The 144,179-nt window shown below is 40.8% G+C and overlaps 2 protein-coding genes, 1 long non-coding RNA gene and 1 pseudogene across 6 annotated transcripts; 1 reads left to right on the forward strand and 3 right to left on the reverse strand.

The window, feature by feature from the left end:
* Positions 1 to 10,329: 10,329 nt before the first annotated feature.
* Positions 10,330 to 58,757, reverse strand: mapk8ip1b (mitogen-activated protein kinase 8 interacting protein 1b). Of its 4 annotated transcripts, XM_044030298.1 has the most exons (13): positions 58,599 to 58,613; positions 50,510 to 50,742; positions 38,379 to 38,490; positions 28,694 to 28,951; positions 23,865 to 23,946; positions 20,397 to 21,524; positions 18,802 to 18,877; positions 16,799 to 17,016; positions 15,920 to 16,023; positions 14,133 to 14,249; positions 13,624 to 13,694; positions 13,227 to 13,325; positions 10,330 to 12,778 (listed from the first exon to the last, which is right to left on the reverse strand). In XM_044030298.1, exons 2-13 carry the CDS (start codon positions 50,563 to 50,565, stop codon positions 12,706 to 12,708), a joined length of 2,394 nt encoding a protein of 797 aa, XP_043886233.1. In that variant the 5' UTR covers positions 50,566 to 50,742; positions 58,599 to 58,613; the 3' UTR covers positions 10,330 to 12,705. The 4 variants fall into 4 exon arrangements, with proteins under 4 accessions (XP_043886233.1, XP_043886234.1, XP_043886232.1 ...); XM_044030299.1 differs by lacking the exon at positions 50,510 to 50,742 and having other exon boundaries at positions 16,844 to 17,016; positions 58,599 to 58,757; XM_044030297.1 differs by lacking the exon at positions 50,510 to 50,742 and having other exon boundaries at positions 58,599 to 58,757.
* Positions 47,660 to 48,615, reverse strand: LOC122772334. Its single transcript, XR_006360763.1, has 2 exons — positions 48,270 to 48,615; positions 47,660 to 47,915 (listed from the first exon to the last, which is right to left on the reverse strand). It is a non-coding gene; the product is annotated as an uncharacterized LOC122772334 (long non-coding RNA).
* Positions 58,758 to 68,954: 10,197 nt separating the features above from the next.
* Positions 68,955 to 70,595, reverse strand: LOC122772696 (guanylyl cyclase-activating protein 2-like). Its single transcript, XM_044030908.1, has 4 exons — positions 70,398 to 70,595; positions 70,144 to 70,293; positions 69,401 to 69,509; positions 68,955 to 69,302 (listed from the first exon to the last, which is right to left on the reverse strand). Exons 1-4 carry the CDS (start codon positions 70,593 to 70,595, stop codon positions 69,175 to 69,177), a joined length of 585 nt encoding a protein of 194 aa, XP_043886843.1. The 3' UTR covers positions 68,955 to 69,174.
* Positions 70,596 to 131,156: 60,561 nt separating this feature from the next.
* On the forward strand, positions 131,157 to 133,909 carry LOC122772617 (annotated as a pseudogene).
* Positions 133,910 to 144,179: the final 10,270 nt, after the last annotated feature.

A 144,179-nucleotide genomic window follows, 5' to 3' on the forward strand; every position in this document is an offset into this window, starting at 1 on the left:
TGTCCTCTGCCTGATTACGCCCATGCCATTTTCAGAAAAACATTGCACAACCTGCCATATTATGATATTACCATTTTGGGAAAATTTACACACACCGAATACATTCAAAAAATGTATTATACACATATGTGATAATTTGTACAGAATGTACAAAATGTACAGAAATTATTTGGTCATACATTTTTTGAAGTTCATAGTCATTCCCAACAGACATAACAGACACAAGAATTCAATAATAATAATACATCACATTTATATAGTGCTTTTCTAGACACTCAAAGACGCTTTACAACACAAAACAAAACAAAAACAAAATCAATGCTTCACACATTACGTGGTTCAGATACAGCTGCCTGTTATTATACACTTGGCCAGTAGGTGGTTTCATGTGCACATGAAGCTGGGAGAAATTAACCCGTTCTCAAACCAACTGGCAAGTGGTTCAATGCCTCATGAGGCTTCATCTCACCATCACTTGAACAGGCTTGGACTCTGACACGTTCTCTCCAAAGCATAAACGACACACTGGCAAATGACAAAGAAACTGGGGACACTATATAGGGAAGAGGGAATCAAGGGCAGGTGTGAGTGATTACTAAAGGATCACCAGGTGAAGTGCATGAGGGAATTAGGGAAGATGTGTCAAAACAACTGAGGAAACTATGAGACAGGAAGACATGACATTTACCAAAATAAAAGGGGACGTGAAAATCAAGGACACACCAAAAGTGACATGAACTTAACGTGACTTTAAACCTAAACTAACATGATAACTAAACTAAGCAGAACAAAAACACTAACAAAGCTGACACTTTGTGAAAAGGAGACTTATGGGGTATGTTAATCGTCAAAAAGATGTGCACACACTCGGTTGTCATTTATTCAACATGAATGACAACCGAGAGAATACAATTCAGTGTCTGTGTGGATATGATTCAAAATGTTACGACTTTAAAAAAAGAAATACACTAACGAAGTGCAATTTTACGGTTGTGGTTTCTTCATTGTGAATACAAATCTACAGCTGTCACATAACTGTCAAAATATGTCACAGAGTCCCCAGGCACTGAGCAGAAGGAACTAGCAGGTATTAGTTATTTATTCATCTGCCATTAGCCTTCATTTCAGGCTTATTATCAAGCTGCTGTGTCAGATTGACTGAGGCGAGTTCAGTGGAGTAGCAGACTGACAAGCTGAAGTTTATCACTTTCACATTCACGTAACAAAGCTTCCTACCCACGAGACGTCCTACTAGGCTTAATGCGCATATGCACAAATAAAAACGTTAGGGTAGCTGATGGGGTCATTTCCATAATCAAATCATCCTACCTGTATGATTTTGAATGCACATGACATTGTTTCACGACACTCTACCTTTACTGACCATATGAAAAAAGGGTGCTGTAGCACAGATCGACAGATCTAAATTCAGCCTTCGGTAGGACGTTTCGACAAAGCAGCACGTTTCGTCAGACGATGGGGCAAATGATCATCACTATCGCTTCTGAAACTTAGTGATAAATGTGATGAACACATGAATTAGAGTTGGAGATAAACATGTTGCGTAAAAGAATCTAGCATTTAAAAACTAATTTTAACACGTTATTGCTCCTAATAATAATATGATAACTTTATTTTAATATTTGATGATCATTATATTAACATAATATCAATGTAAGAATGCTTGGGTTGCGCTCAGCTCCTAAGGAGGACCTGGATGCTTCACCCGCAGAGTTGGTCCTCGGACAGCCGCTCCGTGTTCCAGGGGAGTTTTTGCCTGTGCACTCGGCCCCCTGTTCCTTTCCTGTTGCGTGTCCTCCATCTGATGCCGCTTTTGCTCCAGTGCCGGTTCACCAATTTTCCCCTCGGTCATTTGTGCCTGCTGAGCTCGGGACTGGCATAATGAAAGAAAAGCTTCTGGGGGACAAGCGCATAGGGGCGTGTCCCATAGTGAGATACCGAAACGAATGTTGAAAAAGAACTTTTTGGATATCATCCTATTGTGATATTTGTGATGTCTTGTTCTGGTTTTAAAGGCAGATGAAGGTTTGATATTGAGGCATTTCTTCAAATATTGTGATATTAAATATTGAATGACAATACATGGAGCTGACATACGCTCACTGATCTCATATATCAGTGAGCGTCAAAAAAAACGCTCACTGATCGCCCCTCCAGCCTCCTTACGATGGCCCGTTTAGGGTGCTGGAGGCGGGCTCTAAAAGTTTCGTGCTGGATATGGGCGGGCGTCGAGAGCGTGTTTCGTTGGATAGGCTCAAGCCGGCTCATTTCGTGGCCGGTGAAGAGCCGGCCCGGGTTCCCCGTCGGGGTCGCCCCCCTTCCAAGGCCCCTGTTGTGTCTTCTCCGGCTGTGTGTCCTACGTTGGACCCTGTTGTGGTCGATGTCTCTCCTGCCTGTCGCCCCCCTGTGGTTTCGGAAGTGGGGCAGCGTACCTGTTATGGCAGACTGGTTAAGCCTCCTGTGAGGTACTGATTCTTACCCTGGAGTTTCCCTCTGGGTGCTCGGGGCTGTGGGGCACTCAGGGGTGTGTTCTCTCACCCAGTGGAGTGGGTTTCTGGGTAAGGGGTGGTTCTGTGTTATATATATTTGCTGTATGGGGCACATGTGCTCTGGCTGTTTAACTCTTACAGAATAAACCTGTGAAACTCACGTACGTCTCAGCCTTTCCTCATCCTGCCACAACACTGTATTTTCCATAGATTTTTTTCACAGTTTCCAGCAACTGATTATTATCATACAGTATCCGTGAAAGGGTAGGGTAAGGGTTAAGGGTATACTTCAATGAATGGAGCCAAAGGGGCGGAGCTCTATCCAGTTCAACTTGGTGCTAGCTCGGCACTAGCTGTGAACACATGTGCAGTGTGTGAAATCAGTGAATCTTCTGCTCAATCCACAGTTCCTAGGGCCCCGTGATGTATTTTGACAGTATTGTGACAGCTGTAGATTCATATTCATAACTGTGAATTCGTATTCACAATGAAGAAAGAAAAAGTTACAAATAATATTCAAACTTTTAATCGAAGGAGAGGTGTAAAAAGTTTTCTCATTAAATTGTATGTCAGCTCCATGTATTGTCATTCAATATTTAATATCACAATATTTGAAGGAATGCCTCAATATCAAACCTTCATCTGCCTTTAAAACCAGAACAAGACATCACAAATATCACAATAGGATGATATCCAAAAAGTTCTTTTTCAACATTTGTTTCGGTATCTCACTATGGGACACGCCCCTATGCACTTGTCCCCCAGAAGCTTTTCTTTCATTATGCCAGTCCTGACTGGCCGGAAGACGTCAGGTCATCTCTTCAGTTTAATACCTCTTCTCGCTCTCAGAAGCATCTCTCAGACGGCAGGTGTAGCTAACGGGATAGCATTGCAGTTCGCAGAGTGAGCTAACAACCCGTTTGCCGAACGCTACCGTAAACTACATTACTGACTGAGTGTAGTAGCTGGGCTGTCACCAAACAGTATCTGCTGCAGCTAGCCACCATACTAGCTGCTCACCGCTTCACGTTTTAATTACGGAGCTTAATTTTTCTCTTCTCCTCACCATGGAAAAGGCAACTATTCCACCTAAGACGTGCGCGTTTGGGTGCAAGATAGCTGGAGCGGACACACAAGTGGCACGCCCAAGACGCCCTAGCATCTCCGGTTGCCTGTGAGCACTGCGCCCGTCTTTCAAGTAAGACCCGCCATCGCCGGCTAGCACGCCAAGCTAGTCTGTCGACCGCGGATCCTATGGTGGGGGTATCCATTCCCCCACCACTGGAGTTAACAGAGAGCACACAGGGAAACGCCATCCCCGTGGGAGCCAGCTGGGGTGACCAACTCGACGCTGCCGACCCACTCTCCGACCCCGATGATCACGTTCCCGACAACATGTTTATGGGAAAAGTTGACGTTGACGACTGTGACTCCGAGATAGGAGACGAGTCCGTGAGCCGCGGCTCTGATGATGACGAGCAGGGGACCGGTCTCTTTTTCCTTTCACCGGCTGCAAAGCGGGCGCTCGGCGATAGCACACGCAGCGGCTCCCCAAACCCGACTGACAGCGCGGACCTTCATGTAGTCTGATGTAGTCTGGTGTGCGGGCAACACCGCACACCAGATTTTACAAATTAGACGTCATGACGCATGCCCTGTCTCATACGGTCTTGGGCGTGTGTGCTGTTCCAAGTGTGTCTATTTAACTGGTAATGGGTCTTCGAGATAAGCTTGTCTGGCAATGCGGGAGTCTCTGTATCCCATAGTGAGATACCGAAACGAATGTTGAAAAAGAACTTTCGGTTAAGAAATTAACCCCAGTTCTTTGAAACATGAGTGAGGTATCTCACCAGACCACCCTTCTTGCCTGGAGCGAGGAAGAGGTGTGCTTATTGAAATGTGAAGAGATGACGTGACGTCAAGCTTATAAAGCAGGACGGAAAGAATGAAAGAAAAGCTTCTTGGGGACAAGCGCGTAGGGGCCAGCCTCCACCATCGGAGCTGCACCATCACCCGAACATCACTCGCCCACCCCGTTGGTGTGACATCCACCGTGGCTCCCGCAGACATCTCCAGCACAGTGGCTCCAGTGCAGTCAACTCTACTTGGTCCACTTCTCGTCACTCTCGCAGAAACTCCGGCCGTACCGTCAACCACCATGCATTAGCCGGCCTGGCTAGTGCATGGTAGCCATGCCGGCTACCATGCCTCTCACCAGAGACATTGCATCCTGTCTGGACAGTTTTGGAATACAACACCTCATATATTTCCCCAGCCACATTAAAGGACACACACTGGACTTAGTCTGCTGCTCTGGTCTCACCCCCTCCAAGCCCACTGCTGATGCTTTCCCTGTAATGGACCACTTCCTCCTCACTTTTAAAGCTGTACTCCACCTTTCTACTATCAAATACCCCCGACTCATTTTATTTCGTAATATCAAGGACATTAACATCGACACTCTCTCCTTCAATATTGACAGTTTTCGGATCCCGGACTCTCTCTCTCCAACCCTGATGGTCACTCTTTATAACACCTGCCTCACCAATATAAGGACCTAATTTCACAAACCAAAACCAGTTACTACTGCGGCCTCATCCTCTCCAATGAGGAAACTCAAAAACTCTCTTCACTGTTATGAACAAAATCTTCCAGCCACCCAATTCTCTACCCCTCCACCTGTATTCCACAGAAACCTGCAACTCCATAATGGACTATTTCAACCAGAAAATCCATAACATTTATCAGCACCTACATCACAATTTGCCACCTCTCTCCCTATCTGAACCTCCTTGTCATCTCTTCTCCAGTTTTCTTTTTCCTACTACCTCCGAAATCTCCAACCTCATACACAATTCAAAGCCCACTACATGTCAGCTCGATCCCCTCGGCACAACCCTAGTCAAATCCTGCTCCTCCTCCGTGCTCCCCCTCATATCCGCTATTATCCACTCTTCATTTTCTTCCGGAATAGTCCCTTCACTTTTCAAAACTGCCGCTGTCACCCCCATATTAAAGAAACCGGTTCAGTACAATAACGATAACCTCCGCCCCATTTCTAAGTTACTTTCAGTTCCAAAATCCTTGAAAAAACTGTTGCCACCCACCTTCACTCTCACCTATCCCTCCATTCACTCTACGAGCCTTTCCAGTCTGGTTTCTGCCTCCGTCACAGCACATCAAAATCACCAACAACCTCCTCATTGTAGCTGATTCTGGTTCTGTCTCCATCCTCATCCTCCTTGATCTGAGTGCTGTCTTTGACATCATCTCACACTCCATCCTCCTCAGTAGACTCTCCTCCATTGGCCTTTCTAGCACTCCCCTCAGCTGGTTCCACTCTTACCTCACAGGCCGCACTCAATTTGTACAGCTCAAATCTTTCACTTCAAAACCCTCCCCAGTCACTACAGGTGTGCCCCAGGGATCTGTCCTGGGGCCCCTTCTCGTCATCATCTATCTCTTCCCCCTTGGCCACATCCTCCGTAAATTCAATATCCAGTTCCACTGCCTCACCTCTTGTCTCTCCGAGTTAAAAACCTGGTTCACCTCAAACTTTCTTAAATTAAACTGCAATAAAACCAAAATCCTCGTCCTCGGCACTAAATCCACCCGTCTAAAGTTAACAGCTTCTCTCTCACCATTGACAGCTCCTCAGTTTCCCCCTCCCCTCAGGTAAAGAGTCTGGGTGTCATCCTCGACAGCACACTCTCCTTTCACTCACACATCAACATCACTACCCGCACTGCTTATTTTCATCTCCGTAACATCAACAGACTCTGCCCTTCCCTCACCCCCCACTCCACCGCCGTCCTTGTTCACAGCCTTGTCACCTCCCGTCTTGATTACTGCAATTCTCTCCTCTTCGGCCTCCCTCAAAAGTCTCTCCATAAAATCCAACTGGTCCAAAACTCAGCTGCCCGCATCATCACAAAGACCCCCTCACACCACCACACCACCCCCGTCCTCCAGCACCTCCACTGGCTCCCTGTAAAACACAGCATCAACTACAAACTCCTCCTATACACATACATGGCCATCCACAACCTTGCCCCTCCCTACCTGTCTGACCTCCTGCACGTCATCACCCCCACACGTTCCCTCAGATCCACCTATCTGTGCCCCCTGCCCGCCTCAGCACTATGGGGGGCAGAGCTTTCAGTCGCTCTGCTCCCCAGCTGTGGAACACACTACCACCTGACCTCTAACTGTGACTCTCTCCACCTCTTCAAATCAAGACTCAAAACTCACCTGTTCCAGACCGCCTAGTCCCTCTAACCTCCCTGCTTTTACCGTCACTTCCCTATTTTATTGTGTTGATTCTATGTGTTTGTGTGATTTTAATTCATTCTGTTTGTAAAGTGTCCTTGAGTGACCTGAAAGGCGCTTTTAAATTAATTTCGTTATTAGTATTATTATGATTAAAAAATATTATAAATTGAATTAATTATATTACTCAGCCCTAGTAATTCAAATGATATTAGAAGGAAGGCCGTTGTACAACACTAATATCTGTTGTTGTGACAGACCCTGTGAAAAAAACTATCAGCCTTAGAATCTTAAAGGGGACATATTATGCAAAATCAACTTTTTAACCATTTTAATACTTATATTTGGGACTCTGGAGGCCCTACCAGTCGCCAAAGTGTGGAAAAAGAATACTCAGCCATGTTTTGTGCTCCCCCTTAGTGTAAGTATAGGCGATAAAACACTCAATGTTAAATTCCCTGCGCTTATGACGGCAGCATGCACATTTCACCGCGAATGTTACCGCCCCACGGGTAAGTTTACTTTGAGAGCTCCACCAGGGAGGAAGAGCGGTATTATGTCAACGCGGAGGACAAGTGTGCTGTTGGTGGCTGCACAGTGGAGCACAGTGTTTCACACAAACTTCCAGCCTCAGAGGATAGGGACATAGGGACAGCTGTATCAGACCGGTGACTGTGCTCCGGAGACCTCGCCACCGCTGACCGCCAGCGGCGAGCGGTGAGCAGCGAGCTGCCTAAACTGTCGCTGTATGTGCCGTCACAGGAACAGACCTCCGACACATGGATACTTAGAAGGGACCATGCACGAAAACCGAGCGTTCTGAAAGGGGCGGGTTTAGCAGGGTTATTGAACTACTATGATGCTTCATCCTTATTGTATTTTGACCAAGGCATGTCACTGACATGTTCATTAGGACACCAGGGAACTATTTTAATGGGGGAAATAGGGTATAATATGTCCACTTTAAATTAACTTAGCTTTGTGTATTCAAAGTGAATTACTGAATACCTAGTTACATGAGCCAGATAACCAATAACCTCTGTTACAAGAGAAAACAGTAGACACAAAACACACTTTCAAATGTCTTTTTATTTTATTATTTTTTTTTTTTTTGGCTCATATAACTCACTTAACTGAGTTGCAGAGCAGAGAATCTGCTTCTAAACTTTTCATTTTTGTAAGTGAATGTCTAAAACTGTGAGGTGAGTAGCAGGTGTTCTTCACTGCAACTTACATTTCCTTCATTTTCCTTTTCCCCTTTTACCAGCCAAACCACAACCTGTCAGAAGTTAATAGCACTGGCTCATACTTATGAGTACAAACACACAGACAAATACATTATTCTTACCTTTAAATAAAATGCCACCTTTCCTATGTGCCTCTAAGTGGCTCTGCAGCTTGGACAATTTTGTTGGTTTCATTTTTAGGCACAGGGGGCAGGGAAATTGCTTGCAGCACAACGTGCAGCGTTCAACTTTGGGCGGAGTGCCGGTACTTTGACGGTAGATTGAAATATGCATTTGTAAGAGACAAATAATGTCGTAATAAGTGAAACAAAATTATATAAAAACCTTATGATATAACTCAGTTTTCTTGGTCTTTGAGTAGGAAAATGGCACATTTAAGTGAGCACTATTGATACGATAACAACGCTAAAAACTAGGGCAATATATAGTGTGCAACATAACGTTCTAGTGAATAAAGACTGTTTCTGTTTCTTCGTATGATGCAAAGTTGTTGTCACTTGACTTTTACTCACCTTGTCGTCTCCACACTTCACGAGGAACGAAAAATACGTGCTTCCAGTATGTTCGCTTTTATTTTGAATATACAACTTCCGGTCCTGACAGTGCAGGAGACCTCACTGTGCAGGTCTGCAACGAAGGGTCCTGACGGTGCAGGTGAGTGCAGCCAAAGCTAGCGTTAGCAGCGAAGATGTTAGCAATTTAGCGAGCCATAGCAAAGCTCTTCGCCAAACTTAACTGGAGGAAAACACCCCTCGTATGAGCAAGTCTGTGACCAACAGGCTACTTTATACATTCTATTTGAACTCATTTTTATTGTCTTAGTTATTAATATCTTTATATATTGTACATTTTTAGTAATGCATGTTTATTATTCATTATCTTTATCTTTACTGTCTTTGCTGCTGTAACATTGTAAATTTCCCCACTGTGGGACAAATAAGGAAAATCTTATCTTATATGGACATGATGGTTTATTTTATTTGTATTTTCTAATTATTTGGAGTTTGACAAAAGAACACAGCAGAGTTTAAATGGCTGCATCTGTTCAAGTTTGTTAAAACAATAAATTATTTTATAAAGCCACTTTTTGTTATATATCTATCTAAGAAATAAAATGCCAAAAAATTTAAATTATCAAGAAAACATTAAATATTCCAGTTACAAGAATACAAGCAATTTAATGTCTTGAGCTGAATGTTTTCTTTAACATGAAGTTTCCATGTTGAAGTTTAGTCAACAGACAAAAACAGTAACATAAGTAGAAAAGTGAGATAGTTTACAGCACTTCCACTAATAATGTTTTTAATAAGTCACTGTAACCGTGTGTAACTGTGTGTGTGTGTGCACATGTGAGAATGACAGGCACAAAGAGACAACAGGAGCTCAACCATTTTCAGTCTTTAACACTAATCAACTTCTGCCAATGAGGATAAGGCAAATTGGACACTCTAAATTGACCGTGAGTGTGAGAGTGAATGGTTGTTTGTCTCTATATGGTCCTATGATGGACTGGCAACCTGTCCAGGGTGTACCACACCTTTCACCCTATGTCAGCTGAGATTGGCACCAGCGCCTTCCTAGCGACCCTTGAGGAGCTTTGACCTGGGAATAATGGAAGAAGCTGGTACACAGAAAAAACAACAACATTGTGAAAAACATGGCCTAGTCCAGGCTGGTGTATTTTTGGACTGACGTGGTGACACATTTTCTACTCTTAGAATTAAATATTTTTGAAGTTAATGGTGTCTGTACACTGGGACAAGGACAGTAGTCCAAGGCATAGTAGAGCTATAAGCATTGCTTGACTTAACTGTGCATGGAAACCTCATATATACTGAGGGAGATCTAAATGATCTGATGAGAAAGAGGCACTAATAGTGAGGATCCGAGGACACCAAAGTTTTGTTTACGCTCCCTCGTCAGCACCGGCATCATCTGATCTGAGGACAAGCCTTTTTATGTCATCACAGCCACCCTGAGAGCATTTCACTTTTCCGGTGCCTGGAGAGTTTGTAAAATAAAACTGTGAGAGTGAATGGTTGTTTGTCTCTATATGGTCCTATGATGGACTGGCAACCTGTCCAGGGTGTACCACACCTTTCACCCTATGTCAGCTGAAATTGGCACCAGCGCCTTCCTAGCGAACCATGAGGATGAATGCTTTGATACTTATAAAATAATGACAGGATACTGAGATATGCATTAAATTGTTTTTTTAAATAAAGAATAATTCACGCCTAAAAAAATCAAAAATTAAGATAACTTTCACTTACATGTTGAATCAAGACAATGTAAGTTTATAATTACAGATATTAATTAATTTATTTATATATGGCATGTCTTTACACACTTTTTAACTCTTACTCTCGACGATGTTCACAGTACATTTTGTGTTTTCACTGTAGAGCATATGTACCAGTACTGGAGCCAGGATGCTTGAATGATATAGTTATGCATAAGCTTTCTGTCATGATCACATTCTCAACACTAATACAGCTTTGATCTTAAGATAGGTAGTTTTGATGGATTTAGTGTGTGTGTGTGTGTGTGTGTGTGGTAATTGTATTGATACAGATCTTAAATATCATTGGAGAAAATGAATTTACAAAGTGGGCAGTAATGTGCTATATTATGGTGTAGTCTGTTCAACAGTCATTAAAAAGAGTTGAGCCAGGGGCTGTTTGGAGTTACATTTCTTTATCTTTATAATATTGAAGTGTAAGTCAAGTGAAGTGAGAGGTCTGGGGACAACAGAAGTTTATGTATTGCTGAAGGTATTCATGGCTTTTGATATTTAACCTTAGCCTTACTTTTGCTTGCCACCTGCTACAGCTAAGCTACTACTGTAGTTTGGCAACTTCAAGCACATGAGCCAGAGAGTCATGATCATATTCAACCTGCTAATCTTTCTTCAGAGTATCCTGGATCATTTAAGTATGTATTTTATTTCCTTTAAAAAAAAACTGTTGATTGTTTTCTAGAGTTTCTAGAGTTTAGCCTGAAGTATAGGCTCTGTTTAAGCTTATTGCAGCTCTGTGTTAGCACAGGTTCACTTAACTGAACTTGAACAGCAGAGGTACAGTAGCGCACATTCAGTGCATCTGACATCAAACATAATCCTGCATTATAATCACACACTCAATGGCAATCCCTCAAAAGATAATAATCTGTGTTTTTACATGACATTAAAAAACATTGTTACTTTTATTAGTCCAACAAAAATTTACTTTTAAAACATGTATCAACATGTTAGATCAACGGAAATTGTACTAAATCAAAATTCACAAAGTCGGACTTTCCGATAATGCGGATGGAAGTTGAATTACTATTGCATGTAAACGTTCAACTTAACCCAAACAAGCCTCTGTGCTACACATGCTCCACACTTCCCAGCTCTGAGCTTTGACCTGGGAATAATGGAAGAAGCTGGTACACAGAAAAAACGACAACATGTGAAAAACATGGCCTAGTCCAGGCTGGTGTATTTTTGGACTGACGTGGAGACAAATGTTCTACTCTTAGAATTAAATATTTTTGAAGTTAATGGTGTCTGTACACTGGGACAAGGACAATAGTCCAAGGCATAGTAGAGCTACAAGCATTGCTTGACTTAACTGTGCATGGAAACCTTATACTGAGGGAGGTCAAAATGATCTGATGAGAAAGAGGCACTAATAGTGAGGATCTGAGGACACCAAAGTTTTGTTTACGCTCCCTCGTCAGCACCGGCATCATCTGATCTGAGGACCAGCCTTTGTATGTCATCACAGCCACCCTGAGAGCATTTCACTTTTCTGGTGCCTGGAGAGTTTGTAAAATAATGTACTAAGAAATAATATTTGAATGTCTGACCTCCTGCCACAACTTCTACCACCACTGAGCCTATAACCAGATGTTTCTTTTTTCTGGCATTAAACCTTTTTGTCACTGATTTCATGCCATTTTAGAACACACAGTGAAGTGTATTCTGACATTTGACTAAAAGTAGCTTTCCTTAGACCTTTCAGTTTAGTATTTTCACTTAGCATGATGGCACCAAAAGAAGGTACTAAAAAGATTAAAAGAATACATTATGCTCAGTGCATTTCAGTGGTTGCTTATGATCACGTGTGTGTTCGTCATGTGTTCACAAGTTTGTCTACTGGCAACAAGTTACTGAATGGTTTCCAGTGCATTTCTATATTAGGTGTGCTAACAGGAGAGTTCACTGTTACTACATATTTCACTTGGAATATAATTTCTGTGTTGATTTAGTTATAATTTAGTTACGTACAAGTCCACAAGCACGTAAATGATGCAGTCAAAACAATTACTGTGTTTTTCTGAGCTCAAAAGTGGTTGTTAGTTCTGTTATCAGTCAATCGTTGTAGTGCAGCCCGAAGCAGCAGAAACAACACCTTGGCCTTCAGTGTTTCACCTGCAGAGACAATTCTACAGACTAACTAGTACAGCCAAGGGTGTGCTGAAAGATCGTTTGTGCTTGTGCATGTTATTAAATCCTCTACATGTCACCTTTGGCACATATTAATTTCCTCTTGCTTTCCAAAGGTTTCATCTGTTTTCAACTGCTGTCAAATGTTGGTTTTTATATACTGAAATCAGATTATGCCCGTCCTCCATGCAAAGTTATGCTATGATACAGTATAATGTACAATGCTGTGGCTGAAGGCAGGGCAATGCTATTCCAGGTAGATGTCCTCTGTAGGGCATGAGAACTGCACAAACTCTTTATAGTACAACTGGAAGGCTTTCCTGTGTGAAAGAAAAAAAAAATATCAGTTAGAGATCAGATAGAGAACATTTCCTTAGCCAAAGATCTAGAATATATAAGTCTAACAATTTAAGTGCAATATATATTTAAATATTTGTATTTGTTTTCAATTTCCATATTTGATTAATTGGTGAATGGATCATATTATGGAGGAAATGCGACTAAAAAAGTTGTAACAAGAACAAATATGACTGACCAAGCACTTAAACAAAGACCTTTCTACAGGGCAACACATTACTAAGAGTAAAGTTTTGTATTGTCATTGTAACTGTTCATTTGGTTGGAAAATGCGTATTTGCAACATCTTATGTATCTCAGTGACCTGTGCCGGAACCTTTGTAATCACATGAAAGCAAATAGAAGTCAATGCATCTTACTTGCAAAGACTGAATATTTAAGAGCTAATACACACTCAACAGTCCAACTCACCCTACTGACTCTGCGATGGGTTTAGTGGCGTTTTCAGACACAAACACATGGCAGGCAAATCTCTGGTCAGCTGGGTGTTTCGTAATGAAACCAAAATATCTGCAAAGAGAGGGTTGAGAAGTCAAGTCCATGTCTTAAAGCTGGGTACATTTAATGATTTAAAGTGACACCTTGTGGCGACTTATTTCATGGTATCGAGATGAACACTTGGATAAAAGTGTTGTTTTACTGGTGGATTTTTGGAATGAGGTACATTAGTCTTGTCATTCAGAGTTTTTTGACTAAGCTGCAAATGCAATATGAAAGTGCTGGAACATTCTAGATTTTTAGGGCTGATTAATACAAATATATATACAGTATATATATTTTTTTTTCATACTGTGGTTGGGTTACTTACTTGCTGTTTTTGGGGTGATAGCCGCAGAAGGAGACATTCTTTAATTGGAAGAAGTGACTGCATTCATTACTCTGTGATAAAGGCATAGAAAACATCGGTTAAATAAAGGATTTGAATAATATGAGCTGTTAAATGCACAGCTACTGCAAGTGATTTACTTCAATCTAAAGTTAAAAAAAAAATGTAGCTGTTTGCTGGCTTTTCTTACAACAGTTTACCTTATTTTTTAAACAGATTTGTTCAGTTTTGTTGTTTTATTTTGTCTTTTAAAGGTTATTTTTAAAGGTTACACATTATTGTATTCATTTAAAAGTTGTAAAATAAATTGTGATGCACTATTTATCTAACTTTTAAAGGTCTACAGTTAATGCTTTATCTGGAAATAAATGTCTAACCAAAACCCTGTACTGTCCATTAGCAACCACACGAGGGCAATGTGCTTCAATTGAGTTCCTGAGGTAATTCGATATATTGTGTTAGACATAGACATGAGAGTGAAAACATCTTACTCTGTCACAAGCATAATAATCCTCTTGAACTGCAAGCTTGATGCCTTTCACACTGATCTCCAGGATGCAGGAGGAAGGTGGATTGTACTTGACTGTCATCCTTCTGTTGGTGGCGATCTGGAAAACAAATGTAAATTATTCAAAACTGATTTCGGGATTCAAAACTCTTTAGATTATTCAAAAACTCTGCAACATTTAGTAGTGGCATAATTTCAAGTGTGCCACATGACAAGCCATCCACTGCTGATTAATCCTTTTTAAATGCTATACATGATGTAGGAGCCACACATTGCTTGCAGGGGATTATTTGGGCTTTGATTTGCTTGGTATGGTTGCCATGGTGATATGTGGGGTTTGGGTCACGTGGGCACCGTAGCAGGTTATAATTAGGGGCTGAATCACCTGCACTTGGAGGAGAGAGGAGAGTCAGGTAGCCGAAATTTTTGTTGACCGCTTTATGTTCAGCTATGATACACATACGCAAACAGTGCACGTATTACATTTTACCTGCGTGTGTATTTCGATATAGCCGCTGTAGTAGCTGTTGTGTTCATTAAACATCCTGAAACTTGCTTACCCGGACTCAGTGTGCTCCTCTGTACTGGCAGCGCGTGATTTTTACACAGGTGTGCATTGGACACAATAAATGGCCACTCAACAATACTGTTTCTCTTCTGACTTTGTCACCACATAGGAAGTGGAAAGTGTCCAAAATGTGTTTTGGACACTTTGGACACTGGTACCTGCAGCCTCACAGCAGGAGTCTTTTTTCTGTTCTTCTTCAACTTAATTTCCTGATCTTTAGGAATTTTAGATAATGTGACAGAGCTTTTTTTATAAGAAACATCTTTATTAGGCACTGAAGTAAGGGGACAGCAGTATCTGTTATCCAAGCAGTGCATTGCATACAATAATAATACTAATAATAATAATAATGTTCTAACCCTTGTTCTGTTGGATGTACTGCCAAATTCTTTGGAACACTTTGGAGGTGGCACACATGGTTGAAATGGCTGTTCATGGCTACAGCTTTGGTGGACATTCATGCAGGTAGCATGACAATCACACACACCCTCAAAATCGGTGTCACCTGTGGGACAGGAAAACACCTACACATTTTAGAGTGGCCTTTTATTTTGACCAGTTCACGGCACACCTCTGTAGTAATCATACTCTTTGATCAGCATCTTGATGTGTCTCACCTGCCAGGTGGATTAACTATTGTAGTAAACCTGGGATGTTCATTTATCTGTTTTATAAACCCATTCTGATAGAAAAAGGGTTTTGTGTGCATATAGGTAATATATCATCTTTTATTTTCAATTAATGGAAAATGGGAGCAAAAATAAATGTTGCACATGTTTCTTGTTGAGTGTGTTTTTGCTTGAGAGCAGTGCCCTCTGCTGTGGTCTTTTGTTGGCCACTGAATCAATATTTAGACTGTAGTCCCAATCACTGAACTGGAACAAAAACAGTGCAAATGTTTTATTCCCAGTTTCCAGAAAACAAACTCCATTTAAAATTGCTAAATATAAACTTTTTTTTCTTCTTTTTTTTTTAAATACAAAAAAATACTAAATAAAGGTGGCACACAGTGCAAGAACAGCAGCTTGGAATCAAAAAGGCACAGTTTGATTAAGAAAGAGAAAGCATTTACATGTTTGTTTTTTTTGATGATTTGTTTGCATCCTGTTTTTATGATGTTACCCATTGCTTTACACCCTGAAACATACTGTAGACATACTGTGTCTAATGACATACAAAAGTGCACAATATTGGCCTTGTACCTTCTGCATAGCAGCACACAGAACATCATTTCCTTTGTGGCAGGGCACTTGGACTGATCCCAGGAATTTCAGCCGATACTTGTCCATCCACTCACTGCTCTTTACTGCACAGAAATAAACACAATATAGTAATTGAGTAATAGTAAATACCCATGACATGACAACATAAGAGCACATAGATGGTGATTGGAGAATTTAATTAATCACTGGTGACCATGTAAAGAGATGAAAATTTTGTTTTTCACAACAAAAGAAAAACAATATATCTGGTAGATTACCAGTGATTCATCAACAGTCATCTTTATACCATGCTTGTTTTGCACGTTTCCATTACTGGATCTGTTACACTAAGGTAGCTACACTTATGTGCATTCGCTAATTTACTTTTCATCACTTACATGCCACTGTAACGTTTATAGGTGCAGTGGTTACATATAGAATAACTTTCAACAAGCCTGTTGATACAATGAATTGTAGTTTGTTACATTTTGACACTTTTGAACGACACACAGTTTCAATTTTTTCTCTGTAAAAAATAGAATGATTAAAATTAATTTATATAGTGCTACATATCATACAACATATAGACCAATATCAGCCGAATAAACTGCAAACCGCTAAGATGAAGATAACGATTTATCAATATCAATAGCAAAGATAATTTATGAGGTCATTCAGCCCATTATCAACACCAATGAAATAAGTCCATCCCATTTTTGAAAATACAATTCAAAAATGTAACAGTTTAAATGGAGCAGGACCTAAGATCTCTGTAGGATACAAATTGAAAATGTGCATTATTACCATTGACATGTATGGTGTGAAATTAAGGAGCATGAAACATTTGTATATTTTGAAAGTAAAAATAAATTGACTTACGTAAAGTATTATTCAAAACACTGCCAGTACTTTCACTGTCAGTACCTTTGTAGCTTTCTGTGTCCTTGGTCACTTCTATGGCATAGTAAGCAGGAAAGATCCCATGGGCACCAGTCCGCATGTTGTAGCCCTCGTACCAGTAATCTTCCGCCTGGACCTCCACCAGCAACGGATCATCTACCTCCAGCTCCAACTCATCTTCATGTCGAGGGATAAACCTGTGGTGATAGATGTAGTTATGTAACATAACAGACTTCCAAGGCTCGTTAGATGATTAGCTGAATGAGCACAAAGATATCTTGGGACTGATCATCAAATATTCACCAACTTATAGGCTTTGGGAGATTTGTAGCATACCTATACTACTATAATGAGTTGTGAAACTGACTTTAATGTCAATACAAGACACTTTACAATTACATATTAGTGTTAGTGATGCTTAGATTTTTTTTACCAAAATGCAAAGTACTTGACATTTGTGGTATAAGAAGTCATCCTCACATCAGAGGTTTTCCAGTCAGAATATCTTACTACACTGCATGCTAATCATATGCTTGTCACAATATTGAACCCTGAAGTCGGTATTTTCAGCAAAATATTTCAGTAAACTATCTGGATACTCATTGTCTACCGCTTTATACTCCATATGAGGGTCGCAGTGGGGCTGGAGCCAATCCCAGCTGACGTAGGGTGGAAGGCAGGGTACATGCCGGACTGGTGCATCGCAGAGCAAACACACAGAAACAATCATTCACTCTGACATTCACAACTGCGGTCAATTTAGAGTGTCCAATTAACCTCTAAATAAACCCACGCTCACATGGGAGAAAATACAAACTCCTCACAGAAAGGCCCTCAGTCTGACCCAGGATTCAAACCAGTGACCCTCTTGCTGTGAGGTAACAATACTAGCCATTACTCATGTTTATTAAAAAAAAAAATACAATTCAAGACCTTATCTGGGTCTTCCAGTAATTAAATACTACTACTGTGCAGCAAAAGGACATCAACAGGCAATGGGGTTCCCCAGAGGAGAGTAATTCATTGAAGATTCTCATGACCTATTTCCACATACACACTACTTTGCCATAACCATACCTTTACCTTTAGCACTGCTCATTGCCACAATGGCTTAAGTGCATTAAGGATTATAATGATCAGTTTTCTTGTTTTCAATGTTGACCAACATGAGTTTAGGGTGAACAATGTAAAGGGTTTTATATGTCAGACAAACTACTACTTCATACCCATGTTAATGGTTCATAATCACCATTCATAGTTGTAGTTGTATTATGGAAATCTTCACATGTAGAGGAACTGGAAACCTATATTATCAAAGGGGCCCTTTAACAAACTCCTGCTTTCAGCTATGTCCTCTATCGTCACATGATGTTTTCACGCATAGAGATGATGCTATTCACATGACTACAGCTCCCCATGCATTTATCATTCTGGAACTTTCTAAAAGAGCTCTTTATCCCTGCTGTCAAATGAAGTGAGAGTGTTGCTGAGGAAACATCCAGAATTCAGGTATTTTGAATCACAATAATAAAGATTGTGGTGAGTTAGAGCTGAAAAACATTTCAGTGTGAGGACTGCTTTTATGTGGTAGCCAAACTGTAACTCTGTGATTTATTTATCAAACATATATCACTCTTAGGAATTTGATTTATCTGTTCAAAATAATGTGTTAAAGAAATGGTAGAAAAATTGTAAAAAAAAATAGTAGTAAAAATAGAGTAAAAAAATGTCTTCAGACATGATTTCTACTGTGAATTGAGTCCATATAACAGTTGAACATAACATTGTTCAACATACAGTCCTATTTCAGAAACACATAAATTATGATTGTTGTAATTACTTTCATTAACATATGTCTATTTATGTTTGAATGAGACAAAATAAGCATATGAGCAATAGGACATTTGTTATTTCAGTAATATGTTGGACTGATGGAAGTTGGTGATAATAAAGAAGATGGTGGTGTAGTTCTTCCTCCTCACCTGTAGATGGCTCTGTGGCTCTGATCCCGCTCATCACCATTTATGATGCATGAGTATACACCAAAAGATTCAGCACCTTCAATATATGAACAGAGAAAGAGCACAATTCAAACACTTGTTGTTTACTTAATGCACACATGCATTATTTACTAGAACTGCTGTGGTGTCAGTAAAACACATGGGCAGCATTTAAGTGGGCAGCAAAGGCTATTAGAGGCAGTGACCACACATACATTATAAGCAAATATCTTTGCTATTAATCTTCTTTTCTGCCCATTACAGTTTTTACAGAAACAAAAAAACCTGGTCAGTGTATGACTCTTTGTATTTCTTTAGGTGATTAGAGACCAACAAAGGCAATCACAGGTCCATCACAGCACTGTCCTCTCTAATGATGAGGATTATTTAAAATCTCCCAGTATTTTTTCTCACTGAACATTTTGTCAAAAAAAGCAGCCAAACAGAAATGCTGGTGACAAAGCATTTAGCACAATAAAAACAACAATAAACCGAATAAATAAGCTTCTTACTGTTTCTGATGCCTATTTTCTTCAGTACTGTGAAACGTCCACTGTGGCTGTCATTGGTGCATTGTCTTGAAATACAAGTTTGTGAATGTGTAAGGAAACTACAAACTGTTTTTGGCTCCGTGTTCTGCTGCCCAGCAGGTCATTTAAACATCCAGCTGGGTTTGTCCTCTGAACAGAATTCTGATAAGGTATTAACAAATCAGCAAAAACGGCAGCTTTGAATAACAGTGAATTACACACTATGCTGGACAATATGTCAAATCTGAACCACTGGTAAAACAATACAAAATCTTCAAATATATTGCTTTATGTTACTTTTGTCATAAAGCATAAATAAATACTTCTAAATTCTTAAATCAACTCTCAATAAAAGTTTTTGGAGTGGGTGAAGATAGATCACATCATTTAGTAAATGACTGAATGGGACATAACTAAACCTACACTTTCTAATCACATGACACCTTTTGCACCAGATGAGGGGCATGCACCCTTGCTGTCCGATATGTTCAAAGAGATCCTCCTAAATATTTTTATAGTTTCTCAATTGATTTATTATTTGAAGCATAAATATTAATCTAGATATATATAATTGCAATGCCTTGACTTTTGAGAGATAAGTACACACAGTCCCAGCCATAACAACAAAATTAGGTTAAAAAAAACAATGGTACAGAATTGGCATAATCAATTTTTATGGTGTTAAAGTGTTTCCTGATTTTCAGTTTCAATTTCGGTGCATCCCTATAAATTATAAATTTGATTTGTTTTTAAGTGGCCTATATTTAAAATTGACACTTAATCATGATACAACGCGTGCATTGTTTTACTACCAATAATTTTCTACAACAGATAATTTACAATATATGACAAATGCATGTGAGAAAACACATTAAATATCAATGTCTTTGGTCAAAGTTGACACATAATACATTAATTTATCAGCCAACTGTAAACATGTAATAGATGTGGATAATCCCACTTAAAATATACCTCCGTAGAGTTAAAAAACACTCTGTGTCCCAACAATGGTACAGTGCATTTAAGAAAACAATGGCAGTGACTTACTAGAGGAGCTTGAGTGCCCATTCATGAAGACGTTGAGGAACTTCTTGGAAAAGGGCAGGTCTACTTCTGGAGTGGATTCCTCAGACAGACATGCCGTGGCCTCTCTCCTGACTCCTCCTATATGAGCCTCTTCCTCCTCCTCATCATCCTCATACTCCTCCCCAATGGCCGACTCGTAGGGAGAGGAGACACAGTTGTCATAGATGGTGGCCGTGTCACTGTCATCACTGTAACCTTGGTAACACTGCCGAAGACTGACCAATTCAAGCTGAGCATGCTCATCCACCACCAACGTGTATTTGACTGAGTCATATGAAAGACCACTGGCCTCGGAGCTCATGGAAGTCCTTACTGGGGCAGCTTTGCTGTCTCCACTGATATCACCCTGTCCTACTCCCTTCCTAATTCTTCCATCCATGATTACCCTGTCCACATCCTCGTCCTCTCCACAGTAGCTTTCATCTGTGGCGTCCACATACTCTACTGATGACCCAGCTCTCAGCATAACCCCAGCAGCCATTCCTTCACCCTTCAAGCTGAGGTCCAGGGCGAGGGAGGTGTGAGCTGAGAAAGCTGTGCTGGGTGGTGTGATGAGGGCCTCCACGCAGGAAGCATATGAAGGTAGGGCAACATAGACCTCATCCTCCTCATCGATAGAGGGGTTTGTCCTATCTGGGAGGGGCTGGTAGGGAGGTGGGCCCTCAGTGTCTGAGCTGATGGACATGCGGCCCTGCTCAGTCTGCTGTGAGAGGAAGGGTCGGTTCTGTGTGTTGGGAGGTTCTAGGGCTTCAGCAGATCGCTGTACAGGAGTCAGGTAGATCTCCTCTGTGGGCTCTGGATGAACATCCGTGTGATACCGGATCCTCTCCCGGTGGTGCCCGCCTCCATCTGCTTTTCCTGCTGGGTACAGTGGAGCTGGTGTGTAGTTCTGTGGTGGTGGAGGAGCAGGTGGCTTCTCCTGAAGCTTGGAGCATATCACAGCTGCTGTTGATGAGCCATGTGAATGTCCAGAGCTGTGTCTGCAGGGGGCATCTGTGGAGGTCCCACAGTCTTTGGTCTGTGCTCCCCCACCCTGAACCTTGTCCTCGTCACTCAGACAGCTGTGCTCACGTGGAGGGGTAAGCTCACCTGCAGGGAAAGCAGATGCAAACACCAACATGCCAACAGGCGCACAATCAGGCAAGGATGCACAAAGGACAGACACACACAAATATGATGATGAGGATGATGAGGATTTTGCAGCTAGACATTTTAAGTGCAGTCAAGGGGATTGATATTTTATAATCCAGTAACAGTAAATCCAGGTAGCTCCATAAAACTTTGAACAGCCATGGAAATAGTGCACCTCAAACTTTATCTGTGTGTCCATGTGATCCTGATAGTTTGCATATGAATGACATTAGTTGTGTTCATACAACCACAGGTTTTATCACATTACTGTGGAAATCTTGCACTGCAAAAGGCCCTGCAAAATGTGATAAAACATATTTCACACGACTTTGTTACCCTACAGAAAAAAAGTGTCACTAACCCCTTTTGCCATATTTGATTGATTAAAAAAGTTGTTCAAATATTTGGTTTCAAATCAGGTACAATTCATCAGTATAAATCTACAGGTTAGAAAATGCACTTTTTTTATACAAACAATACAAATAATAAAAGATATTTCATGAGATTATTCATCTTCAGAACTAATACAAAAACATACAATTTCATTTCATTTTTTATGTTTGCAGATTATTTTGTGTGTAAATTACATTTTAGAAATTGATTGGAATCCAGGGCTTGTAAATGCTTATCAGGAGTTTCTTCAGCCGGAACAATTTTTATGTATTTTACAAATATAATAAACCATGTTTCAAGAGATTATCCAGTTTAAGAATTAATTTACAAAAACAACAACAAATGAGACATTAATTAACCAATTTCTCAACTGGTTTGAGTCTGGTTCTGTCAGAAATTCCTGTTAAAAGGGAGTTTTTTCTCTCCAGTGATGAAAGCCTTTCAGACAATGGAGGAGTGTTAAGAAACGTTGTTTGTGTGTCATATGTGTCATATCTTGTCATACACTTGGAGAGAAGACTGGAGAGAAAGTGTTTTCAGTCTTTAATGCATTAATAATTCTTTACTCCACATTTTTAATTGTTTTTCATATAGCCACTATTTTCTAACATATATACTGTGGGAAAAGGAGAATCTCTGCATTTGCTTTAGATGCACTTTAAGTATCAACATATATATTTGTGTAGAATGGATCTAGCATTAACTACAACCAGTATAAATTAAGTGCATGTGTGTAAAATTGTTTGTGGGGATATATTGGATTGTGTCTTGCTTCTCTCACAAGGCACTTTAGGCTGTATATTGTCTTATTTAACCAGCTAAATAAATAGAAATTAATTTTAATAAAAATAAATGACACAGTTTATATCAAGTTTATATTTTTTACCAAAAGAAGCCAAACTTTATAACACCGTACTAACACAGTGGTTTAGCATTTGATTTGATCTTCTTTTGGCTTGTCCCTTTAGGGGCCACCATGGCATATCAGCTGTCCCCATCTTGCCCTTTTCTTTGTGTCCTCTTCTGTTACACCAACTGTCCTCATATCCTCCTTCACAACATCCATGAACCCTCTCTGTGGTCTTTTCCTCCTGACCAGCAACTGCATCTTCAACATCCTTTGTCCAATAATAATCACTGTTCCTTCTCTGCACATGACCAAGCCATCACAACCTCCATTCTATTACGTTATTTCCAAACCATTCAACCCGAGCTGTCTCTTAAATAAGATCATTTCTAATCCTGTCCATCCTGGTCACTCCCAATGAAAATCTCAGCATCTTCAGTTCTGCCACATCCAGCTCCGCCTACTGTCTTTTAGATGGCGCCACTGTCTCCAAGTCTTACATCATAGCAGGTCTCCCTACTGTTAATTCTGTCACACATCGCCACTGACACTTGTCTCCACCCACTCCACCCTCTCTGAACTCTCTACTTCTAAAGGCAGGGATTATGGTAACTGTTTTAGACTATGATGCATTCCTGTGTGTCCTGCTATTGTCCATCCAATGACGGAAAGAAACTCAAAAGTAAAATAGATTTATACTGATTTTTACAAAGTCTTTCACAGGATGAGCTTTAAAACAATTTGGATAACAGTAATATATAACTTTTTTTCTAACATTGCTGAGTTGAGCGAGATAATGTTAGTCTCACATCACATTGTGTGTGGAAAAGAGCTGCTGAAATAAGCTTCTGGCTAGCTAACTGAGCTGGCTGACGCACACACACACACACACACACACACACACACAAACGCCCTGCCAGAATCAACTCGGATCACACTTTCAGCTGTAGTGTTTACAGTACACAGTCGAATAATGTCATTGACAACATCCTTTTCGCTCTCTTTATCTTCAGTCATCAGCTTTCGGTCTGAAATCTGTGGTGGGAAAAAAAACTCACCTGTTTTAAGTGGTGACGACGAGACTGAAACTTTCTCCTGCCAACTGTATTTTTTCCCAAGAGAGTTGTTGTTTAATGTGTCCTGTGGAAATGCAGAAAAAACAAGAGAGAGGAGGAAAGAACAGACAGAGAGAAACAAAGAGGAGAGAGAGGGAGAGAGAGAGAGTTAATCACTGAGTTCTGGACGCTGACATTCAATCTACACAAGTTTTTGTCTCCGTCTCTCTCTCTCTGTGAGGGCAAAAGCAAATTCCCACCCACTCAACACACACACACACACACACACACACACACACACACACACACACAGCTTTCATTGTTTTGCATGAGTAGGGGGTTTTTTGTTCGTGCTCCATGGTGTGCATGTAAAAGCGAACCGGACATTTACCCAAGCAACTGAGAACTTCAACACACACACAGATGGTGGGAGGCCAATTTGGAGGTGTTAATCGATAGGAGAGGGCCTTTCGCAAAAATCGAATCATAGAATGCATTTTTGACTTATTCTACTTTACATGGTCATTTCACTCAAAACACTTTGTTCTTGCTTGTTACATTAAAAGTGGCTGCTTCACCTTCACCTTCCTTCTTTGGCCAGTTTTACAATATTGTGATAGTCCATTGCCAACCCATCATTCTCCACTCAGTGCCACTTCAGATCTAGTATCACAAAAATGGTGGATGCCAGTCTTAGTGTGGGACTGAAAAGTCATCTTTTGATAGAACTGACACAGTTTGAAGAAGCCATAGTCATGGGGTGTGTGGAAAATGTACTTGCTGTTGTTGATGAATTAATTAGTAGTGAGTCTATGTATACAAGAGAACATAATGTGTTCATAAGTTGTACAATATTATTGTACACCTCAGTAGCTTTAAAAAAAGAGATGAAGATGTAAAAAAGAGACAAATATGTTGTAACAAAGACTAAGAAACAAAGAAAAAAAATGCAGACATGGCCAGACTCAGGCAATTCACAGTTGCAACCTCTTCAACTGCTGGATATGTCAGAAAGTAAAGCATTTCAGAAGTTATTTTCAACAAAGCTTAATTTTGAAATATTTGCAGGACTGATGGATGTTTGGCTTCATACTGAAGATTTAAAGCATTTCACAGTGAGAGGAAGTGTGAACAGAGGTGCACAAGATGAGAAAGAACAGCGTTCAGTGTCGATGTAGCCAAAAGCAAACTGCTTGTAAATCTAGCCCCCATTGAAAATCAGCTTTCAGTATGTGACTCAGTGTGTCAGACCTTTTTCAGAATAGTGATGAGGTTTGGTTTGCAGCCAGAGCAGAGACGAGAAGAGAAGAGGAAACTCCTGTGATGACGATGTGGTGTCTTTATTAAGATCAACATAACCTCCCCCTCTGTCCACCCACAGCTTGACTCACCGCTCATATTACATTATTGGTATGCGTACTAGACAGGCACAGAAGGTGGTTGTCACGGCAACAAGTGCAGCTCTATGAGTTCTCATGGAGACCAAAACCTTTTCCTAATTAGTTCAGGTCTAAGATTTAAATTGTAGTTATGTTAAAGTCTGGGTTTGGCATTAACTGGTTAAGGTTTGGATAAAGCTTGGTTTAGGCCATCAAAATTAGTTGAAGTCAATGCATTTCCTTAAAACGGCAGCTGCACAAACCTGTGTGTGTGTTTGTGTGTGTGCATGTGTGTGGGTGTGTGTAAGAATGACTAAGATGACTGGATGTTACTCTGTTAACATATGACCACATGAACACATTATCCACTATACATTTAAGTTTAGCTGGAGAGGGAAGTGGAACTGTGTACGGTGGCTAATCTCTGATTTGATGTCCCCCCCACCCTTTAAAGTGGGTAAACACCAACATAATATTTGACTCTTGTCTCATCTTTACCAAAATAGAGTTGTTAGTTTGTGGTTTTGGACAGTTTCTTTCAACTTCCTCATTTTCTTGCACCTAGACCAGTTACTGGATCAAAAATGCTAACTGTTTGTTTAGCATTTCTCCTGATTCACTGACCTGGAAGCAGCCACCCACTGTATTGTCACTCTTTCTCTCTTACATTCCTTGCACGCACCATCTCACTTAACTTTCACTGTCAGCTCTGTTGGAGCTAGAGGAGCTGTAGTAATGTCTTGGTAATCGGTACAATGGAGAAAAACATTGACAATTAAACATTGGCTACATATACAGTTGCTATTAGATCTCTCAAATCTTTATGTTTATCTGCATATGAATGCAGATGGAGTTATTTTTACACAAAGTAGATAAAACAACCACAACAGATTGATCACATTAGTTTTGTGTTAAGTTCAAGCCTTTTTAAGAGTTTATTTCCCTGCCTCATTCTGTCATTCGTTCATTCCTTCCTCATCTTTCCAAGCATTTATTACAGCCACTGAAATCCTCTTAAGGAATTTGTGGAAATATATGACACCACTTGCTGAATTGCTAATTGAAGAAGTTCAGCCTGGTTGAATGAAATTGGGTTCAAACAAGGCACAAGTTATATATTATTGTGATTAAAATGTTATCATGACATATGTTTCACATTACTGCACACCAGAAATCAAACCCTGAAAACTGTCTCCTATCAGTATAAATAGCTGAATTATTGCTTCTAAAAAATAATTTGACATTAAAACAGTTTCTATAACTTTAGCTGCTTTAAGTATTAAACTTTCATTGAAAGTCACTTTCAGGAAAACCTAACATGGCTTACATCAAGCTTGTATATGCATATGAAAGGAGTGAACAAGGTCCCAGGAGACAGGAAGACTTCTCAAGCAGAGAAAAGTTTCAAAACAATTACATCCTTTGTGCTTTCTCGTTCTGACAGTTAAGACACGCACAAAGGCACAGCAGCAAGTACAGTGGGTTTGTTGCCACCTCTTGAAAACTGGGCAAAGAACAAGCACAGACAAATATAGTGCTGCTTGGTTGATCATGTTGACAGTGTGGACTGCGGGGGACTGTGCATGTATGAATCATACTCACTCATACATATATATATACACCAACACACACACACACACACACATACACATACATACAGGCAGTATATATAATATACAGTATTATGAAAAAGTCTTCAGCCATCAATAGCGACACGCTGCCTGTAACACACTGAGGTTGTAAACTAAGCGGAAGGAAGGAGGCCAAGGACTACTAAGTGTTAAAGCCACTATCCAGGAGGAAACAACTAACATCCAAGAGACATGTAGAGAGGAGGAGCCAGAGGGGCAAACATGGGAGGACAAGCCCATACATGGCATGTTCCACTGTCAAATTGAAGAAGTAGCTGATATCGGAAAAAAACATACCAATGGCTGGAGAAAGCTGGACTGCAAACAGCACACAGATGCTGATCATAGTTGCACAAAGGTAGTTTGAGACTACCTTTTGGGAGTTTTAGGCAGCCCGTGGCCAAGTGAAAAGGGAACTTCGGGCACTACTCAGTGTGGCAGCCCACTGCTCCTAATTCTAGGATGGATCAAATGCAGAGAAATAATTTCCCAAAGGGGATTAATAAAATATAAGATTTAGATTTGAGAACGACAGGCCTATGCAACTTCCAGATCCAGACAGACAAACTTGTGCTAATCAACCGGACATCGTGGTTGTTGATAAGCAGCAGAAGAGGATGTGGCAATCTCAAGCAAGAGCAACATCAGAAGAAGGAATGCAGGAAGTTTGAGAAATATCAAGGGCTGAAAAAGGAGCTAGAGAAGAGGTGGGGAGTAAAGGCACCTGTGGCTCAAGTGGTATTAGGAGCTATCAACCCCAAAACTGTGATAGTGGCTCCGACAGGTTCCAGGTTCCTGAGCTTGGTGGAGACACAAGACTGCCCAAGAGGGCAAGTATTATTTTTTCATTAATACAGTACTGTGCACTGCCATTAGGTTTGTTGTTTTAGCAATGCTATAATGACCAGACATAAATTAAAATACATAATTTCATTTTGTCTACCACATGAGGGTTGGGGGGGCTAGAGCCAATCCCAGCTGACATAGGATAGAGTCGACTAACCATTTGCTGTCACACCTATGGTCAGTTTGGTCCAGTACAGTGATTTTGCTTTGTCGTTTTGTGCATATATGGTGTTTTTAATTTGAACATGAGCATGACAAATCAATGCAACAAATCCACCTAAAACTACATATTGCCATTCAAGAGACAAAGCCCTGTAGAGGCTGCAATAATTATGACAGGAATCAGTGAAGTCAGGTTACTTTCTAATAGACCAAAAGAGTCTGTGTGAGGAGAATGTTGGTGTGATGAAGGGGTCGATTAATGCTCAAGATTAACATGAGAGATCACACACACCCCAACTTAAAACATCTCAACTAAACCATAGCTCTGCTGTATAAACATACTGTAAAAGCAACAGTCATTGTCACACAACTTCATCTAGCAGATATACTCTTGTTTTTTTTAATTTATATTTGTGAGGACCCTTACTGATAGTGATGAAATCTCCTTCACTTAAACTAAATATGATTCTACCATATGAGGACTGACCGAGACAGGAAAAGTGCTCTAAAAAAGGAACATTTACCATTTACACACAGTCACAAGCTCCATCAGCATCTTAACACAAACAGAGACGGGCACCAGTTTGTTGTGACAATTGAGGCTATTGTTTAGTCTGGTAAACACATTCTGTCAGAGGAGGACGTGTGATGAATGCAGTGGTGATGTAACACAGGTTGTCATGTCATAAATATAGATTTTTATCACATTTGTGCATGAGTAGGAAACAGGCAGGCAAAATACTGAGAGAAATATATTCACTGAAACATTTCTTCCACTCCTACATCTAATCAATAAGATTAATGCAGGCTTTACCTGTGTGCGTGGCACAATTGGGAAGAGGTTAAGGGTCGTGGGTCTCTTGGGGCGGTATGTATCCATAGTAACAGGTGCTGCCGGGTCCTTGGTGGCTGGTGTAGGTGCAATGGCAGATGCCTTCAATGACTCTTTGTCACCCTGGTAACTGTCAGCACCATCTATGAGGTCCAAATGCAGCATCTCTGTCTGAAGCTTCCCAACAGCCCCCAGCTCTGCCCTCCCCGACATGCTATTGGTTCCTCGCCTCACATGGCCCTGTAAGGATTGGATGAAACACTGTCAGAGAGAGAGAGAGAGGGAGAGGGAGAGAGAGACAACAACAGACAGACAGAGAGACAGCGAGGGAGAGAGAGACAACAACAGAGAGATACAGAGAGAGAGAGAGAGAGAGCGAGAGAGAGAGAGAGGCTGAGTGCGTGTGATGCAAATGGGATGAGGAGATTGAGCCAGCCAATGGAAGTAGCTCTGTCTTCAGACTGTAACACTTCCACTGCCAACACGGCTTAAAGCACAGAACAGAGACAAAACCAAATCCCAGGTTTAGTCTCTCCACATGACAATGTTTACCTACCTTAATAAATTGTGAGATAAATCCTTTCTGCTCTTGTAATCAGCTTTTTGCCTCATTTTGAAAAACTGTTTATTTTTTATTTTTTAACTTGAAAAATTGATAATGTACCTTTCACAACACTGTTGTAAACACCATAGACACTTGTGCTACATTTGCATTCCATTATGTCAAGTTTTAGACTTTAAATCAACCAATCTGTGTGTGTTTGAGAGAGAGAGAGGGAGAGAGAGAGAAAACAAGAGATTACAACTAAAATCAAGTGACATATGCATCATCTGTGAGGAGCCAGAGGGCAGAGGGCCAATGCAGTCTGCTTAACTACATGCACACACACACACACAAACACTTACAGACACACATACAAAAAAAAAAGACGACACACTGAGTCACTGTTAAGCCTATTATTGTCTTATTGTCTCTAGCATTGTCTTTGCTTCAGAAGTATTTCAATTTATACATATACACACACAGTATGCACAACAGGTACATTTTAATTTTTTGCTTCAAATGTAATATTGCACTACAGTCATTTAAACCTGTTGTCTGGTTTCTGTGTCATGTGACAGAGGCTTACACATCCAAATATGCTTTTAGCTATTTTTCATAAAAAATCACAATGAAGCATTACCCAGAAATATGAACGTACACCCCTGCAACACCCTTGACTCAGTATCCAAGTATCCCAGTGTCCAAGAACCTGAACAATTTTAAATACAACACTTATTTTAGCAAGGGTTGTGTAAAGCTAAACTGTAATAGATCCAGTAATACATGCGCCATAAATCATTAGCAGATCCAAAAGCATTTGATTTAATTCAATCATTCAAAACATTTTTATTTGTTATGTTTGCAATGATCGGAATTTTATTTGGAATTTGTGTATTTTGATTTTGTGGTTCCTTTTTGTTTGCTCAATTCATAAAGTGTGGCTTTATGAAAAGTGTATTGTTTGCAAATATCAAAGAGTATCAGAGTTCAAGATGGCTCAGTCACTTCTCCTCTTCCTCCTATATTTCCAGCTTATACGCATCATCTGTCTTTGTTCCTTTAATAACACAACCACGCGTCATTTTCCTCCCTTATTACCATCCTTCTCCCTCCCATTTAACTTTTCACCTGCTCCAGATCAATATCTGCTAATGCAGCAACTTTCTATTCTCCCTCTCATGCTTTATGACCTTACATTTTAACTGCCCCCTTTAAGGGAGCCCCCAGACCCTGTTGCTAGGAGACAAGAGGTTCAGTGAGAATGTGGAGGCTGATGAGATGCTGCTGCCCTCGAGATGCAATGATGGTTTGCTCTCGACCAATCATAGCATTCTGAGAGGGGCAATTGCACAGCACAGGAGAGGGAAAAAAAAGGCTAGAAATGCTAAATCACTCAAACCTGTCAGTGGACTCCAAAGCATTGTAATAATGACATTGCCACATCTTAATATCCAGTCCTAAAATGTAGTATTTATTTTAAAAAATTAGGTATGTTATTCACTCAGGTTGACAAGATAATACTACAAATTTTGCCGTTCCCTCTACTATTTCACTTCATTGCTTTGTCTTTCTGGCTCAAACATTGTGTTGCTCAACCTTGTTCAAGCTGCAATATAGAAAAGAATAGGATATGAGAAACCCTCTATAATGCTAGCCAAATATGAAGCTGATGAACAACATCTAGGAATCTAGAGATCTAAAAAAAAAAAGCAACATAGAGTAAATACTGTATTGTATAAATCATGTGGACAAAAATCCCATATGAATGTCGGTGGAGTGTTGTGCTTTCAACATGTTTGGTAGTGACCAAAGGTAAATATACATATTATTGCAGTATTATCTTACTGTAACCACTGCAATATATACAAGACAAGATGTCCATATTTGATAATATGCTGCCAATCATAACGAAGAGTCTCAGATAACAAGACGCCCATGAATAATGCATGACTACATAGCTGAATATCAGTAAACATCCTGTATATGGCAGAGAGCAGGTTGTTCCTCTCTGCTGTTACCATGTGTGGATAAGATGACGTGAGCAGTTTCCATGGAGGGAGTGTGAGTATGCGCACTAACACTGCATGTATTTTCAGCTCTGACATGGGAAGTAGGTGAGAGAAATACAGTTGCCATGGAAATAGACCTCATTCTCTTCTTCTGTTTTCCTGGACACACACTCTCTCGCTTCTCTCTCTTGCATGCTCAGTTATACTCAGTAGCTCACTCTATCATTCTCTCTGGATTAATAATATGCTTCTTTTTTTTTTCTTTTTTTTACAACCTAAATGACATAATGCTTTTGTTTTTTGTTTTTTTAAATGTGATGTGTGCATCATGAGAAATACATAAGATACAGTGCGGAACATCTATTGCCCACTGTTGACTTCTGTGTTATTACCACACCGCTTCAGTTCTGATTTCAACTAGTTTTTCTCCCCCAACATCAGTCATACACACACACACACACACACACACACACACACACAGTGAGAGAGAGAGAGGGAGAGAGAGAGAGAGACTAACATGGAGCTGTCTGAAGTGTACTTCTGTAAATTAGGTGTTGTTTATCTGCCTTTTTCCAAACCGTTACTTGTCCTCACTGTATTTATGAAAGCTAGCACTGATCATGTTTGTGATTTATTAGGTTTGTTTTTAGCAGTATCCATTTCTGAATGTATTTGTGGCTGTAACTTGGTGTTTTCAGGCGTTATGCTGCTGTGTGAAGACAGACAGCTTCAGTGCTCTCCTGAACAACTGCCTGCCTGAGCCGATCTGCCTGGTCTTACTCAGTATGCTACTTCCATGTTGACTGCTTGTGGGTTGTGATTTAAAATGTATCACTGAGTGCAGCACAGGAACGTCACCGAGACATGCAAATGTAACAGACTGTTGTTTATATTTAAATGTTATTAGAGCTTTAAGTAACTTTTAAAAAATAAACTTCAAATTGAATTAACTCCACACATATTGATTTGGTAATAAAAACAAAGTGGGGGGCGTATTTTAATTGAGGGGAGAAAAAGCATTACATGACTCAAAAGAAAAAAAAACATCTGACGTGAATCGAAGTGGTGGGTGATCAATTAAAGATCAGACATGATGCTCTGTTTGGAGCTGTGAGAGACACACACACACACACACACACACAGGGAGGGGGACACAAACAAGTGTTGCCTCTTGCTGTGGCAGTATGGTGTTGTTTCAAACTAGTTTGACATTCACATAAGTTTATAAAGACATGATGGGCTCAGTCCACACTGATGCTGACAGATCTGCAGCTGCACACAAGAGCATATCCCAGTAGAGTAAGATGTTTATAATCGTTATCTGGGCCAGTCCGCTCGGTTGTGGGAAGTCTTTGGGTGCTAATTTTTGCCCAGAATTTTCTTATCTTTTGTACTGGAGGGAGGTCTAGTCTACATGCACCACTTATAATGAATGTCTACGGTAAAGATGTTTGCGCCCCAAAGGAACAGGAAATATGTCATATGACCATTCACTCACTGTAAATGAGGGAGCACATCTTTAAACTACAGTTAAATACAGATTACAAGTGGCACTCACAGTGTGTGTTATACTGTATATGGGCCATTCTACCGAATTCGTGCAAAGTCCAGAGTTGGAAACACATTTTCAAAAGTTGTTTTTTTCCAAAAACCTTGTCCATACATATATTGTACCATATGTCTATGGTACATATCTAGTAAAGGCGCAGTCAAATTTCATATATTAATGTCTGCCTGTTCTTGAAATGTTTTTCAACTCCTAAAATTTGTCACTACCGTAACACAGCAACACACTGCAATAAAAACCATTATATTAATCTGTTAATATTGTGTGTCCATACACCCTCTAAAGAATAATTTTAGTAATTTATTATGAAGGGTTTTACAACTAAATCAATTAAAATCATTTTTTTAACAAATTTACAAAGTTTATTTTCTAAGACTCATCAAAATTTAAATGCAATCTTTTTTGTAAAATGAATTACACTGATCATAGAGATCTCAGAGTTCATTAGTTATTACATTGAATGTATATTTAACCAATAGTTATCATAAAATGTTATTTAATTACTCAATTCTTATTTTATTTTACAAAACATTCAGTGTTACGGTAGTGACCGCACTGTTACGGTAGTGACCGCACTGTTTTGCTCATGACCACAGTATTTTGTTTGCAAGGTTGTATTATATCCCCTCAACCTTATTGCTTAATATTAACTCATAACCTGCCTTTTAATGTGAATTTTACAAACACAAATGTTATGTCTCTGACAGGTGAACTTTAGATGTGGGTTGTCTGCAGTCGTGTTGAGAGCTGCCTGTGGGAGCTGCCTAGTGTTTCTCTGAGCATAGAAACGAGATTGTATTTTCTGAGCAACCTGCTTGTCAATGCGCTTCTTAATCCATGTTTCTCTTTATAATTGGCGGACTTGTATTTTTTTCTGCAAATTGTGCATGAGTGTGTTATGAAAAAGAAGGGTCTTTCTGATATGCACAGGAACTCTGTGCTTCCATACTTCCTTCTGAGTTTTTGTTCTTGCGGAACATTTTGACTTCTCTGGCCTCACGCACAATCTATGGCACCGTTTTCTATATTTTTCTTTCTTCCATTCAAGTTTATTTTTCTGTGGTCACGCATTCCAACGTCTCTTATTAGTCTCACTAGAAGTGCGTGGAGTAACAGTCTCACTAGAAGTGCGTGGAAGGTAAGGCAGCATGGGAGAAGGCGTGGCAGAGGGTGTGGGAGGTGGTGTGGAAGTTGTGCACAATCTCTCCACCTCTCTTTGACTTTTCACCAATAGCCTGTGATGTTGCTGTCTTTTTCGCCATGATCTTCTGACCTTCCTTTGCTCCCTGTCAGATAAATCACTGATAGATTTGATCTTTCCTCCTTTCTTTCGTTTCTAGTTTCGTTCTCTTTCCTTCTTTCCTTATCATATCAAACATTATTTAGCACTCTGAGATTCTTAAGAATGAAATGTGCTTTACAAATCAAATATAATAACAATATTATTATTATTATTATTATTATTATTATGTTTTAAGAGTATAATGTAATAATAATGATGAAAAATGTCCTTAAATATGTGGAACATTACATGTTGTCACTTCCATAATGATTATGTCACAACCGTAACGTTACAATTTGTTACGGTTGTGACTGTTACGGTTGTGACATTTTTAGCTAATTCCTAGCATAACTCAAACATGCTAACAAGTAAATGGCTAGGAACAGATGTTTGAACAGTTGTACACACAACAAAACATAATATTTTGTTTTGAGCCCCCAAAAGTGTATTTACTTGCAGATAATACGTGTACGGTTGTGACAATTATTAATGCAACATGCTGATTTTCAGACTTTGGAGCCCATTTACTTAAAAATTATGAGAGGTAATATCTCACCATGCAGCCATGAGGCGCAGGGATGCAGTGTCATTTCTTGGTCAGAAATTCTGGGGTGTGACTAAAACCAGGCTCCACCCATGTGGTAAAACAACTCGTGTTACGGTTGTGACGTGAAAGTGTGGGACAGCATTTTTTAAAGCATGTTTTGTAATTTTAAAAAAAACTTCAAAATGAATCTAAATGTTTTACATTCTGTTTAAAAGAAACCAAACATATATTTTAAAATACACTATTGGAAAAAATGACAAAATTCTTTTAAGTATTATTTTCATGGATTGAAATTTAGGGCTTAGAGATTGGGACAACTACTTCCCAATAGAAAGTACCTAGGAAGGTAGCATAAATGATGATTTTGTATATATTTAGCTTAATTACTAAATAGTTACAGTCTTGTGTTTAACTAGATCATAACATCATCTTAGTAAATATTGAAGGTCTGAATTCTTAATTGTTTTGTTAAATAGTTTTTTTATTGTGGGACAGCAATTTGCACGAATTCGGTAGAATGGCCCATATAGCTCATTCACTTAAATTATCACGTAAAATTATTTTATGTGATTCCTATCTTTTTCTTCTTCATGTGAGACAGGTGTCCCGTCTATTGACGGGCTGCCGCTGGCGAGTCGTCTTCCGAACTGGAAGGTCCGGAATGTGATTCCCAGCTTTGCTCGTCCAGGCAAGATACCCAAATTGCTCCTGTCGGCTGTGCAAGTGTAGGATGTGTGAAAGAAAAACAGCATCGTATGAATGTGTGAGTAAGTCTAAATGGGTGAAAAGGATATAGTGTAAAGCAACTTTAAGTGGTTATTGTGACTAAAACTGCCATATAAATACAGACCATTTCCCATATCTATATATCCAGCCCGAGACACCAACCCCCCGACACTTCCCCCTTGCTGAGGCAGACACCACACCTGTCTGTGGTGTGTGATGCTCGTTCCATGTGACCGTCCATTATTGATGAGGCAAGCTGTGTCTTGTAATTCTCCTGGGATAATGAGCTCACTGATGAGGTCACCACTATGTTGTTGTACTTACAGCGAGGGCTCTCACATGAAGGGCTCACAGTTCATGTTCCCATTCTTTCTCCAACTCCTCATGCATTTTTAAACAGAGCAGGCCTACAGGGAACAGTGGGCACTTTTAAGTAGAAGGAACCTGTTGACAGCTTACTTAAATGCATACTTAAGTATAATCTAAATGTTGTCAGATCAAGGTGATTCATTCACAACACCTCACCTGTTCTTCAACAACCTAAGAACAATCCTCATTGTATGAACTGAGCCATGGACACACAGGCAAATGAATAACTTGTTATAGCAACCACGCTAGCAAACAGATTTCTATTGACAGTAACATTTTGACATAACCAGAAAACAAAATTATAATCCGATTGGAATCATGTTTGTGTTCTCCTGATGAAATCAGTTTAATAATCTGTCTCCTTTTATTTCTGGTTACAGTATTGTTTTCTGAAAAAATATCTGACACTTTTGCAAAGTGTGTTTATGTGCTACTCAGTGCAGAAAAGGGACAGTGCAAATTAACACATTAACAGTGTGATTAGCAGATTATTATCAGTTTTTGAAAAAGATCTCTCCTCAATTTATATGTGAAGCGGCAGCAACATAAAACTAAACACTGTGATGTCATTTGTAGAGTTGTTTTGGCTTTGTCATTTACAACAAACTCCTCAGTCTGGTATGGATCTAATAATATGACAACTCTGGGATCTGGTTTTCTAGTACTTTGTTCGAACATGCTGCAGATTAAGCACAACGCTATGGGTTAGAAATAGATGATCTACAAAGAGACATTTTTTTGTTACTGATTTTAGTACAAACACATTTTTAATTGTTTTTCTGTATTTACATATCAAAAGAAGGTAATCATCATTGTTATATTCATATGTACAGCTCCAACAGCCAGGCAGTTTTATGAAACAGGTTTCCAAAAAGAGATCAAACTCGATCAAACACATCCATAACCTTTAAGCCATCCCTAATAACAAAATGACAAGCTAAGAAGATAATAGTTTAGGTGTGTTTTAAAATCTAAGTCCACCAATAAATCTCTGCTTGAAGCTAAATTGTGAATAGAGAATTTCTGCAAACCGACATTAGGTTTACAAACCTGGCGTTCCATCATCCACCTGCTGGCTTTACACAATCACAGATTGTTGTCTCTTCTCTCTTAATCTCATTTCTGTGCACTGATAAGCCTATGATTTTATATGTTTATCATGATTTGAATTGCACACTACAATAATTACAATGATGTAAAATACTTCATTTACATGTAGTAAATGAATTATTAACATTTATAAACGGCAGAAACAAGAAGTAATTTAGCAGATACTTCAAATTGTGGTAGATGTGGTACTATTTTGTACCACATCTATACTTTTGTTTGGCATGATCATTATTGGACAATGCACACTTCACCCAATACTAGTAAGACTAGCAGATTACTTCAAATGCCAATAGCCATCTTCACAACTTAATGGAAAGAATTTGAGCTTGATGCAAATTATTATATGTCCAAAAATAATATGCGACTGCACAATGAAAGTAAAAAACACATGAAAGAGACCAACCAGCAGAGCCTGCTCTTTCCTTACAAAACTGTGGTGTGAGAAAACAAAAATAAAACTTCATTTGCCTTAGTTATTATGAAAATGAAGAAAAATATTACATACTACTATTTATAATAACAAGGATAACAATAATACATATTTGTTTTTGCTGCTGATGTATTCCTAAATATCCCATGCTTGCCAGTGTGAACTTATTCTGATTAAAGGTGACAGTTCTTCAAGACAATGAGTCATTGGTACCTTCACCCAACACAAGGAACAGAGAGAGTGTGAGAGAGAGAGAGAGAGAGAGAGAGAGACAGCTAGCTTTCAACCTAAAAATATCCCAAGAACTCAAGAGCATTACAGCTCATCTTTCAGGTGAGTGTTGCTAAAACAATGAAACATGAGGACATGGTTAGAAAAAAAAAAGAGAAAAAAAAAACTCTCATCCACTCATATAATTGACAGTGAACATCCTGTTGCCTTGGTGATGGTAGAACGGCTGAAAAAGGAGGATGAGGCAGTGCTGGGGATGATGTTTCACTGGAAACTAAGCTAGAGAGATCCGACAGAATGATAAATTTACCTCTGCTGCTTTTCTCCCTCTGTGCCACCTCTCGCTCTCTCATGGTTGCACTTCATATTTGCTCCAGTTCCAGATAATTTATATGAAACTTGAGAATACCACAAAGCTGGTGTGCCTGTGGTGATAAAGTCTTACAAAAAAAACCACTGCATCAAGGACTTTGGGGTCTTGATGGATTGCCTCCATTGTTTGATTTTTTTGCACCCTTTTGTAACAAGAAAACAATTACGCTTTTACCTGCCCAGCCTGTGTTTACACTACACTGTCAAAGGATGTTCAACATCACTGGTGCCTTTCCCACTAAGAATGTGAAGTAATATTAAAGCTGTCCGAGATAACTTGAAAAACACTGATTACAAATTATGAATTTAAAAGTGACCACTATAAGGGAACTGTTGATAAAATTAGTCATCACAGCTACATTTCCACACACTTGTCACAAGCAAATTATTGAAAAGACAGTATAAGAAAAGTCACATATATACTTATACTTCAGCTTTTTTAACATACCCAACTCACAACTCACACTAGAGGCAGCTTACTTTAATATCTGGGCCGTTACAGTTGAGGCTCATCCCACACTCATCTGTGATCTCTGTAATCTCCGACAGGTCGTCATCTTCAAACTCATCCAGGCTGATGTCATGGGTCAACCTGGTTGAAGGGTAGGATTAGAGAGAGAAGGAGGAGAAGAAATACAATTAATGTTATTCCTTCATCACTCATTCACAGTTACAATAAATCACAAAATCTCTTGTTGACCAAAGGTTTTTGCCCTACATGGTGACAGCTCCAAGCCAAAATCCAAGCCTAACAAAGACAGACAGAAAAACAAACAAACAATCACGGCCAAAATACAGGAATGAAAATCATTGGAGGGACAATGCTTGATACACACCAATCAGACTGAATTAACATGAGCTAGGATCATGTTAATCCTCTCTCCCCCCCACTTTCGTGTGATATGCGTGCAGAGATGTCTGCAGATGGCAGGCCTTGTTTTGCCATGTCTAAAATCATGTCAGAGTAAGGTTCCAAAGACATTCGAACCACAGGTCACTTTGGATGCTCTTGCCAGAAAACTTCCGGTCGGACAATATGAAAAAACAGACATTTTTCCATTTCAAATGATAACTCACACCCACACACTGGTCAGTGACAGTGGCAGATATTGGACTATAGTTGCAACTATGTGAAGCAGACTTTCCTTGTGTGCTGGTTAAGCACTAGCAGTTTGAAAGCTTCACATTGCCAGAGATGAGTAGACTGAATCTTATGGCAATTGTGGAGTGGAATGCTTAATCACAGATGGCAACTCAGTCTATGAGCTTACAGTAGCAAAAATCATATCAGACTGAACTAATCCTGTCTTGATGACTGAAATTAAAAGTTTGAGTTACTAAGCCATAGTTCTCTATGCCCCGTAACACATGTTACGACCGCAGGGTTGTGTTTCTTTATCCTATGTGTATGTGTCTTCATGTCAGTGTGAGAGGGGTTGCAGGTGTGTATGTTTGAGTGAATGACGTGTGTGTGAATGTAGGTGGATCCTGGGAGCTGATTGGTCCTGCACAGGAGTTTCGATATAAGAGGCCTGATCATACCAGCTGCAGTGGACTTCCTTGAACCACTCACAGCCAGACTGCCAGCAGATGTTTTTGAACTTGTTTTTAATAAACCCTAAATGGTTCGTTGCTGGAGTCTCAAAACTCTTGTTGAAATCAGGTTTTCCCTAAGGCCTGGTCATAACACACACAAAAGGAAGTTACTTAATCTATAACCCAACATGAGACAAACCCCTTTTTATCATTGTCAGAAGCCAAGTTGTTCAGAATAATTGGAAAAATCATGAATGAGCTCAGTAAATTTAAGGGCATGAAATTACTGTTTTCTTGTGTAGAGGAAAAAAAAACATGATTCAGTATTTCAAAATATATAGAGTAAAATTGGTGAAATATCAGGATTTATTTTGCATGGCATGTTTTTTTTAGCATATAATATTATACAAACTGAAACTTTTGGTGGCTTAGCATAGACATGTCAGTCCACTAAATGGTACTAATATTTTGCAATATTGTAACGTGACATTTGTATTTTGAAGTAAAGTTTTGATCTCTCCTGCAGCTACCCAGCCTGTCTGTAGCAGGATTCAATTAGCCTCCAGTAAACAATGCTTCAGATTTCCCCATTAGTAATTATGTCCGCCTGTTATCTTTTTACCAAGCAACCTCCTGGGTAAAACAGCAAGAGACAGAGCAGAACAATGTTATTAGAGAGAGGGAAGAAAAGAATGACAGCAATCAAAGGAGAACAGTACGCTGTCACAAAGACCTGGTGAACTGGAGGACTACATTTTCCTTGTTGCTGCATGATGCTAATGTCATTTGTGGCTACACAGACATTGCAGCTGTTTCCTCCTGCACATGCACAAAGCTGCACCCATCTTTAGTCATCATGTGTAGGGTGTGCATGGGAGTTAAATAGCGGAAGATGAAGCATGTGGTTACCACTTTAATGAGGGCCTGAAGGAGGGAGCAGAAAAGGAAAAAATAAAAGAGGAAGATGAACAGAGTAGCAATTCAACTGAGAAAGAGTGAATCATCTCTGAGGATGTACTGTATGTTAGGGATGGACATAAATATTTGATTATTCATTTGACGACTATTTGTAACATAAACTGATTTGTTTACTTTTACTAAAAGATTAGGTTTACAGTTCATAGACTGCATGCATTTACAGAAGTGAAATTTAAGAATTTAAGAGGTTTCTTGAATGCATCTTGAAGTTGTTCCTCCAAGCTCAACACAATGTGGACCCTGCGGAAGTAATGACATTTCCTCCTTTTAGACCATGTGGAGTTAGTAAGAGTGTGGAATTGCTGACTTGAAACTTACTTCACAGTCAGGGTGTATGGGAAACACTGGTTAAAATGTTACACTGTGGCAGGATGAGGAAAGGCTGAGACTTAGGTGAGTTTCACAGGTTTATTCAGTATCTGTTAACAGCGAGAGCACATGTGCCCCATACAGCAGATATATATATACACAGAACCACCCCTTACCCAGAAACCCACTGGGTGAGAGAACACACCTCTGAGTGCCCGCCACACAGCCCCCCCCCGAACATCCAGAGGGAAACCCCAGGGTAAGAATCAGTACCTCACAGGAGGCTTAACCAGTCTGCCATAACGGGTACGCCGCCCCACGTCCGAAACCACAGGGGGGCGACAGGCAGGAGAGAAATCGACCACAACAGGGTCCAACGTAGGACACACAGCCGGAGAAGACACAACAGGGGCCTTGGACGGGGGGCGACCCCGACGGGGAACCCGGGCCGGTAACACTTCTTCACCGGCCACGAAATGAGCCGGCTTGAGTCTATCCAACGAAACACGCTCTCGACGCCCGCCCATATCCAGCACAAAACTTTTCGAGCCCGCCTCCAGCACCCTAAACGGGCCATCGTAAGGAGGCTGGAGGGGCGACCGGTGAGCGTCATGCCGCACAAAAACAAAACGGGCCGTCCCGAGCTCTGCAGGCACAAATGACCGAGGAGAAAAGTGGTGAACCGGCACCGGAGCAAAAGCGGCATCAGACGGAGGACACGCAACAGGAAAGGAACAGGGGGCCGAGCTCGCAGGCAAAAACTCCCCTGGAACACGGAGCGGCTGTCCGAGGACCAACTCTGCGGGTGAAGCATCCAGGTCCTCCTTAGGAGCTGAGCGCAACCCAAGCATCACCCAAGGCAAACGATCCACCCAGTTAGCATCAGAGAGTGCAGCACGCAACGACGCTTTAAGCGACCGGTGAAAGCGTTCACACAAGCCGTTAGCCTGAGGATGGTATGCGGTAGTACGGTGAACCTGCGTCCCCAGAGACTTTGCCAATGCAGACCAGAGGTCCGAAACGAACTGAGAGCCCCTGTCAGAGGTGATGTCCGATGGGGAACCGAAACGCGCGACCCAAGCAGAAAGAAACGCGCGTGCCACGTCCGCGGATGTCGTGGAGGACAGAGGAACCGCCTCTGGCCACCTGGTGGTCCGATCCACCATTGTGAGCAGGTGCGTGAAACCCTGTGAGGGAGGTAGAGGTCCCACCAGGTCAACATGCACATGGTCAAAACGCCTGGCCGGAAACGGCTCGAGGGGCGCCCTAGTGTGTTGGTGAACTTTAGCGCGCTGACAAGCCACACACGCGGCTGCCCACTCCTTGACCTCTTTGCGCAGGCCAGGCCAGACAAACTTAGACGCCACCAACCGCACCGACGCCCGGACCCCTGGATGAGAGAGTGAATGAACCATATCGAAAACTCGACGGCGCCAAATGACTGGCACGACCGGGCGGGGACGGCCAGTTGAGACATCGCAAAGGAGGGCGGGACCACCGTCTTGCACCACCGCCTCCTCCAATGTGAGACCGGTACTGGTGGACCTAAGTGCAAGGATATCGGGATCACCAGGCTGATCGGCAGCCATAGCGGAAAAATCAACCCCTAGATGCACAGGACACACCAGCACCCGCGACAGGCAATCCGCAACAGGGTTCGCTTTACCCGCCACATGCTGAATGTCTGTCGTGAACTCGGAGATGGCTGCCAAGTGGCGCTGCTGGCGAGCAGACCACGGCTCAGTCACCTTCGCCATAGCAAACGTTAACGGTTTGTGGTCGACATAAGCCGTGAAAGAGCGGCCCTCCAGCAGGAAACGGAAATGGCGGGTAGCCAGGTAAAGCGCTAACAGTTCCCGGTCAAAAACGCTGTATTTGCGCTCATTGTCTCGCAAACTACGGCTAAAAAACGCGAGAGGCTGCCATGCACCAGCCACACGCTGCTCGACCACCGCCCCCACAGCCACGTCCGACGCATCGGTTGTGAGAGCAATGGATGCCCGAGACGCAGGATGCGCTAGGAGCGCCGCGTTTGCCAGGGCAGACTTAGCCCCATCAAAGGCCTGAATGCGTTCAGGGGTCCAGTCGACCTGGTCGTTGGCCTTCTTCAGCCTCAGGGCCCCATATAGAGGCAACAAGAGGTGGGCAGCACGAGGTAGGAAACGGTTATAGAAGTTCACCATGCCCAAAAACTCCTGCAAGGACTTGACCGAGACCGGACGGGGAAAATCCGCCACCACTTGCACCTTAGAAGGCAAAGGAACCGCACCCTGCGACGAAATGCGATGGCCCAAGAAATCCATCACCGGCAGTCCAAACTGACATTTTGCTGTGTTGACAATCAAGCCATGTTCATCGAGGCGCTGGAAAACTTGCTTAAGGTGCGACACGTGCTCATCAGCCGACGGGCTGGCCACCAAAATGTCATCCAGATAGACGAAAACGAACGCGAGGTCACGCAACACCGAGTCCATCAGCCTCTGAAATGTTTGTGCCGCGCCCTTGAGGCCAAACGGCATGCGCAGGAACTCGAAAAGCCCGAATGGCGTAATCACCGCGGTTTTGGCCACGTCCTCCGCGCGCACGGGAACCTGATGATAACCACGCACCAGATCCACCTTAGAGAAAATCGTCATTCCCGCCAGGCGGACCGAAAAATCCTGAATGTGCGGAATGGGATAACGGTCATGTGCAGTAATGTTATTCAGGCGGCGAAAGTCACCACACGGCCGCCAAGACCCATCCGCCTTGGGCACCATATGGAGCGGCGAGGCCCACGGGCTGTTCGAACGCCTCACGATCCCTAAACGCTCCATGGTAGCGAACTCCTCCTTAGCCGTAGCTAATTTAACAGTGTCAAGGCGCCGCGCGCGTGCGAAAACTGGCGGACCTGTAGTTGGAATGAAGTGTTCTACGCCGTGCTTAGTAACCGCCGTAGAAAACGCGGGGGTCGTTAAAGACGGAAAATCTGCCAGTAAACGCTGAAAAACATCATCCGATGCCGCAAAGTTAGCGTGTGTTAACGGCCCGGAGCCCCCTGTCTGACATGGAAAGGTAGCAAAAGACACAGCATCAATCAAACGGCGATTAGCGACATCCACCAGCAAACCATTAGTACAGAGAAAATCTGCCCCGATAATGGGAACTGTAATGGAGGCTAACACAAAGTCAAACTGAAATTTGCGTCCATTGAAACAAACAGTCACAGACCTGGTACCAAATGTCTCGATAGAGGAGCCGTTGGCTGCACTCAACCGTGGGCCGCTGCCACGGGCCGACAGGTCCGCTGGTGCGGGGGGAAGAAGACTCTTCTGGGAGCCGGAGTCCACCAGAAACCGTCCACCTGACAGTGTGTCTTTAACAAAAAGCAGCTCCTCTCGATCACCAGCGCCCACAGCTGCTATTGAGCGCCGGCTCCGCCGTTTCCCGGTGCCTCGAACGCGCACGGAGGAACGCAGCGCCGAGCCTTGCCGCCAAAACGCTGGTGGAAGAAACACAGGTCTCCTCGCCGCCTTCTGGTGGAGACTCCAGCCGTCATCGCCGAATCCGCGCCCTCCACCGTGGGCTGCAGGTAATCCGACGCCACACTCTGTACGGAAACACGTCTGGAAGTCAGCAGGATCCGATCCGCTTCCTCAGCCAAACCGCGGAAGTCGCCAGCGGCCAGGCACGGGGAGTTCGCCAGGGCTGTGCGCACCGGCAGCGGGAGTTGGCGCAGGAAGATATGCGGGAAAAGGAAACCACCGTCCTCCGTGCCCAGTAACGACAGCATACCATCCATCAGGTCCACCGCCGAACCATCGCCCAAACCGGGAAGCGAAAGCAGCTTATCCGCTCTTTCCGCGGGAGACAGGCTGTAGCGACGGAGGAGAAACTGCTTGAGCGCGGCGTACTTTCCGTGCCGCGGCGGGGCGCGCAGGAGCTGCATCACGCGGCGAGTGGACTGCTGATCCAGTGCCGCGACCACCAAATAATACCTGGAGTCGTCAGCCGTTATTCCTCGCAGGTGGAAAAGCGCCTCGATGTGCTCAAACCATGGAGCAGGGTCACTCTGCCAAAACTCCGGAAGCTTCACCGGCCCGGTAAAGCCGGCCGGCGGGAGTTGGGCCATGGCTGAAGAGGAGGCATGTCCACTGTTTGCCGAAGAGGAATCACACTCCTCTGCTTCGTCGAACATGTTCAAAACAGGGTCACCAATGTGGCAGGATGAGGAAAGGCTGAGACTTAGGTGAGTTTCACAGGTTTATTCAGTATCTGTTAACAGCGAGAGCACATGTGCCCCATACAGCAGATATATATATACACAGAACCACCCCTTACCCAGAAACCCACTGGGTGAGAGAACACACCTCTGAGTGCCCGCCACAACACCATGCATTTTATAATCCTTAGTATTGACCAAACCAAAAACCTCATTAAGCAGCTGCATGTCATTACAACTCAAGATCACAACAATGACATTACTCACATAAAGATAAACACCCTGCTATGAAACCTACAGCCTGATGACAGGAAAGTATGTTCTTTTTCTCTTTAGTCAGGAATATCATTAATTTACTGACATTTTTTTTGGTCTACCATTGAAGCAAATATCAGAACTCAGTATCAGCAGATATTATACAGTAAAAAGATCAGATCAGGACTAAAAGAAAAAATAAATGATTGGAACATCCCTGTGTGGAGCGTTCGATATTAACTGAATTGATTTTAGTCCATCACATTATCTTCTAATGAAGTGTAAATATTAAAGTAGGCTTAATAAATCACAGCTGCATATTCTACACTTTTTTGTGTCGTTACCTGTCACTATAAATATATCTTGATGAAGCATTATCAAATAATCATTGTGGTTGTGTAGTTTTTCATGCTAAAATAAAATACAGCCTTGTTCAAGTCAATCCTTTCTGCCAAATGATACATTTCCTTATCTATTCCCACCAAACATATTCACCACTAAGTAACAATACAGTATCTGGCATAAGATATCATCTGAACTTGTTTTATTTTGTCCTCTCTGATGCTTCTGTGTGGATTGGAGACACTGTTTCACCTTAGAATAGCAACAACTATGAGCTTATTAGTTTACAACACATGTAATTTATTACAACACAGACACAAATTCCTTGGAGAGGAACACAATCAATAAGCTCCTCAGTGCCTACCCAATATGAGCCTCACTTTCCAAAAGGAGTGGAAAGGTTGCAGAAGCATGACTACAGACAAGATGCATGAATGCCAATCATGGCCAATGCTGTTTCATAGGTTTTACAAGCAGATTTACAAGTACAAAAGTGGAGGAGAGCCTAAAGAGTACTAAACAAAGAGGTGAAAGGAAATTATTCCAGGACTGATCAATCCCTGAGGAAAGAGAATCATGAGGACAAAACAAAATGGTAGGAGGGAGGAATGAAATGCTGGGAGATAAACCACCAGGACAGGGTGACCCCTTTGCTGCAGTGAACTGAGGGTAAGGAGGAGTGTAGACACTAGAAAACCACCAGAGTGTATAATACAGAGCAGATTATGTTTCCACACATCAAAGCTCGGACTTCACATGGAAGCATGCAAGGGGCACAATTGTTTGTGAATGAAGCAGGCTGCACTGTCACATCATGTGTAAAAACTCCTGTTCTAAATGTTGGAGATGTTTTGTTTTTCAAAGTCATTTGAGGATTTCCTTGTCTCCAAATTACACAACAAACTGTCTTTTATTAATCATATTTAACAATAGACCATATCTTATTCCTATTCCTATGACTAATGGTTTAAATAATATTGTGAGTACATTAATAAGCAACAATTTTATTAATTGTCAGTAGTTATTATTGCCTCTGATGGAATAGGCTTTGGACTGTAGGTCAAGCAACACTTGATAGAAGTAGCATGTCACAGTAGATTCTGAAATAAGATAAGATATATCATGATTCCAAGGACCAAAATATCCATTCATGCATCCCAGAAAATCAGCAGACCAATCTATAGTGGCAATCACTAGTAAAGAGCACTCTTGTGGATCTATCCCAGGAAAAACTGTATAAATATGGCAAGTGCAAGCTAACCTACACTTTTATTTAGGAAATGTGAGAACAGGAAGAGGGGTAAAACAGTAAAAGGCCCACTGAGCTGCCATAAATCCCTCACATCTTTGCATTTGCACTCAATCAGAAACTATCTATATGCACACATGTCCAACAAGAAAAAAAACATCCAAAGGCCAAAATATCCTCTCTGGGATTGTATTCCTGAACTACACATTGCAATCATCTCTCACATACTCACAACAACCTGAGCGATCAATGCATGCTGACCCAGCAGACGTGCTATGCTGTCCACATCCAGAGAAGCCAGTGACACAACTACGGTGTCATCTCCTCTGAAAGTGACACACAGCATATCAGTGACTATAGTAACAACAGGCTGACATCCTCACATCACAGATCCTAGAGCTTATTCAGCCACCTCACAGAAGAGTCAAAAACCTAACGTCATAATATCAACATTCTGGGGACATTTTGGATTCCACCTCACTAGTTAAATTTGATGACAGTAAGTGTCTTTTGTTTTGTTTTTTAATTAATGAAATAGACCGGTTTGCATTGCATGTGACTGAATGGAAGGAATTGTCACAGATGTTACTGGTGTTCACAGTAACCAGTTGTAGGCAACTGAATGTGCTCCATGCCCACACAGCAGAGAAAACAGTTAAGTTGTAATAACAAATAACTTTATCTCTGTCGATGAACCTTCACCTACGCCATTTAAATTTAACTGATGAAACATAGGTCCTGGTGATCAAGCCAGTAATATGAGTCAAAAACAGTTTTAAACCCTTTCAGAGAAATGTAAATTAGAAAACACATTTGTTATTTGTTTTTTTTACATACATTTGACACGGTGTATAACAATTAGGGACACAGGAGGGAAAAGGGAAAAGACCATTCAAAAAAAACAACTTTATTATTCACAAAGGAAAATGTTTTGCCATCATATTCAAGGGCACAAATTAAAATCAACAGAGACAAATCTAAAAGAATGTCTAACACAACACAATATGCAAAAAAATAAATAAACCATGAAACATATACAGCAGCGACAGAATCTGATTTGCCACAGCTGGAGGAGTCTGGTGAAGAGGAGCAGACACTGGATGTGGTGTGAAGATTTTCTTCAAGACTTGATTAAACCATGCTTCTCCTGTAAAGAACAAGGAATACAATTACACATAAACAATTATACATCTGAAGGCAGGTTCAGGTCCAGGAAAATATAAACCTTTCAGTAAAATATGCCAACTGAGTTAACTGTGAACATTCTCTGTGACTTCTTCTTGAACAAACATGAATAACATTAAAAACACTGAAATTATTCTGAAGCGAAAACAAGGTGGCTTTACTTTGTTTTACTTTACAACAGTTTATTTATATATTACTTATATGTAACTGTCTATCAAACGTTACTTCGACAACATTGCTGCTTTACTGCTGACAAATATACCACATTGTGTACTGTATGAGCAGAAATAGAGTCGAGTATTAGTGTCACTCTTACCTCTCAGCAACGTCTTCCTGCTGCAAATGGAGACAGCAAATCCTCTGAGTTTCCAGCTTTTACATTTCAGTGTCTTCTTCAAACTCCGAGTGGTTGATAGCTCACCACTCCGAATCTCTGACCGGCAAATGAGGGAAACTTACTGCTTGTCCTATCCTTGTTTTACTGCACATCCCATTACAATTCAGCACCATTGTAATTTACAAGTGAAGTATTTGCCAACTAATTCCTCATGGGGATTCCTGTGTTTACACAACCAGTACTCTGTCTGCTTCACTCTGTAAGAAGGGGGTGTGGCCTATGGCTGTGTCACAGGGCAGCAAGTGCAGTGCATTCTGGGAGTTGTTGTCATTCATCTACATGAGCCAAAAACAAATCAATTTTCTGCCTTTCAAGAAGGCACTTACTTTAGATATAATTTCACATTTCTACTACATAGATGACCCAGTTTTAATAAACATTCATCTTTCCAGCGGGTCCAGTTACATTTTTTGAATTTTTTGGCAAAGGTTTGTGCTGTAGTTGAACTTTAGACATGAAAAGGAAATAATAATATTAATAATATTAATAAATCACAGATAATGCTAAACCCACTGCACATCTTCTGTAATAGACAATTTCAGGGAATCTAACTGCAAGACTCCTGATGTCTCATAAAATCTAAATTATTTTTTCCACAGGTTGTCAGAGTCTCATTAGTTAATTTGACTTCTAATATGTCTTCAGCATCTGGTTCATGTTTCCAAGGCCAACTTTAATATTTGATGCACTCCTCAGATTTGATCCTATTTTCAGAATACATCTCCTAGTATTAAAGTATGCAATATTACTTTTAATTGTGCTCTGTGATCTCATGATGATGTACAGTCCTCTTCAGGTAGACGGACTGTGTTTTAAGGTGTAGCTACACTTTTTAAAGGCTTACAGATACATGTGTCTTGGGTTTTAAAGTCTCAGCTGTGGTCATTGCTACTTGGTCACCTCTGGACCTGAATCTTGAGGCAACTTAAAACTACTTTATGTTTATGTCTATGCAGTGAAAAGACATAATAAGGCAACAGCACCCAAGGACTGATTGTTCTGGATAGTTTGACTAGGAATTTTGGATAAACTCCTGCATTTCTCAGGCTAGTCTGCTGGGGTGTGTGTGCCTCATTGGCCTGCTTGTGTAGATGAAGGACATAATGACCTCTTGCTCTTGCCACGGTGGGCCTGGTCAGCTCATTAGTTTTTATCTGAATCCAACCATGATCTGGATACCAACAGTGCTGCATTCAAGTAATGCTTGGTTGCAAATATTGACGGATATTTTTAGTTTAGATATAGTAGGGCTCATAGTTTCACTCTGAACTGATTTCTACTGTAATGATTAGTCTGTCCTGCATTTAATGTCCATATAGACAAGTAAATAGAATATTTGCAGTTGGCAAAGTTGGCAACAATCGCAAAGTGTCATATTGTGGTGAAGTCAGATAAGAACCGTCTCCAGTCTAATTTTAAAAACTGCATTTAAACTCAACCGGACACCGAATTTATCTCCAATCGTTAATTTATTGCAAAACTGGCTAATGCATCATCATGTTACCTTCAGGACTAGCATGTGTGTGGTGTTGTTTTGATATCATAGTCTCACTTATCTCCACACAGAATTTAGTTATGACAGCAGATGCATGTATGCCCACACACACACACATTTCTCCCTAATAATTCACACCTTTATACTTCCACTGAGAGGTTACAAGGCTGCATGCTGTCTCTTGTTCATAAGCTTTGCCCTCCTGCAAGGACAGGGACACAACAAGAATCAGGATGATCTGATTCAACACGCACATGAAAACCCTCTCTCAGTCACATGCTCTATGAAAACAAACTCAAGACACAAATAAATCCACACAGTGTTTCTCCCGCAGCATTGCCATCATAATACACATGCACTTCTTGTACTAGGCTGTGCGGTCTCCTCTGTAGCTTCACTGGTCCTACTTTGGTCAACATAAACCAGCAACCCCTGCTGCACACACACACTGCCATCTATTTGAATACAATAATGTACACACAGCCTTCTGCAACCTCCCTTCTTCAAGGACAAGCCTGCTGTCCACAAGCTTTAAGATGAAAGGCAACATATAGCATGAAAAAGGCATGTTAGCTATTAACACACTCACAAGGTCAGTCTCGCAAGATTGCTGCATGTCAGTAAAAAGCAGAAAAAGATGTGCAAATTGCCAGAGATACCCTACCATTTCTCCCACTGGTCCTCCATCCAACCCTCTCCTCCTTCCCCTCTCGAGTCCATACTGTAAGTGAGGAGGGCATCCACAGCAGAGAGATGAGGAGGAGGATCAGGGAGTTTAGAATGCAAAAGATGGAGGGTGGGTGAAAGAGGGAGGGAACGGTGAGCAGGAAAAGAGCCAGAGGAGAAGGAGGAGGGGTGCAGCTTGTCCGGGTCGATGGATACAGAGTCCTGCTGTTGCTGCTCATCCAGGGGAGAGAGAGAGAAAGAGAGGGGAATTTAAGCAATGATGCTGAATCTGAATCTGCCACGGACGAGTACGATGTTATATAATCTACTCTTCTCTCTTTCTCTGATGTTTACTCAGTCCTAAGTGCATCACATTTACTACGTCACTGCATGGAACTGCTGGTGTAAGCACAACATCCAACACCATAGTGAGCCCAAACAAGAGAGGCATCAGCACAGGATACTCTTCTCCCTCCCTTTCTCTCTCTCTCTCTCTCTCTCTCTCTCTCTCTGTCGAACACCCTTGTGCTCAATTATTCATGAGGCCCATTGAACCTTATTTCCCTATCTCTCTCTTTTTCTTGCTTTCACTCCAGTCTTCCTCTTCTCAGGAAAACCCCATCTTCTCCATTTAAGAAAAATATAAATTAAGAAAACAAAGAAAAAATGGAAACGGACGAGCATTATCTTTGGCTTTTCTTTGGATCAGGTGATCAAGCTTTCTATCAAGATCAACATGTATGAGGTTTACATAGAGAGAATGATTAGTCTATTAACTTTATAGACCTTAAAAGCATTGTATCTTATATTTCACTATCTCTTAGTCCTGACCAGTGGCGATTTTGGTCTGGAAATTCTGGTGGGGCCAAGCAGGAAAATCTTATAATGCAATCCAGAAATACCACATATTAATCTCATACTCTCACAACAAAAACTCAGTAGCAAGTGAGAGAGGGGACCACAGCACATTTGACACAAAATTGCAGCTGAATAATGTCATCACACAAACATTGGCCATCTGATGACATATATTATCATATCAATAGCACCACCAAATGGCAGTGTTCAAAATATCAAATACTCAAGATCGAAACAACAACGTGACAACAATAACAACAATGCACGACTCATGGCATGAACGGCGCACACCCCGTATGCATAAATTAATTAAATTAATCCCCAAAATTAATCCTCGAGAGGAACCATCGTGTCAAGAATTTACACTTTGCATGAGGATGAGATAGCACAACGGAGGAACATGCTCGAGCAAGCAATGGACATCACTCTCACAAGGAGACCACTGGACAGACTTCTGTGAACAACAACTTGGCGTCACAGCACATTTCATTGATAAAGACTGGACTCTGCAGTCGTTTGCACAAACTCAGTAACTCAGAGTAAAACATCGGAGCAGCACTATGCCGAGGCATGTGCTAACCATTTTATGGATGTTGCAAACGAATGGCAAATCAAGGGAAATTAAGCACACTTGGCACTGACAGTGTCCATAACATGGTTGCAGCCGCGAAGCTCGAACACCTGCCTTGCAAGGCCCACTTAACCCTTCTCACACTCGGGCCACATCGTTCATAAGAAGCAAGCTTCTTTGTCCCATGATAATATAAACACACTGGTCTTCCTCAGGCTGAATTAAGTGAAACATGTTTTATGTTCTTAAGTTTTTTATCTTTGCACTGTGCATATGTGCACCTTTTTGAAATCGAACTGGCACAAAGATGGAACATACTGGTTCATGTAAGAAATAATTGCCATTTCTAATTAGATTGGCCTTGGTGGTTTTGAAATTCATCCTGCACTTTAACATGGGCCTGGGTTCTGTTATTATTTCTATTTGTGAATATAAGAAAGATGCCAAATTGTTGTGCCAAATTTGTACTTCACAGGAGCCATTAAAACAATCTTTGAATTTAAATATTATTTTTGTGTTGTTTGATTCTACATTCATATGAATAAATATCTATTATACGCTTCAGATTTATTTTCGATTAATTAGTTGTTTTTTTAATCCTAATCCTAATATATATACATACATGTGTACATATATATCTATGTATATATATATATATATATATATATATATATATATATATATATATACCTACACAATACATGTACACACACACATATGTGCCTAGCCACAAGAAAACCAGGAACATGTAGGCTGAGGGGCATTTTGAGTTATTTACAGATTCTGAAAGCTTTCCAACAATGTCTAACACATGGAAATCTGATGTGGCCATTTTATATGTAGGCAGACACTCCTCAAACTGGTTTAGGGGGAATTTTAGTCTCAAAGATTTACACCTTCTGGGAGCCAAGAGACAGTATCATCACATTTACATAGTCCAACCCCCTCCCGGTCTAGCTGTCAGTGACATCTTATTTCTGTTAGCCCACAGAACAGAAACTAACGTAGTGGTTTGAACAATGGTTATCAATAACAGGTCTAGGGACCTGAGGGTTCTATGAAGTTAAGAAGTTGTTAAGATGTACAGCCAAAGATTTGAGGTGCAGCAATTTAGTTCTTTTCCAATGTGATTTTCCTTGTCCATCTTCATTCAACGGTGAAAACACACGCAGCTTCTCGAAGCAGCAGTAACAGTGAGGAGCCTCTGCAGCAGCTGCTGCATATTAAGCAGCCATGTGTTTCCTCTGTGACAGGCATCCGATTGGCCACTAGGGCTGTAAACTCTGTACTGATATGATCTGGCTTGACTAAATTTATGTTAATTTCATACAGTCTATGGTTAATTTCATCAGGAGGAATGTACCAAGTGCTAATGGGGGTGTTTTCAGAGCACCCCTGTTTCGCAGGTAACAGCGTGTCTTCAGAGAACACCCCCCTTGTTTTCACAATTTTACAACCCACATCAGACAGATAGATTAAAGAACATCCGATTGTTTTATTTCATTTTGAGTTTTACCTTTTAGGCTGGAGTCAGTCCTCCTCTAACATCCATGTCCACAGCTTGATTACTAACATCCAATCACAGCTTGATTACAAACATGGCAAATCAAATGGAAGCTAACTTGTATGCTTTAGTTTGTTCCGTCCGTTTTGAGTATATTAACATATCAGAAATGGCATATTTCAATGTTTTAGTCTAATAATCGTTTCGTTTTATAACTGCAGACACAACAACGGCAGCATTCTATTTGTGTCTCAGCCACGAAGGTGAGTTCCTATGTTCAGTCTCACTCTGTGCGAGGACATGCACAGAGGCAAATAATCTAAATATTCCTCAACAGTTCTTGTGCTGATATCACTAGTTCACATAGTATAGCGCAGATGCATGTGATGCAAAAATCCAATTAGTCGATTTTTAAAGCTTTTTTAAAGCTTTGTCCTATAAAGTAAATATCTGCCTATCACTTGTAATGTTGTTTCCCCATTATTTTGATATGGGTTTATTGGAGACTGTAGTCAGGACTGTGAGCATGAACGGTTGTTTCTCCCTTTATGTTTGGCCTGTGATAGGCTGATGAACGGTCCAGTCTCTTGCCTAATGTCAGCTGGGGCCCAACTGACTCCAGCTTCTGCCACGGCGATCAAAGGATTAACAGTAGATAATGAATGAATGAATGAACATCGCCTTGAGAAATTCATGAATTTATTTTTATAATTTAATTTAATTTAATTTAATTTAATTTCAAGTTGAGGTTACAAAAGTGATGCCACTTAGATGTTTCAGCTGAGCATCTAGTTAGTAGTCATTTATAGTGGCCATTTTTTTATTTTTAAAGCAGCAAGCAAAATATACATGTATGTGTGTGTGTATACACAGCAGTCTCATGAAACACTACAAATCTTTTACGTAAAAAGGTCATAATACTTTGTGAAGGAAGAGTTGAATATTGTCAAAAGAATACTATGCTTTATTTTTGTTATCTGTTAAGCCAAATATACTTGCTTTACACAGGAAAAATCTGTTGAATCCAAACCTGTGCAAATGGCTGAAAGGATGAGGGAGAGAGATAGAGAGAGAATGTGTGTGTGTCAGAGAGAGAGAGAGAGAGAGAGAGAGAGAAAGAGAGAGAGGCGATCAGGTGGAACGTGCCTTGTCGGCAAAACTGAGCAACAGCAGTAAATTATCATGAGTGGGTATGGGGGTGGACTGCAACCAGAGTAATTACAGTTCACTCTAGTTGTTTCTACTGTGGGTATAATATAAATAAGCTCAGTTCTCTCCCTTTATTAAATCAAACCCTGTTAATGACACAGAATATTTTTTTCTTTCCATGAAAACACCAAACTCATTGAAAAATGGGTACACAGAATCAGAAAAACTAACACTTCAATACCTAATCTCTCCAACATCACCTCTGTCACATCCCTTTCACAACCCACCACCCGGTGAATCCATCTGCCTGAGCAGATCTTGTAAGACAATGCAGTTCCGAAGCTGCAGTGAAGAGATGAAAGGAAAGAAGGAGGACACATCAGTGTCTCAGAGAATGAGAGAGAGACACACACAATCAGTGGATTGTGGAATAGTATAAAAAGCTGCAGTCCACTATATGGAGGAATCAAAATAGGTATTCTCTGATGGTCACTTGATTTGGCAGAGATTTGTACACAGGATGCCCTTTCTGATGCAAATCTCCAATTGGAATGGCCCCCAGCCACTGGGGGGGCTCAAGTGTCCAAGGACGCAATGGGTTTGAATTTGGTACCTTGCTCGGGGGTACCCTAGTCCTTGAAATGGCAGGGATTTGAACTGGCAACCCTCCAGTTACAAGACCAATTGTCTTCTGCTTAACTTTGGGCTGCATGCACATTAGCACATAACAGCTGGGCCCTTTTAACTTTTAACATCTGCTGACACAATAGCCTGACTTTGTGTCAAATACGGGCTCAATGTGGTGTAATGTGAAGTAAGACTGGGCCCAAAAAGTTATCATGATGAAAGAGTTTCAAATCACTTGATATTTATCATTAGCATGATAAAATATATCTCAAAATGACTATGTATTGAACCTTTCATATGTTGATATTGATTTGTTGAATTAATTCCGAGCCCAAGTAGAAATTAAAGTTGACCAATTCAACCATTTTGGAGAAAATGGTACGTGCCACAGCTGATTGTTCATGATTAGAATTGACGTACAGATGCGATAAAACCTGAGAAATTTGGAGAGAGACCAAAGAATTTAAAACTTTTAACTGGTGCTGTTGTTAGGTAGGAAAAGGAAAGCATCTTTATTGTCATTATACAACTGGTATTGCACAACAAAATGTCGAGGTCAGATGGAGGGTTGATCAGAGCTGCTGCGACTGAGTGCGCCGCCACAAGGGACCAACCTGACCGAATGTTAGTGTGAACATTTCCACTTCATTCAAAACCATGTCACGTGACAGAGTTTCAGTGCCCCAACTTTTACAAATATGGATCCTCAGTGCAGTATATACACCGTCATGAGCTGTGTGGATAGGAATCTGTTTGTAGAGTTGCACATTGATGCTTTGAATTAATATGAATAATTTATTTAATGGAGCCTATTTGCGTGGGATAATTACCTGCTGCTGTTGGACTGTTCCCAGGAGACAACATGATCATGATCCACAGTTTGAATTTTACTACTTCACTCAGGGAATTTACATCAAAGTGTACAATACCCATTTGTCAGTGCAATAAATTGACACTTATTTGTCTGCATTGTATAAATTATTCATATTTCTGTTCACCTACGCCATATATTTTATATTTACTCATACTTGTGTTGCATGTTTTAAATGAATATACAAATACTGTACATATTTACTTTTTAAAAATAACTAATGCTAGCATTCTGCTATACCCAATTATATGGCAAAATATCTAAACTCTACTTCAAAAGAAATCATTGGTTTCTGTTTGATAAAATACAATAAATGGCTTTGCATTTTTCTGTATATTATTTTACATTTAAATTGTGAAAACAAGACGGGAAAGTGTTGCATCTCTCAGACTCAAATGATGGCTTGATAAATTCCTGTTGAACATTTCTGATGCCTCAAAATGGGGTCAGAATTGATACTCCTGTAGCTTAAGGTGAATATCTCCTCACACAGAGCTTCACAAATGGTGGCAGATCATCAGTGTGTTCTCAAACAGCAGCAGATTAGAAAGAGATTGAGGAAAACATGCCATCACATGGCTACTCTGGGCATGGGCCAAACTCAAGGTTGTGGATTATCTGGCTTCCTCAACAACACCTGCTTGTCAAGGCAGTTAACTTCAAGTTAGGAAACAACCAAACATCATGGTTTAAGGCAAATAGTCAATGATTTTCTAAATCATCCCATCATATCTGTTAAAAAAACTGATATTTTCAGCTGCTTCTGAAATCATTTCCTCATTAGAGTTGCAAATTGTGTACATATTCCTAAACCAATCGTTGAACGGATGATTGCACAACCTTCTTAGTAAAAATGTAAACATTGACGGACATATTAGTGTAATGTTAGTTATGTGCCATTTATGTGATTAGAAACTAAAATAAGCTATATAATAAGCAAGTCTAAGGCTTGTGGCAGTTATTTCCTCTGGCAATTTGAGCTGCCTCCTAAGGTCTACCTGCATCTCCCAGTCCTGGTCTCAGTCACACCAGTCTATCCTGCTCTGAGAAAGGCCAATTTGTTAAAGATTAGGTCATGTCTCCACCTGAATTGTCCATCTGCCAGGCTTGTATGGCATGCGGAGAGAACATTCTCCAGATTAGCTGTTATTCTGCACAGTGGGCAACTAGGGTTCTCTGTTAGCCCCATATGTGCAGATTTGATGGTGTGGGCAGGACATCATACACTGAGCATAAAAGAAACTTCACAACAATTAATCGACTCATGGTTAATCTCAAAAAATTTTTATTTAAAAAAAAAAATATATATTTCTCTCTGTAAAAGTTAATGTTATTTCAAAGTAACCAAGGTTTTTGTTTGTGTCTACATACATTTATATTAATGGCTTTGATTAAAATGGCCACAATTAAATGTTTTCATTTTTATTTCAGTTTTTATTGTACTATTGAAAACAGCCTTAATTCTTTGCAACTCTGGGGCACTTTTTGAATGTGTTTGTTTGCAACTCAGCTAATCATGCAAAGACAGACTGAGCACTGTGTGTGTCACTGGGGAATGGTGATCACAGGCCTCCCACTGAAGAATAACGGCTTCTCATCATGTACCAATGAATCCCCCTTTGCGTGTGTGTGTAAAATGATCATCTGATATGAATTTTTAGATTTGGTGACTTATTGTCTTGCTGATTAGTGCATAGTTAGACTATGCTAATTTTTCTCCAACCTTCACTATTGTTTTGCAAGCGATAACTCATTAATTTGTTTAAAATAAATGTTCCATTTCAAGTTCCCAGAGCCCAACAAGCCCAAAAGACTAAAAGTATTAAAATGTACATAGATTATGTTTTATTTTTTTTACTTTTTTTACAACTGGCTACACATCAACATAACTACCACATTTTACAAGCATTTGTAAGAATGCTTGTAAAACTATTTGTATTCATTTTGTTTTCATTTCTAAATCTGTTGCTGTAGATTGTGTTTATATTTGAATATTGAAATAGTATTAATGTAGTGAGTAAGAACACAGCTCTGAGCTACTAACATCATATTACAGTGATATGAACAAGTGTTGTATAAGATAATTGAGGATCACAAACACAATGCATTTGTGAACATGACAAAAACAGCTTAGTTCACCCAGGCTCACAATGAAGCAGGTGGACAATATCGTTAAGTGTAAACATGGATGATAGAGCATCCTCTAACTACAATATTTACTGTTGAGAGCGGATGAATGAAAGTGTGCGACATGTTTACAAATCAGATTCGCGACGCTCCTCCGAGAGCAGACACGCCCAAAAAAAACGCCACTCAACACAACACCTCGCTACTTCTTCATGCGCAAAGCAGAGAAGAGCCAAACCATCGGCAGCATCAGCAGCAGTAGCAGCGGCTCTGAGCGGTCAGCAGCTCCGTATCACTGCAGCTGAGGCACTACATCTCAGTCCACGCAACAGAGGCCGGCTTCTCGTACTCCCCCGCCCACTCCCCGGGTTCCCTCTTACCTGAAGCTTGCCGGAGACTTAACCTGGATGCCGCGGCCGGACGCTGGGCTGGCTTTCCTTTTCTCTCTGTCCGCCATGCTGGCCCGCTCTCACTTCCCCATTAGCTCCGCTACGCAGCAGCCGCCCGGCACAAACACCTGAAGTCCGGCGGGCGATGCTTCGACACCGTGCTGCCTTCAAGGGCTGTGGGAAAAATTGCAACTTGAAATTGAACTGTGCAAGCATTCAGAAATTGTATCACTGACTTCAAAATATGTTTTATTGCTCCTTCACATCAACAGCACCGCTTACAGTCTACAAATCAACTAAGATAATACTTTACATTAGCCATAACTATCATAAAAGGAGCCCAATAACACGTTTAATCTGAGAGTAAAATCTAATATAAACAAGGCAATCAGAGATGGCAGACTTTTACCCCATTCACGCAATGAGCCTCTGTCGACCTGTATGTGTAACAGGCTCTGAGCATCTGACTCTCTGTTGGCCTCCTTTGCTCATATTGCCACCAAAAACAATACTTCATTCCCACTCGGTGGAGTGAAGTAACAATAGTGGAGAAGGGTTTAAAGTACAGCCCAGTGATTTGTGGTCTGTTGTAGCTGATCAGTATGTTTTGACTTTTTTAAGCCAGGAAGCCATTAACAACTTAAAGTTGAGGACTCGGCTCACACATTCTTTTCTCACATGACTATATGAAAAGAACAACACTTACTGTACAACGTCGGCTAAAATATAAGCACACTTCTGGTCAGTTGTTGTAAAGGGAAAACATAAACTCTTTGAGGTAACATTAGCAATTAAAACTTAAATAGCTCTCCCTAATGGATTCAACATGGCCTAAAACAAAACGTGCTGTGAGTGGACAGCAGAGCCAATATCAAATAGCTGTGTACATGGTCTGTGTAATATGTGTGTACTGGAAGTCCGCTCACAAAAGTGTATATGTCCTGTAAGAAAAGCAGTCAGTGTCGAGATAGAAAGACATTGTCCTTATCACTGTAAAAAAACAAAAAAAACAAAAAAAAACATAAATATGGGAAGGTGAGAAGTGAGACCAATAAAGGGTCATGTCAGAGAGGAACCAGCAGAGGGTGACAGTATATCCTCGTCTATAGACTTTGCCTTCCTGCCATCCTTCCTTGCTTGCTTGCATGTCCATACCCTGGAGCTCATCCAGCTCTTGTAAGCCAGTTCACTTTCTCACTCCTTATTTCTCTCAAACAAATCTGATTATATCCCTTTTCATGGAGAATGATGAGAAGTAAAGAGAGATAAACTGAAAAAAGGAATCTGTTTAGATGAGTATTGTCACAAAGGTCACCAAAGTGAATTATCACTCAAACTATTTGCAATTTAGTCATATTTCAGCTAGTACAGTAATTTGATTAACTTCAATAATGTCGGCAATGCTGAACCTTTAGGAATCAACAAAAAAGTTCTGTGATTAATCTATCGATAGATGACATTGTTAAGGATGTGATAAATATTACACATCCTTGTTAGTAAAAATTTGAAACATTAGGGTAATTTTACATGTGTACTATTTATGCTGTTATATTATTTATTTTCTGCATAAAATAAACCTTACAACAATTAATCAACTATGCTGAACCTTTAGAAATAATCATTGTTGAGGAAGTGATTTACCTCAATGTTTATTTGCTTCTGTGTGCAAATTCTGTTAAATCTGTTCAAATTTTATGACACGTCAAAAGTTCATCTCCTAGTTTGTGTTTATACAGTGGATAGGTAAAATGAAATAGCCTGAGCAGTGATTTATAAATGAAAGTGAAACTGGAAATCACAGACACAGCACAGCGCGGTTTATGTTGATTTTCCACGACAAAAATAGTGCCTACTCAACGTGGGCGGAGTCATCACTGCACGGCTGTATGAAACTACCATGACTTTGTTTTACACGCAACACACACAAACGAGTGACTAGTGACTTGTAAAGCAGTTGTTTTCAGTGTAATGAATCATTAGAATCAGTTAATTAAAAATATTTGTTCAGTACTTCCTCCATGACTGAAGCACAGACTACTTCTGACACAGTCACTGGACTGAAATACAACAGCAGGATTTGTGATGACGCTTGCTATCAGGAGTTCTGTCACGAAATACACCAGACTCCTCTGTTAAATATTGAGATATTAGACATTTTTAGGATTGTTACGTTTTTCTAAGTGATCTTACAGATCGGCATTGTTTGGCTAGATTCTTGTGTCGGACGTCTCTTCCTGTGACGGCACTCTGACCAATCAATGGCCGGCAGTCTGGCGACGTCACGCATTGGAACCTCGCCAGAGCAGCAACTAAAATGGTATCAGGTAGTGGAAACGCAACTTAACCGTGCCATATCGAGTCAAGGAGGGTTGAGTCGTGCTGGTGGAAACACACCATATGTTTTAAAAAAGTACTTTATTCATTGTAAATTTTGACTTAAAATATGATGGCCTGAAGTTTACCCTCAATGATGATACAAGCCAGAAAAAAACGTAATGGGTGTTGTCACGCTCCGACTCTTGAGACCTGACAAATATGAGAAATACACCCCTTGAAGGAATAACAAAGAGTAATTTATTGAACAGAAATCAAATTATGTAAAGGCCAATGAAATACTAATAATATAGAGTATGAATATCAGTATAATCAGTAGTGTAAGGTGTGCATGAGGGGAAAGGTGTGTGTATGTTGTAAAGTGTACAAAACAATATACATAAGGCCATGCTGCTGATCTCGCCACACTGGCAGCGTGCCTGCAAAGGAAAAAACAACAAATTAAAACAAACCCAACAACTCAGGACAACTCAAACCATACCAACCAGAAGCAGCAGAGGGAAGGGCCGAATGGGCCACAGGGCCTTGATTATATAGGCCTGGGAGCACCGACCCAGGTGTTCTGTATTCTGTATCGAACCAAGAAAGGTCAAAGGGTTATGGTCCGTATACACTACCAATGATCCATTTCCAGAACCGACATAGACTTCGAAATGTTGAAGGGCCCAGATAAGAGCCAGCGCTTCCTTCTCTATTGTGGAATAATTAAGCTGATACGAATTAAACTTTTTAGAGAAGTAACTGACGGGTCTATCAACCCCTTCCCTCTCCTGCAACAACACGGCACCTGCTCCAACCAGACTGGCATCAACTTCCAGCTTGAATGATTCATCCAAGCGTGGAGCAGCCAACACGGGAGCAGCACAGAGAAGAGTCTTCACATTGTCAAATGCAATCTGACATAGAGAAGACCACACATATTTAGCCTTGCCCTTTAACAAATTTGTCAAAGGTGCAACAACTGTTGAGAAATTCTTACAGAACGCTCGATAATAACCTACAAGACCCAGGAATCGCATCAACTCCTTCTTGGTAGTGGGCGCGGGGTACTGCATGACGGCATCAACTTTAGCCCCTATTGGACAAACCTGTCCCTGGCCAACCACCCGACCTAAGTATGTCACCGTCGCTTTAGCGAACTCACACTTCGCAAGATTTATTGTCAAGTGTGCCTCAGCCAGGCGACCAAACAGAGCACCAATACGTTGAATGTGATCATTCCAGGTGTTACTAAAAATAACAACATCATCAAGATAAACAGCACACCCCTCAAGACCGGATACAACCATATTCATAAGGCGTTGAAATGTTGCGGGCGCATTACGCAGGCCAAAACTCATTACTGTATATTCGTACAGTCCGAAAGGTGTTACAAATGCAGAAATTTCACGAGCACGCGCTGTCAGAGGAACTTGCCAGTATCCTTTTAACAAATCAAATTTACTAACAAATGTGGCCGAACCAACCTGGTCAATACAATCCTCCATTTGAGGTAAAGGATAGGAATCAGCCTTAGTGATTTTATTGACTTTCCGATAGTCATTACAAAATCTAGGCGACCCATCCGATTTTCCCACCAGCAAACTCGGCGACGCCCAACTGGAGGATGACGGCACTGCAATTTGGTTATCCAACATATATTTTACCTCCGACTCCAATATCTTACATTTGCCCGACGCACAACGGTAGAACCGTTGTTTGACTGGAGGACAGTCACCAACGTCAATATCATGCTCAATAAGATTTGTGCGTGAGGGCGTGTCACTAAACAACATTGGAAATTCTTCAATCAGTCCCATTAGCTCAACTCTATGCAACTCAGGTAAATGGACCAGTAAACTATGCAAATTGCGCAAAGTCTCTGAGTTTTTAAGCCTACCACATACGACTGGATCATCAGGTACATTAACATCTAGCTCATCGATCAGTCTCATGTCGGGAATGCTAGGACCTGAGGACACAGAATCAACCATGAGTACAGGACTAACATTTTCTCTCTGGGCCATAGAATCAACATCACAAGTTCCACGATCATAGTATGGTTTAAGCAAATTGACATGGCACAACTGAGACTTCTTCCTCCGGTTTGGAGTGGCAATCAGATAGTTATGTTCTGATATGTGCTTTTCGACAGTGTATGGGCCTGTGAATTTAGCTTGAAACGGCGAGACTACAAGCGGCATAAGCGCTAAAACTTGGTCACCAGGACTAAACTGACGGCTCTCCGACCTGCGGTCATACAGTTTTTTCATATTAGCCTGTGTTCCCCCCAAGTTTTTCCGTGCCATTTCCACCGCCGTGAACAGTCGATGTCGAAAACCATTTACATAGTCCACCAGATTCTTGGGCGGTTCTCTGTCAGTCAAGTCATCTTGGAGGATAGCTAAAGGACCACGCACCATATGTCCAAAAACTAAGTCATTTGTGCTAAACCCTGTGCTTTCCTGCACCACTTCCCTTGCAGATAACATAAGCCAGGGTAGTCCCTCCTCCCAGTCTCTCCCCATCTCCATACAATAAGAACGCAACATTGATTTTAATGTCTGATGGAATCGTTCAAGTGCCCCCTGGCTCTGCGCATGATACGCCGAAGCCCGGTTATGCTTCACACGCAACTGCTTCAGGATTTCCTTGAACAAATGTGATGTGAAATTAGAACCTTGATCACTTTGAATGACTCGTGGAATGCCAAAAACTGAAATGAACTGGGTCAAAACCTTGACAACGGATTTAACGGAGATAGAACGCAGAGGATATGCAGCGGGATATCTCGTCGTTTGGCACATAACTGTCAACAAATATACACAGCCAGATTTGGATGGGGGTAAGGGCCCCACACAGTCTATTATCAAATGTTCAAATGGCTGACAAACAACTGGGATCGGAGAAAGAGGAGCAGGCCTAATCACCTGACTAGGCTTCCCAGTGAGCTGACATGTATGGCACGTCTTAACATATTTAGAGACGTCACGCTTCAATCGAGGCCAAAAGAAATAGCGTAGGACACGGTCATAAGTTTTTCGTACACCTAAGTGTCCACAACCATCATGTGCTGTTTCCAACACCACCTCGCGTAAATTGCTTGGCACAACAACTTGGTAAATCGCTTCACCAACAAACTCTCCATCACAAGGCACCCACTTTCTCACCAACAAGTTTTCCTTAAGGAAGTAACCATGAGCAACGTCTCTTACTTTTCCCATTGACAAGACCTCATTCCACAAAGAAGACAAGGAAGAATCAGCCCTTTGGCTTCTAACCCATTCATCCCTTGAAACCGAAGGAAGAACAGGCAAAGAGACTACAGGCTCTGCAGGACACATACCGTCAGAACACCCTGAAACAGTCGGGTCTAACACTTTAACTTTGCTTTTCTGGGCACGTGTCACGGCACAGACTGGAAAAACCTCTGGATCACTCCCACCATTATCTTGTTTCTTAGCCACAATTGGCTTAGAAATAACCACTGGAGGCGGCGGCACGTCAGCCCACACCGTGCTACCAGCCAAGTCGTTACCCAAAATCATAACAACCTCATCTATTGGCAATGCAGGGCGCACCCCGACTGGCACAACGCCCTTTACCAGGTCACACTCCAACACCATATTATGGCGTGGCACGGGAATCAAGCCTAACTCCATACCATGCATTAGAACAAAATCCCCCGTTTCAGTGACCGGTGAAAAGGGTAGTGCAGATTCAACAATAAATGAGTGTTTAGCACCTGTGTCACGCAACACTTTAATGGGCACACGCTCTTCACCACCCACCAAGGACACACGCGCATCGATAATAAATGGCTCAAAACCAGAACCACTGGAGCTGCTTCACCCTACACTTACAGGCCTCTGGTCTGAAATAGTAGAGCACAACATAGTTGGAGCATGCAAGGAGGAGTGCTGTTCAAAGTAACCCCGCGACTTCAACAACGGACACTGTCCTTTCCAATGACCCACACCCTGGCAGTAATTACAAACCCTGGCATCATCAGTTCCTGTATAGGAGGACGTACCAGTACGTGATGGACCAGATTTCGGAAACTTGTTACCAGCGCGAGAATTACCACCGTTATCTCCACTTTTCCATTCAACTCCAGAGCGCGCATAACTACCTTTATGTGTCAACACAAAATCGTCAGCCAACTCAGCCGCTTTAAGCGCAGTGGTGGGCTTCTGCTCATTAATATATGTTGCAACACGTTGAGGGATTGCATTTTTAAATTGTTCCAAGACAACCAACTCACAAAGCCTGTCAAACGAATCCACTCCTGCAGAAGAACACCACCGGTTAAAATGAGACAGCAAATCACGGACAAACTCTACATTTGTTTGCGTATCCCCCTTGACCCAACTACGAAACTTTTGGCGATATGCCTCGGGAACCAACTCATACGCTTTTAAGACAGCCGATTTTACCATAGCATAGTCCAAATTGTCAGAATCACATAACGCCGAATATGCATCTTGAGCCCTTCCTGTAAGAACACACTGCAGCATCAGTACCCTATCTGAATCTGGCCATTCTTTAGCATCTGCTACCCGTTCAAATAAAATGAAGAAAGTATCGGGGTTACGCTCATTAAACTTCGGTAACAACCGCAAATTAGCCCCAATATCAATACCACAAGATGAAGTGGTGGAAAACTGGTCCCCCATACCCGACTCAGCTAGGGAAATCTTTCCATCCCTGATCATCGTTAATTTAGAGTGTTCTAGTTCCAGTTTCAATCTCTCAGTGTGTTGCCGAATTTTCTCCAACTCAAGTTGCTTCTCCATGTCTGCTTGTAACCGTATCTTCAACAACTCTTTCTGCTGCTCGAATGTCAACCCAGTCGCAGATATACCAATTGGCCCCAGTGCTGATCCTACAAAGTCTAGGCCCAACTCTCCTTTAACCAAAACCCCTTCTTCATACAATGAAGACAACACCGCAGCTAAAATCTCCCCCTTTTTTTTTTTACTATCAATACTAAAACCATAGTGGTCAGCGATCTGAATTAACTGCTCCTTCTTACAGCTTTTCACAAACTCCTCCGTAGGTGCCTTCACAAACTCTTCAACTGAAGCCATAGCGGTTTACAGGTACTCAACAGAATGCAACGTGTTAACCAATTAAATAAGTGTGAGGTAAAAGTTACCCATGAAGTATTTCCCCCTAACTGCCTAACCCAAGCTTGCTAAACTCAACCCTAGTCTTCATGTGGGGACCGCGGCGGGTACTTATGACACTGAATACCTTAGCGCGGATAAGGCTGCCCGTAATAGGCAACCTCTCCGGGACCAAAGCTGTGCTCCCGAGACAACTGCTCTCAACCCCGTTTGCCCACAACACTACAGAAAAAAAACAAAAAACTGACGAGTCCCAAAGGGGAAACGCCATACAGCCTAACGGGGAAAACTCACACACCAAATCCAGTCAGTAACACGTACCTTCTGTTCAGCACCCTGAAGTCTGACCTTAAGCCAAAAACACTTCCACAATAACTACTAAAACACAAGGTGTATCTCCCAAAAATAAACTAGAACAGCTTGTAAACTAAACACCAAATCAGCAACCTGAATGAGGTTTAACCAAACAAACTAATGGACGAGTCCCCAATTTGTCACGCTCCGACTCTTGAGACCTGACAAATATGAGAAATACACCCCTTGAAGGAATAACAAAGAGTAATTTATTGAACAGAAATCAAATTATGTAAAGACCAATGAAATACTAATAATATAGAGTATGAATATCAGTATAATCAGTAGTGTAAGGTGTGCATGAGGGGAAAGGTGTGTGTATGTTGTAAAGTGTACAAAACAATATACATAAGGCCATGCTGCTGATCTCGCCACACTGGCAGCGTGCCTGCAAAGGAAAAAACAACAAATTAAACCAAACCCAACAACTCAGGACAACTCAAACCATACCAACCAGAAGCAGCAGAGGGAAGGGCCGAATGGGCCACAGGGCCTTGATTATATAGGCCTGGGAGCACCGACCCAGGTGTTCCCAGTTGACACCAATGAAACCCCAGGCACAAAACAAACACCAGACACTTGGTGACACCAGGGGTCGCCACAGTGTGTTTGAGATGATAACCTTTATTGTCCCAGAGGGAAATTTGTCTTTGACAGCAATGATAGTTTGGGTGATGATGGTGGTTCAGTCAATGGTCTCTGTAGCTTATGTAAAACAAAAACAGATGGACACGTATTTCAGGTTTGTTTCAGTGGACAAAAGATGAAAAAATAGCTGTGACAGACTGTGGAAAACATGCACACAAACACATACTTTAATTTTAAGGAAAAAACATTTTTAAGTACTTGAACGTGTCTGTCAAGATAACCATTGTTATTGGAGTCAAACAGCTTGAAAAGGCCACTGCAGCTTGTCTTCAAGTTTCCCATGCAGAACAAGATGAGGCACAGCCATGAATTCTATAAAATCCATTATGTTGTCCTGAAAACATTGAATCCCATCCTGCTCATCAGATACAACTTTAGTTTCAACTGGTTCTGCTTTCTCCACATACCGTTTTAGATTCTCTGTGCCATTTGGTTAAATAATAAAACAAGTACAATGTATCAGTAATATTGCTGGGGTTGCCAGTAATATATACTTAATTGTCAACTTTGTAACTCACATGATTCATGTCAGATCCTCAGAAGCTATTTTCCATGTATTTAGGTATTCAGGTGTACCATTATGAACTCCGAACATCCTCTTGAACTCTTGAGAAGGTACAGAGATCCACTCAGACACTCCATGATAAATGACTTGTACATAGAGAGCATGGATGCTGTTAATTCCAGCTCCTCTTCCCAAGTATGTGATTGCTGATTGCGACCCATTTTGTATGACAAATGAATGCACATGCAGAGTAATATCCTGAAGACTATATGCAAATATTGATTGCTTTTGAAGCTTTCTTCAGTTGCTTAGGGGTCGACAACTGAGTTGAGTGTGATAACTGATTCATGTAATGCTTGACTTCAACCTAGAGGGTTATTTGTAGCATTAAAACATTAATCCTGATCCCATCTTGAACTTTTAGTGACTTACTACTGACCATATTCATAGCTATGCCTATGATCATATGAGTCACTTTGTACTTTGTGTTTGAATGACTGAAGGAAACAAAACCATATGGAAATATACTGTTAAAATACAAGCAGTCCCCAAACTCAGCCACAGTGAAAGGTACTTTCTGTTATATTGTAATACTGACAACATGGTTGATCTGAAGCTATACTTCAAATTTAGATCCTAGTAGTTACTCTAAGGTATCCTTAAGTCTTCAGTGTTGTCCTGCAGCTGTAAGTCAGTTTGAATAAAAGCACACGCCAAATGAATGAATGTTGTGAAATCCGATTTACTGTTATTTATTTGTACATGCAAAACAATTGTGAATCATATTTCCTCTTTTTCAGCTGCTCAGTCAGTAAGCAAGCACAGTAATGACATTGTTAAGTAGGTGCTTTACCTCAATGTTTATTTGCTTCTGTCTGTGTATAGAATTGCATTTAAATGTGTTCAAATTTAGATAACCAATGTATTTTTTAATCCTTTGCTTTTCCTTTTATGATATGTCAAAAGTTATTGCACTGTTTACTAGGTAAAAATGAAATAGTCTGAGCAGTGATAAATGGAAGTAAAACCTGAAATCGCACACTATGTTTTATTAATATAGTATTAAGTATTTTTTTTTTAATCATAATTTATAATTTTGATGATGGCCAGAAGCTAACCCTCACTGTTGACACAAACCACTTTGCACAATGGGTGTGTTTGGCTTGGAAAAATTTGATATGGGATGATGGTTGTTCAGTCAATTTTCTCTATAGCTTATGTCAAACAAAATGAGATGGACACTAATTCCAGGTTTGCTTTATCTGTGATAGATTGTGACAGTATTCATAATGAGTTTCAATTTGTTGTTTTTTTTTAATTAATTTTTTTATCTTCTTAAAAACAAAAAACAGTACAGAAATGTAAAACATTTAAAAATATGCATGCACTTATATATATTATCTGGGATTTTTGTTAAATTATCCGTAACAATTATAACTGTTTTTACGCTAAAAAGATTAATGTGCTGTATATGTGGAGGTAGTAGTGCTAGTAAATAAAGATTTTGTTTCTCTGTAGGCTGAAAAAACATGATTTTCTTATATTGGATTTTAATATATTCTGTAGATATAATTTAAGGCCTGGAGTGTTTATCTTTGTCTGCATGTGCTTTAACATTTCAGAAGTTTGCACTCCTCCTCCTCTGTTCTAGCACCCATCCAGCAGGGTTCATGTCCAACTTCAACATGTTGAGCACCCAGGGATCCTCCTGTGCACCTCTAATGAACTCTTCCATGTTAATATGACCTGTGGAAAGATAACGATAACAACAACAATAACAACAATAAAATCAGGAAATATTTTATGTATTTCTGTATTTTTTGTAAATGTGACTAAATGCTCACCATCTCCATCACTATCGACAGCTTGTAATAGTCGATCAACAGCCTCATCCACTGACAACTGTGAATTGCTAATGTCTGTGTTTGTTCCTTTCTTTATCTTATAGATGCTCTAAATGAAAACAAATCACAAGGTAAATACAATTAACAGTCAAATTGAAAAGAATTGCTTAATTTTTTGCAGTAATGCATGACACACTCAGAAGAACAGCGAATACAGTGTGTACAATACAACTTATCAGTTTTACAACAGAACTATGTAACTTAAGTAATATATCCATTTATCTTGTAAATCCTGAGACCAGCCTAAGCCTTTAGCAGAATTTGACTTCTCATCATGTACCATCACCAACTGACTTTACTTTTTGTTTATTCACACACTGTAGGCAGCAATAATTGATTGAACTAGTAGCATTTGGTTTTAAGCCGTTGACATAATGTTTGTATAATTACCACTGACATCATTTAATTTTTTTTGGGCTCTCTTGTCAGACATGTCAAGTGCTCTTTGTGGTCACATGGGCCCAAACCAGTCACTTTGCTACATATTGCATTGGGCTGGCTCAGTCTGAAAATATTTAATTTGTCTTAAAACACATATTGTGTGTTTGTGTTACTTGTCTTGACGTCTTGTTTAGATGTTAATACTGTTTGATTACAAAGGCACTAACAACACATAACCCCAAGCAGAAAGCTGCAGATTCATAAACACTCAAGGATATTACTTAATTAAAGTGTAGACTTACATCAATTATTGAGTGTAGCTCATCTCTGTCCACATGGCCATTACTGTCTTTGTCGTACACCTTGAATGACCAGCGAAGTTTATGCTCCAGGTTTCCTCTGAAAACAAGATTGAGTGCTGCCACAAACTCAAGGAAATCGATTGTGTTGTCCTGAAAAATAGATGAAATTAAACAAGTCAAATGAAACAACATTTTTTCACATTTTGATAAAAGTGTAGTACATGAAAGCAGATCATCAAATGTTGTACTCTCACCCCATTTCTATCAAAAGCTCGAAACATGTTTTCTGCATATTTAGATGCTTCTCCTGTTGGCTCCACACCAAAGAAACGCTTGAATTCGTGCAGAAAAAGTAATCCACTCGGGCACTCCATGACAAACTTTTTATACATATCCTGAAGTGATTTGACATCAATTTCCTCCCTGTTCTCTGTCTGTTGTGTTTGCCCCATAGCTGGTTGCTGGTTGTACTTAAGCAGTGCAGCCTCTGGGTCTTTACCTGGACCATAGGAGTTTTTTATAACACCATGGAATCCCAGGGATCTAGTTTGCTTCAGTCAGGTGATTAGTGTGGCTTCAGGATTACTATAGTATTACATTGGTGGGGTTTCCTCCATTTGAGTTTATAGATGTACAGCTCAATGTGGGTCTAGGATTGAAAGCTCTTGGTATTATTTCACCTGGCACATGTATTTCAGTTATGTAAAATATAGTTTATTTTAGTGTTGGACACTGGTGTTGGGGCTGAATTGATAGGTAGCAACACTGATGCAGTGGTAGTGACAGCAAAGTTTGTGATCTTTGGAGCTTAAGATGCCAGTGTGTAAAAATTAGTTACACGAGTAATAAGGCTGCAGATTGTAACAAAGGACTCCTCCACTCACTCCTCCCTTTTCCATGCATGTCAGGAAATGATGGTTTTCAAATAGAAAGGATGTCGTTCCTCTTTATTTGTGTAGTCAGTAAGCTTTCTTTTCAAAAGCAAAAGGCATGCTCTGATTTGTTTATCAGTGTGGGCTGCTGTAGAAAGCAAGGCCCTTGGCTGAAGTACAAATACCAAGGCTAAGATTTTAATTTTAATTTAAAGTAATTATACACTTCTACAAATATACACATTGGTAAAATATTATTTGCCACTAAACCCTCATAAATGTCTTAAATAGACCACCAAAGTGGGAGGAGGAAGTATATCATGCAGCTTGAGCCAATTTCCTATGTTAAATAAGCATTGCACCATTTATCCATGTTTCTCGTCAGCCACAGCTTCACTTTGTGTTTGTGCGTACAGCAGCGTGCTAACATTTGCACAGCTCTGCAGTGTGTCTGAGGAGCTTGTTTGAGTTAATATGATTATTTTACTCAACAGATCAAACAAATCAATGTCCTGGCACATTCTGTGCAATTAAACACACTTAATTCAGTCAGCAGGGTCTGCACCATCCGTTTAATAGAATTTTGATTGATCTGACTTTAAAGTAAAATGACTTTCAAAGACACATTATTAGTCTGCCAAATGGCTGATGTCCAAATCTTCTATGTCCTTAATCAGATTCATTGTTCTTTCTCTGGTCAGAAAAAAGCTAAAAGACTAAGACGCTCTTGGTAATGCTAATTTAGAGTAGGTGTATCACTCTTTTAATTAGATTGCTATAGCTCAGCTGATCGGCACAAATCCTATCAACAATGTAGATTGAGAGGACCCTACAGTGTCCAACAACTTTTATACATACTGCATTGTTGGTTGGTGGGTGATCAGTGGTAGATGTAATGTTCCATTTCTGCCTTCCTCTGTATTTCAGCTTCTCTGTCTTCTACCATAAGTATCTTGCTGCTTTTATTTATGTATTTAGGAGTGATGGAAATGTGAATTTTAATCTCTGTATACCTCCAGGATGTACATAGCCTTTAACCCACTGCGTCAGCTGGGACTGGCTCAGAGAACCTCAAAGGAAAATTAATGTTGATTAAAAAAGTAAATACAAATAATAATAATAATAATAATATTTATAATAATGTATTTATTTATTATCTAGCAATTTTCAAACCTACAGGAAATTGACATATTTGCTAAGTCCATGCATTGGCATAGTGGTTGTCTGTTAATATCCAGATTTGGGTGATTTATATATTTACTGCACAAATTAATTGGATGTTACAATAGAGACATAATCTGGGCAAGAAGTAGCTTGTGTCAGCACCTTAGAGATATCCCATGTCCACTGAATAGCATTTGACAAACACTGTAGTTTGTAGTATCACTTTAGTGCCAGATGCAGATATATCAACAAATATTCTGTATTTTATATAGCTTAGTGTTAAATGTGTGCCACTGAAATTAGCAGCTTCATCATGTCCAGGTTTAGAAAAGGTTTTACTCAGTCTGTCTTAAGAGGATTTAATGGAAGGTATCAGGGTTTATTTTATTCATGTCTAGAAGTTGCAATGGGAAAAAGAAAACGAGAAAGTTCCAATGTGAAGATAATATCATGCATGTGCATTTTATAAAATAAATGTCATGAATCCATGAGAACACCGGAGAATTTACAGAGAACACAAGTTTGTAGAAATTGTTAGGCTTCTTATAAAATGCAAAACATGGAATTTCACACATTAATTAAACTGATAGCAAAATTAAGTGCAGATATATTTAAATCAACAGAAGATACATTTATTATTGTACGTTATTGTCTTGTCTGATCAGTGCAACTCATCAATAACCAATTCATTTTAATTATTTAAATGACCTTTATTCCATGCAAATGAAATTGTAATGTTTCTTTAGTAGCTTCCGCTTTTTTATTGGTCAGTCACACTGTCTGTGTTTGGGTTAAGGGTTTGTTGACGCTCATCCTCAACTACCTTTAGCCCTTCAGAGTCAGACAGTATTGACAAAATTAGACTTTTGAGTTCCTCCACTGCTATTTTATTTGTCTACTGCCATATAATAATCTACATGTACTGTGTGTAACATGTCGTCAAGTTTATCTCAGCAATATTTGGCTTTGTAAGCATGTTCTCTTGTCCATTACAATGATTTCCAACAACACATTAAGAACATAAAAAGACAATGTGACAATAGGAATGTTGGAAGAATAGACGACAATTGCAGTATGCGACAATAATGCATTTATAAATCATTGCTTTGTGTTAAAAACACTTCCTTTCCCATTTGTTGGGAAGAGCTATATTCATATTGATTTTTATTTCTACAACTTAGCTGGTTATACTTTGCTTTGATAGTAATGTCATAATAATTTAATATAATTACAACATGATTATATTATTTGATAAAGCCAAAACATTCTAAACATTATAGGCACCATGTGTGATTATTATTCATATTATTATTGTTATTAGTATTAGTATTATCATTATTATTATGAACTCTGCAGAAATGCTGCAGATCAGCCATGTCAGGTTTTTCCACTAGATGGTAATGTTGGGCTTTGTGTGGAGGCTCCACATGACAAAAAAAATTTTATTTACTACTTAATGCAGGTAACTGGGAAAATATTTCAGTGCATTACAGCTATTGATTAGATAGCCTATTAATGGAAGAATCAAATTTAATTTATGAAATATTCCATATTATGAATGCAAGGAATTCTTTTTATAAAACTGTATTATATGGAAACAAATGCATCCAAAGCACATGCCTTCATTAAAGTGTGTTCGACATTGCTTTTATTACTGAGAGTTCCATTATTGCCTTTAATTCATACTGTAACTTAAGTAATAAATGAGCTGCAGCTGTGACAAATATCATTGCCACATCATGACATTGTTTATAATGGATTCTGTTATACTGAATTACTCTGTTTCAGTGGAAGAAGATCATATCATATGAGGCAGTGTCAAGTATCTATTATACTTATAATCTATTATTTAAATCCTGTAAGGGTACAGCAAATTCCCTCTCTTCATTACCTTTTGTCACTTTAGAGCTACAGGATTAACCTGTAAAGATTCACTCTTGTTTTGCTTATGGACATAATGTGACATGAACATCACTCATAGTCACCCACACAACATTCCAGATTTAAACATGTCACGACTTGAATAATGGACCATAAACATGATATGAGGTTGTCATTTTGCTTTCTTGTGAGGCCCAAGTATTAAACGTCAGGCAGAGAAATGCTACCATGATAATCAATTATCAGGAACACTTTGCACTGATGTATTCCTCTGCACGTACATGGTAGTCTATACTCATCCATTATCGTTTTGTTGTCAGTTCTCACTCATTCAGCTTTTGTCATAAAAGTGAAACAAATGACAAATGTTTGTGTGAGGGTTCGTAATATCAGTTTAATGGAGAAACAACGTTCATCAACACTGGTCATCTTCAGTAGTTTCTGTAGCTGTAGGGAACTGGACCTGCTTGAAGATGAAGAGGCTTCTTCAATTCTGACTAACAGGTGGAAAACTCCAGGTATTACACCTCTGTAGGCTGGATACCTGGCTTGAGAGTTAGAATTTGACACAATACAGATAATTCACCCCTTGACCCAATTTTAGGTTGTTAGTTTCACCTGAGTCAAGGAGTTGTTACAACCAAGCCTAGGGGAAAAACCTGATCAAAACGAATAATGAGACTCACCTCTTCCCAACTCCGAAGAAATGCACCAGTAACACATTAAACAGCCCATTTTAAAGATATTAAAAATAAGCACAACATGTCTGCTGGCAACCTGACTGTGAGTGGTTCACTGCTGATCAGGCCTCATACTGTACTGGAATCTCCTGTGCAGGACCAATCATTTCCCAGGGTCCACCTCAACACTCACACACGTCATTCAATCAAACATGAATATCTGCAAACCATCACACAAACAAATACTCAAACACAAGGAAGAGGAAGGAGGTAGCAGTGGGAATATGGTCTGTTAGGGTCTGTTATTGTGTTGGAGTTCACCTGTGTTGTTACAGAGGATCAGTGTTGATCCTTCTGGGTAAAGAGCTTAGGAAACCATTGTATGTGGTGGATAGTTGATAACCAGAGTCATTGGAGTCAAACAGCAGATAATGGTCCGTGTGTATTGGTTTCATGTAAATTTTGATGTTGAAGCTTCTGTCTTCTCTAATGTGCACTGCATATTTGGCCTTCTTCAATTGTGCAATGCATTTGCTTATATTGAAATGCTATGCACTAACCTTACACACATGCACAAACGTAGCTAAAATACAATTGTATCCCAAAACATTAGACATGCTCAAAACGAAAATATAATTTCTTTTAAGACATTGAATACTGTATATAACTGAATGTTTTAAAGTACAGCAGAGGCAGCTCATGTTATTTCGATGAAGATGTAAAACAAAAAAAGGCAGTTACAGTTTTGGTTAACTGGCACATTACGAGAGAGTAATTTAGAAACCAAAAGTGTTCTAATGAGAAACAACTCAAATCCTAGAGGTCTCCATCAATGATGATGAACAGTCAGGCTGCAATAAGTCCATTATGTCTCTCAGTTAAGTGTTAAACCATTATAAAAGGTCACTTATTTCTGGATCAAAACTTTAGCCTCTTGGTGAATGCATGTACAATAGGTGAGATCAATAGTAAAAATATTAAAGCTTCCATATTCTCTTGTAGCTGAGCAGACCAGCCAGGAAGTCCAAGGTTATAGGCTGACTCAAAGAAGCAGACAGTTACTGAGCAGAGGCACAGCATGAAACTTAACAGCTGTGCAGACAAAAAGTAAACTGTAAAAATATAAAGCAAAACTAAACAAAGCAGGCAGGTATGAATGGACACAGAAAAAAACAAAAAAATGGGAAAGTATACAAAGACGGGACATAAAAAGGAGACAAATGAAAAATAACAACAGATACAGTCCAAGCAAATCCCTTTGGAGTATTGCTTTTGAGTGCATTATAAGAGTATTAGTTCAGAAAAATGCTCATGCTGCTTTAGGTGGGCTGAATGTAAAAACTCTGAGTCTGTAATTATGTTCTAGAGTCCTTCTGCCCCGTGTCTGAATCTTTGCATGGTACTGTCAAAACATTCGTTTTGCCACTGAGACAAGTTGAAAAATCCAATTATTCATTATATAAGAGAGTTATAATCCCCTTTGTATGAAGTGTCCTAGAAACATCCTGACATTACAAAGGACAGATGTTTAAATCTCGTTGGTTCAAACCTGAGAGGATGAGACTATTAATTATTTTAATGGTTTGGTTTCAGTTGAGTTAGTGGTTTATGAATAATAATTTCTCAGTTAATGGCCAGTTTCATCAATCACTATATAAAGAAAGAATTAATGAACAAATAAATAAATAAATAAACCATCTCAAGGTCGCTGCAGTCTTTCCTTGGACTTTCCTTCTTAGTGAGGGTCAAAAGTCATCATTGCTCATGATGAAAGAGATGAAACACACACACCCCTTTCCCTCTCTGCTCTTTCTTTTAACTATACACCCTCACATACTACTTTATACTATAATAAAATATCAGTACATACCTATTGGGATTTATTTATATTATTAACCCTTTCTTGTAAGCCATGCTTCAAAAACCAGAGACACATGCAAATACTGGAACAATAAAGTAATTTAACTGTATATTGTGACAACCTTGAGTGGGATGGGTTGTATAGGTGTGCCATCCCACTGCCACCATGGGCCACTTGATCCACAACGTTGCTATCAGCAAACCGCTCACCCACACGATGCCACTGACTGCCATCTGCCCTGAAAAGTAAAACCAGGATTCAGCCATGAATACAACACCTCTCCAACGTGCCAGACGCTATCGAATGTGAGCATTTGCCCACTCAAGTCGGTAACGTGAACATGCTGGATGTGGAGTTCCTGGGCTGGTGTGGTTACACGTGGTCTGCGGTCGTGAGGCCGGTTGCATGTACTGCCAAATTATCTGAAACGCCTTTGGAGATGGCTTATGGTAGAGAGATTAACATTTAATTCACGGGCAACAACTCTGGAGGACATTCCTGAAGTTAGCATGCCAATTTCACGGTCCCTCAAAACTTGCGGCATCTATGGTATTGTGCTGTGTGATAAAAATGAACATTTCAACAGTGGCCTTATATATATAGAAAATGTTTTAGATCTTTCAGTTCAGCTCATAAATAATGGGAGTTAAAAGGGAATAGAAACAATAAGTGCTGTGGCAGTGGGGTGTGGTGAGAACGGCGGCTGCTGGAGGAGAGGGAGGAGTGGCACAGCTGGTGATCAGACAGCTGGCCAGAATCAGGTAATCAGTCAGCTATATAAGCACATTTGTAACCTGGTTCTGGTCTCTTGCAGTAGGGCTGGGTCCAGAGAGAGGGGCAAAGCGAAGCAGCCGTCACACCCTTAGCCGTCAGAGTGACGGCTGTGGTTTGTTTTAATTTGTTTTAACTTGTGGTCCTCCTCTGAAAAAGCTGTGAGTGGTGAAGCTCACAGTGCATTTCATCATTTGGGTACAAACAAGAGCTAGAAGTCAGTGCTTGAAATATGCCAAATTATCAAGTGATAAGTCATAAGTGTGATGTACAAGAAAGTGCAAAGATTTTTTTTTTCTTTGTTGTCTTAGTTGAGGTAGGTGGAGGCGTTCGGCTGTCCTGATGTCGATGAGGAGCTTGTTCCACCATTTGGGAGCCAGGACAACGAACAGTCGTGAGTTTGACAAGTTACTCTGCAATCCCCTTAGTGAGCAAGCCGCGTTTGCTGAAGTGGGTGGGCTGGGGTGTAGGGTTTGATCATGTCCTGGATGTAGGCTGGGCTGGATCTGTTTGTAGCATGGAGCGCAAGCACTAGAGTCTTGAAGCGGATGCAAGCAGCAACAGGAAGCCAGTGAAGGGAGTGGAGTGTGAGAGAACTTTGGTAAGTTAAAGACCAGTCAAGCTGCTGCATTCTGGATGAGCTGCAGAGGTAGCTCATCCAGAATGGCATGCGGTCTGTGGTGGGAGAGCCCTTTCCTGGAAGAAAAAGAAAGCCGGTCTTGTCAATATTGAAGTTCAAGTGATGGTGACATCCAAGTGACATCCATTGAGAGATGTCAGTCTGACAAACAGAGATCCATTCTGCTGCATGTGTTTTGGACCGGAGAAAGAGTGAAGGAGTTGGGTGTCGTCAGTTTAGCTGTGAAAGCAAAAACCATGAGAGTGAAAAACAGAACCAAGAGAGTTGGTGTACAGAGAGAAGAGGGCCCCGGTTTTGAAGATAGCATGAGAGTAGGGCCAGTGCAGAGCCTAAGACACCTAGTTCCTGAAGGGAGGAATTAAGGATCTGGTTGTTAACTGTGTCAAACTCTGCAGAAATGTCCAAGAGGATGAGCACAGAGGAGAGAGAGACAGCCCTGGCAGTGTGGACTTGCTCAGTGACAGCAAGAAGAGCAGTTTCGGTTGAGTGGCCTGCCTTAAAACCAGACTGATGAGGATTGAGAAGTTAAGAAGAGAGTTTATTAAAGATAGCACACACCAGAGTTTTTGAGAGAAATGGAAGAAGAGAGACAGGTCTGTAGTTATTAACTTCAGACGGGCCAAGGTTTTTTGTGGAGGGGGGGTCACTCTGGCCTCTTTAAGAGAGTCAGGGAAGCAACCTGTTCTGGCCTGAGGAAAGAAGGGATTTAAGTTCATTCTGCAGCCACTAGGTGGTGCCCATTCTGTTTGATATTGCCTTCATTGTTTACTTTCAGTTTTGTTACGGCTGCATGGCTCAAATCATAAGCAACATAAAGGGGAGATCACACCGTAGCGTCAAAGTTTAAGTTATATTTATTAAAGTAAGTGAGGTGGAAAGTAAAGTAAGTGAGGTGGTCCCAAACGTCTACGATCATACATCACCTTCCGTCCCCATTACCAGCACATGCGCAACCCAAATGGAACAGTGGAACCACGGTCGGAACAGCAGAGCAGCGCACAGCGGCCTCAGTAGCCGTTTTAACATTGTGCTCATTTATAAAAGTGGCAATACGCTCCGGTATTATCTTCTTAAATTTCTCCAACATGACTAAATCACAATGCTCCTCAAATGTGTCTGCGCCTTCAAATGTTCTCCAACGATTGAATAGTGATGTTAATTCACTCCAATTCAATTAAGTTACTCAAATTGTCCAATCAACCAGAGCCACACTGTTTTTTTCTTCTTACAAACAGCGGTTTCCTGGAACAACTGAGGGACTAGAAACATTTTTGAAAGGTGGAGCAGCCATGCGTCTAACTCTTATCAAAGCTTACTATTTCCAATGCCTACCCGTCTTCACGTGTCCCCGCGGTTGAGTGTAACCAGTGTCTCGAAGTGAGTACAACTGATAATTAATTTAGTCAACTTCGAATTAAAGCTAGGTTATTATCAGAAGCTCTAGGCACGACTATGGAGCCTGAAATAGTAAAAGGTCAGCAGTGAACACACATCACAAAACAGGCAAGTTTGAAATATGTAATGTACAAAATTATTAACAATATTTTACACTCCCTGCCTATCTAAGCCGGCTTCCTAAGTGCACTGGCGCACAGTAATGGGCTTAAGTAATTTCAAAACAAAAAAAGGAAAACATTGCTGCCTTTGGAGTTCATGGAAAATCTTGATGTTTGTGTGTGTGTGTGTTTCTTGGAGTATGAATGTTCTTTTTCTACTACCCGGGTAGGTTTATGTATGATCTTATCTGTATCTCAGGTGAAGGAGCCGAATGATGACGGTCCAAAGATGCCACAGCCAGCCACACTAGGCTCTTGGTCTGTTTGTTGTCGAGTTCTGTGGTTAGCTCACCATGGCCATCAGGGTTCAGCTGATCTCTCTCTCTCTCATCCAAAAACCAACAGTACAAAATGCATTAGTTGGTATTGTCTCATTTCTATTGAAATCCAAACAACTCATTCCCATCAAATCAATTAACAACCATTTGCAACGGATATAAAAACTCTAATCATTATATAAATGAATAGACACACCACATAAAATAGGTCAGTTGTGATAAACAATCAATAAATCGATCATGTACTTCCCATCATGTACTTCCCATCTTACAGCATAAAAGTAAAATCATGAAAGTTCTGAAACCAGATATTTATGTTTCTTAATAACATTTTAAACATCACATTTTAATCAACCATTTAAAAATATTAATTATTTTAAAATGATCAATCAAGATGAACTTCGGTCTCTCATGTCCACATTGAACATGTATATCGGTAATTAAAAGAACTAATTCACGATCATCTTACAATATGACAAGAAAGAGAGTGAATACTATTAATATGAAGTATTAAATTACTATTAAATGGTTTTAAGACAACAAAACAAACTATAAAGGCACCTTTGGCAGTGTGAATGCTACCATTTCCTACAAAAATCAAAACAACTCACATTTAAATGCTACTGATTAGCATGTGGCTAGCATGACTAGCCCACGGCTAACGCGATTAGCGATCTTTTATAAATATATCCAACAACATAAAACAATATGAATCTGTGTCTATGTGATATCGAGCACTATGTATTAAGGTCACAACTCCGATTGGTTTTAAAAGAACAGTGTTTCATAACATAATGGAGCACAGTTAGCATGATGCGTGGGTTAGCATTAGCATCCTTACCGGAGCTATCTTGAGGAGCTCACAAATTTGTGTGGGTCATCTCTCTCACAGCTTCCAACCTAATAGTTGGTACAAGGTTTTAAGAATTTCTATCCTTTAAGATATTTCCATACCAGTCAATGCTCTCTGGCAATGTCTCCACTGGAAGAAATTAAAAGGTGTGTGCTCATTGAAAATTACACTTCAGTAAACCTGTGAGGGTTACATGAGCCACATGCGGCCTCTCCCCTGTTCCACGTGCAAAAATAACAAACAGAAAATAATAAACTTTAATGTGGTCTCACCTAACGCAGGGTTTGCACGTTGCTCCCGATCCGGTCCAATCAGCTAAATTTTCTCCTCACTGCAACAGTAACCACCAATCATGTTGTTTGTCCCGCTAACGTTGATGTTGAATGTTGATTTTGTTTGATTGCTAATGAGACACACGTTTCACAACTACAATTAAATTTATTCACGGCAACAAGCAATATTTCAGATCCCGGACGAGCCCCCACATGTTACTGTACCATATGGCAGTACACTGTAAGGTAGTGAAGTCGCATGAGTGTGACATTATAATATGGAGTTTGATGTAAAGTGTACGTTGTCAATAAAACACAGCGAGCACACAGTTAATTTGTGGACCTAACATTGCAGACAAGGATGGAGCTTCCCTTTTTGTCGTTACCTTCGTTCCCCGCACTGCCTGGGGAGCCGCCGATCCCGTGGTCCCGCTGGCATGACTCGTTCGAGACGTTCATTGCGGCTGCCGGGCTAACCGATGCTAGTGATGCTAGGCGCGGAGCCATACTGATCCACAGCCTGGGGAACGAGGGGCAACGAATCTTCCGCACTCTCTGACCCGTGCAGACATATGCGGACTGTGTCGCCTTACTGACCGGACATTTCGCTGCTCCACAGAGCGTTATCGTCCGGCGGATTATCTTCCGACGGCGCCGCCAAAAGCCGGGTGAGTTGGTCCAGCATTAGCTGTTTGGCTAGCCTCTGCAGATTTGAACGGTTGGAAGACGAGATGATTCGGGACCAACTAGTAGAGCACATAACTGATCCCAAGTTGCAGGAGAGGCTGCTCATGTCCCAAGATGCCCTGCCACTGTCAAAGGCGGTGGAATTTGCCTTCCAGCTGGAGTCTGCCCCTCTATTGGTTTCGCAACTGGCAGCCTCCGACCCCGCCCCCTCACACTATGCTCCACTGGCACAAGCCATGGTGCCTGCGACTCAGCTCTCAGACCCCGCTTTCCCACATGATGACCTTGAGGTGAATGTCTCACGACGACACAGCGCCACAGCACGTCAGCCCTGTGGTAACTGTGGTTCTTCCTCTCACCCCACACGCACACCAACCTGTCCAGCCACAGGCCAACACTGTGGTAAACTGAACCATTTCTCCACTCTGTATGCCGCTCTGTGCCGACCTCTACAAACCCCCGACCTCGTCTGTCCCGCCCGTCCAGCCCATCCACAATCCACTCTGTTGGCTCCAGCGTCAAGGCATTTAAGTGGTGCACTGTGGAGCTGGATGATGTGTGCCTGCCACTGTTGTTGGACACTGCGGCCTCTACGTCTCTGCTCAGAGAGTCCACAGTCCGGCAGCTCTTCCCCCAACAAACTATCATGGCGGGCGCAGAGGAGCTGTATGGTTATGGCCACACTAAGATCGGCATGGTGGGCACCGTTACCTTCTCTGTGCGCTACGGCTCAAAATCCCTGCCTGCATTCACCTTCCAGGTGTCCCGCCATTGTGCCAACTTCCTTGGGTTTGATCTGTTCTGTGCCTTGGGCTTCTCCATCACTGACAACACAGGCGCCACCATACTGACGATGACCATGCCCTGGCAGCAACGCTGGCCGTCGCTCTTTGCTGGCCTGGGCTTTCAGACCGCTTTCAAAATAGTACTGGAATGGATCAAGAGCTACAGTATCTGCACGAAAGATCTCAATATGTTAAGATGGGCGATAGCCAGGGGTTAATTTGAATTAAACCTTTTAATTTTGGCCTCCCTGTGTTCTGGTACTTATTTGGGCAGATCCAGTACCTCTCATAAAAAAAAACAAAAAAACAACAAAAACATATACATAGAACTTGGAGTGGCAATACGCTCCGGTATTATCTTCTTAAATTTCTCCAACATGACTAAATCACAATGCTCCTCAAATGTGTCTGCGCCTTCAAATGTTCTCCAACGATTGAATAGTGATGTTAATTCACTCCAATTCAATTAAGTTACTCAAATTGTCCAATCAACCAGAGCCACACTGTTTTTATCTTCTTACAAACAGCGGTTTCCTGGAACAACTGAGGGACTAGAAACATTTTTGAAAGGTGGAGCAGCCATGCGTCTAACTCTTATCAAAGCCTACTATTTCCAATGCCTACCCGTCTTCACGTGTCCCCGAGGTTGAGTGTAACCAGTGTCTCGAAGTGAGTACAACTGATAATTAATTTAGTCAACTTCGAATTAAAGCTAGGTTATTATCAGAAGCTCTAGGCACGACTATGGAGCCTGAAATAGTAAAAGGTCAGCAGTGAACACACATCACAAAACAGGCAAGTTTGAAATATGTAATGTACAAAATTATTAACAATATTTTACACTCCCTGCCTATCTAAGCCGGCTTCCTAAGTGCACAGGCGCACAGTAATGGGCTTAAGTAATTTCAAAACAAAAAAAGGAAAACATTGCTGCCTTTGGAGTTCATGGAAAATCTTGATGTTTGTGTGTGTGTGTGTTTCTTGGAGTATGAATGTTCTTTTTCTACTACCCGGGTAGGTTTATGTATGATCTTATCTGTATCTCAGGTGAAGGAGCCGAATGATGACGGTCCAAAGATGCCACAGCCAGCCACACTAGGCTCTTGGTCTGTTTGTTGTCGAGTTCTGTGGTTAGCTCACCATGGCCATCAGGGTTCAGCTGATCTCTCTCTCTCTCATCCAAAAACCAACAGTACAAAATGCATTAGTTGGTATTGTCTCATTTCTATTGAAATCCAAACAACTCATTCCCATCAAATCAATTAACAACCATTTGCAACGGATATAAAAACTCTAATCATTATATAAATGAATAGACACACCACATAAAATAGGTCAGTTGTGATAAACAATCAATAAATCGATCATGTACTTCCCATCATGTACTTCCCATCTTACAGCATAAAAGTAAAATCATGAAAGTTCTGAAACCAGATATTTATGTTTCTTAATAACATTTTAAACATCACATTTTAATCAACCATTTAAAAATATTAATTATTTTAAAATGATCAATCAAGATGAACTTCGGTCTCTCATGTCCACATTGAACATGTATATCGGTAATTAAAAGAACTAATTCACTTACAATATGACAAGAAAGAGAGTGAATACTATTAATATGAAGTATTAAATTACTATTAAATGGTTTTAAGACAACAAAACAAACTATAAAGGCACCTTTGGCAGTGTGAATGCTACCATTTCCTACAAAAATCAAAACAACTCACATTTAAATGCTACTGATTAGCATGTGGCTAGCATGACTAGCCCACGGCTAACGCGATTAGCGATCTTTTATAAATATATCCAACAACATAAAACAATATGAATCTGTGTCTATGTGATATCGAGCACTATGTATTAAGGTCACAACTCCGATTGGTTTTAAAAGAACAGTGTTTCATAACATAATGGAGCACAGTTAGCATGATGCGCGGGTTAGCATTAGCATCCTTACCGGAGCTATCTTGAGGAGCTCACAAATTTGTGTGGGTCATCTCTCTCACAGCTTCCAACCTAATAGTTGGTACAAGGTTTTAAGAATTTCTATCCTTTAAGATATTTCCATACCAGTCAATGCTCTCTGGCAATGTCTCCACTGGAAGAAATTAAAAGGTGTGTGCTCATTGAAAATTACACTTCAGTAAACCTGTGAGGGTTACATGAGCCACATGCGGCCTCTCCCCTGTTCCACGTGCAAAAATAACAAACAGAAAATAATAAACTTTAATGTGGTCTCACCTAACGCAGGGTTTGCACGTTGCTCCCGATCCGGTCCAATCAGCTAAATTTTCTCCTCACTGCAACAGTAACCACCAATCATGTTGTTTGTCCCGCTAACGTTGATGTTGAATGTTGATTTTGTTTGATTGCTAATGAGACACACGTTTCACAACTACAATTAAATTTATTCACGGCAACAAGCAATATTTCAGATCCCGGACGAGCCCCCACATGTTACTGTACCATATGGCAGTACACTGTAAGGTAGTGAAGTCGCATGAGTGTGACATTATAATATGGAGTTTGATGTAAAGTGTACGTTGTCAATGAAACACAGCGAGCACACAGTTAATTTGTGGACCTAACATTGCCGACAAGGATGGAGCTTCCCTTTTTGTCGTTACCTTCGTTCCCCGCACTGCCTGGGGAGCCGCCGATCCCGTGGTCCCGCTGGCATGACTCGTTCGAGACGTTCATTGCGGCTGCCGGGCTAACCGATGCTAGTGATGCTAGGCGCGGAGCCATACTGATCCACAGCCTGGGGAACGAGGGGCAACGAATCTTCCGCACTCTCGGACCCGTGCAGACATATGCGGACTGTGTCGCCTTACTGACCGGACATTTCGCTGCTCCACAGAGCGTTATCGTCCGGCGGATTATCTTCCGACGGCGCCGCCAAAAGCCGGGTGAGTTGGTCCAGCATTAGCTGTTTGGCTAGCCTCTGCAGATTTGAACGGTTGGAAGACGAGATGATTCGGGACCAACTAGTAGAGCACATAACTGATCCCAAGTTGCAGGAGAGGCTGCTCATGTCCCAAGATGCCCTGCCACTGTCAAAGGCGGTGGAATTTGCCTTCCAGCTGGAGTCTGCCCCTCTGTTGGTTTCGCATCTGGCAGCCTCCGACCCCGCCCCCTCACACTATGCTCCACTGGCACAAGCCATGGTGCCTGCGACTCAGCTCTCAGACCCCGCTTTCCCACATGATGACCTTGAGGTGAATGTCTCACGACGACACAGCGCCACAGCACGTCAGCCCTGTGGTAACTGTGGTTCTTCCTCTCACCCCACACGCACACCAACCTGTCCAGCCACAGGCCAACACTGTGGTAAACTGAACCATTTCTCCACTCTGTATGCCGCTCTGTGCCGACCTCTACAAACCCCCAACCTCGTCTGTCCCGCCCGTCCAGCCCATCCACAATCCACTCTGTTGGCTCCAGCGTCAAGGCATTTAAGTGGTGCACTGTGGAGCTGGATGATGTGTGCCTGCCACTGTTGTTGGACACTGCGGCCTCTACGTCTCTGCTCAGAGAGTCCACAGTCCGGCAGCTCTTCCCCCAACAAACTATCATGGCGGGCGCAGAGGAGCTGTATGGTTATGGCCACACTAAGATCGGCATGGTGGGCACCGTTACCTTCTCTGTGCGCTACGGCTCAAAATCCCTGCCTGCATTCACCTTCCAGGTGTCCCGCCATTGTGCCAACTTCCTTGGGTTTGATCTGTTCTGTGCCTTGGGCTTCTCCATCACTGACAACACAGGCGCCACCATACTGACGATGACCATGCCCTGGCAGCAACGCTGGCCGTCGCTCTTTGCTGGCCTGGGCTTTCAGACCGCTTTCAAAATAGTACTGGAATGGATCAAGAGCTACAGTATCTGCACGAAAGATCTCAATATGTTAAGATGGGCGATAGCCAGGGGTTAATTTGAATTAAACCTTTTAATTTTGGCCTCCCTGTGTTCTGGTACTTATTTGGGCAGATCCAGTACCTCTCATAAAAAAAAACAAAAAAACAACAAAAACATATACATAGAACTTGGAGTTTCTACTCCAAGAAACTGTTTATACTATACATTAATGACATATGCAAGGTATCCAATATTCTGAAACTAATACTATTCGCAGATGACACCAACTAGTGGAAACAGTCAATAATGAAATGGCCAAGCTGCATGAAAACCAAATATATGCTGTATGGGAAAAGATACTGTAAGACTAGTATTAACATACAAGTTAATGGAGTGGACATTGAAAGGGTTAGTGAGTACAAAGTTCAGGGAGTGATTATTGATGACATGTTAAGTTGGAAGCCACACACCAAACACTTAAAAGGTAAGCTGGCCAGGAGTGGGTCCATACTTTGGAGGGCACAAAAACTATTAAACCAGAAGGCACTATACTTGTTGTAATGCGCACTAGTCTCTCCACACCTGCAATACTGTACAGAGGTCTGGGGACACACTTACAAAACCGCTACTTAGCCCCTGTTTATACTCCAAAAAAGAGCCTTGAGAATCCTACACTATGCCAGCTACAGAGAACATACAAATCAACTAGTTATCAAATCAAAAATACTCAAATTCTATGACTTAATAAAATACCACACAGTACAGATGATTTACAGGGCTGCCAACAAAAACCTCCCTCACAATCTACAGATATTATTCCTGAACAGAGGGGAGGGACACAATCTAAGAGGGAACATGAGGTTTAGGCAGAGAAGGGTAAGAACTACACTAAAATCCTGTCATGGGGGTCAGACAATGGAATAATCTGGATGAGGAGATGAATAAATCAGCAAAACTGAGTGTATTTAAAAAGAAGTATGTAGATATGACCATAATCAATACAGAATGACCCAGGGGGAAAGTATGACAAAGGTCAGGAACAGAAATCTGTAGACACTGTGTGGAAACGGCAGTGGAAGCTAATGTAACCAAAAAAAACAAAAAAAAAACAAGAAGCGAATGTACCCAAACAACAGCTGACATTGATACAAATGTCAGCACATGAGAAGTATTTAGCTGCCCCTGTGAAATCGAGTCACTATGGAAAATCAGTTGATCCAAGATGGAACTGCTAAGCTATCAACTGAATGCTATCAACAGAGTGTTCTCAACAAGAAGGGTAGGTTCTGGTGAACCTAGTTGCCCAGATGGGACCTTCATGGCTGGCCACATTCGGGACGGATGGGATAAGTGGGAAGTCGTGTGCCTTGCTGCACTGGATGTGGAGGATGTCGAGGATGTGTACATATTCACATTCATGATGATTGGAATGCTCTCCCTGGGATGTGGTATTGGGAAGTGGAATTTGCCAGGCAACAAGTCGAGACTGTCACTCATGATGGAAGATCATGGACACATGTACATGGAGTCTGATTCGACTGTCTAGATTCGACTGTCTAGAGCTAGACTATATCTACCTGATATGATTTACCTATAGTGCTACCTGATGGTGAAACATGTTTTTCTTACTAGATAAGCTGTTGCTTCTCCCGCTTTCCCTTTCGGTTAAGTGTAAGTGTCCTCAGCCCAATCCACTCAAACGTCGATGCCATCCTGCACCTGCCTGAGCCCTCCTGCCCTGCACAGCTATGATCATTCCTGGGGATGACTGCCTTCTATCTGCGCTTGCTTCCCCGCTACTCCTAAACAACTGCACCGCTGTGCGCCCTCCTCAAGCAGGATGTGGCTTGGTCTTGGACCCCTGCTTGCTCCACCGCAGTCTCTAGGCTCAAATCACTCGCTCACTTCCCCACCGGTGCTCGCCCATTTTGATCTGCAGAGCCCCACATTTGTGACCTGTGATGCCTCTAGTGCCGCAATTGGCACCTCCAGCTGAGCAGAAGTATTCTGTGGGTGAGAGGGAAGCGCTGGCTTGTGTCTGGGCATGTGAACGGTGGCATATGTTTCTTTTTCTCCCAGGAAAGGGCTCTCCCACCACAGATCCAACCATCACCATCGACAACTCTGTGGTAGCTCCTTCTCATACCGCAAGGAACCTGTGTGTGACCCATTTCGGGTCTGCAGGAGGCCTCTTTACCTCAGGGACTATGATACCGGTTGAAAAAAAAAAAAAGCTAGTGCATTGCCTGTTAAGTGGCAGAATAATCCACAAGGCTTTGCGGGTAATCTGGTAGTCTACCCGGGTTATCCAGTCAGATTGGCCATGTTCAGGCCAATGAACGGTTCAGGTTGTTTTTGTATGTGTTCTTATGAAGGGGGGGTAAATGTAACATACGGCTGTACGTCTTAAGGTAGTAAAGTCGCATGAGTGTGACGTTATAATATGGAGACGCCCCGAGTTTGATTAAACTTTGTGAGCACACAGTCGTGTCTGTGAATTTGTGGACATGACAGTTATGGCTGCATTGCTCGAGCAGACGCAACATAAAGGGGAGACCACACACTAGCGTCAAAGTTTAAGTACATTTATTAAAGTAAGTGAGGTGGAAGGTCAACGGCGGAGTCCCAAACGTCTACGATCATGCAGCTCCTTCTGTCGTCATTACCGGCACATGGGCAACCCGAACGGAACAGTGGAGCAGCGCAAAGAGAGATCGCAGAGATCAGAGCGCACTTGTGACCCATGACCCGTCTTCTTATAGGCCTGTCAATCAGTCCAATTAGGCCTGCCCCCTGCAACACACACAAAGACATGGCATACACAGAGGGACAAAGCCCCAGAGGAACTGACATGATTGTAACTGTTTCCTGTTGACGGCCATCTTGTTTTTCCCTGACACTTTGATGACCCTTAGGGAGCACATGGTTGGTAAAGGCATCTACATGCATCCTCTGCTGGAATTACTTTAAGAAGCATTGTCTGTATGTTCAGTGTTGATAAGATGTCTATGTTTGCTTTGACGTTTGTATTTTGTGTAGATGTTAGGCCATTTTTTAATTCATGTGTTTTCAGTGCCAAGCAAGTGACTTGACATGTTAATGGCTTTCAGCTAGCTAAATGATATACATAACTATGTATGTAGAAATGGACATGTCAAAGGTTATGTGATGAAAAAAATGTATATAATGAGGCTTGCTCAACACTGCTTTTATTTCTTTCTGAATTTCAGTTTTACTCCATTCTCATGCTGTCAATGCAAAGCAGTGGTGCCCAATAACTCCATTGATCATTGACTACAGTGTGTGGAAGGAGTCATCTGTCTGTCTAGTTAAGTAAGGGGAGTCTTTGACAAGGGCGGAAAACAACCAGATGATAGAGATGTGTTAATGAGATTGGTGAGGAAAGGAAGAAGATCAGAACCAATTGACTGAAGGTGGGTCAAGGGGGCAGGGGGTCGGGCGGTCAGAGGTTATCAGGGAAATAACTTGATCTTGCGATAGAGGGGTGAAAGAGGATAGTGAAGGAGACGTATGTGTGGTTGGTGGAAAGGTGAGATCAGGAGGTGCGGTGGACAAAGAAGAGCGAATGTCATTTACCTTTTTTGTGAAGTAGTTGACAAAGTGAATTGGTAGAAGGGAGGAGGTGGGGGTATAAGTGAACAATATAAATAAACATTTTCTTTAGGAGTGAAAGGCCTCAATCGCTAGTTTCAAATCTTATTAGATCAGATTTGTGAACTTTTTGTAAAGAGAAAAATACACACAATATGCCATCAATATGTTAATAAAAGCAAACCAGAAGATCTGCCATTCTTGGTTATAGTTTCTTCTGAAGATAAAAGCAGTCTTGCTTTTATCTTCAGAAGAAACTATTACTTGATAGTTTGGGATTTTTGTTTTTCTTCCTCCTTGTCCTTCCTCCTCGGCTTTGTTACAGAGCAAGATCATCCAGTCATACAGTATAGTTCACTAATAATCATTTTCAAGCTGGTCAAGCTTGATATATTTATCTACAATAATGAGAATGACAGTCAGTAGGTGGAAAATTGGGGCAAAATATATTAAGCTCATAAAGTTTATTGCACATTGTAACTACCATTTCCATTAACTTTAACAGTTTTATCACAGTGTTTGAGTTTCCACAAATTGTGACTGCAATTATTTTGGTGCTGTGTTAGAGCTTGTATTTTGTGGGACTTTTTCTTCTGTCTGAGAGTAACAGGCCTGGTTTATGGGAAAATTTGTATCATTTATTAAGTTTGATTCCAGAAGTGCTGCTGAGTAAGAAAAACAGGTGCGTAGAGGTGGCTATAGAGAGACAAATCAAACCAGTACGAGCGCAAAACATCCACCACTGTTAAACCATATCCATGCTGCTCTGAAGAAGAAAACATTTCCATTTTTCTCAATTAAGGATCCATTATGTCAGGCTCCAAGCTTTTGCTTTTGGCCTAATAATGACCCGAAATGGCTTTTGAATTAAGCAACTTCCTGTGAGGCAGTTAAGAGTGTGTCTTAGATGTGGCAACAGTAAATGTGACATTTACATTATAGACATACAGAGAGTTATAACTTGGGTGTATTTTCCCCACTTCTCCACTTGTTACTGGAACAAAAAATGTTCTAGTAACAGACAGATGGTTCATCCAATTACCTGGCAAGTATTTACTGAAATGCCCTTTCACAATGTCCAATGAAACCATCCCAGATGGTTCTATGTAACAGGCCATCTGACATGTCAGTTATATCACAGGTTTCTGGTATCAGTGGGCACTGATACCAGATCATTTGTAAACCTGAATGTTTGAGTGAAATAAATGATATTATTTGCAATTTGAAGATACCAGAATCAGCTTGCCTAGTCCCAAGTATTACAAATTACCTACTCTGATTCTATAATATAGACTTAAATAACATGAAGTATTTTTCGCAAATAAACCTGTATGTTTCAAGGTAAAATCTCTCCTGTAACAAAGATCCCCTTACCAGAAAATGATTTGCTAGCTGCAACCTTTGTTGACCTTAAGACTGGATCACCGAGTCTCGTCTGAAGGCAAAACGCAACTGCCTCCGTTAATTCTTTCTAGCGTTTGTTTTGGTGACCATACATTCTTTTACATTCTTTTCTGGGTACTTCATATTCTGGTTTGTGCTTGTGTTTGAGGTGATGGAACAAATTATTGGTGTTACTGTCCTTTGTAGGCACTATTTGTTTGTAAACCATGTTGTAAATTGCTGCTCTGCGTCATACTTTTAAAAAACAAACCAGTTCCAGATAATGGAGCTGGAACCTCGTTTAGGAATGAGCTCCTCGCTGCTCGGCGTATCTGCTCCGCCTTCTGCCATGTTTGTCAATATTTGTAAAATATAGTTTTTATCGTGGGATGACATATTCTGATCCTGGGGAAAACACAAACTTGTTTTGATATCTTAGTGAAGACACTTCATAATGCATTCCCTAGCCCATAATTACGGTGGCCAACAGGGGCAAACACACTGCAATGACCCAAAACACATGCAGAAGGAGAAAAGAGCTGTATATTCACAAACAAAAGCACAAAACACATGCATCAACAGAAACACAATGCAAAAAAAACCAAAACGATGCAAACCCGAAAACACACACAAAAAGAGAAAACACCAGCATATTCAATAACGGAAGTGCTCCTGGCTTGTGGGGGCGCTGTCGTGTAGGTCTGTGACCAACCGTTACAATACATATCCTTATGTATATTGCTCTCTTTAAAAAACAGAAAGCACTGTAGTTTTTGACCAGTGTTTACATTGGCTCTGTAAATATGCTGAGATACCACCAAAGAACTCTGATGAGCTTGGGTCTTGCTGTATTAAACGTGCAAGCAGGATCATCAGCATGTAATTTCATTTTTTTTACATTACTGTCAGTTATCAGATGATTTTATCCAAATTTACTTACAATAAGTGCATTTAGTTAAGTAAAAAATTGCTTGTTAGAAATCATTCATAGGCCTATGCTAATAAACAAGCATTCAAAGAGCATATCTAGTGCATTAGCTATAAAGTCTGCTAGCTTAAATGCTAACGCACTGGCAATAAGGTCAGCTGGCTTAAATTTGAACCTGTTAGTAATAAAGTCTGCTAGCATAGCAGAAAATCTTAGATTTTTTTGGTTTACTTGTGGCTGGTCACTTTTATCCTTTTGTTCAACATGACCAGGTCTTTAAATAAAGAAATAATTAAATATTGCCTGAGTATTATAACAGCTACTGGACAGCGCCTTCCGTAATTGAATATTTTGGTGTTTTGGGATTTGTGTGTGTTTTCTGTTTTGCATCGTTTTGTTTTTGCAGTATGTTTGCATGTGCTTCGGCTTTCTGCAGGTCATTTTTCATTTGCAGCACAATAATGTAGATATATGCATATTAAATTTAAACAAATAGCTATGAAGAGGGAAGGAAAAATAAACATTTCTGTTTTGTTTTGCATATTTTTTGTATTACATGTATTTCTGAAAACCTTATAAAAATCCACCCAAACAGATCAATAGTGAATTTCCTTTGTAAAACAAACAAACAAAACAAAACAAAAACAGTATCTCTGTATTTAGATCAGTCTCATTTTTGGAGAGTTAAGAATTAAGTTGTTATCATTATTTCCATGAGTCACACGCAGTGAGAAGATGTGAAGGCAAACACCAGCAAATTGGAAAATTACTATAACTGATGCACAACAAATAAATCTTTCAACAGGAGGATTTAAAAATGTACTACAGCATTAAGTGGATATGCCACCATGTCTACTTCCTGCTACTAATGTGTTATTTTCTGTTTTGCTTTCTGCCTCGCTTTCTACTAATTCACACTCACCATGAGTGGACTATGCGAAAGCCTTAAGCTAAATGTAAGCCTTTGTTAATGGGACGTGTGGTAGAAAAACGATTTTCTGCTAAACGTTTTCTCTAACGAGAGTAGCAGGTTGCAGATAAAGACGATTAAAGGCGTCTAAGTAGATGTTGATTGCTCTGTAACCCTGGAGACAGTCATGTTATCTCAGAAAACTACACTAAAGGAAAATGTGCTAATGATTTGTCATTTGACATTTGACACAGTTAACAATGACACTTTGCATGAGTTGGTGAGCCAGTAATCAAGTTGTGCTTTTCTTCAAAGGAATTGTGAGCTTTAACTCAATTGGAGAACAGAGAAAACAAATTGTTTTTTATTAATTGGATTATTTGACACTGCAAATGATTAAGTAAGCCATTCATCTGTAATAAGCCAATAAGCCTAGTTCTCACCTGCAGTCCATGGTCTGCTATTACATTATGGCTCTTTGCCAAGCAAGATAAGGAAACAATACTGTTATTAGACTAAAGTTACAACTAGAAGTAATATGTTAAAGGCTACATAGACTGGAAGCTCTAATTAAAGCTGCTTTTGTGTGTGTATCTGCGTCATTACCTTGTTTATGAAACCATAAAGTTTCAGAACAAACAGTTCAGCCACTGCTCAGAAAATATGGTTTTATTGTTCTCCTGGGCTCTGCGAAGCAGAACGGCACTTCCTTATACTGATGACATCACTTTGTTGATGTCATCAGTATACCTCACCACTCCTCTCACCACATCTTGCGCCGCCAACTAAAAACACATTTCTTTACTAGTAACACATTATTTACTTCTAGCTCTTGTTTGTACCCAAATGTTCAAATGCACTTATTGTAAGTCGCTTTGGATAAAAGCGTCTGTTAAATGACATGTACTGTAATGTAATGTAACTAACAGTGATGGGGACGAGACCGCCTATGCTGAGTCAGAGTCAAGACCGAGTCTTTGAGGAAGCAAGTCCGAGTCGAGACTAAGTCCTTTAGGAGTCGAGACCGAGTCGAGACCCAGAACATAATTAAAAAGATCCCTACCACATGCATCATCTTCTGCCTATTTTTATAAACTGCTTCAACAGTGCTCTGTCATCAACATGTTAAGCCCACCCTGACTTTCTTAATCATAGTAAGGACATAACATGAACATAAAAAAATGCTTTGGTCTCGAGGACTCAGTCTGAAATTACGGGTCCTTCTCCCACTGTGGTCCAAGTCCGTGTCAAGACCGAGTCTTTGAAGGAACAAGTCCGAGACAAGTCTCGAGACCGGACTCGAGTACTACATCTATGGTAACTAACATACTGTATATGTGCGATACAAGAATTCGATGTCACCTTTAATGCTTCTTTCAATTCAAATATGGAAGATATGATGAAGGTATAATCATTACACTTTTGATTAGATAAACACAGATCAAACTGGGCCTACAATCACCTTAAGAAATTTGTTTTAGGGAAAGTAACATCCAACCACTTCCAGTTTAGCCCTCTTTGGTGTGTTGCCTGTTTTCATTTCTGGCACCAAAAACCATTTGTGCCTTTTACCCCATCGTTAACCTTTGTTTTAATTCCCAAGACACAATGACATGCACTGGTGAGTATTGACCACATGGTTAAGCCGACAGACAAGGCAGCAATGTGTGTGTGTGTGTGTGTGTGTGTGCGCATGACACTTCTATGTAAATCATGTTTTTTTGTATGGCATGGTATGAATGCTGCATTTTGCTTGAGTTTCTCGACTTAACATTTATGACTTTAAAACATGTGATTTTTGTTTACTCAGATTGGAAGAGAGCGAGAGAGATAATCTGCCCTTCACCTGATATAATTATAACCTACATATGATTTGTAATATTTGTAATATTTATGTGTCTTCATGTATTCAAATTCAGCCTAGACACTAAATGTACTGTGAAAGGTGTGTATGTCGTTGCTGGTAGAACATCAAGATCATTATCAGATCTTTTCTCTGTCTATTTTTGCTGGGAACGGCACCCTTCACCCGTGAAAACAAGGTGAGATACCAAAACTCAAAAATAGGCGCATTTCATGCATGTGGTGTGAACGCTCTAATCTGTTAATATAGCAATGAAATAACAAACATGACAGAATGCAGCAGTGACACACATGTGGTGTGAACCAGACCTTAGATCGAAGTCAGTGACAAAGGTGTCCTTCAGAGTCCTGACCAACAGCAAGAAAATGGACCATACCACACCTGTCCTTAAATCACTGCACTGGCTCCCTGTGTGTCAAAGTATCAAGTTTAAAATCCTGGTTTCTGGTCTACAAGTCACTGAATGGTCTTGGGCCTAAATACATGTCAGATCTGCTCATTGGGTATGAAGCATCCAGACTCCTCAGGTCATCAGGGACAGATTTACTCAGCGTCCCCAGGGTCAGAACCAAGCAGGGCGAAGCTGTATTTAGCTTCTATGGTTCTCACCTGTGGAACAAGCTCCTTGAACACCTGAGCTGAGGTGTGCACAAACTGTGAGCTTGTTTAAATCAGGGTTGAAAACATTATTGTTTACTGCAGCTTTCTGATATTGGCAATTTTAACCACTTTAACTTTCACATCTGCTTGTTTAATGATGTTTAATGATTTTAAATTACAATCCAATGTTTTATTAATTTTAAGTTAACAGATGCTTTGTCTGTTTGGTGTTTCTCTGAGTTAAAAGGGGACTGATTAGATGAAATGGGAAGAACAGGTTAAAGAGCACTTGTCGAGTCTTGGAGACTCGAGCTGAGTGGGAGTGTAAGCCCTGTGACTTATTTCATTTTCACATCAAGGACAAATAAGGGAGAGCAAACACAGAAAAGATGAAAAATTCTTTGTCTTCTTGATTTTAATTTTTTTAATGTTTTAAATTGTTTTCCTACTATAATTGATTTTGTTTTAATTTCCAATGTATTTACTTGCTTCTGTTAAGCACTATGAATTGCCTTGTGTACAAATGGTGCCATACAAATAAACTTGCCTATAAACGTGTCTGCACATGTCTCACATGTGGTCAACAAAGTATGATGGACATTAGGCACTGACCTTAGATCCATTGTGCACTTGAAACAGTGACAAATAGCGTAACATTGCTTCTAAATGTTGAAGCTATAGTGAGTAACTTCTAAATATAGCTGAATGTCTGTACATGCATATTATTGTCAAATCCGTTATTGATTAAGCCTTTCAGCTCCACGACTCTCTCTGTTTCTCTGTGTCTTTGTCACCTGGAAATATTTGGTCACCACACACAGAGTTATGCATTTTAGGTCATGACTGAGGGCGGGAAGGCAGAAGCATTAGCTACTCTAGTAAAACCAGACCACGAGACAGCAGCAAACATTGGGAATACAGCCCTACAATCATCATTTATAGCTTTGAAAGCTCACTTGAGGGACGGGCAAAGTCTGATGTCCCTGCCTGTCTCCTTGGCTGAAAATGCCAAGAAACACCCACACAAACTTCCTAATCCTCATAGTTCTGACTTGTGCAGACAGCCTATGTGTGTGTGTCACAAAGCTGCAGCAGGAGAAGACATATTTTCAGTCTTTGTCACTCCACCAAAGCTAAGTTCATGTCAGTTTTTACTTTCAGCAACTAGATTTTGAACATAACTACTGTTAAACTAATACATTTAATGTTTTCTTTCTATGCATTTCTTGTTAATAGAGTGAGGGTGAATGGGGGTGTAGTGACACAAGCAGATTATTTGGAGTCAGAATAGACATTAATGTTCAGATTTCACATATGAATTGTTATTGACTTTTGTACTAACTTTCAACCAGTTAGTGAACAATAATTTCTTGTAGGTTTTAGTGAATGTTCTAGTCACCATTTATATTTTAAAGTGGGATCAACAATTACATTGTGAGATTAAATGTCTCCACTGTTTACAAATTTAGTCTTATCGCTATCATTTTTTATCAGGTCCAAATAGTCTTAGTAAGCAGTTAGCAGTTGTAGCAGTGTACAATAAATTATGTTGTTCAATGAGTGTTTATAGGAAAGTCTACAAAAAAATGTGTACAATATCTGTAACCTCTGTCATCCAATTTATAACACAATTAAATAAATATAAATTAGATAATTAATAAACTAATGGTCATCATCATCTAACCGCTTTATCCTCCACCAGAGGGTCGTGGGGGGTGCTGTGCCAATCTCAGCTACATCGGGCGATAGGCGGGGTACACCCTGGACAGTTCGCCAGTCCATCGCAGGGCCACACACAACTAGAGACAAACAACCATTCACTCTCACACTCACTCCTACGGTCAATTTAGAGTGTCCAATTTACCTAATCCCCACATTGCATGTTTTTGGACTGTGGGAGGAAGCCGGAGAACCCGGAGAGAACCCACGCACACACGGGGAGAACATGCAAACTCCATGCAGAAAGGCCCTTGTTCCAACCGGGGCTCGAACCCGGGTCTTCTCGCTGCAAGGCGAGAGTGCTAACCACTAGACCACCGTGTGGCCCCACTAATGGTCATCCATCCATCAATTTTTTTACCACTTCCACTACCACCACTATCTTCCACAGGAGGGTTGCGGGGGGTGCTGTGCCAATCTCAGTCGACATAGGGCGATTGGTGGGGTACAACCTGGACAGTTTACCCTAATGTTCAGTACTACAAAATTTATTTCAAAACCTTAACTGAGTTTTTATTTACTTATGGACAAAGGTCCAGTAAGCAAGCAAGCAAGCAGTTGGTGTGATGAGGGACATAGACACAAAACCTCAACATATGTTGCCTTTAAACTGTGACATTTGGAGCAATCAATCTAGTTTGTGGCTGATAAAACCTTGAGACGGCATGGAGAGACAGCTGACCGGAGTGAAAGATCGCAACGGGGCTGACATGGATGGCAGGCTCTATCGCTTGGACAAGTGAAACAGAGTCACCCATATTTGCTACGACAAATCCAAAGAGGGAAACACCCCTAGGGTCTGCGAGAGTGGGGGTGTAAGATGATGAAGACAACAAACTCAGGCAATATCTGCAGGACGACTACTTCAGCTGCAGATCAAGAACACCAAACATGAATCACAGAATAAGGTTACATTCAAGTTAGGCCTAAAAATGCAAAAGGCTGGGATACCAGGCTCCTCTGGATGCCTAGACCACACAAGTGTCATATGGCACCAGATCCATCATAGCCAACACTTTTCTGTCCCCTATTCTCTCATCTGGTCAGCCTTTGACTTCTTTCATGTGCTGAAGAACATCATGGACAGGGTCATAAACTACTTCCATGATTTGCAATTCTGCATTACAACAGCAGAATACAGAACATCATGGCAATTACTAGAAGTGGGAATAATGGCAGGGTGTACCATCTCCCCGTTAGCCTTCACCATGGCAATGGAAGTGATCATCCAGGCTTCCGAGTGGGTGGTAGGGGGAGAACGCCTGCAGCATGGACAGCAATTACCACCTATTCATACCTACATGTACGTCCTAACCATCCTGACCTCCACCATGTGCTTACTGGAAAAGCTTAACGAGAACATAACATGGGCTCGTATGAAGTTTAAACCCACCAAATCCAGGAGGATATCCATCATCAGAGGTGAACTTGTAGACCAGAGATTCCATATCACCCATTCCAGTGGTGTCAGAGCAGCCAGTTCTGGTAAGCTGAAACTATGGTGTCTGTAGTTACGGACTGCTCCCCCGTAGGGCTGCAAAGTCCCGGTCAACTGGTCTATTACTCAGTCGATACATTCTGGTTTGACTCAAATTCTGATAAGATGATTTTTGCTATGTTAATTTCATTCAGTCTACGGTTGTACCAAGTGCTTATGGGGGTGTTTTCAGAGCACCCCTGTTCCTCAGATCACAGCGTGTCTGCAGAGAACACCCCCCTTGTTTTCAGTAATTTGGATTAGCCCAACCTACAGCAGACAGAAAGACCACAGAATGTCCGGTGATTTTATTTAGTGTTGAGCTACAGTCAGTCCTCCTCTAACATCCATGTCAGAGATGTCACAGTGTGGCAGCATTTTACAAAAATAGATGGCGATAATAAAGTCAAATGCAAAGTTGCCAGCAACACTTTTCATATCACAGCTCGACTATAAACATATCATATAAAAACGCTAAGCAAACTTGTCTTCATTATGTTGCTCTGTCCGTTTTGAGTACATGATCATATCAGAATTAGCAGATTTCAATGTTTTAGTCTAATAATCATTTGTTTTATAACTGCAGGCGCACTCGCTTGCAACAACGGCATCAGTCTGTTTGTGTCTCAGCCGCGAAGCTGAGCTCCTATATTTAGTGTCTCTGTGTGAGGAAATGAGATAAATCATCGAAATATTCCTCAACAGTTGATATCGCGCTGATATCAATGTAGTATAGTATAGTATATAATATATTTTCGGAAATCATGCGCTATGATGTTGGGCAGATGCACAAGATGCAAAACGCTTTCAGAGTCGTCAAGTCTCGATAATGCTCAACAATTAAAAGCTTGATGAACTGAATCTGTTTGGCTCTTACACATCCTTATGTCCTTGGTTGTTTCAAGCAAGAATAATTTCAGGCTGTGAAGGCTTTTTTATTTCAAAGATGTATTGTGGTCAGGTAAATGCAGAACACAAGACACAGCTCACAGAGGACACTGCAGCTGCAGTGAATCAGGCAGCTGTAGATCATCCTTGGCAAGCAGATGCATCTTTCGCCTTGGGGTCAAAAACAAACACATGCATCCTCATTCATACTAATGCATCACAGACTAAACAGCAACCTTAATAATGTTTTTATAAAATCAGCATGAAGTACCCAGAATAGATGTTTTGTAGTATTGGATGTATAGTTTCCCTAAACATTTTTTTAAAACCATTTTCTTTAAACCATTGTCATACAAGGTGGACATCAATGTTTTGTCTGGTCAGGAGAAATATACAGTATATTCCTGTGGAGTTGCACTATGACACAAATACATTTCCATGGAACAATTGGAAGTGGATTCTATAGCTGAAAATAAACCTAGATGTTCACAATTTTAACAGCATTTGAGGGGGGTTGACAAAAATTGCCACTGCTGCAGAATAATGTAATCAGCCTTGTAATCATCCAGGTTCCTTCTCAGCTTGGAGCCCCTGTTAATTGCATGCTTTGCTGGTCCTGTTCCATAGCCCGTGATTGTTGCCTTATGTGAGGACAGTCTCACTGATGCAAAAAAAAGGTGACATTATTTATCAGTGAGCATGTAACTGTTTTGAACAGCATTGGGTAACCTATCAATTCTAGTTTTACTGCATTTGTATGTAACATATTTTTTTCCCTCAATGCTGATTCTCTGGCTTCAAACCATGTCATAGCACTGAGACAACATTTCTAAGAGTTTTTAATGACCTGATAGTAACTATTGACTCAGGAAGCCCAGCTATGCTAGTGCTCTTTGATTTGACTGCTGCTTTTGATACTGTGGATCATGGGATCCTCTTGGCACGACTGGAGCAGTGGGTGGGTAGGTTCTGCTCTCTCATGGTTTCAATCCTACCTGGCTAATCGCAGTTTTTCCGTGCAGCTTGGTGTATTCACCTCATCCTCAGCCCTTCTCTCCTCTGGGGTCGCCCCAAGGCTCCATCCTTGGTCCGATTCTTTTCATGCTTTATATATTACCACTAGGATCAATTTTCAAAAATCACAATCTTTCTTTTCATTGTTATGCCGACGATGTTCAGATCTACCTGCCTATAACATCAAATCCACTGATTCCGTACAGACATTATATAGATTTAACCCTTATATATAGATTTAACATATACAATGTTAAATCTTGAATGACCGCACATTTCTTGAACCTAAAAGAATCCAAGACTGATATCACAATGTTTGGATGTGGTCCATCAGATTTTCCTGTTGGCTTTCTAGGCCCCCATACACCAAACATCCGATATTCAGTAACAAATCGGTTGGTGTTATATTTGATGACAGGCTGAAATTAGATTGCCAGGTTAGTTCTGTCGTGAAAACTGCTTTTATTATTTAAGGACTTTATGGAAAGTAAAAGGGTACATGCCATACAGAGATCTCAAGACTGTAATCCATACTTTTATTAACTCATGACTGGATTACTGCAACACACTGTATGCTGGCCTGGACCGCCCTCTTTTGCACAGCTGCCCACCTCCTCACTGAAAAACACAAACGTGACCACATATCTCCTGTCTTAGCCTCTGTGCACTGGCTCCCGGTTGCTTTTAGAATAGATTTTAAAATTGTATTGCTTGTTTTTAAAGCTCTTAATGTCTAATAGCGCCCAAATACTTGACTGAGCTCCTCCGTATTCACACCCCAGCCAGAACACTGAGATCTGCCAATCAGTTGCTACTGACCACCCCCAAAATGAGGCTAAAAACCAAAGGTGACCAAGCCTTTGTGGCAGCGGCCCCTAGGCTCTGGATCAACCTGCCCTGCACATCTGCTCCATGGGATCCATTGAGGTTTAAAATCCTCATTAAAGACACACTTTTTCTCCCTGGCTTTTAAGTTTAAGTGGACTTCATTTAAAATTTTAAATCTAATTTTAACTTCCTTATATTGCACTGTTTTTATGTTTTTTGTCATGTATTTATTCTATTTACTGTAACTGTGGTTACAGTAAAGTATAGTATGGTACAGTATAGTATGGGCCATTTTCTATCATCTGTATGGCTTTTAATCTGTGCAGCACTTTGGTCAACCCTGGCTCTAGAAATAAAGTTCGAGTTGAGATGAGATTCTGGTGGAGTAAAGACATGATTAACAGGTTTCACATGTTGAACATGATGTTCATTTTAGTGTTTCTTATAGATTGTCATACATTTCCTGCACCTGTGTTTACAGGACTGTTGTCTGCGATATCCTTTGGCCACAACATTTAATTAGATTTTCTAAGATCTAGCATCTTGGTAATATCATTCATAAAAAATTGCACTCATGCTTGAAACATGCCTGTGCTGATTTACCCTTCTACCTGCCCAAGGTTTCAGCCGAGTTATCTTTCCAGATGGAACCATATTCCATCCATCCATCTTCTACCGCTTCATCCTCCACATGAGGGAGGCACTGTGCCAATCTCAGCTGACATAGGGCAAATTACATAGACATACATAGACAAACAACCACCCACTCCCACAAATATGGTCAATTTATAGTGTCTAATTTACCTAATACCCATATTGCAACCTATTGAGAAAACCCATGCACACATGGGAGAACATGCAAACTCCATGGAGAAAGGCCTTTGTTCCGACCAGGTTGCAAAACCAGGTGTTCTTGCTGCAAAGGCAAAACTGCTAACCACTACACCAACTGTGTGGCCCTGGAACCATACTACAAAAAAGGTAATTTTTTTGTCAGGCCAATATGCTGAATAAGTTCAGGAATTCAACACACCTGCATTATTGCATCCACAGCCTCATCAGTGTATGTGGATCTGCATCTGCATTGTCAGCTCAGCTGCAAAGTTCCAAGTTCATCAGATTTTAATTTCCATTCCATTGGTGCTACATAATTACTGAAGAGCTGCAAGCTCATGAAGCAGGAGGAAATAATGAGATGGTAAGATTCAATTGGTGGAATGAGGGTGAATAGGAAAATAGACTGTACATTTTATAAATCACAGTGTTAGGCATTAATAAATAATGTATATGGGATATGCAAAGGGGAATACTGCAAAAATTCTGCTTTGAAGTGTGTTATTACTGTGCTGAAGGACAGTTTTGGTTAATTTAAATTCTGTATTATTATTTTCATTGCAATGACTGTGGAGATTTGACGATGCATCTGTTATTTGAAAGAAAAATTATATAAACTTCACTGTCTTTGATTTTTATATACACATCTCTGGAACAATCCACATATAATCACCAGGATTTGGTTTATTTTCCCTTCCTTCTTTCACTTCACTGTTTACTCTGGATCCATTTTCCAATTTCATCTCTTTTTCTCACTCTGTTTCTAGACTGTCACCCACCCCACACCCCTCCTCTCTGCTTGTGCTCTCTTCCCCGCTGTCACCGTGTGACAGATCGATGCTGTATCCTCTCGGCTTCCCCTTGCAACTGTATTCTCCTGGTAATTGAGCTCAGCTGGTGTCCCAGGGGGGCACTGATTTTCACAGGTGCCTCCAGGAGCTCACTCCTTCCTCTACTATCAGCATCATCACATGCTCTCTCATATACTCTCTTTTTCTGCCATCTTGCCATCTGCTACCTGTGAAGCTCCGAAAAACAATAAGATTTTCATCTACAGAGTTATCTCTCTCATTGTATAGTGTATGCTAAGAGTGACCACAGCACACAAACACATTTCAAACTCTCAGACAATGAGGAAAAGAGGAGAAATTGTATGCATCTGACAATCTGACTACTTTTAACTTCCTACTATATATTGTAAATGGTGACAAGAGTGTATTGTGAGGTGTCAAGCTAGAGGTGGCAGTTACAGCATCAGTGATGTCTAGGGATTTTTCAAGAAGATGTATAGATGTGATTATAGATTATAGATTCTAAAAACACACACAAGAGAATTAATGCACATTTATAATAGCAATCTGACTTGTCTCTGTGACAGAGTCAAACTGTGGCTTTTAAATCCAAAAACACTAACCTGAGATAGAGCACATGCACATGAAGGCTTCTTAAACTTGGCTAACCCCAACATAAATGGTGCTCTGCACTCAGTGCTCTCTTAGAATACATTCTGGGAGGACTTGTCCACACAGGTGTTACTAAAGTCAGCAGAAAAAATGTGTTACACATTCTGAATTCATTTACTAGTCTGCAAAAAATATCATTCAATGTCACTAATAGATTTATTGAACATAAATAAATCTATTGGTGGGTCCTAAACAAGGATAAATGGCTCACAATTATCCTCGTTGCACAAGCTAACTCTAGAAATGCAAATGCAATATATGAACAGTTTGTTTTACTTGGGAATGTTTGAGTTGATCCACTCATCCCATTTTCTTTAAAAGCAACAAAATCTCATGTATGCAGTTTTATTGTCGACTGATGGTCATCCAGAATGAACATACTTCTCTTAGGAGTATATTCTTATGGCTTTGCGATGAATTCAGTTGACACTGGTATGTGCTGCCACCAGGAAATTATAACTTTCTGATACCAGTCTGATACTGACAGAATTTATTTTTTATTCATTCAGTTTCCATATGAATAAATTAGATAACACGCTAAAATAATGTAACAGACTCACTTCAGGGCTGTGTAGTTGTATCGATAGTGACTGATATTCCTTACTGTAGATGTTTTTGCTCACAGTTGAAGCTTAAAGGCTTCAGGTTATTTTTTGGCTTGCTGTACTTGTTCATGTAGGCAGTAGCTACAGATTCTAATTCTGATTGGTGCCTATTGTTGTTGGTAAATGTTTCGTATTTTCCATCGCTACATTTATTTTTCTTATTGTTTCTGTAAAAGCCCACAGGTAAACATAATTAAATAAATTTAATCTAAACAAAACACTCCCTGATTTGAAAAAAAATAATAAAAAAGCTTCATGTGGGCTGCAGCCTAAAATCATCATCATCCTCCGCTTATCCGGGGCCGGGTCGCGGGGGCAGCAGTTTCAGCAAGGGACCTCAAACTTCCCTTTCCTGAGCCGCATTGACCAGCTCCAACTGAGGGATCCCGAGGCGTTCCCAGGCCAGAGTGGAGATGTAATCTCTCCACCTTGTCCTAGGTCTACCCCGAGGCCTCCTCCCAGCTGGACGTGCGTGATACACCTCCCTTGGGAGGCGCCCACGAGGCATCCTCACCAGATGCCTGAACCCCCTCAACTGGCTCCTTTCAACGTGAAGGAGCAGCAGTTCTACTCCGAGCTCCCCCGGATAACCGAACTTCTCACCATATCTCTAAGGGAAAAGCCAGCCACTCTCCTGAGGAATCCCATTTCGGCCACTTGTACCCACAATCTTGTTCTTTTGGTCATGACCCAACCTTCTAGACCATATGTGAGGATAGGAACGAAGATTGACCGGTAGATCGAGAGCTTTGCCTTCCGGCTCAGCTCCCTTTTCGTCACAACCGTGCGGTAAAGCAGTACCGCACCAGCCGCTCTGATTCTCCGGCCCATCTCCCGCTCCCTCGTCCCCTCACTCGTGAACAAGACCCCGAGATACTTGAACTCCTTCACCTGGGGCAAGGAGTCATTCCCTACCCGGAGAAGGCAATCCACCGGTTTCCTGCTAAGAGCCATGGCCTCAGCCTCAGACTTAAAGGTCCACAAACGGATCCAGAGAGCGCTGAAGGTCACAGGCCGACGAAGCCATGAGGACCACATCATCTGCAAAAAGCAGCGACGTAATCTCAAGCCCGCCAAACCACAACCCCTTTCCCCCACGACTACGCCTCGATATCCTGCCCATGAAAATCACAAACAGGATTGGTGATAAAGTGCAGCCCTGGCGAAGGCCAACACCCACAGGAAACAGGCCTGATTTAGTGCCGAGAACCCTGACACAGCTCATACTTTGGACATATAAGGATTGGATGGCCCTAAGTAGTGCCCCCCTCACCCCATACTCCCGCAGCACCTCCCACAGTATCTCCCTGGGAACCCGATCATACGCCTTCTCCAGGTCCACAAAACACATGTAGACTGAATGGGCGTACTCCCAGGCCCCCTCCAGGATCCCTGCAAGAGTAAAGAGCTGGTCCGTTGTTCCACCCCCAGGACGGAATCTGCATTGTTCCTCTTGAATCTGAGGAGTAAACCTTACCAGGGAGGCTGAGAATTGTGATGCCCTGGTAATTGGCACACTTTTTGAAAAGGGGGGCCACCACCCCAGTTTGCCACTCCTTCGGCACTGACCCCGACCTCCACGCAATGTTGAAGAGACGTGTCATCCAAGACAGCCCCTTCACACCCAAAGCCTTCAGCATTTCTGGACGGATCTCATCAACCCCTGGGGCCTTGCCACTGCGGAGTTGTTTAACCACCTCAGTGATAATATCCCAACAGAACTATGGAGTCCCCCGACGGATTTCTGGACGGATCTCATCAACCCCTGGGGCCTTGCCACTGCGGAGTTGTTTAACCACCTCAGTGACCTCCCTCAGGGAGATTGACGATGATCCCCCATCCCCCGATGAACCAGCTCTGCCCCTCTCTTCACCCGAGTGTCCAGAACATGTGGCCTTCAGCCAAGGACACTCTGGTACCAAGTACACTTATGAGCGTCCTTATGTTCAAACATGGTGTTTGTTATGGATAGTCCATGACTTGCACAGATATCCAACGACAAACGACCACTCTGATTTAGATCAGGTAGGCCATTCTTCCCAATCACGCCTCTCCAGGTTTCCCCATCGCTGCCCACGTGCGCATTGAAATATCCCAACAGAACTATGGAGTCCCTCGACGCATTTCTGGACGGATCTCATCAACCCCTGGGGCCTTGCCACTGCGGAGTTGTTTAACCACCTCAGTGACCTCCCTCAGGGAGATTGACGATGATCCCCCATCAGCTTCCCTCTCTGCCTCCACCACAGAGGGCGCAGATGTCGGATTCAGGAGTTCCTCAAAGTGTTCCTTCCACCGTCCGGTTACCTCCTCAGTCGAGGTCAACAGTGTCCCATCCTTACTGTACACAGCTTGGATGGTCCCCCGCTTACCCCTCCTGAGGCCCCGAATGGTTTTCCAGAATCCGAACTTCTCCCATACCCGCTGCTTTGCGTCTGCCACAGCGGAGGCTGCTGCCCTTCGGGCCCGTCGATACCTTGCAACTGCCTCAGGAGTCCTCCTTCACTCCTTCTTCGGACAGCTTCCCTGACGACCGGTGTCCACCACGATGTTCGAGGGTTACCGCCCCTTGAGGCACCTAAAGCCCTGGAGCCACAGCTCTCCACTACAGCTTTCACAATAGAGTCTTTGAACACTGCCCATTCAGGTTCAATGTCCCCAGCCTCCACAGGGATACAGGAAAAGCTCCCCTGGAGGTGAGAGTTGAAGGCCTCCCGGACAGGGGCATCCTCCAGACGTTCCCAGTTCATCAGCACTACACATTTGGGTTTACCAGGTCTATCCAGAGTCATCCCCCATCCTCTGATCCAACTCACCACCAGCTCTGCCCCTCTCTTCACCCGAGTGTCCAGAACATGTGGCCTTCAGCCAAGGACACTCTGGTACCAAGTACACTTATGAGCGTCCTTATGTTCAAACATGGTGTTTGTTATGGATAGTCCATGACTTGCACAGATATCCAACGACAAACGACCACTCTGATTTAGATCAGGTAGGCCATTCTTCCCAATCACGCCTCTCCAGGTTTCCCCATCGCTGCCCACGTGCGCATTGAAATATCCCAACAGAACTATGGAGTCCCCCGACGGAGCCCCTTGCAGGACTCCTTCTAGGGCCTCCAAGAAGGCCGGATACTCCGAGCTGCTGTTCGGTGCATAAGCACAAACAGCAGTCAGGGCTTTCCCCCAGCAACCCTAAGGCGCAGGGAGGTGACCCTCTCGTCCACCGGGGTAAACTCCAACACAGCGGCGCTCAGCCGGGGGCTTGTGAGTATCCCCACACCCGCCCAGCGCCTTACACCCTGGGCAACTCCAGAGAAGAATAACTTCCAACCCCTATCCAGGAATGTGGTTCCAGAGCCAAGGCTGTGCGTGGAGGTAAGACCCACCAGATCTAATTGGTAGCGCTCCGTCTCCCGCATAAGCTCCGGCTCTTTCCCCCACAGCGAGGCGACGTTCCACGTCCCCAGAACCAGCTTCTGCTGCCCAGGTCCAGTACGTTGAGACCCCCGACCTTCACTGCCACCCATATGGCAGCGCACCTGACCCCAGTTGATCTCCCTGCAGGTGGTGGGTCCACAGGAGGACGATGAAGAGGCCACAGGACTTGTTCGGACGTGCCCGGCTGGGCCCCGTGGTAGACCCGGCCACCAGGCGTTCGCTCACGGGCCCTCCATCTGGGCCTGTCTCCAGGCGGGGGCCCCGGGCTTCCTCCGGGCAGGGTCACTCTCTTCCTGTCGTTGTTACATGAGGTCTTTGAACCATTCTTTGCCAGGCCCCTCCCCTGAGACCAATTTGCCTTGGGAGACCCTACCAGGAGCACTAGGCTCCAGACAACACAGCTCTCAGAATCACAGGGACACTCAAACCACTCCACCACGATAAGGTGATGGTTCCCGTAGAGGTGAATATTTTTTTTCCATTATTATCATTATTATTATTATTATTCCATTACTGGCATCATATTAGTGAGTATCAAATCAAATACTTAAATCTGTGTGCTCACACCAGCAAGGTAAGTGAAGGTCAGACTGCCTTTTAAATTAATAAACAGAAATAACATGAAAATAAAGTACAAATCACAAAATAAAGCACTAGACACTATGACCAGAGTGCACAACAGACACACTTATGAGTGGGGAGGTATAGCTGTGCTAATGGGTTAGATGGTGGCAAATGTAGGATCACATGACACACTATTGACAACTCCAGACAGAATGAGATTGTCTGAAATGACAGCTGATACATACTGACATGAGTTCTTTAAACAATTTAATCACATGGCAGAGAAGATGAAGAACATGTGTTAATTTGTTGTAGTGCCTGAAAGAAAGGTGTAATACATTAATACAAACTAAGAAGTCTTTAAAGGTTGCTTCCAATCACTGATTATTTAACAAATAACATTTCTAAAAGTATGTATTTATAATACTGATACCTACTTTGTAACCTGCAGGAATACTGCACAAAATCAAGTGAAGTACTTCATGCAGCCATCATTATCACTATTAATAGTTTTATTTAGAACAAATCAATGGCACCTGTTGTCACTTGTTTCTCATCTGCAATCAAGATCATCCATATTTCATGAGTTTCTAATTATAACCTCCCCAAATGAATTTCTCAAAGCCATGCACAAGTGTTTGCTAACTTTAAAGCATCTTTGAAAAATTAAACAATGCACTGTAAGCCAGGTTTTTTTTTAAATGTAAATGCTATGGTCTGTATTTATATAACACTTTTGTAGTCTTGATGACCACTCAAATCTGCTCTATAATACAATTTTTGCCATTCAACCATTCACTTACACTAACAGTTACATACGTCTTTCATACAGCTGTCAAGGGATTGAATCCACAACCTTCGAGTTGAAAGACAACTTGCTCTACCACTGAGCTACCACAGCACCATAACATAAAATGCTGTAAGACAGGGAAATTTATTATTTGTTGCAGCACATTGGAGAAAGGTTTAGCTTTGAGGTTTTTTTTTGGAAATCAAGGTCCCAGAGTCTGGAGGAAGAGAGGAGAGGCACAGAATCCAACTTGCTTGAAGTCCAGTGTAAAGTTTCCACAGTCAGTGATGCCAAAGCTACCAGTACCTGGTTTAAGGACCATGGTATCCCTGTTCTTCATTGGCTAGCAAACTCGCCTTACCTTAACCCCATAGAAAATCTATGGGGTACTGTGAAGAGGAAGATGCGATACGCCAGACCCAACAATGCAGATGAGCTGAAGGCCACTATCGAGCAACCTGGGCTCTCATAACACCTGAGCAGTGCCACAGACTGATCGACTCCATGCCACGTCGCATTGCTGCAGTAATTCAGGCAAAAGGAGCCCCAACTAAGTGTTGAGTGCTGTACATGCTCATAATTCCCATGTTCATACTTGTCAGTTGACCAACAATTCTAAAAAACATATTTTTGTATTGGTCTTATGTAATATTCTAATTTTCTGAGATACTGAATTTGGGGTTTTCATTAGTTGTCAGCTAAATCATCAAAATTAAAAGCAATAAACACTTGAGATATATCAGTCTGTGTGGAATAAATGTATACATTATGCAAGTTTCACTTTTTGAATGGAATTACTGACATAAATCAACTTTTTGATGATATTCTAATTATATGACCAGCACCTGTACATTGATGCCCTTTGGTAAGATGTAAAAGGAGGGAGTTTCAAATGCACTTAAAAAAATGTTTTCTTTGAAGCATCTTTGCCTTCTTTGTGTGTATGATCACATAAAATTGACAGTGACGTTGACCAAGAAGAAAAACAACAAATAAAATGGTGAAGTGAAAGAGGAGTGATGAAGTAACCTCAAGTTCTCTTTGAAGTTATCTTTGCAGTCTTCTCACCAGGTTTTGTTTTGCCCAGCCTCATGGTCAAGCCCATATTCCTTTTAACATTATCACAGTGGTCATGATGATTGGCCAGATCGGGTACCACCAGCTGGTCTGTCATGTCGGTCATGGCTTATACCTATATGGCTCTCTGGTTGCCTATAATGTGACATAAGGACCATCGAATATTGTGTAGTCTGACATTGGCATACAATATTCAAGATAGGATGGATAGATAGGCAAGTTAACTTCTGCAAACCCAATATCCAGACATGCAATCGTGTTGTTTCTGTCACTTTGGTCCAGGATGAAATTGCTTGACTCATGTGAATTTTGACAAAGATCACTGAAATAAAAATACCTGGCAAGTTTATGAGGTCAGTGACATTATATGGTGGTGAGGCTTGATGTCCTTTGGTGTGTTAAAATTAGGCATTTTCTGTGATGTTAAATTCTGCAAAAGATTTAAATGCTGACATTGTTAGGATATGCACTGTTTCCTCTTAACTTTTCCCCTCCTGTTATGGCTTGAGTGGGTGTGTTTGTGGGTGTGTCTGCTTTCCTTTTTCCCTGCAGACTGGACAGAAACCTTTACCTGGTTTCCCGCCAACTCACCTGCTGCAGATTACTCTGATTGACACCTCTCACTCACTCCTGTTCAAAAGCCTGGACCAGCTTACTAATATAAGACTAATACTATGAGTGTTTTGTATTCTTACCAGTAACTCAGGCTTTCCTTCTCAGCTCTTGATCCCAGCCATGGTAACTTACTTTGGTTTTCATTTTTTCTAAAATCACCTAGCCTTGCTGTTGTTTTTTGTTGTAGTTGTTTTTGGACTGACTTCTTTATTTCGCTTTTTGAAATGAAAGATTGTTTGATTTTACATTCAATTAGTTTTTGTGTCTGCAGTCTGGGTTTTGCTAACGCCTAGTGGCAGCTTGACACTAATGGATAATTTGATTTGAGCCCCGCACTTGGAATCAGCTGAGAAGAGAATGTTGAATGACAACTGCATGCCTGAGGTGACCAACAGCAGCTTTGTATGCTAACTTGTCAAAAGCTGAAGACCCAGTGACAGGTTCTGACAAGCATTGCATGCCATGTGACATTAGCTGTAACTTCAGGTTTGACTAAAGACAATTTGTGACATTGACTCAGCACATCCAGTCACAGCTAATGAGTTCAGATATCAAATTTGTGGGTGAACATCACATTTTTTCGTCAAGCTAGAGGTTGATGAAAAATAAATCGACATTGCTCAGATTAAAACATGGTGTGACTGGCAATGATGGTCCCCAGTATTCATTCATGAGCAACTTGAGCATCTCATATAGTGACATCAATTAAACGAAAACAATCTGACAGCTGTCACACTGTCATTCTGATAACTCAAGAAATTTGATGGTGTCTGAGCTAAACTAACGTTGACTCTACTTGAACTCAACATAGTTCCACGGACTCCAGTAATGCTGTTGTACTTCAAACATGTGGTCAGCTAAGTAAGGTGTGTATTACAACAACTAAGATCTATTTACTACTACTACTAGTAGTTGTTATAGTAGCAGCACGAAGCAGTAATGAAATGATGGAATTGGACAAAACTTCAACCCCTGAAAGCATTTGTTGATGGTGGACCAAATTATGTGAGAGCAGTTACAACAGAGGCAGGATATGACAGCAGTAACACAAGGGTACTTGTTACTATATAATCATAATTTGATACTGATGATTGTACAATCTTTGCCATGTAAGCAATAGCAACATGAATGGGCTGAAGCAGGAAAAAACAACCAAATATATATTTTCTGTTGTATAGCATGTTTCTAGTCTCAATGACTATTCAAAGCACCTTATGCTACATATCTGTCATTCTCCCAGTCACACATACTGTATATTCATATGCAGAGCTTTTTCTGTCATCAATCAATCGCACCATCCACATGTTGTTGGCGTAGCTGCCAGAAACTATTTGGGGTTAATGTGTTTAAAGTGTTTTAAGGGTCTAATACTGAAACAGTGCAATACATTGGTGTGGGTGTTGGCGAGGCCATTGTGGGCGCACAATCCTTGCCGTTCAGGTAACGCACTTTGCCAGTCTACCATTGTTCATGTGTGCAAAGCTGGCGTTTGGTGACGCGATCTCCGTTTTTATAGCGCGACCGACTGCTGGGGCCGTGGGGGACGCATCGCTCCGCCAGAAGCATTTCCTGGATGCGCTTGCCCGCTCTTTTTCGGTAGGTCCTCAATTGTTTGTGGTTTAGCGGCTCTGTCACTCGGTTCCCAGCTGATTATTTCTGATGTGTTTTGGTGTAGCTCTTTTACCCGTTTCCCTTCTGCTTACCTGGAAATACACATGGCAATACACATCGTTACGTTTCTGTCCAGCCGGATGCAGGTTATACCCTGTGTGCATCGGCTGTGTTTTCCCTTGACAGAGTTGTGGGGATACTCCCTCTTGTGGCGTAAAGGCGCCACTACACCCCTGTATTGCCTAATTGCAGAAACTAGAGCACAGTGATTCTTTTAGAACAGAAAATATTAATAACATGATATATTAAATAACATAAATATATGGGTGTCCCTTTATAGAACAATCTGAACTTATTGTCCTCACTTATTGTATTTATTTGAGCACTAAATTATGTGTGCTGTTCTCGCAGAGGCCGTGATTAAATTGTTGGCCCATATTCGGCCACTGTGCCCTGGATCTGCGCTGCTGTTTTGGCTCCGTTTGATTTGTGGATGCTCTGGACTCGCTGTCAGGACTCGCTGTCGGGACTTCAATTGTGTGATCTATTAATAGATATGTCCTGCCCTGAGCTAACGTGAATGGTGATGAGACTGACAGTGTTAAGGGGCATCAATTGTTGAAATGTGCTTCATGTAGTTTATTACTTTGTATTATTTAGTGTTTATTTGTATTTTTGGTATTCTTAATTAATTTGGTTTCCTCCCTACCAGTCCTGTGTAGAACCTTTGGCATATTTTAATGTGTTTCTTTTGGTTAGGTGCTGTGGCCCAGAAGTGGCAGTCCCGTCCTTGGTGGTGGTCCCCTTCCCGATTTCCTTTTGCTTTTGATGTGTGAGTGCAATGTCATGGTTGTTTTAAGTAACGGACCCTTCCACTTTTGATTTGTCCCTGCCTTCTGGTAAGCTCCAACCCTTTCCCTTGATTTTTATTCTTGCTTGGTGCTTATTTTATGTGATCATTATTATTATCATTATTATTATTATTATTATTATTATTATTATTGCTGTGGGTAACTGGTGTGTTGGAACTTTTGTTAATTACTTTGGTTTAATAAAATATTTCTTTAAATTGACACCATCTCTTGCCCCTGTGGTATTGTTGAACCTGTGTGTCTTATTAATGAACATCAAGCGTTCGAAGTTTAGAATTTCCTGCGGGTGAAACTACCGCAGGTGGCGTTGTCCAACACCTCACCACGTCATGCCACACCATGTACCAGGCAACTAATAAGACAATCTCAAACCTACATTTCCTAAGACTGCTTTTAATTTTGTTAATATTTTCCCAATTGATTTCCAATATCGCATGCCTTGAAGACACAAACAGATATTTAAGTGACCCATTTTATTCAGTTGTTTTTTGTTGAGGAGACAAAACCAAAATCTTGCCTCAAAGAAAATACTTTTCTAATGTAAAATCTGACTACGTAAAATACATGCAGCAGGCTTGATGGTAACAATCCAAGGAACCTGCCCTAACCCCACCCAAGCTGAATGTTTGAATCAACATTCCAAACATAATTGCCTTCATTTATTTTAATTAACACAAAGGTCTGACAGCTGAGAAACAGTAGCACTGGAAGCATAAGAGATGTGTTTACTCCCATATCAGTCTTGGGTCTTTCTTAGTGACCGTGAATTCCCAGTACCACACAGGCAGTTTATTTTCTTTTACAGTAACTGAAAAATGGAGAATTATAGAATGTGCAAGTCTTACTGCTTGTTTCCTGACTCATGCCCTCAGTGTGTCATTTCATGCTGCAAAACAGCACAGAGAGGAGATGGAGTGACCTCACCATGCCCCAGGTGAGGCACTTTGGTGAAAGAAGGTGCTGAAGGACTAATTGAATGTCACCAAAGTTGACAGGCCTTGTGACAACATGGAAAAGCACCTGATGGTGGGGCGTGTCTTGACATGAGGATTTAGTGTGTGAGAGGAGCACAGAGAGAGTGTAGAATGAATCACACAGTCCCTGTTATATCATAATTTATGAGATGGAAACAACATACTCTGTGTTTTATCAATAATACTGACAACATTGTTGGGCAAAATAGCTCAATGTTCAGAAATGATATGCAGTAAATCTTTTGTTAAAAAAATGAAGATGGCACAGCTTTCACTGGATTCTAAACATAACCTATTCTTTCCTGGCATTGTTAAGTTTCAAACTATTTCACAGCAAACACTTTGAGATAATAAAAATTAGCCATTTCAATGTTCTTAAATATTTGTCTACTGTAAATATTCATTTAAAATGCCTGAAAAGAAAAAGAAAGAGCACAACTTTGTAAATGAATGTAAGGCTTGGCGCAACTCATTGATGAAGAAATGCCATAATCAAATAAAAATAAAACTATACGCTCATTTCAACAACAATTTCAACCCATTTTGCAAAATGAATAAAATAAGAGTTTATCCATCTTTAATGATAGATTACCTTTGGGTTGATAGCTGGCTTTCTAATTTACTCAAGTCAAGCTAATTCATTAACATAACCACTCTTTATTGTACCAACAAATCTGCTGATGAAAGACATTAAACTATGAGCAGTCTAATATCACGTCAAGTTTGTTAAGTTTAGTCACTCATGCCTTGTTTTTATCTGCACTTCCTGTTTAATTTTGTATTCACCTTTCCCTCTCATTTCAGACCCTGACTTCCTCCCCTTGTGTGATTGTTCGCCCCTGATTGCTTTCACCTGTTACCATTTACTTCCTGTATAAATAGTCCCTTGGGCCCTTTTCAGAAAGCAGGTTTAGTGAAAACTCTGCGTTAGTTAACCCTGAGATGAGGGAAACTCTGGTTTTTCGGTTTCACAAAGCCAAGTTCAGCTTAACGCTGAGTCAGTTACCCTGGCAACATACTCTGTAAACCTTACCTGCTCGCTGGCAAACCGTGAGTTTCTCTCTGTCTCCTCCTCTTGTCTGACACTCAGTCTCATTTACTCATTCATACAGTCGATATCAAAACACGTATGGGGTGGAGTGGCTCAGTGGTTAAGACCGGTACCCTATATGCAATAAACATAAAAGCGTCTGCTAAATGACATGTAATGTGACGCATCAGAGCATGTTCACCTGCCAAATTAATGAAATTTACGTCTTTCAAAACATCAAAATCCCGATCAGATGTTACTTGCAGTGTGCAAACTATACCGCAGGTTTCGCACTGCGTGCCTCTGAGCTAGGACTTGAGGCGTATTTCCACCAGCTCTACTCGTGGCACGACACGGTTTAGGTACATACTTAACTCAACACATCCATTATTACAAGCCTGTACATCTACTTGTATTAAGTCAGCAAATATCAGCACATATCAACTCCAGCCTCCACACCTGCATCAAATCAATCAAAAAACAATATTTTGCCAATATTTTAGAGATGCCCCCAAAACCTCACAAATCATGTTTGAACCCGTAGTTCACACCAACACTGTGACTGTGTTCACTGTAGGCTAATCATCACTGTAGACACTCTCTGGTACTACTCTTAATGTTTGACAGCATTTCAGTGACTGTTTATATATACACATGGAAATATAGTCATAAAATAGCGTTAAGCAAAAGTGTCGTCATCGTCTTAGTTGAGGTAGAGTCGGAAGAAATGTGTTTTTAATCGGCGACTGAAGATGTGGAGGCTTTCCGCTGTCCGGATGTCGATGGGGAGCTCGTTCCACCATTTGGGAGCGAGGACAGTGAACAGTTCTGCGAATGCCTCTGCGATCCTCTCAGTGAGGGGGCAGCGAGCCGGTTTGCCGATGCAAAGCGAAGTGGGCGGGCTGGGGTGTAGGTTTTGATCATGTCCTGGATGTAGGCTGGACCGGATCCGTTTGTAGCATGGAACGCAAGCACTAGAGTCTTGAAGCGGATGCGAGCAGCTACAGGAAGCCAGTGAAGGAAGCGGAGGAGTGGTGTAGTGTGGGAGAATTTTGGTAAGTTGAAGACCAGTCGAGCTGCTGCATTCTGGATGAGTTGCAGAGGTCGTATGGCACACACAGGGACACCAGCCAGGAGGGAGTTGCAGTAATCCAAGCGTGAGATGACAAGAGCCTGGACCAGAACCTGTGCCGCCTTCTGGGTTAGAAGAGGCAGTATCCTTCTGATGTTGTGCAACATGTATCTGCAAGATCGAGCTGTTGCAGCAATGTTGGCAGTGAGGGAGAGATGGTCATCAAGTGTCACACCCAGGTTCCTTGCGGTATGAGAAGGAGTTACCACAGAGTTGTCGAGGGTGATGGTTAGGTCTGTATTTTTCTCCTAGGAGAAAAATAAACTCAGTCTTGTCATGATTGAGTTTCAGGTGATGGTCAGACATCCACTGAGAGATGTCGGTCAGACAAGCCGAGATCCGTTCTGCTACATGTGTGTCGGAGCTGGGAAAAGAGAGAATGAGTTGGGTGTCATCGGCATATCTGTGATAGGAATAACCATGAGCGAGAATGACAGAACCAAGAGAGTTGGTGTATAGAGAGAAGAGGAGAGGGCCCAAGACAGAACCCTGAGGGACCCCAGTAGCTAGAGAACAGGGTTCCGACACAGATCCTCTCCAGGTTACTCTGTATGTTCGGTTTTGAAGATAGGATGAGAGTAGGGTAAGTGCAGAGCCTGAGACACCTAGTTCTTGAAGGGAGGAAATAAGGATCTGGTGGTTAACCGTGTCAAACGCTGCAGAAAGGTCTAAGAGGATGAGCACAGAGGAGAGAGAGGCAGCCCTGGCAGTGTGGAGTTGCTCAGTGACAGCAAGAAGTGCAGTTTCGGTCGAGTGACCTGCTTTAAAACCAGACTGAAGAGGATCAAGAAGGTTGTTCCGGTGAAGGTAGGAGGAGAGTTGATTAAAGATAGCACGCTCCAGAGTTTTGGAGAGAAAAGGAAGAAGAGAGACAGGTCTGTAGTTACTTACGGGTCAAGGGTGGGTTTTTTAAGGAGGGGGGTCACTCTGGCCTCTTTAAGAGAGTCCGGAAAGCAACCAGATGATAGAGATGTGTTAATGAGGTGGGTGAGGAAAGGAAGAGGATCAGAAGCAATTGACTGAAGAAGGTGAGAGGGGATAGGGTCAAGGGGGCAGAAGGTGGGGCGGGCAGAGGTTATTAGGGAAAGAACTTGATCCTGAGATAGAGGGGTGAAAGAGGCTAGAGAAGGAGCTGAATTTGTGGTTGGTAGAGTGGTGAGATCAGGAGGTGGGGTTGAGAAAGAAGAGCGAATGTCATCTACTTTTTTGTGAAGTAGTTGACAAAGGGAATTGGTAGAAGGGAGGAGGGAGGAGGGGGGTGGAGGGGTCAAGGAGGTTAGAGAAGATCGAGAAAAGTTTTTTGGGGTTAGAGAAAGAGGATTGAATTTTAGTCTGATAGAAATATTTTTTGGCTAAAGTGAAGGTGGAGAGAAGAGAGTGATAGGAAAGCAGGTGGTCAGGGTGTTTTGATTTCCTCCATTTCCTTTCTGCTGCCCGTATTGTGGCTCTCAGCACGCACTGAGTCCAATGACCATGGGGCTGGGGAGGACTTATGAACCCGCCGTAAAGTAAGAGGACAGAGAGAGTCAAGAGAGGAGGATAGAGTAGAGAGGAAGGTGTCTGTGGCAGAGTTGGGATGCATGAAGGAGAAGGAGTCAGCTGAAGGAAGTGCCGATCTGCAATATCTGATGAGATGAGACCATCAGATTGGGAGAGTGGGAGAGAGTAGGAAATTAAGAAATGATCAGAGACATGAAGTGGAGTTACCTTGAGGTCAGAGGTGGAGCAGTTTCTGGTGAAGATGATGTCAGCTTTGTGAGTTGGTGGAGAAGGAGCAAGTGAGAGAGAAAGAGACAAAAGTAGAAGAAGTAGATCGGATGACTTCTCTGACTGGATGTTGAAGTCACCAAGAAGAACAAGTGGTGGGCCATTTTCTGGGATGTTTGAGAGGAGGAAATCTAGTTCCTCCAAGAAGTGTCCCAATGGGCCTGGTGAACGGTAGATGACAACAATGATGAGTTTTACTGGGTGAGTTACAGTTACAGCATGAAATTCAAACGACTGTGAAGAGAAGTGTGGCAGTGGGTAAAGAGTGAAAGTCCAGTTGGGGTTGATGAGCAGACCTGTCCCGCCACCTCTTCCAGTGGATCTGGGTGTGTGGGAGAAGGAGTGGGCGGAGGAGAGAGCCACAAGGGTGGCTGTGTTGGAGGGTGTTATCCAAGTCTCAGTGAGAGCAAGGAAGTCCAGGCATTGCTCAGTAGCAAAGCTGGAGATTAACTCAGTCTTGCGGGTAGCTGACTGGCAGTTCCACAGGCCCCCTGCGATAAGGTGTTGGATGTGTGTGGAGCGGATGGGATAGATAAGTGAGGACAGGTTACGGTAATGCTGTGAGTGATTGTGAGGTTTGTAGTATCTATGAGAAGAGACATGAACAGGAATGGAAAAAATGCACATATGTGAAAGGTAGAAAACACTAGTAGACTCCGGTTTAGACTTTTGTCCTGAAGCGGCCACTTCAAAGTGAGTGCTGCTTTTTAAAAGACACCTGATAAGGTGCTGATTGGTTACAGCTGTGTTGGCCACTCCCCTGTAGCCAGTGAAACTTCTCACCTGGTGATGATGATGGCTCAATAGAAACTATGTCAAAACAGCAACAATAACAACTTTCTCTTTGACCTAGCAGACAAAATATCTTTAAAAATCTTTCACCTTAACTAAACAGACAAGTCAATAGTCACAAAAGTCAAGCAACCCAGCTAGATACAATAGCAATTAATGAAATAGCAACCAAATAAGAAAGACCTACAGAAGTGATACTTAGCTTAATTCCAGTAGTCCTATGAGATACCCAGATAGTACAAATGCACATATTTGGGACTCTGGAGGCCCTACCAGTCGCCAAAGTGTGGAAAAAGAATACTCAGTCATTTTTTCGTGGTCCCCCTTAGCGTAAGTATAGGCGATAAAACATGCGATGTTGAATTCCCTGCGCATTATGACGGCAGCATGCGCATTTCACCGCGAATGTTACCACCCACCAGTAAGTTTACTTCAAGAGCTCCACCTTAGCTCCACCTTGTCCCTATAAAATGCTCGAGTGCAGGCAAGGGAGGAATGAGCGCAGTAAAAAGGACAAATCAGAAACCCCCTGGAAGAAGTGGGTGTGTGTTTGCCTGTGTCTCATTTGCATGTAAAGCGACCAGGCACAAAACCGAGTGTTCTGAAAGGGGCGGTTTTGGCAGGGTTATTGAACTGCTATGGTGCTTCATCCTTATGGTATTTTGACCAAAGCATATCACAGACATGTTCATTAGGACACCAGGGAACTATTTTAACTTGGAGAAATAGGGTATAATAGGGCAGCCTGTGGCCAAGTGGAAAGGGAACTTGGCTTATAACCGAAAGGTTGCTGGTTCAAGTCCCCACTAGGTTGAAAAGGCTGGTGTACCCCTGAACAAGGTACCCAACCCCCTGTTGCTCCCTTGGCGCTACTCAGTGTGGCAGCCCGCTGCTTTTAATTCTAGGATGGGTCAAAATGCAGAGAATAATTTCCCTAAGGGGATTAATAGAGTATTTAAAATATATATCTCTCCTTTATAATGTGTTTACCTGTTGCCATGGTGAATCGTAGTGTCAGAGCTCCATTGATGATGGCTTTTCTTATTCCCAACGCATACACTTAACTTAGAGTGAAAATGCTCAGAGTTGATTGAACTAATGCTGACCAGCTGTTCTGAAACCGAAAACTCAGAGTTTGACAGCTCAGAGTTGGCCAACCTAGAGTTAAGGTTTTAACTCAGAGTTTGTTGAACCTGCTTTCTGAAACAGGCTCCTGGTCTTCCTCTGTCATGTTGCCAGTTTGTATTGTTTAGTTCATGAGTTACGTCGTCAAGTTCTATTCATAGCAAGTTATTCATGTTTCCATGTGTGGCAAGTTGAAGTGACCCGCATTCTTTATGGGTGCACTCAATCACCGACAGAATCAGTCATTGCGTCATAGCGCAATTGCGGGGCAGCGCCTTTGATGTGCATCATACCTTCCTCCCGGATGCTGTGATCAGTCAGATTGTGGTTTGGCGTGGCCGTGACGGATAGCTCGGTGATCCATACTTCCCTAGTGTGCGGTAGGTTACGCTGGTAGGATTCTTGAATACAGTGGTGAAGTTACGGCGAGTGGTCGTGGTGTCACGCTTCCATGCTGTTGTTTGCAGAGTCTGCTGCATAGTCTGTGCGGAGCTGAAGTGTGCTCCCTCCACTGTGGGCGAACACATCAGTGTCGGAAGGTAAGCTGGCTACATTATGCTCTGGCCACTGGTAGCTCTTGTTGGGCCACTGACTGAATGACTTTTTGGTCTTTAGTTGCTGTGGACGGCAAGTGAGCCGTGCGCTCCCTCTCTCTCTCGCTCTCCCTCTCCTCACGAGTTGGAAGCGCTGCGCTGCTATTCTCTGGTAGGTACTGTATATGCAGGCTGATCCTGGTGTGTTTTAAAATTGTTACACCACGTTAAGATTGAGTATTTTTGCTCTTTGCTCGCTTGGTAGGTAATTGGGCCGGCCTGTGAATCGCGGTGCCGCGGCCCTGTAGCAACTTCAGCCCCAAGCCGTGGCTGACTGCTGTTCTGTCTCCCGCTCTTTTTTTATTGTTTTAGTTCATGTGGCCACTACAACTACTACTACTACTACTACTACTACCACCACTACTTTTGTGACGACTACAATTTTGTGATAGTTTAAATTATAGTTATGAATATTGTTTCAGCTTGTTAGTTGCTTTATTTTTGTTTGGTTGTTTGTGTGTGTTTATTTTTTGACCAAGTTGTTTGATTTGAATTACTGCATGTTTCCCTGTTTCGATTAATTTGATTTGATTATTTTGGTTTGTTCTTTAAAGTGCCTTGTGAATTATTAAGATTGTGTTTGTGCATGTTATAGTTTTATTTCTTTGTATTCTGTTTTATGTGTATGTTAATTTTTGATTTTTTCTATTCCATTTTGTATTAGTTGGGTTTGGGTGCGTGTGTGTGTGTGTGTGTGTGTGTGTGTGTGTGGAGTTGTGAGCTGCTGGCGTTCACTCTGCTGATCATTTTTGTGTTTTGTGCAGGGCAGTAGCTGTAGGGGCAGATAGCGGCTGGTCCCCTGGTGGTGGTGTCCATCATTGGTCCCTCGACTGTACAGCACTTGGGTGCCATCCGGATGGTGTACGGTAATCACTGTGGTGTATACTAAGACCCCTTTTCCTTTGCAGATTTCCTCCAGCCGCACTAGGCCCCCAGCCCTGGCCCAGCCTAGTGTTTTTTTATTAAGCTGAGCGTTGTGGGCAGGTAGTCTACATCATTCCCAACTAAGACTAAGATAGTGTCCTTTTATGAATGGTATTTTTAAAGATTGTTAATAAAATATTTACTTATTGTTGGAATCACGTCTCCAGTGCTTTTCAAACCTGTGCCCTTCGTCTAGGTGGAGACTTAACGTGGGCTATATTAGTAATTTTATTTAGTTACTTCCTCGGGGTGAAATTCCCTGAGGTGGCGTTGTCGGTTTGTCCTCACTTTCTACCATTCCGCCACACATGGTTTAGTTTATTCGTGTTGAGATTTGTTTAATCCTCCTTTTTGTTAATGTTTTTGATCCTCCCTATGAGTGTTTTTTGTTTATACTCTTACTAAGTAAACCTTTTGTTAAAACCTTACATAGACTTTGAGTCCTCCAGTCTCGTATCTAAAAGCGTAAAAAGCAGTCTGTTAGTAACATATTATACTTCATTTGTTGACACCGTTTTAAGTCAGGATTGTTTTTAATAATTCAAAATCATTCACAAAAAAATATCATATACACCCCCAGATGTCTGGACTTTGGTGACCTCAATGATGTGTGCAGCAATCAATAACTGACAACACTGAATGCATCCCATTTCATCACTTATGGCTCTCTGGGCTCTCTCCTGGTTTGACATACTTGTCCTGTGTGGCTTCCCAGTTATTGCTTTCCTCTGTCAAACACACCAGGGTGACTGTATAAACAAACATGGAACAGTTGTGTGGAACAGAAATTGTGATCAATAAAGTCTAGTAATATGTGCTGTTGGTTTCGTCTATTCTTAGGCCATTTGACGTAAATCGATAACTGAGATGAGCCACATGACATTATAGTTTTAATGGTATGTGCTACATCCACTTACAGTTATTTCAAAACAATTGTAGTCGTTTAAACTTGTAGGGTATTGTCCAAAATAACTGATGGTGAACAAAAAATATGTATTGCATACAAATCACATGCATGATGAGGCACTGTTTCCTGAACCTGGAGAGTAAAGTGTTGCAGCAATGAAAAATGCTTACTCCACGTATTCAAAGCACGAGCAGCAATTAAATAGACTAATGTAGGAAAGTCAAGGTGATGCAATGGCAATAACACAGCCAGCCAGCAGTGGTTTGTAGCCCTCCAGAGCTAAATAAGAGAACATTGTCTGCTTTATTCAAAAGAGGCAATCTAAAGAGACAATTCAAAAGATGCTAGCACATATTATGCAGCAGAATAGCAGACCCATTATCTGATGAAACTCACAGGAAATAGTGGAGAGTTTGTGGGACAGTATTCATTATATTCAATGCATATGTATAATTTAATGTTTTTTTTTCAATATTTGTGCTGATCTTATCAGCTTAGGTGTTTCACAGAAGCTTGGTTCTTTTGAGTTAAAGAACTTCAAACTGAGTGATTGATCATATATAAGCTTTCCCACTTTTAATTGCAATGCAACAAGTGTTTTGGTTTGTCTTTTACTTCATGTAGGAGATCAGTTGGCATGAACACAGCCCTTTTCATTCTGCCAAGTCAGGAGGAACAATGTCATATAACTTGTTCAACACACAAGCAGACATTATAGATTTCTGATTTTTTAAATTTTAAATGTAATTGAAGTCCCTTTTAGCTGGAAATATGTAAGTCACAATTATCCCACGACCAATTTTAGGGAATCCTTATCAAAAGGGTTTGTTTTTGCTGTTTTATGTTTAAGAAAAAGTATGTAGCTCAGATATTTTTTTCTGTTATAGTTAGAATATTTTGCCATTTACAAGATAAGGCCCTCAAGACTTTTAAGGGTCATGTATTTACTTTATGGAGGCTGCCCTGCCATGCTTTCTTATGCTTGGAAAGGGAACGGGTGAGCAGAGGAGTCTGATTGTAGTGCCAAATAATGAAACAGAACAAAGTTATGTCAATACAGGTACAGGGAATACAACAAGGTGCATACAACATTATTTAAGAGCAAATTTGCTGTAGCGTGTCCCTGGCCTGGACAGGCTACTCCCCTTTTTGGCCGGGGATGTGGGTGGGATTAGGGGCACATGGCACATGCTTGCCCTCTAGTCCCCACCCAGATTCTAACAACATCTAATGAAAATCCCTGCACACATACACTGACAAGCGCACTCGCGCACTCACACGCACGCACACACATACACACACACACACACACACACACACATACACTCACTCACACTACAGACTGAGATAAATTAAACTAAATTGATATAGCTGTTGTAAGCCTGGACACCCTCTCTTAATGTGGTTGTTAACAATTGCTATAGAAACTGTACCTGAATGTTTGTTCAGAGTTTGTTCTGTGTGTGCTATATAACAGACTCGCCCTGTGCACAGAAAAACTGTCCAACACCACAAGGCATGCAGTCAACCATATTACATGTCCTAGGTACTGGGCAGGACAGGTTAGAAAAATATATATACATATAAAAAAAGAAATAAGAGAGCAAATTTAATAAAAAATAAATAACAATTATAAAATGAAAAAAAAGGTAACTCTTTCAGTGTCCACACTGTTAATCAATCAATCTGATTTTAAAAAAATGCTGGGAGAAAAGTTTTCATAAACCTTTTCTTCTCTGTGAAGATCTGATCAGTTCAACTGTTCATAATCACAGCCAAATCTAATGATATTGCACCCAGAGGCACATCATCCACATGAACGTATAACATTATCATCTACTGTGCCACAGGAGCTGAGAGAATAATTACTCTTCCTTCACAGTAAGAGGCAGAGGTGGCAGGTAACTGAACCTCTTTCCCTTAAAGCTGAAATGTGAAAGTCAAGAAATATTATGGTTTATTATTATTATTATTATTATTATTATTAATAATAATAATAATAATGAAAAAATAAATAAATAATATAAAAAACACTTTTGCAGAGATGATCCATTAAACCATTAAACCATATTAATGTAGTCCTGATACTGTGAATGATATGTTTATCTGTGTGTCCAGGTTTTTCTCTCTCATACTCATAGACTTTTACCTCAGTTTATAACCTGTCTATTTTCAAAATGGCTATTACAGTTACAGAGGACTGGTGTAAAGGTTCCATTTGTAGTTGGAGAGAGAAAAAACAGAAATGAGAAGCCAATGTTGAGAGGTGTCAATAAAGTTCTGCCTTTGTCGTTCTGCTTTAACTGCTTGCTGTTATTACCAATTTAAACACAGTCAATGTCAGGAAAGTAGTCTGTGATTATGGCACTGACACAAAATACTGAGTATTAAAATGAAGTGTTTCTCATAACATGTTACTGTTTGACATATATGAACAGTAATATGAAATGTTTCAATGCATGACTGGGTAATGATTTCTCAATGATTTGAAATCCAACCATGTGTCATTGTGTTGTGCCTGTCAGAGTTTACTATCAATTTTGTATAAGTTCAATAGCACCTTATGCTATAGCTATAAAAACAATGTCTATGTCTTATTAGGAAAGGTAACATTGAACCCTCCTCTTCCCTTTCCTTCATCACATTGATATTTGTGGTGCAACTGCAGTGATCTATTTTTCTTTTCACATGTTTAAATGATTTCTGGTTTAATGAGAAAAACAAACAAACAGTGAACACTGCAAGAGAGAATTAAGAGAAACACTGATCAGAAGAATGAATGAGTAAGTGTTTAATTGGAAGAATACAGATGATCAAAATGTTATTTAAAAAGAGACTTTATAGGTTTTTGAAGGAAATAGATGCTAATCAATGGAATATTTCTTTACATAATATATATATATGTATATACATACAGTATATATATATATATATACATATATATATATATATATATATGCATATATATATATATGCATATATAGGTATATATTATTAGCACAAATGACACTCTACAGTCATTCGTTGTCTGTATCATCATGCATTGATTCGGAAACTGGATTTGTGCCTTGAAAGTGAATAGGATTGTAGATGGAACCTTTGAACAATGCAATATTCACTAAAGAATGATAACAATGTTTCTTAACTACAAATGTCAGCCAAATGTAAATGTGCTGTTTTTTTAATGTTCTATACGACACTATGAATCTGCCTTTGTGAATGAAAATTCTGTATTTAAACTGCCTTGCATTACCTTGCCATTAAGGCAGTCATTAAAACAGTTATCATACGACTATATTAATCAAAGTGCAAACTACTTAATTGTCAACAGATAAATGTAATACTAATTTGCAATAGTAAAGCTGTTTGGGAGGAAAGGTTTTCTTATTAAATCATAAGACAATATGTTATTGGACCTCAGTCAACATGGTTACAAAAAGGCACATGAGCACAATAAAAGGCCATAACAAGCTGCTCGAACTGATGGGAATGAGTCATTGTGGAAGACTCATGGAAACTCATACTGCATTTTAATGTGGCTGGATTTTATGTCATTTTACAATTTTTACACTTAGTGATTTGTGTGGGAAAAGAAAGAAACAGATCTGGTGTAGTGTAGTAGGACGAAAAGCTTAAAATACTGCACTGCTACAGATGAACTTGAAACATACCACCACCAATTGTGCTCTTATGAAAGCCTGACAAGTTCTAGAAGGCTAGTGAAGGACGGGGTGTTGTTAGGACAGGTACATGAGAGAATCACTTTTTCTATATACAATCAATGGGGACAATTTCGACAATAACATAAATATAAGCCTGCAATACAGTGTATTCTGCTTTTTCAGTATTTTCCTTTCATCTAGTGTGTTATATAGGTTGAAAAATTATCTCTCTCGCAAAATTATCCCAGCATACAGTCAGCTGTCAGCCTGAAATGAGAGTAAAAGGTGTCTCTTTAATCACTGATAAATGACAACAAGTTGAAGAGCAAGTGGTTAACATTTGATTTTAAAAGTATTAAGAACAATATAATCTCAACCTTTTCCTTGCATCATTGCATTGGGAAATATTTGAAATTCAGTTCTCACAATTCAAATGGCCAATCAGCACCACATTTTTGATCATGTTTGAGAACTGAATTTGAATTGTGAGAACTGAATGTGAAAATATATAGAATTTTTCCAAAGCAATGATTCAAATTAAACAATACAAATTCAAATTATGTGATTCAAATTCAGTTTTTTAATGCATTATTCAAATGTAGCTATTTTTATTCAAATATAAATTATTCAAATTCAGTGGTGGTATATCATTACTGTCTCCAGTTGAGAGTAACGTTTGATAACTGCTACTTTGCTTTAGTTTTGAAGGTGGTGAAATAGGTTGCTAATACTCCCTTCACATGAGCCAGTACCACTGACAAAGCCTGCACATGACCATGTGACTGTTTGACTGTGAATTTGAGCCTGGAAATTATTCCCTGGCAAGTACAGATATCTGACACAGCCAGTACCTGAAGTCAGGTTTATTTTTTTCTAAACTGGCATTCAATTTGAAGCTGGAGAATTTGGCATAGTGAACAGTTTCAAAAACAGTTTGACCTCCTATCCATGTGTCCACATGTTTTCCTTTATCCATTGACAATAACAGTGATTGTTTTGACAACAGCATCTGTCTTCTTAAATTGAGTTTCAACCTGCCAAATACAATTCCTTGTGTTGTCCACAGTGCTCTGTCAATGGTTGTGTATCAAATATAACCTTACAGCTCTTTATTTGTGAGAGAGCAAGCAAATGCTTGCTGCAAAGGCTGCAATCAGTTATTGGCCCAGGACCTTTATGCTTCCAGGATTCTAAGACAAGTGGGAGACAATGTGGCCAAGTCTCACCTCTGTGGACATCAATTTTTGGAGACAGTGCAGTGGCATTTATTATAGCAAGGTTCTTATTTAAGACCAGAAAGGCTATGGTTAGTGTGTCCACTAAAAAACAAAGCAAGATGAGGCAGATGTCCTTACTTAAAACACAAAACAATATGGTATTTTTTCACATCTATAAATAAAAATAAAAGCTGCACAAATAAACATGCTGATAGTGAGCGGCCCTCAAGCAGATCCACAAGGAACATTGCTTAATTATTCATCAACATGCACACTTTCACAGTAGGTCATTAGACAACTGTCTCCTCCTCACCTATGCAATAGAATCAAATGTACAGAGAGCTGCTTTGGGTTTTCATGGACCCAGCAAATAGAATGACTTGCATCAAGAGCTGAATAGTGCCCCAAGCACTCATTTTTAATGTGTTTTGAAAACAACAGGAGTCCATATACAGTGACTTCAGAGAGTTAAACGTTCTAAATGTGCTTTGTAAACAGGTTACAAAGTTGCTCCCTCTCACAGATATAGCAGCAATCCGCAATCCTAGGCAACCCTAGGCCTGATTTATACTCCTGTTAAATGCTTTTAAATATGAGGAGTGATATAAATTGACAGAAAATACATATAGCTTGACTCTTTCCTCCCATTTCCTGCACCATTTCTTACATTGCTGACACCATCATATTTTGTCAGACAGGGTGATTGGTGGTCACCATCTCCATTTTAAAGCTTCATCATCACCTTTTGCACCAAATTTTTTTTTTCTTTTTTTTTCTGTTGCTGTTTTGATTGTTTCTGTGCTGCATAGGCCACCTTGTTTTGGAAGCATTTATCTGAACTGAAACTGCTGAACAACCAGGTTTTTTTGAGAAGTAGAATTCAATTTTAGTTTCAGTTTATCCACACCATCCAAGATTTAGGATAACAATACAGACATATGTGAATTCATAGATACGTGATGTGAAATGAGATATGGAGCTTGTCAATTGAATACAAAGTATAGGAGATCTAAACACTATACTACTGAGAAATATAGAGAGAGCCATGCAGAGCAGGTAGGCTTAAACAATTAAACAATGGTTTAAAAAGTTACCAAAACCAAAACTTTAAAGCTGGACAGAAACTGTGCCGATGAGGCCCCCCTTAGATATGGAGAGTGAAAAACACTAAATGCTCTAGGGAGAGCAAGTCTCATCGCACCAGTGTTGAGAGAGTTGTGTTTGAGGATGGTAAATGAATAAGCACTGAATAAGCATCACTTACTCTGAGGAAGTTTCATCAGGCACCGCAGCCACAAGGCCATGTCCTGATATTAATATTACCTTTGTGTATTGGTGGCACACACACACACACTGGAGTGTTCAACTCTGTTTGACAAGTCAATATTGTTTGGCATCAAGAGAAATCCAGCCTCATGACTGCCCTACTGTACTGTCAAAATCTTTTAAGAATTTATTTTACCATTTTTTGTATGCCTTAATAAACCACCTCATAACATTGTGTCAGATCTTTCTACACTATTAATAGTGTTTCTTTTTTCAGCTTATCCCTTTAGGAATCGCCAAAGTGGATCCTCTACTTCCACCTTTCCCTTTGTCTTATTCTGATACACCAACTGTCCTCATGTCTTTCTTGACAACATTCATGAAATGTTTCTGTGGTCTTCCTCTTTTCCTCCTAACTGACATCTTTGTCCAGTATAATCACTATCTCTCCTCTGCACGTGACCAAACCATCTCAACCTTGCCTCTCTTACTTTATTCGCAAAAACGGTCAACCTGAGCTGTGCTTCGAATATGCTCATTTCTACTCCTGTCCATCCCGGTCACTCCCAACAAGAATCTCATAGTAGGTCTAATTACTGTCTTGTAGCCCTTCCCTTCCCCACCCACCCCACCCTGCCTGCACTCTCTTCTTCACCTCTCATGTGCACTGTCCATTGCTTTGAATGGTTGATCTCGGGTATTTAAAATCTACTTTCACTAACTCTACTTCTTGCATTTTCACTGTACTTCTTGTCTCACTGTCATTCACTAATCTTCATTCCTCCTCTCTGCAGTGCATACCTCCATCTATCCAGGCTCTTTTCCACCTGTCCCCTACTCTCACTACAGATTACAATATCATCTGCAAACAACATTGTCAATGGAGACTCCTCGCTGACTTCATCTGTCATCCATCACTATTGCAAACAAGAAGGGGCTCAGAGCTTATCCCTGATGTAATCCCACCTTCACCTTGAACCCATCCATCACTTCAGCTGCACACCTCACCACTGTCTCACTGTCCTCATGCATGTCCTGCACGTCTGCAACCTGTCCTCCAACTGAAACATACATATAGTTCGTTTTTTCAACCCCTGTAAACGTACATATTGGTCGTTTTCTGAAAAAGTGACTGTGGGTTGTTTTTTTCAAACCCCTGAATGCGACGTAAAGGTATGTTTTTACTACTATTTTCCAACTCGAATATGCACAGATGTTACTGAGGGTAGGGTAAGGGCAAAAAAGACAGGGTTAGGTAGTAAAAATTAAAAAAATATTAAAAAGGCGGTATAGGAATTGTTCCATTGTCGCGCAGTGCTCTCGCCACTGAGCCGATTGCCGGTGCCGACATCAGCGAAGCTACTAGATACCACGTCTAAGGCGGAAGTGGTTGCTGTTATGTATACAACCGCTAGGGGGTCGTAACATAGGACGTAATTCCTGCATACGACCTATATGTACGTTTCATTGGAGGACAGTCTGCCTGCACCACACATGCCCTCACATACTTCTCTGCCACTCCAGACTTCCTTATACAGTACCACAGTTCCTCTTTTGGCACTACATAAGCTTTCTCTAGATCCACAAAGACACAGTTCAACTCCTTCTGGCCTTCTCTATACTTATACTACATCAGCACTCTCAAAGCAAGCACATCTGTGGTACTCTTTCTTGGCATGAAACCATAATGCTCCTCGCTAATCTTCACTAGGAAATTCTGGTTTTCTGTGCAAATCCTCTGAGAATTTAGCATTTTCACTGTGCAGTACATGTTCAAACCTAGATGTGATTAGGGCATGAAATACAGCATTTGCCAGTCATGTTTATTTGCCTTGGGCAAACATATTATCCTCTACATGCCTAGTAGTAGAACTGATAAAAATATGAATTGAGTGCTAATTAGCATAGTTGACTTAATGATGAGCACTGAGTAGGTTTTCTTCCTCCTGGCAGAGTAACTCTTGATTGTCAGCATAATGTGTGTACTTGGCTTTGATGGGTAAACATCCTCCCTCAGCTTTTTTTCTGAGCAGGTTTGGAATATTTCCACTGCACTCCTGAATCATTTTTAACACCCACATACGTACACACACACACACTCACACACACACTGTGCCACCTTTTTTCAAAATAGAAAAAAAACACATCATCTGGTCTGCAACTTTATGAGCATAACTGTGGTGCATTTAGCAACCACATATTGTTTTCAATGTTAATGGTTCAATTATTTGAATGTAGCTTTCTTTATTCAGTTTTTCTGCGAATAGCAAGCATGCTTGTTGACAGTATGTTGCTTTATTATGTGCGGACCACATAGCCTTAGCTCCCTCAGCAGCTCCCGTGCAGCCGGGAGACAAACAGGGCATCTAATTTCTGACAATTGTATTGATTTATTTGGTGTAACTGAAACTTGGCTACATGAAGAAGATTATGTTAGTCTAAATGAGTCAACTCCACCCAATCATGCTAATACCCATATTCCTAGAAACTCAGGCCGAGGAGGAGGTGTAGCAGCCATTTTTAATACTAGATTATTAATCAATCCCAAGCCCAAACCAGGACATTCATTCAAGCCTTATTCTTAATCTATCTCATCCTAGTTGGAAATCACAGAAACCAATTATGATATAGTCACAGTTTATCGTCCACCTACACCTTATTCAGAGTTCCTATCAGAGTTCTCTGAGTTCTTATCTGAGTTAGTGCTTAAGACAGATAAAATCATAATTGTAGGGGATTCCAACATCCATGTAGATGTTGACCGTGATAGTCTTAGCTGTGCATTTAACTTGCTGTTGGAATCAGGTTTTATTCAACACGTTAATGAACCAACTCATTGCCTTAGTCACACCCTCGATCCTTTTTTAACTTATGGTATTGATATTGATAACTTAAACATAGTTCCTCAAAACCCTCTCCTTACTGATCATTATTTACTCACATTTAATTGTACAATAATGAATTATAATAACATAAATACAAGAAATACAGCTACAGCCGGTGCCTGTCTGATAATAATATTAATACATTTAAAGAGACAGTGCAACCTCCATTTAACTCTGTGCCATATGTCAGTACATCTGAAGGTACTTTTTGTGATTTTACTCCCACCCTCATAGATAACCTTGTTGATAGTACAGCAGCCTCACTGTGTAATACATTAGACTGCGTTGCCCCTCTGAAAAAGAAAGTGGTGATTCAGATGAGACTAGCACCATGGTTTAACTCCAATACTCGTGCTCTTAAACAGGCGTTACGTAGATTAGAAGAAAATGGCGTTCCAATAACCTAGAGGAATTTTATATAGCCTGGAAAGATGGTTTTTTTGGCTTACAAAAAAGCCCTACACAAAGCTAGAGTTGCTTATTCTTCTTCTTTAATTGAAGAAAATAAGAACAATCACAGGTTTCTTTTCAGCACTGTAGCCAGGCTGACACTGAACCATCTATTCCTTATTTATGAACTTTTTTGTGAATAAAATAACATCAATTTGAGAAAAAATTGATCATCTCCCTCATATTGGGACTGACTCATCTTTTAGCACAAGAGCTTTAGAAGCACTAGGTGCACAGACAGTTTCTCCCTTATAGATCTCCCTGAGTTAACTCATTAGTTTCATCATCTAAACCATCAACCGTTTAAAATAGCAGTTATTAAACCCCTTCTCAAAAAAGTGACCCTTGACCCAGATATTTTAGCTAATTACCGACCTATATCTAATCTTCCCTTTGTTTCTAAAATCTTAGAAAAGGCAGTTGCTAATCAATTATGTGAATATTTGCGCATTAATGGCCTGTTTGAAGATTTTCAATCAGGTTTTAGATTAAACCATAGCACAGAAACAGCACTAGTTAAAGTTAGTAACAATCTTCACTTGGCTTCAGATAATGGTTTCTTTACTTGTCCTGTTAGATCTTAGTGCTGCAGACTCTTGGTATCACAGGTGCTGCCCTCTGCTGGTTTGAATCATACTTCTCTGATAGATTCCAGTTTGTTCATGTTAATGAAGCCTCACTACAAACAAAATTGTTAATTGTGGCTCAGTGCTTTGGCCTATACTTTTTATCTTATATATGCTTCCTCTAGGGAACATTATTAGAAAGCACAACATACACTTTCATTGTTATGCAGATGACACACAACTATATTTATTAATGAAGCCGAATGAAATAAGGTTGTTTAACTCCAGGAATGTCTCAGAGACATTAAGTCCTGGATGACCTGTAACTTCATACTTTTAAACTCAGAAACAACTGAGGTCATTATACTTGGCCCTAAACACCTCAGAGAAAAACTTTCTGATCACATTGTCACTTTAGATGACATCACCATGGCTTCCAGTTCCACTGTGAGGAACCTTGGAGTTACTTTTGACCAGGAAATGTCATTTGATTCACACATAAAACTAATTTCCAGGACAGCCTTCTTCCACCTGTGGAACATTATGAAAATTAGAATTCTGTCTTTACAGGATGCTGAAAAACTAGTTCATGCTTTTGTTACATCTAGATTACTGTAACTCCTTATTATCAGGATGTTCCAACAAGTCTGTTAGAACCCTTCAGTTAATTCAAAATGCTGCAGCACAAGTTCGGACAGGAACTAGAAAGAGAGACCACAAGTGTTAGCTTCTCTACACTGGCTCCCAGTTTAGAATTAAATTTAAAATCCTCCTCCTCACGTACAAAGCACTTAATGGTCAGGCCCCTTCATACCTGAAAGACCTAGTTTTACCTTATCACCCTAACAGACCACTTAGGTCGCAAAATACAGGTTTACTTGTGGTTCCCAGCGTCTGTAAGAGCAGAATGGGAGGTAGAGCCTTCAGTTACCAGGCTCCTCTCCTGTGGAACCAGCTTCCAATGACAGTTTGGGAGGTGGAAGCTGTATTTAAAGTTAGACTTAAAACTTTCCTTTTTGATAAAGCTTATAGTTAGAGCTGGTTCAGGGAAACCTGGACATCTCTTAGTTATGCTGCTATAGAACTAAACTGCTGGGGGATTCTCCTGTGGTACACGCACATTCACTCACTCACACTCAGGATATAGGCCGCAGAACCTCTCAGAAGCCGTCTCCCAGTCCTCACCTGTCACCTCTGAGAGTCAGAGCGCCTCATGCTGAGTAGCAGTTTGTGATTTTGCTTGTGATCTTGTTTGTGATTTTGATTTGAGTAATGCTGAATGACATGTACTTTGTCCTTAGCTTCTAAAAACTGATTTCTCTTGTCTAGATACACTAGTGATGCTGTTCCACCCTGTAATTTTTGTTTTCCTTAAAGTAAAGACTTGATTTAAAGTAGGGTTGTATTCCTGTATTTGACTAATAAGTTATTTAGCTCTTTCTTTTGAGTCCTTTTTCATTTGCTTTTCATCTTGTTTGAACAGGATCCTCTGCCCATTTTCCATAGTTTGCCAGCATATTTCGTGAGCTTACCCTCAACCCCTTTGTCAAATAAATTACTTTGTATAACCATATTACATCTTGGTTGTTACTTCATTCCATGGAGTGGGAGTGAAGTATTGTTTTTTGGTGGCTCTGTCTGTCTGTGATTCCGCACTTGTTTGCAATATGAGCAACAGAGGCTTGTTAGAATTTGTGATAGACACACACATTGTGTGAATGGGGTGAAGTCTGCCATCTCTGATTGCCCTAATTATATTGCTTCGCTTCCACCCCTTATGATCTGGGACATAACAGTTATACCATTGACAAATTATATTTTTATTTCAGTATTAATTCAGACTGGATCTGTTTGAAATGATCAATTCAGTGGTCACATCACAAGACTGTTATGACGCAAGGATACATATGGAAAAAATTGTGAATGCTAAAAATTCACAAACTTTCATAGAGCAGGAAACTACAGAGCCCCTAATGGGACACGGTGGGCCAATGGCCTCTCAGATCTTTTTCTGACAGTAAATGTTACATACAAATGAACTGTTTTCATTGTCACAATTATCATTTTTAAATGGCAAAGTAACCAAATCTAAAAAAGTCAAATAACATCCATCATCTACCGCTCACAGCATGCTGCACAATCTCAGCTGACATAGGGTGTTAGGTGGGGTACACCCTGGACAGCACACGGCTCTGTAGGAAACTAATGCAACTAGCAGCATATCCGGGCAGGTGCAAGATAATGAGGGAGTGGGCACTAGCTTAACCCAAGCACAAGGAGGAGGAGAGGACTAGTTTCATGGGAGTGTCTGTACAGAGAGGAGGGTACAAAGTGGAGAGAAAAATAAGATTTTTTGATGACCTTGACATGCTTCAACCACTTTCTGTGGTCTTCCTCAGAAGGGTCACATGATGTTACATGTGACGTGTCTTCCTGTTTTGTACAGCTTTGTTAGACAGCAGGGGATAACTACACCCCCTGCTGTCTGACTTCCGGATCTCAATGGCCTCCCTGAAACATATAAAACAGGAAGCAAGACACGTCACATGTAACATCACATGTCTCTGAGGAAGACCACAGGAAGTAGTCAAAACATGTTAGGGTAATCAAAAACCTTATTTTTCTGTCTGACTGAATGAAACTCTAGCTCAGTGATATTAATAATAAAAAAGAAGACAGTATGAACTTTTTTGGACAGATTTTAACAAATTGTGCCAGCCTTGCAACCACAATTTTCCTGGGAAGTGATATGGAGATAAAAACATTTATTGTTCATTTCAACCGTCATTGGTTTAGTAAAGGGAGAAGACCACACACAATTGCACAGATGGACCGCATTTTTGTTTTGTGTGCCTCCAGGCTGTCAAGGAAAAAATGTGTCTTCAGATGGACGGATGGAAGAGCATTTTGTCAAAGGAGGATTTTTCCAACTGGCACCAGGCCACAGCAAAATTCAGTTTGCATGAGATATTGCAAGTACAAGAGATGCTATTCACAAACTCTCTACATTACAGAAAACACTATTAAGTGCTCTTCTTTCTGATACACTTGCTAAAGAATGACGGAGATTCTGTTCCTTCCCATAGCTTTTGTAGAGGCTTTTTATCTTATCTTATACATTCAGATAACATTAAAAATGTTCACAGAAATTCTATCATCATACTTTGAGAATTGCTGATATGACTTCATAAGCAGTTGCTTACCCTTTTTTTGTATTGCATTGTAATGGTTTGTTGTCATTATTGCTCCACTGGTTGAATTGGCAGACATTGTCTAATGATAGAGAGAAGGCTGATGCTGAACATTGTTGGCACCAAACACAAAGCTTGAATGTTACATATCACTGCTGTGCAAGAAAAAACAACCAATTTCTGCAGAAATAATAACATTGATTGTTTTGATTGGTTTTCTTCGACAGAAATGTGACTGATGAAGGTGCCTTTTCTCACAGCTGATGGCATGACAATGATCAGCACATAGATAGATAGATAGATAGATAGATAGATAGATAGATAGATAGATAGATAGTTTATTTTGCCTGTTTTTCAGGGTAACCTTCACCTGACACCATGTTCGTCGAGCTTCTTCCGACTGGTAGCTTGTATATCAGTGTTCATGGCCCTGTCCTCTCTTTTTTTATCTGCTTTTTTTTTATCAGTAGTATCATCTGAGTCATCATTCATCCACACATTGATCTTCCTCTCAGCAGCAGCAGCACCAGTAAAAATAGCAACAAATAACATTTTAGTGTGTGTTGGACCCTGTGTAAGCGCTTGTGTATGTGTGTGTGGGGACGTGTATATATATGTATATATATGTATATATATATATATATATATATATATATATATATATATATATATATATATATATATATATCCATATGGGTACGGAAAGTATTCAGACCCCTTTAAATTTTTCACTCTTTGTTTCATTGCAGCCATTTGTTAAAATCAAACGTTCATTTTATTTCTCATTAATGTACACTCAGCACCACATCTTGACAGAAAAAAAACAGAAATGTAAAAATGTTTGCAAATTTATTAAAAAAGAAAAACACAAATATAACATGGTCATAAGTATTCAGACCCTTTGCTGTGACACTCATATTTAACTCACATTCTGTCCATTTCTTCTGATTGTCCTTGAGATAGTTCTGCTCCTTCATTGGAGTCTAGCTGTGTTTAATTAAACTGATTGGACTTGATTAGGAAAGGCACACACCTGTCTATATAAGACCTTACAGCTCACAGTGCATGTCAGAGTAAATGAGAATCATGAGGTCGAAGAAACTCCCCAAGGAGCTCAGAGACAGAATTGTGGCAAGGCACAGATCAGGCCAAGGTTACAAAATAATTTCTGCAGCACTCTAGGTTCCTCAGAGCACATTGGCCTCCATAATCCTTAAATGGAAGACGTTTGGGACGACCAGAACTCTTCCTAGACCTGGCCGTCCAGCCAAACTGAGCAATCGTGGGAGAAGAGCCTTGGTGAGAGAGGTAAAGAAGAACCCAAAGATCACTGTGGCTGAGCTCCAGAGATGTAGTAGGAAGATGGGAGAAAGTTCCACAAAGTCAGCTATCACTGCAGCCCTCCACCAGTCAGGGCTTTATGGCAGAGTGGCCCGACGGAAGCCTCTCCTCAGTGCAAGACATATGAACGCCTGCATAGTTTGCCAACAAACACATGAAGGACTCCCAGACTATGAGAAATAAGATTCTCTGGTCTGATGAGACCAAGATTGAACTTTTTGGCGTTAATTCTAAGCAGTATGTGTGGAGAAAACCAGGCACTGCTCATCACCGGCCCAATACAATCCCAACACTGAAACATGGTGGTGGCAGCATCATGCTATGGGGGTGTTTTCAGCCGGTTGATGACTGGTTGCAATTGAAGGAAAGATGAATGCGGCCAAGTACAGAGATATCCTGGAAGAAATCCTCTTCCAGAGTGCTCAGGACCTCAGACTGGGCCGAAGGTTCACCTTCCAACAAGACAATGACCCTAAGCACACAGCTAAAATAACAAAGGAGTGGCTTCAGAACAACTCTGTGACCATTCTGGACTGGCCTAGCCAGAGCCCTGACCTAAACCCAATTGAGCATCTCTGGAGAGACCTGAAAATTACTGTCCACCAACGTTCACCATCCAACCTGACATAACTGGAGAGGATCTGCAAGGAAGAATGGCAGAGGATCCCTAAATCCAGGTGTGAAAAACTTGTTGCATCATTCCCAAGAAGACTCATGGCTGTACTAGCTCAAAAGGAGCTTCTACTCAATACTGAGCAAAGGGTCTGAATACTTATGACCATGTGATATTTCAGTTTGTCTTTTTTAATACATTTGCAAACATTTCTACATTTCTGTTTTTTTTCTGTCAAGATGGGGTGCTGAGTGTACATTAATGAGAAATAAAATGAACTTTTTTGATTTTAGCAAATGGCTGCAATGAAACAAAGAGTGACATTTCTAAAGGGGTTTGAATACTTTCCGTACCCACTATATATACACAGTATATATGTATATATATATATATATATATATATATATACAAATATGTATATGTATGTATATATATATGTACAGGTGCTAGATATTCCCTAGTGCCGTGGTTGCCAACCTGTAGCTCACTTGGAAGTACTACCTGGTACCTGGTACTAAAAAAGTACCAAGTACTATTGCTAATGGAAAATTTGATAGTGTGGGTTTGGTTAGACGATATTGACTCATCTAATTAAGATTCTGAGGGAATTTGAAAAGAATATTTTGTTCATGAATGTCATACTTGAGTCAAGACACCATGCTGTCTCTGTTAAGTATATAGAGTCTGTATTTCTCCAGTCCCATCTAAAAACAGTGTCTGCTCTTACTTGTGTGAAAAAACATATTTCCCTTTATAGGCTTGTAAATAGTGAAATAAGATAGTGAAATGTGAAATCATATTTTCATTGATTTGATTAATAGGGTCTTTCATCAAACACATGTATCTGAGTAGAAATAGAAAGGCATTCATTGTGGAATAGTGCAAATAGAAAAACAACAGTGCTATTTGGCCATTTCATGCCTCTTTTAGCGTAAGTGCAACAGATCGAGCAATTTTGTAATTGGCTATGTATTAGGGCTGTCAATCGATTCAAAAAATTAACAAATGAATTGCACAATATTCTGTAATTAATCTAATATATAATAAACCTGAAGCTTATAACATGTATTTATTTATTTAAAATCATGGAAGAATCAACACAAAAAAAATATATTTAAATTCAAAGACTGTTTTAATGGATTTTTTTTAAACTTCAAACACAGTTTCCCTCCTGTGTACAAATTTTGGCACACAAAAAGACATCTTTCTTATATTCTCGAATAGAAATAATAACAGAATCAAGGTCAAGGCAAGGCGAGAGTGCTAACCACTATACCGCCGTGTGGCCCAAATTAGACATCAGATGAAATGGAAATTATTGATTATATGAACTAGTAACATAAATGATAACAACAAAAATGCACATGCACAGTGCAAATATGTAACATTTCAGAACATGGCTTAATCCTTCTTTACATTCAGCCAGTTACTGAGGCAGACTAGTTTGTTTCCATTATCAGGGGACAAAGGGGCTCGCTTCTTATGAATGATGTGGCCTGAAAGTGAGAAAGGTTAAGTCGGCCGTGCAAGGCAGGTATTCAAATGGAAGTAGCTTCGTGGCTACAACCATGTTATGGGCAAACTCAGTGCCAAGTGTGGTTAATTTTTCCTTGATTTTACATTTGTTTGCAACATCCAGAAAATGGTTAGCACATTCCTCGGCATAGTGTTGCTCTGATGTTTTACTCACAGTTAGTGTAAATGACTACAGAGTCCAATCTTAATCAATCTTAATCAATAAAATGCGCTGTGACACCCAAGCAAGTTGTCGTTGTTCACAGAAGTCCAGTGGTCTCCTGTGAGAGCGATGTCCTTTGCTTGCTCAAGCATGTTCCTCCGCCGTGCTCTCTCATCCTCATACAAACTGTGTATTCTTGACACGACAAAGAACCAAAGGAAAGGTGTGAGTATTTATACACACAACGAGGGAAGAGACAACACAGGCTATAGGCTATAGTCTCTGATGGGTCCATACTATTCAGCTTGTAATGTCAACGTTGTAATATTGGACGCAAATGCAGGACGACAACTCACAAGTGAGTGCAGGTAAAAAAGTGCTGCAACGAATGTGGTCATCATAGCCTCCCATGGATCCATTCAACACTGTCACGCTCAAATAGCTTTGCCAGTAATACATTGGTGACACATCACGGCAGGTGTGTGTTCCCAGGTCAAACTGGCTCACAGTGCTGTAATACATCACCAAGTCACAATCACCAACAATGTAGACATACCCACTGAGGAAAGCAGTGCTATGATGGGCCAGAGGATGCTCCAAACATTTTGCCAGACATCATATGCCTCAATTTCTTCAAACTAATTGCTTTCTCTTACGCCTACTACAGGCAAGAGGGCAGCACTGGGCAGATGAGGACAAGCGAGAGTGGTGTGGAAAGCACTACGGTGTTTATGTCTCATATGGTGCATTATGTGTGTGGCAATGCTGACCATTTGATTGCATTTTCTCGTACATGCTTATTGGTCTCCATTTGCATGTGGATGTATGAAACGCTTGCCAAGACCATCCAGAACTACACTAAGACAAGAGGACAGACTGTGTTAACTAACTCTAATTTTAGCAGCTGTAGTATTTATTGTATAGTAAAATGGACAATGCTTTCACCGAAGAAACAAGCAAAGCGTCAGGGTGCTGCAATAAGGAAAACACTATCTGTTTAAATCTGAATGAACACAATACAATAAACAATAATAATAATATAACAAACAATAATAACTCCTTTACGCTGTTGTTCTTCACATAGCCAGTGCATGAACACTCAGTGATTAGCTGCAGTTGTCTCGAGAGACAGGCCACAGATGTGAAAAATCATATTGTTTGGCTGTTGGCTGTCAATCGAAGACAGAGCCGAGGGTCAAAATAGAGCCACATTACAGAAGAAAAAAATGACTTGATCTTTGTGTTTCACCACCATCTATAATTTATCCCAGCTTTTTGCAACAATAGTGTACATTAAAATAAGTAATTAGATCAGAAAGAAACTGGCGTTCCACTAATCTAGAGGAATTTCATATAGCCTGGAAAGATGGTTTTGTACCATACAAAAAAGTAAACGTGAGAGTTGCCTATTATTCTCCTTTAATTAAAGAAAATAAGAATATTCACAGGTTTCATTTCAACAATGTAGCCAGGCTGACACAGAGCCACTGCTCCACTAAACCTTCTATTCCTTTAACACTGAGCAGTGGATGCCTTTATGAACTTCTTTGTGAATAAAATAACATCAATTAGAGAGAAAAAAAAAAAAAATCTCCTCCCTTCTATATGGTACTGATTATTTTTTTAGCACACAAGCTTTAGAAGCACCAGGTGTACAGTTAGACAGTCCCCTATAGACTTCCCTGAGTTATCATCATTAGTATCATAATCCAAACCATCAACCTGTCAGTTAGATCCTATCCCCACCAAACTGTTTAAAGATGTTTTTCCTTTAATAAACAGCTCTATATTAATTAAACTTGCATATTAGTGGCCTGCCAGTCAGGTTTTAGATTATGTCACAGCACAGAAACAGGACTAGTTAAAGTTAGTAACAACCTTCTCTTGGCCACAGATAATGGTCTAGTCTCTTGTCCTGTTAGATCTTAGTGCTGCATTTGACACCATTGATCTGGAGCAGACTATTGGGATCACAGGTACTGCCCTCTGCTGGTTTAAATCATACTAATTGGACAGATTCCAGTTTGTTCATGTTAACAATAATGCCTCATTACAAACAAAAGTAAATTGTGGAGTTCCATAAGGCTCAGAGCTTGGGTCTATACTTTTTTTACCTTGTGTACGCTTCCTTTAGGGAACATTATTAGAAAGCACAACATACACTTTTGTTGCTATGCAGATGACACACAGCTATATTTATCAATGAGGCTGGATGAAATAAATCATGTTGTTTAACTCCAGGAATGTGTCAGAGACATTAAGTCCTGGATGACCTGTAACTTTCTACTTTTAAACTCAGACAAAGCTGGGGTCATTATATTCGGCCCTAAATACCTTGGACAGAGAAGACCAAAAATGGTCCCCCCCTGTCTCTCATTGTCTAGGTGCCACTTCTCAGTATATACAGGGACAGCTGTTTAAGGCATACATCCACTCTTCAATGTAAACAGACCCCAGACTCCATTCCTTCCTGAGGAACCTTCTGCTCCTCAATGCCATGAAGTGTACATCTTAAACATATTTGAGACAGAATGTAGCTGTGTTACTGTGTTCAGTTAAGTCCGATACTTCACAGCTTAAGTCAGAGTAAAGTCAAGTCACGTGACACGAGTCCCCCACCTCTGAATGTGGTGTTTCCAATAAAGTGATCAGTGTCTGGTGTTCTGAATAAAATGGTCAGTGTGGTGTTAAAATGATTACTGTGATATATTATTGTTTCCAATAAAATGATTGTGTGCAATTGTAATTTATATCCCCCCAAGGTAATTATTATGAGGGAGAAGGCTTTTTTTAAAAAAATTGATCCCCTGCAGCCTGAAATGTCTGTGCACACCACTTGCATTATTTACAGGTCTAAACATTCCCAATCTGTTCTGAATGCGTCCCTTAAAGCAGATCACAAAGCGCTCTTTTTGGAAGACAGTTTGAGTACACAATCCCCAGAATAGCACTTGAAACTTTTTGCCCCCATAGCTGTTTTTACTTTAAAGTGGTCAGTGGGTGGATATTTGCTCTACTCACACTTTCATTATATAGACATTACAACATAAGTGAAATGTGGCCTGTAACCGTAAGAATCCTTGCACTAACCTGAACTGGTATGGTCCCCAACATGAAAAGGACTGAAGTTTGTTGGATTTTCATCCTAGGGTGTTGTCATCACTGTAGCATTGGTATTTTTTTTTTTTTTTTATTTATTTTACCAGGAAAGTCCCATTGAGATTAAAAAACTATTTTTCAAGGGAATACTAACTAATTATTTTAAGAACTTTGATCTTGGTTTTGTCAGTTGCATTTCATACACAAGTTTCCTTTTTAAGGTCAGTGATATATAGTGTTTATATGTTGTATAATAAAACATTACTTTGAATATACAGTATTATAGCAATTAGACAACTGTTAATCAATGGTTGATCCGACCTGTCTCAGATTGGAAATCATCAGAGTCATCAGATGTCAGAGAGCGATTTATTAACTCACACGGTGATGCTTTTTATTTGTTTTTCCCACATGTGATTTATAATTAACAATATGCATAGACAAGACATAAAAATATATGCATAGACATGACATAAAAACATATGAAGAATTACACCTGACCCAAGGAGTTCAGTCATTGCATGACAAACTGTTTTCACTGCTTTCATAAACACAGTTCATATTGCAGATGCCACATTTGGCCTATTTCTCATTTCAGTTACTGAGAGTTCAGTCATAACTAGAAAGAACAAAAAAGCCTTTTAAATGATCTTATGGTAATACACATCTGTGACTAAAAAACTGGCTTTCAGGGACCCAGATTATAGTTCATTGCAGGTCAATAAGGACAGAGTGATTTAATTTCTCTTATCTCCATAATTACACATAATCTCCCAATCTGTAAGTACTGTAAGATAAAAATAAGGGGGTTTGGTTGTTGGACAGAATGATTTTACCAGGAGGCTTTTTATTCCCTTTTAGATTATGTGGATAAGGCACAATTCCTCAATCTAGCATTTATGTCTGTCACACAAAAATAAAACTTTCTATGAGCACATTGCATGTCAGTCAGATGAGCAGAAGGATTTATAGAGTCGTTGTGGATCCATGACAGAGTGATAACTTGTTTTTATTGTGATGAAAATGTTCCCTTTAACGCTCCAATGTTTCCTGTTATATCAACATTTTATCACCAAAAGCATGTTTTGTCGTGTTGTGTTTTTCTGTTCCGAAAAGTTTAGCTTGCGTGTTCCTTCCATTTTTACAGCAAAATAACACTTTTCCTGATAGGCCAAGAGGACATTCAAAGTGGGTCTGAGGACAGCAGGCCCTCTGCTGGACCATGTGGTACATACTTCAGATAGTCTGATGCACTTCTGGGCTGTATAGTTTAAATATGATAAAGTTTAAATTTCCCCCCAAGTTCATACTGATATCCAAATATGACAGGGTGTTGTTTTTAAATACAGTCATAGTCAGCACCTCATGTTTGTGAATTTATAGCATGTTGTGATCATTTGTCGTTTATTTAATCTCTAATTTCTTCTTTGTTGTAATTTAAAAATCCTGTATGTATTTTGACTTTGAATTTATTTCTACAGTTTGATACATTTCAGATCACAAGGAGCCAAGTATTTGTTCTCTCATCCATATTACTGTAAAATCTAGGCCAACATTTCAAAGAGATGCTTC

Source organism: Solea senegalensis, linkage group LG7, assembly GCF_019176455.1.
Source record: "Solea senegalensis isolate Sse05_10M linkage group LG7, IFAPA_SoseM_1, whole genome shotgun sequence".
Classification (NCBI taxonomy): Eukaryota; Metazoa; Chordata; class Actinopteri; order Pleuronectiformes; family Soleidae; genus Solea; species Solea senegalensis.

Coding starts and splice junctions, on each gene's coding strand:
- mapk8ip1b (XM_044030297.1), bottom strand. CDS start 58,675: ATGGCGGACAGAGAGAAAAGGAAAGCCAGCCCAGCGTCCGGCCGCGGC. Junction 13,326..13,623: donor TATCACCCCAAAAACAGCAA/GTAAGTAACCCA, acceptor CTCTCTTTGCAG/ATATTTTGGTTTCATTACGA. Junction 12,779..13,226: donor CCCATCGCAGAGTCAGTAGG/GTGAGTTGGACT, acceptor TCTTTCACACAG/GAAAGCCTTCCAGTTGTACT.
- LOC122772696 (XM_044030908.1), bottom strand. CDS start 70,595: ATGGGGCAAACACAACAGACAGAGAACAGGGAGGAAATTGATGTCAAA. Junction 70,294..70,397: donor GAGCTTTTGATAGAAATGGG/GTGAGAGTACAA, acceptor TCTATTTTTCAG/GACAACACAATCGATTTCCT. Junction 69,303..69,400: donor TGTCGATAGTGATGGAGATG/GTGAGCATTTAG, acceptor ATCTTTCCACAG/GTCATATTAACATGGAAGAG.